The sequence below is a fragment of the Antechinus flavipes genome, chromosome 4 (genome assembly GCF_016432865.1).
Source record: "Antechinus flavipes isolate AdamAnt ecotype Samford, QLD, Australia chromosome 4, AdamAnt_v2, whole genome shotgun sequence".
Taxonomy (NCBI): domain Eukaryota; kingdom Metazoa; phylum Chordata; class Mammalia; order Dasyuromorphia; family Dasyuridae; genus Antechinus; species Antechinus flavipes.
The window spans coordinates 173,697,761-173,841,939 of record NC_067401.1 but is presented as its reverse complement, the minus strand read 5'-3'; the positions used below and the strand labels follow the sequence as shown (position 1 = coordinate 173,841,939).

The window sequence follows — 144,179 nt, the reverse complement described above, 5'->3', positions numbered from 1 at the left end:
GAGAACATATAAGGATGAAAATGGGAAGAAACACAAAGACACACAAACACACATGCACATACACAATGGAAAAGATTTGCAAAGATATTGGTTTTATAATCAATGTTTTTCACCATCAATAAAAGTAAGGTCACCACACCTTGATTTTATCATCACGTTCTGGATGCTCTTATAGAGGAGAGAGAGAAATATAATTGAAGAGATCAAAGATGAGAAAATCAAACCAAGTTAGATTAGACCAACTTAACCAAGAATGATTCCAATTTTAAGGGTGAAATAACTGGGTGGACATTAAGGAATCAAGTCACAAAGGTAAAAAGGAATAGTAGTAGAAAGGCAAGAATGAACAAAAGAACAAAGGAATGAGGGAGCAAAAGTAGGAAGGAAGAAGGTAGGAACAAAGGAAGGAAAAAAGTAGAGGAAAACACTAAATAAAGGGGGAAGAGAATATCATGGACTTGATGAGCATATTAGTAGAAAGAATGCAGGCTTTCAAAATTGATATTTTATGTTATGGATTATTGCTCTATAAGAAATGATCCGCAGGATGATTTCAGAGTCCTGGAGAGACTTACATGAACTAGTAATAAGTAAAATGAGCAGAACCAGAATATCATGTTCAATTCTGATGGACATGGCTCTTTTCAACAATGAGATGATTCAAGCCAATTCCAATGATCTTGTGATGATGAAAGCCATCTACACTCAGAGAGAAGACTGTGGGAACTGAAGGTCAATCACAATATAGCATTTTCACTCTTTTTACTGTGGCTTGCTTGAATTTTATTTTCTTTCTCATTTTTTCCTATTTGATCTGATTTTTCTTGTGCAACAAGATAATTTTATAAATATGTATGCCTATATTGAATTTAACATATATTTTTACCATGTTTAACATATATTGGATTATATTGCCTTTTGGGGAGGGAGTGAAGGAAGTGGGGGACACTGGAACACAAGGTTTTCCAAGGGTCAATGTTGAAAAATTATCCTTGCATATGTTTTAAAAATAAAAACTTCAATAAAAAAAGAAAAAATGAATAGAATGCAAAAAAATGATATTCTATAGTATATCATATCTTAACATTATACAATTGACTAAAGATAATAGAAAATACATAATGCCATTGTGATTATTGTTTGTTGATTTAAAAAAAAATTGGTTCAATAAAGCAAAATGTGCCCTTAGCAGTACCCTTCCAATAAGGTCAATGCCATTCATATACCAAATTACTTAAGGTTACTTGAAACATAACAGAAATCTCTTTTTTTTTTCTTTTTTTCTTTTTGCTAACTGTGTTAGTTTTTATATGCCGGGACGACTAGTGACTCCTTCCTACAGAAAGGAAAAAGCCATTCCGTCTAAAGACCAGCTAATTCAGTTTTTTTAATTTAATAGAATAAAACAAGCATTTCTACAGTATAGTACAATTTTTAAAAAGATGATTGCAGTATCTTGTTATCAGTAAATTTCCAATTATCTTGTAAATAATTTATTTGAACATAGTTGTTTCCATGTTGTCTCCCCTGTACTTTGAGAGCAGGAAGTGTTTTTTATCTTTCTTTGTTTCCCCTGTACTTTGTATAGTGCCTGGAACACAGAAGACATTTAATAACTGTTTACCAACTGATTAATGACACTCAAGTAATAAATTTCAAGGGGGCAGAAAATGTAAAGTGATTTGGTTGTCAAAGTTATAAAGAAGCTCTACTACTATAGAGTTTGAATTGGAGAGAGATTTCCTGTGGACAGAAAGCTCTGCCAAATGCTCTTGTTTATAGATGACATCATGTTAGTTGTATCAAGTCTTGACAATCTACAGACACACCTCAAAAGGATGTATACCAGGGATGTATTGGAGCCAGCTCAAACTGGCAGGAGAGCCAGGTTTTGTTTTGTTTTTTTTCAACAAGTGCATTTATATCTTTAAAATTAACAAATACTAAAAATCAAAGTTTGATTCGTTGCTCAGTTGATTTTCTAGATTAGAGGTCAAATTATGGTTTGAGGTCCAAATTTAGCAAATGCTTGTTTTTTGTACGGTCCTCAAGCTAAAAATGATTTTTACATTTTTAAAATAAAATTACTCACAGGCTCTGACCCCTAGTCAACACTTGTGAAAATGATAGAAAAAATGTTAATAATTTAAATTAAACTAAAAAATATATTATGCATACTTTTTCTCCCAGAGATCCAATTGTTGAACATATATGACATTATTGTCTATAACCCACTCAAGAGAGTTTAGTCTAATTATCTATATGGAAAAAATAAAGATGATGAAGAAAGATTATTGATAATATCATGATACAGGCTTAGATCAGTAAACTATAGAGCTAATTTATCAATATATAAACTTTGGTGGTACACTTCAAATGGAGAATGAGGCTGAGAATTAAAAGAGAAAAAGAGAGTAAATTTTCTTTAGGAAATTGTAAAACTTCTTTAATACCTACCAACTTCTTTGAAAAGTTAAGATATGTTTTTTCAACCCAATAACTTACTAGTATTATATGACTATAGACCATAGAACACTATAGTTTACCATCCTCACCACAAATAATGGAAAGGTGCATGGGAGAGCATATTATAATAAATGACAAATAAGGAACTTCAAAGAAAAACAAGGGTAAAAGATTTCACTAGGAAAATGTGTAATCAGAAAAAATAAATTAGTTATGTGACAAAAGTAAGAGAAACCAAGGAGTAATCTGCTGTCATATACTTGATATAAGTAAAAAGCAAGAAAGCTCTGCCAAATGCTCTTGTTTATAGATGACATCATGTTAGTTGTATCAAGTCCCTGTAGCAAAGAAGACATGAACAAGAGCAGCACAAGATGAGCAGATATTGATGGATTTTAAACTTCATTATTGGAGAGAACATCCAAATAGATAAAATCATAGATCCATTTAAATATTAAATAATTAAGTGTTAAATATACAAACATACATGCAAATAACTATACACAATTAACTACAGAATGAGAATAAGGAAATAGGTGGCACATGATGGACTCAACATTGGATTGATTTCCTCTGATAAAAATATACATTCCTGACACTGAAAGGAAAATATCATCCTACTTCACAGGTACTTCTATGGTACATGAGAATAGAGTGGTTATAAATTAGGATAGCCAAAAAGAAATAGATTTTCTTACTTGTTTATATAATATGTTGGTATTATAGAAAAAACACTACATTTGGCATCAAGTGACTCATGTGACTCTAGGCAAATAATTAACCTCTCAAGAAATCAGTTTTCAGTAAAAGGACTGGATTTGGTGATTGGTAAGATTGCTTTAAAACTTTCTCATTTTCTAGACCAAAAAGTATTTGGAAACTAAATAATCTCATCTTAAAGAATGATTGGGTGAAACAGCAAATTATAGACACAATTAATAATTTCACTCAAGATAATGACAACGATGAGACATCATATAAAAATTTATGGGTATGCAGCCAAAGCAGTAATAAGGGGAAATTTTATATCCTTAGAGGCTTACTTGAATAAAATAGAAAAAGAGAAGATCAATGAATTGGACCTGCAACTTAAAAAGTTAGAAAAAGACCAAATTTAAAACCCCCAATCAATCACTAAACTTGAAATTCTAAAATTAAAAGGAGAAATTAATAATATAGAAAGTAAAAAAAAAACTATTGAACTAATAAATAAAACTAAGAGTTGGTTTTATGAAAAAACCAATAAAATTGATAAACCTTTGGTAAATCTGATTAGAAAAAGGAGAGAGGGAAATCAAATTAGCAGTCTTAAAAATGAAAAAGGAGAACTTTCCACTGATGAAGAAGAAATTAAAGAAATAATAAGGAGTTACTTTGCCCAGCTTTATGCCAATAAATCTGATAACCTAAGCAAAATGGATGACTACCTCCAAAAATATAGGCTTCCCAGATTATCAGAGGAGGAAGTAAACTGCTTAAATAGTCCCATTTCAGAAAAAGAAATACAACAAGCTATTAATCAACTCCCTAAAAAAAAATCCCCGGGACCAGATGGATTTACATGTGAATTCTATCAAACATTCAAAGAACAATTAGCCCCAATGCTTTATAAACTATTTGAAAAAATAGGGAATGAAGGAGTCCTACCACATTCCTTTTATGACACAGATATGGTACTGATACCTAAACCAGGTAGGTTGAAAACAGAGAAAGAAAATTATAGACCAATCTCCCTAATGAATATTGATGCTAAAATCTTAAATAAAATATTAGCAAAAAGACTACAGAAAATCATCCCCAAGATAATACACCATGATCAAGTAGGATTTATACCAGGAATGCAGGGCTGGTTCAATATTAGGAAAACTATCCATATAATTGGCCATATTAATAATCAAATTAACAAAAATCATATGATCATCTCAATAGATGCAGAAAAAGCATTTGATAAAATCCAACATCCATTCCTATTAAAAACTCTTGAGAGTATAGGAATAAATGGACTTTTCCTTAAAATAATCAGTAGCATCTATTTAAAACCAGCAGTAAGCATCATACGTAATGGGGACAAACTGCAACCATTCCCAATAAGATCAGGAGTGAAACAAGGTTGCCCATTATCACCGTTACTATTTAATATTGTATTAGAAATGCTAGCTTTGGCATTAAGAGTTGAGAAAGAGATTAAAGGAATAAGAATAGGCAATGAGGAAACCAAATTATCACTCTTTGCTGATGATATGATGGTATACTTAGAGAACCCCAGAGACTCTACTAAAAAGTTATTAGAAACAATCCACACCTTCAGCAAAGTTGCAGGATACAAAATAAACCCACATAAGTCATCAGCATTCTTATATATCACTAACAAAACCCAACAGCTAGAGTTACAAAAAGAAATTCCATTTAAAGTAACTGCTGATTGTATAAAATATTTAGGAATCTATCTGCCAAGGGAAAATCAGAAACTTTATAAGCAAAACTACAAAACACTTTCCACACAAATTAAGTCTGATCTAACCAACTGGAAAAATATTAAATGCTCTTTGATTGGGTGAGCAAATATAATAAAGATGACAATACTACCTAAATTAATCTATTTATTTAGCACTATACCAATCAGACTCCCAAAAAGCTACTTTGATGAACTAGAAAAAATAACAACAAAGTTCATAAGGAAAAACAAAAGATCAAGAATTTCAAGGGAATTAATAAAAAAAAAAATCAAATGAAGGTGGCCTAGCTGTACCAGATCTAAAATTATATTATAAAACAGCAGTTACTAAAACCATCTGGTATTGGCTAAGAAATAGACTAGTTAATCAGTGGAATAGGTTAGGTTCAAAGGACAAAACAGCCAATAACTTTAATAATGTAGTGTTTGACAAACCCAAAGACCTCAGTTTCTGGGATAAGAATGCATTATTTAACAAAAATTGCTGGGAAAATTGGAAATTAGTATGACAGAAACTAGGCATTGACCCACACTTAACACCATACACCAAGATAAGGTCAAAATGGGTTCATGACCTAAGCATAAAGAATGAGATTATAAATAAATTGGAAGATCATAGGATAGTTTACCTCTCAGACCTGTGGAAGAGGGAGGAATTTATGACCAAAGAAGAACTAGAGATCACTATTGACCACAAAATAGAAAATTTTGATTATATCAAATTGAAAAATTTTTGTACTAACAAAACAAATGCAGACAAGATTAGAAGGGAAACAATAAACTGGGAAAACATTTTTACAATCAAAGGTTCTGATAAAAGTCTCATTTCCAAAATATATAAAGAATTGACTCTAATCTATAAGAAATCAAACCATTCTCCAATTGATAAATGGTCAAAGGATATGAACAGACAATTCTCAGACGAAGAAATTGAAACTATTTATAGACATATGAAAATGTGCTCCAAATCATTATTAATCAGAGAAATGCAAATTAAGACAACTTTGAGATACCACTACACACCTGTCAGATTGGCTAGAGTGACAGGGAAAGATAATGTGGAATGTTGGAGGGGATGTGGGAAAACAGGGACACTGATACATTGTTGGTGGAATTGTGAACACATCCAGCCATTCTGGAGAGCAATTTGGAACTATGCTCAAAAAGTTATCAAACTGTGTATACCCTTTGATCCAGCAGTGTTTCTACTGGGCTTATACCCTAAAGAGATACTAAAGAAGGGAAAGGGACCTGTATGTGCCAAAATGTTTGTGGCAGCCCTGTTTGTAGTGGCTAGAAGCTGGAAAATGAATGGATGCCCATCAATTGGAGAATGGTTGATTAATTGTGGTATATGAACGTTATGGAATATTATTGTTCTGTAAGGAATGACCAGCGGGATGAATACAGAGAGGACTGGCGAGACTTACATGAACTGATGCTAAGTGAAATGAGCAGAACCAGGAGATCATTATATACCTCAACAATGATACTGTTTGAGGATGTATTCTGATGGAAGTGGATCTTTTCGATAAAGAGAGCTAATTCAGTTTCAATTGATCAAGGATGGACAGAAGCAGCTACACCCAAAGAAAGAACACTGGGAAATGAATATAAACTGCTTGCATTTTTGTTTTTCTTCCTGGGTTATTTATACCTTCTGAATTCAATTCTCCCTATGCAACAAGAAAACTGTTCGGTTCTGCACACATATATTGTATCTAGGATATACTGTAACCTATTCAACATGTAAAGGACTGCTTGCCATCTGCGGGAGGGGGTGGAGAGAGGGAGGGGAAAAATCGGAACAGAAGTGAATGCAAGGGATAATGCTGTAAAAAGTTACCCTGGCATGGGTTCTATCAATAAAAAGTTATTTAAAAAAAAAAGAAGAAAAAGAATTAGATATTATGGAATGCAACAACAAAAAAAATAAAATAAAATAAAATAAAACTTTCTCATTTTCATCTTTATAAACCCTCAGGATGACTCATTTGCATTCCATTCCAGAAAGAAAATCTTTCTGTTAAATTTTTTCTTTGTCTAAGTCTGGAAGGGGCTTATTGAAGTTCAAAACAAATATTGCTATATAGTTTCCCCTGTATCTTGAATGAATTTTCCTTTTATTACTTAGAGTTAAACAGGGAAAAAATTCTCCTAAACATTTCAATTTTTACTGTTACCTTGTCTGAAATAATAATTGACATTCATGCTTCTTTTCTTTTTCAGCTGAAACATAACAAATTTCATTCTAACCCATTTCTGAAATCAGTGTGAATCCTTTCCCCTCTTTTGATGTAAGAATTCAAACTTCTTTACATTTCAAGCTTTCTCTTTCCCTGGTATTTTCATTCTACCCTGTCTACTTTTCTCAATAAGAAAGCTTAAGAGTCATCAATTCTATGAAAGATCCATTTTCTTCTCTAATAGCCAAGTCAACAGCATTTATTAAATGCCTACCATGTGTCAGGCACTGTATGTCTCCAGATCCAAAGGTTTTGTCCTTCAGCCTCTGCCTCTGCTTTCTTCAGCCTCCAGAGCCAGCACCAAGTTGAATCTGTCTTGCCTTTGAGAGAGCCTTCTCAGTCTTCACGGAACTCTCGACTTGTAGCTTCTTCCTCTAAAAACTCTTCTTCTGCCACCAGCCAGCCAAATGGAAAATATTCGAATGAATCACTCTTCATTGCTTATATATGACTCTTCTGAGAGAATGGGATTATGGGTTTTCTCCCATAGTGCTCTCTGGCCCTAAGAGCTTCAAGGGAGGTGTGAAATCACAAAGTTACAAAGTTTACTTTGTGAATCTCTGATACTGGTGAATTCCAATGAGTAAAGCTGTAAACACAAGCATTGTATCAATTAGTTCTACTTAGTACCTTGTTTCAGGTTCTGGCCCCAAACATCTTCTTGTAAGATCAGATCAATAATCTATCAACTCTAATGAGTTAGCAGTTTGTAAAGATTCCAACATCTCCCCTTTTCTTTTGTTTTAGAACATAGGGTGGTCATGACCTCCCTGACTTCTCAAGGAAGTGAGAACCCCCCCAAAAAGGTGATCACACCTTCCCTGACACCTCAGGAAGGGAGATGAAAACACCAAAGGAAATATGAAATCAAATCAGATTAGCGGGTTTCTGAAGGGGCTCACTTGAAACAGGTACACATAAATTCATTAATATGGGCCAGAACTTTGAAACAGATATACATGCTATACATAAATCCATGAATATGGGAGGTATTACACATAATTTACATAAGCACATAGCAATATAACACAGGCTAGTAGTAATATAACAAATAATAAGAATCAACATGAAAATTTAAGTACTGCAATAGTCTCATCAACAATTTTTCATCTCAAGAAATCTAATGATTCTTGCAATTACATAAAATACATAAGCACATAGCAATATAACACAGACTAGTAGTAATGTAACAAATAACATGAATCAACCTGAGAATTTACACATGTCCATAAATCCTAGAAATAGTCCATAAGGAATCCATTGTCCATTAGTTCATGTGCCAGGAATTTAATAATTCCTGTAAGCTCTGAAGTACTGCAAAAAGTCTCATCAACAATTTTTCATCTCAAGGAATCCAATGATTCTTGCTGGTTTTTCGAGAACTGAAACAGTCTCATCTTGTGTTAGAAAATCCAATGATTCTTGAAGATTTTTAAAAGTCCTTTTAACAATCTCATTGTCAGCCATACTCTTTCAATGGTGAGCACAATCAGCAACAGAACCACCCGATATTTCTTGGGTCTGCTCCTTTGTTTCAAGGGTTTGCTCCTTCTCTCTGCGATGGACAAGGCGAATGCGGCTCATTGGCACCCATTTGATTCCTTCTCCAGTAGGAAGATGCAAGCAAACCCTCTCCCCCAAGCAGTTAGCCTATCTGGTCCCTTCCATTCACCACTTTCTGGATCTCTCCACATCACCTGGCGATTATTTAAAGATAGTGGAGCTGCTCGCACTGGACACTGCTCTTCTGATGGGTTATAAAACCTGTCTGCTGGAGCCAGTGCATCTTTATCAAAGATTTAAAAATTAATGGTATAGAGAACTAAATTTAGAAGTTCTCTAGGGTTACCCATGGCTCCCTCTTTCTTTTGTTTTTGGAGGAGTGTCTTAATGTCCCTGTTTCTTCTTTCTACGATTGCCTGACCTTGAGGATTAAAGGGTATGCCAGTAGTGTGTAAAATCTTATACTGTGCACAAAAGTGTTCAAAATGTTTGGGGGTATATGCTGGTCCATTATCTGTTTTTATTTCTTGTGGCACACCCATAATTGCGAATGCTTGAATGAGGAATTCAGTGACCACTCAGGCTGTCTCTTTTGCTGCTGGTATTGCAAAAGTGAATCCTGAAAAGGTGTCTACTACAACGTGGATAAAAGACAGACGACCAAAAGATTTATAATGGGTCACATCCAATGACCACATCGGATTTCATTGGGTCTCAAACCACGAGGGTTCTTCCCTGGAGGGAGCATAAGAGGGTGGAAAGGAAGCAAGCTGTACAGCTTTTTTACTATGCTCCTAGCTTCCTCTTTTGTTATCTCAAATTGTAAACGCAAAGCTCGAGCAGCCTGATGGTATTTAGAATGGGATTCCTGGGCCTCCTAAAATAAAGGCGTACTGGCTAACATGGTTAAAAGGCTATCTGCCTTTGAATTTCCATCAAAAATAGGACCTGGAAGTCTACTATGTGAGTGGACATGCAAGATATAAATCTTTCCTGGATGTTTTCTCACTTGCTCTTGAAGTTCCTTAAAGAGCTGATATATATTAGAAGCTGCATCTTTTATTTGGGCTGTGACAATTCTTTGTACCACACCTACTGAATAGGTTGAATCAGATATTATATTTAGGTCTCCTGGGTAATAAGTGAGAGCTAGCATGATCACATATAATTCGTTCTGCTGAGTGGACTGAAAAGGAGTTCTGACTACTCTTTTTATGGTTAAATCATGAGAGTATATAGCACAAATATTTTGTTTGGCTGCGTCTGTAAAAATAGTTGGTCCTTTAAGAGGAACCTTAGAAACCTTCTCCTCAAAAATCCATTGCCAATTATGCAGTAATCTGGTTATCTTTAATGGAGATCCATGTGCAAAATTTGAAGCCGTGGCCAATAAAATTTGCCACTCTGGGATGGTCTCACAGCATACATTAATTTGTGCATTTGTATAAAAGGTGTATATCTTGTCAGGTCTTGTCCCAGATAATTGTACTGCTCGCTTAATGGCCTTTAATAAAATTCTAGCCACAAGCACTGGGTAAGGAGTAAGGCTTTGTTCTGGTTGTGCTGGGAGGTTCACCCACTCTATCACAATGTCTCCTTGATGAAGGACTGCTGTGAGTATACAAAGAAAGGCAAAAACAGTCCCTGCCCTCAACAAGCTTACAGTCTAATGGGGAGAGACAATAGGCAAACAACTTTATACAATCTTCTGTGTATGTGTACACACACATACATATGTACATATATATGTTTATATACATAAAATAAATTGGAAATTATCTCACAGGAAAAGCACTAGTAGCAAGGAGAGCTGGGAAAAAAATTCTTGCTAAAGGTAGAATTTTAGCTGAGATTTGAAGGAAACCAGGAAGCAGAGATAAAAAGAGAGAGAATTCCAGGCATGGAACCATAACCACAAGGAGGCCTGAAAGATCATCAGGGATCTAATGAAGATAATTACAAGATTGAACATCAACTGCAATAGGAATTCAGCATGAAGGAGCTGGCACTAGTAGACAAGAAGGACCACTAGTTGGTCATGGACCATCATTATCTACCAGATAGACTTCAATTTTGACCAGGGAGTCATAGTTAGTGCCTTCCACAATTGCCAGCTTCCTGGATCAAACTGTCAGCATGCACCTAATAGATAAGTCACATACCTACATCAATCATACTTTTCCCACTTTGAGTTCCTGGCCACTCTATGCCCTTCTGAGTCTTCTGCTCCTACAATGAATCTGTGAGGGTTCCAACAAATTGCTGGATGAGAACAAAATGTAACCTCAAAAATTATGTGAAATAGAGGAACAACTAACTTTCCTAATCTTGGTCTTATTTTTTTTCTCCCAATTATTTTTTCTCAATCTAAATCTAGGCCAAATGATTCAATCCTAAAACTAATTCTTTGTTGTGTAACCAGAATTTGAAATGTACAGAAGATTTTAGAGAAATCACCTCTGCCTCCTGAAATTCAAGTTCTAAAAGAACCTTTTGTTTCAAATTTTAGAATGTGTTCCAAAGGCAACTAGGCATGTAGGGAATGGGAGTTCAAATCCTGACTCAGATAATTACCAGGTGTAACTCTAAACAAATCTTTGCCTGATTTAGTTTCCTCTAAAAATGGGGATAATAACTATAAAAAATAATAAAATGGGGATAATAATTCTTACCTCTCAAGACTGTTGTAAGGGCAGAATGAGATATTTGTGAAGTATTTTACAAATCTTAAAGTATTACATAAATGCTACTTGTTGTTGTTACTATTCTACCACAAAGAAGCACGTTGTGTTGGTTGTTGTTCAGGAAGGTCCAGCTCTATATAACCCCATGGATTTTGTCCAGGGAGTTTGCTTGGCAAAGTTGCCAGAGTGATTTGCCATTTCTTTTTCCACTGTACCATCATTTTACAAATGAGGAACTGAGGCAAATGAGGATTAACTCACTTGCCCAAGGTCACACAGCTACTAACTGAGATTGAATTTGAATTCAGATATTCCTGTCCTCCACATACTGTACCATCTCACTGCTCCAATTTAGGTATCAATAGATTGTTAATTCAGCTTCAAGGATCCCAATACAAATCTATTTTGACCATTTTCCAACTTTCCATTCCTCAGTGTCTCATAACCTACATTCTTGTATGATCCAGCGGAATTCACTTCTCTGAAAGCATAATGTATATAATAAAACTCTAGGGGGGATATCTACCTTAAGCACACTTTCCACTCACAATGTTAACAGGGCTTTGGAATCTCATGCTTCAAGGTAAAAGCTTCTCAGAAGAAAGACAATTATCTGGGTAAGAAGAAAAGAAAATAAGTATCAGAATAATCCCGTCTCAGTTGCTGACCAGCCCTGTTAGCAGTGACAGAAACAGATTGGGATAGGCTTTAGGAAAGTACATAAAAATATATTCATTAAGAGTCTCTTGAAACTAAGGAGAAGGCTTATGGAAAGGAGATAAATATCACTACTGAAAGGTAATTGAAAGTTCATCTTATAGGTGCAATCTATCTTTGATAAAAGGGACAGAAATTCAGAGAAAGGGATCTTACCCTGTGAATGGGTAGTGATACCCAAGTTCTGCCTTCCCCAGAAGCCATTACAAACAAGACACAACAAAGGATATGAACAGATAATTTTCAGATGATGAAATTGAAACTATTTCCACTCATATGAAAGTGTTCCAAATCACTATTGATCAGAGAAATGCAAATTAAGACAACTCTGAGATACCACTACACACCTGTCAGATTGGCTAAGATGACAGGAAAAAATAATGATGAATGTTGGAGGGAATGTGGGAAAACTGGGACACTGATGCATTGTTGGTGGAGTTGTGAACAAATCCAACCATTCTGGAGAGCAATCTGGAATTATGCCCCAAAAGTTATCAGACTGTGTATACCCTTTGATCCAGCAGTGATACCCAGTGATCCACTGGGCTTATACCAAGAGATACTAAACAAGGGAAAGGGACCTGTATGTGCCAAAATGTGGCACATTTGTGCAGCCCTATTTGTAGTGGCTAGAAACTGGAAAATGAATGGATGCCCATCAATTGGGGAATGGAATATTATTGTTCTGTAAAAAATGACCAGCAGGATGAATACAGAGAGGCGTGGAGAGACTTACATGAACTGATGCTAAGTGAAATGAGCAGAACCAGGAGATTATTATATACTTCAACAACGATACTGTATGAGGATGTATTCTGATGGAAGTGGATTTCTTTGACAAAGAGATTTAACTCAGTTTCAATTGATCAATGATGGACAGAAGCAGCTACACCCAAAGAAAGAACTGGGAAATGAATGTAAACTGTTTGCATTTTGGTTTTTCTTCCTGGGTTATTTTTACCTTCTGAATCTAATTCTCCCTGTGCAACAAGAGAACTGTTCAGTTATGCATACATATATTGTATCTAGGATATACCGTGACCTATTTAACATATATAGAACTACTTGCCATCTGGGGAAGGGGGTAGAGGGTGGGAGGGGAAAAATAGGAACAGAAGTGAGTGCAAGGGATAATGTAAAAAATTACACTGGCATGGGTTTTGTCAATAAAAAGTTATTTAAAAAACAAACAAACAAACAAGACACAACACAGATCTATGGAAAGTAGAAGACTTAGATCAAATGCATCCAACATGAGTAACTGGAATGAGTCTGCAGAGATCAAGAGATTGGTGACACTTTTTTCCCCCGACCTCTCTCTTCAAAGAAGAAGCCAAATGTTCCAATTGATTATTTTGCTCATTTTAAAATCTATGTTTTATCCAGAACTTGGGAGGCCTTGACCTTTGTTCTAAACACATACTTTTATTCTAAAGTTTTTAAATTTTGTGATTTAAAAAAATTAGCCAGCATATATCTGAAGTATTTACTATATTCTGCTTATTGTTCATATATTTAGATGAAAAGGAAAAAAAACATTCCCTGATTTAGAGACAGAAATATTTAGTCCGGGCATGAAAACAGTAGAGTTGGGGGTGGAGTCATCAGGGAAAAGTGGGGAGATTGGTAAGGACTTTTATAAATCTGAAGAAGAAAAAAAATCAAGATTCAGATATCTGTAGTTTTAAAAAAAAATATGCATAAATAAAAGACCTAATCTGGAAACAAGCTTAGGCATGTGCCATTCTTTCCTTCTCAGGGAAAGCAGAGAACATTAGATTTGAAAAGAAAATACCTCTTAAAGGGATGGAGAATGAGTTTCTAGGAAAACTCCACCCATATGAAGGGATCAAATTCCCTGGACATGCTCAGATAGGCTCTCCGGTGATTGGCAGCTCAATCTGACTAGTTCCACAGCACCATCTGGTGTATTAAATTACCCTCAAAATGTTACAATGGTCTGTTTGGCAAAGGCTGTCATTACCCCTAAGATCTATAGATCCCCATTTCTTGTGAGATAAAAGATTTAGCTTCAGACCAAATAACAAAAGTACAATTTGGTTATGCCAACTGATTCACGAATGAAATTCTGTCCTCAAGTTCCTCTGATCAGTTCTATCAATATAATTTGGTTTGTTCCTTGGTTACTATCCAAACTGTCTTTGATTTTTCATAGTACTGAAATTTAATTGTTGTTGTTTTTAGTGACAATAGATACTACTGAGCTATTTAAATAAAAAGCATATACCTTTAAAAAGTATAGAGTGATCTTTAGAATAATCTATGAAAATATTAAACCGATCCTTCAAGAATTTACTAATGAGTAATCAAGATACCTTTTCTACAAGACAGTCTTTGAAACCTGATGGAGCTGAAAATTTTTTTCAATTTTCAGTCAATCTGGTAATGAGTCTCAAAATTGAGTCAATATGGTCTTCAGATAATCGATATACATTTTATAATTAGGTACATAATAATAGCTAATACTTATGCAGGACTTTGGAATTTATGGTCCTTTACATAGTTTCTCCCATTAAGTGTTATGATTATCCCCATTATACAGTTTCAAATCTTCTCGACTATAAGGTCAGCATTAGATCTACATTCCACTTTGTTTTTCTTTTCCCCAAAAAAAGCTCCCTTGAAAGCTTTAAAGCTTTATTTTAAAAAACCCAAAATTGGCCCCAAACTATAAGGAATCAGAATAGGACTTCATCAGTGGTAAATGTTAAACATATATACATATAAAAGGACTTTTGAGGGGAAGGAAGAGCTATGGGGGGGAGGGAAAATTATATAGGAATAATTATATAAGCTCAGGGGAAAGACTTAAGAACTTTTTTTTTTTTAAATGCAAACCAATTGGAATAGAGATCTGAGATCTTCTCAACCCTCCAGAAGGAAGATCTTCCTCCAGAAGAATAAAATAATGTATTTAGAACTTGGTTTCCTGGTAAATGATTGTATGTGAGGTGCTGAGATTCAAGGGAAAAGAAGTGGCTTGCCAGAGATCACAGAGCTTCTAAGTGACCAAACTGAAACTTTAGCCTCATTTTCCTAATTCTTAATACAATGCTGTTTTCAATCAGTCATATCCAGCATCAACATCAAAGCAATGGATTGTGATGACATTGAGGAATTCCTATGGGTATTTTAGGAGGGACATTGATAAATAGAAAAGCCTCCAAAGGAAGATAGCCAGGCTGGCGAAAGAAATTGGTTCTGGGGATTGAATGGAGAAAAGATTTGGGAGAGACATAGCAAATATCTTTTACTTTCCAGGACAAAGGGATTATTCTGAAATGCTTCAGAGAGCAAAAACAAAAGCAGTACAATTTTAACCACTAGGTGGCAGTGCTAACCTTTTTCTCATGGGACAATTTCTCTTTGAGCTTTTAATGCAAGGGATCTTTCAGTAGTCTCTCTTTGCTGAAAATAGGCTTCCCAAAGAGAGTGCATGAAGAGAAAAAGAACCCACTTAATCCAAAGTGGAGTTGAGTATGTAACAGCCAACAACAATTCTCACCAGTAGCAGAGTGGACTTAGTGGCTGGTCTCAGGAGAGGCTCTGAGGAAAAGGCTGGTATTTTGAATGTGCAGGACTCATTAGTGGGGTCCATGGAAGAAATAGACACAGGGCATATGTCTAAATAATACAGCATTGATAAGGAAATAAAGAATTGAAAGTATTGAAGTCATGACTATATTAGAAAGGTTAGAACAGCATCCAAGATTTCAGCTCTCTGTCATGTTTTGGCTTTTTTTTTTTTTTAAGCCAGAGACAAAATTATAAGAACATGCTTATATTGACAGATGGAGGGTCCAGCCAAGAAGAAAAGAGGGGAGGGAGTTGTGATTGTAACTTTTTATTATGTCCATCTAGTTCTGTGTGGAGCAAGATGGTGACATCCTAGAAACTCTTCATAAAGGCTGAGGGTTCTACAGAGTGAAAAATAAAAAAATAATCTAGGAAGGCAAAGGACAGTTTTTAAATCAGCTAGGAGAAGGATTTTTACCTGAGGTATAAACTTTTATAGATATAGATGTAGATGTTGATATTTATAAATATTTCAATATAATTGGTTTCTTTGAAATCCTTTATATTTTGTTTAATCTGTTACATAATTCTGAGAAGGAGCTCATAGACTTTACCAGACTGCCCAAAGGGGTCCATAACACACAAAAAAAGATTTAGAACTCTTCATCAGGGTCTGCTGGATTGACTTGAAAGAAAGCATCATGGTCAGGTGAACAATATTCAGGTCTATGGCTCTGTGGCTAATGAGAGGACTGAAGATGTAATAGGACAATAAATAGGAGGGAGTTTCCCACTATCCCAATTCCTGCTTAAACAGGGAGAGAAATCCCTGCAGTCTTTTATCTATAAGTCAACCAATCAATTCCTTGAATATGTGAATTAGAGTTTGAACAAAGAGGATCTGCAAGAAAAACATCAGGTGTCTGAGCTCAGAATAGGTGAGAGAGTAGACTGTGAGCCTCACATAACAAGGAGACAACTACAAAGGAAAAAAATCGAAATAAAGGGAACATCAAAAAAATCAAAATTTAAAATGAACATGGGCCAGTCATGTGTTAAGACATGTATTTTGAAGAATACAATTTTATAAAAGAAATGTGCTATTGATGCTGTTTGAGTGGTCTAGATTCCTGGTGGTCTAGAGGTTAGTGGCTATAAAAATTATTAAGAATCTTCTTTAGCTACACCCAAAGAAAGAACACTGGGAAATGAATGTGAACTACCTGCATTTTTGTTTTTCTTCCCGGATTATTTTTACCTTCTGAATCCAATTCTCCCTGTGCAACAAGAGAACGGTTCAGTTCTGCAAACATATATTGCATCTAGGATATATTGCAACATATCTAACATATATAAAACTGCTTGCCATCTAGGGGAGGGGGTGGAGGGAGGGAGAGGAAAAATCGGAACAGAAACGAGTGCAAGGGATAATGTTGTAAAAAAAAATTACCCTGGCATGGATTCTGTCAATATAAAGTAATTATTAAATAAAATTAAGAAAAAAAAAAAGAATGTAAATTTAAAAATAAAAAGAATCTTCTTTAAATAGACCGCAGGTTTTAGGGGTGAAAGAATTCACTCATTCCCGAATATTAGTTGCAAAATGAAAGTTTATTGTTAGATAGTAATCAGTTTACCCAGAGACTGACTTCTATAGTGGCAGATCTATGGAAAATGGAGTTTTGCACTGATAATGCAGTTCTCAGTGGACAGAACGTCCTGGCAGAAAAGGGAGCTACCAAGGTCTATCTGCAAAGACTTTAGTTCGTGGAAGCCAGGTATCTTATTGTATTGGTTATCTTAGTGGGGGTTGGGAAGCCGGAGCAGATCAGAACCAGCGGGGATTGGGTGGCCCAAGCAAGTCAGAATGGGGGCTGAGACAAGCCCGGATCTCCTATTGGAATTCAAAGGGATGCTTTTTGACCAGGATTTTTAATTGAATCAAAGGCTTTGGCATCCCGGAAAGACAACTTGTCTGGGGAGAATATGCCTCAGCCAGGAGGGGCTAGAAATCTGAAAGGAATCACAGATCAATAGGAAATAGTTTCTTAAAGGGACCACAACCTGCTTCACTATAACTGTTTTAACTATACTGATTTACTTTATTTATACAAAACATGAGAGGACATAGTTTGCTGGACTTGGAATCAAGAGGAACTGAATACAAATTTAGCCTTAGATACTTACTAGCAGTATGATCTTAGGCTAATCATTTAGCCACTATTTGCCTCAGTTTCCTCATCTGTAAAATGGGGATAAGCAATTACCTTTCAGGGTTGTTGTGAGGGCAAAAAAAAATATGTACAAATATATGTATAATCTTAACACAGAGCCTAGCACATTTGCTATACAAATGTTAACTACTAAAATAGTAGTAATAGTAGTAGTAGTAGTAATTATCTATTTTCTCCTCAATGATCCTTTTCTATTCCTTGTTTTGTCATGAATTCTTTTATCCAGAGTTGCAAAAGGTGTTGGTTTTTTATTCACTAATGTGTTTTATAGGTTATCTTTTCTATATCATTCATATAGCTATTTGTGCTTATTGTGGCATACAATAAAAGATGTTAGGTTAAACAATTTCTGCCAGTCTCAAATGACATTTTCCAAGCAGGTTTTGTTGTCTCCTTAGTTGAAGTCTTTGGGTTTATTGATCAATATGCTACTTTCTTTTTTATTTGATTCTGTATGTTATGAACATAACTTTTCCACTGGTTGATTTTTGTTTTAATTAATAAATAGTTTTGATGTAATATGACAATGATTTTATGGTCCTCTGATTTTAGTGGTGCTTCTGTTTTAACAATAAGTCTTCTGGCTTTGGGGTCTGCCTTAGATAACTCCTACACCCAAATCTATCTTATTCTGAATAGATCATTCCTCAGTTCATTGCTGATTGTCAGATAGATAATCTATTGGTCAGTGATAATGAAATTCTGGAGACCATTCCTCTGGGCCTTAGAATTAGCAAGTCAGTGATAGAAAGCTGGATAAATATGTCTCTTTGCTTATGTTTCCTTGTTAATTTATTTTGGAATTCAGCCCACTTGAAATGGCGTTACAATTACAAACTTTGCCTCTTGGCTAGGAAATAGATTCAAACTTGCAAATTCTTTTGAGACACTAGCATCCCTTATCTTTTGGGGTCCCTTTCCTAACCTCAACAGTTTTAGTGATGACTACTTTGTAATATAGTTTGAGATTGGTACTGAAGAGGGAATCCCCAAACTGAAAATCCTTAAAGGAGAAAACCTCCTTCGACTCTGCCTCAGTGAGGGGACTCTAACCCAAGCACAAATAGTTTCATCTTTGTTATCTGGGTGGGGTCAACTCAGTCCCTAAACCCATTGAATTCAATTCAAATTCTAGCCCTAGCTGAAACCCATTGAGGAACCAACCTGGGACTCCACCCACGAGCCCCTTTCAGCTTGTAGCCAACCCCCCTATTATAAAAGAGCCAAACTAAAACCTTATGCTTGGCACCCCAAGGAGCTTCTGCCCACTGGAATACTGTTTCCAGTGCCCTCTTCTCTTTACCTAACACCTTTTACTAACTAGACTTTAACCTTACTTCCAATCCCCATAGTAAACCTCTTTTATCAATCTAGGCCTGTAATTTCCTTTACAGAGAACTGCTTGTGCCACTAGAAGGCAATCCTCAGAATTCCCTACCCTTGCGTTACCACTAGACCTTATTTAACTCCCTGACTACCAGAAATCCTAATTTCATTTGGATACTCCAAATCTAAACCTCATCAGTACTATTATAAGTCCCTTTCCTCACCCACACTTCATCATTTGAAAAAAAAAAATTCTTAACCTTTTTTTCCTCCAGATGATTTTTTTTTAATTTTCTAAAATAATCTTTTTGCAGTTTACTATTGACATTGAATTAGTCAAATAGTTTTGTTGTTGCAGACTCTCCCCATACCAGACCACCAAAATGATAAGGTATGAGTAATATCCCAAAATTATATTGGAGTTATGGGCCACTGTTGCAAGTTCTTTCAGAAGAATTTGTAGGCAAAGACATTCTCCCAATTAAAAGACAAAGATTTTATTATGCTGCTAAAAAGTATGGGTTAAATCTACAGAGAAGTTATTAAGGGAAAGGGTTTCAGCAATTAATGAAGGGCAGAATAAGTTTCCTAGTGGAACTTACAATTTACCAGGAGAAAGATGTAAAAAACTCCATGGACTGGTCAGCTAAACTCCTAAGAAATTTATCAAAAATCTACAATAGATAGGAGATTCTAACTGAATTCAAGTTTTAAGGTTCTGCTTGTGGGGAGAATTATGGAATGATTCATAAACCTAAATTATAGCTTGATAATCCCCACTCGAAAAACAAACTCTTCTAGCTAATATTCCCTTAGTACTTCTTCTAAATTAGATGCACTCTCTTCACTTTTATAATGCAGCAAAAAGCATCCACACAAATACTTATCTTGGCTTCCTAATTTTTATAAATGGGAAATATATGTCAATTAAAAAAAGTAACATTACATAAATAAGACCCTAGCAAAAGAGCAGGTCCTTGGTAACCAGGCATTGACAGGAGATAACCTTTACTGCCTCCCTTCCCCTCCTTTTCCCCTCCCCTCCCCCCCCCCCCCCCCCAGTTACTGTATATAATCAGAAAGCCAAGCAATAAACACCAACCCCCAAGGTTATTACTTCCTGAGGCTAGCAAAAGAGGAATTATCAGGATTATCTTATCCTTAAGTGGGCCTTTGCTGTAGAGGGCCTTGATTATTCTTAAGTGGACCTTTATTGCAGTGGGCCTTAGTTGAATTCCTTGCATTGACAGGATTATCTTCACTCCCCATAGTATATAATTGGGAGATCAAGCTATAAATATCTATTCCCAAGGTTATTTTGTATATTATAAAAGGTTCCCCTTTCCCCTTGCTAAGTGAAAGTGCCACTAGGGAACTTTGCCTGCTTTATACTGGGTAGGAAGTTTGCCTACTTACTCTTTTTTTTTAAAATTTTTTTTTATAATAGCCTTTTATTTTCAAGATACATGCAAAGACAGTTTTCAACATTCACCCTTGCAAAAACTTGTGTTCCAAATTTTTCTCCCCCTCTTCCCTTTACCCCCTCCCCTAGATAGCAAAGATCCAATATAGGTTAAACATGTATAATTCTTCTAAACATATTTCCATATCTATCATGTTATATAACAAAAATCACATCAAAAAGGGGGAAAAATGAGAAAGAAAAAAAAGCAAGTAAACAATAGTAAATATAAAAGTTAACAAACAATAATAAAAATCTTCTCATTATTGAAGAGAGCTCTGTTCAGAAAATGGAACCCTTTATCAACTTCCCATCTGATGAGGTTTAGATTTGGGGTATCCAAATGAAATTAGGGTTTCTGGTGGTCAGGGAGTAAGCAAATGAGGTCTAGTGGCAGGTTTGGGGTACAGGGAATTAAATGGAACTCCCCTGCAACCCCTTTGGATTCAGAGCAAGGGTAGGGAGTTAAATGAGGTCTAGTGGCGGTGCAAGAGTCCCCTGTAAAGGAATTTACAGACTGGAAAACCTAGATTGATAAAAGAGATTTATTATGGGGATTGGAAGTAAGGTTCAAGTCTAGTTAGTAAAAGGTATTAGGTAAAGAGAAGTTGACACTTGAAACTATTCCAGTGGGCAGAGGCTCCTTGGGGTGCCACGAGGACTGGCATGTTTGTAACCTCTGCGAAGAGAGGACTCCAGCTTGGCTCTTTTTATGAGAGATTTAGCTAAAAGGGCCTGTAGGTGGAGTTCCAAGTTGTCTCCCCCCTGAGTTTCAGCTAGGGCTAGAATTTGCTTGATGTGGGTGGGGAAACCTGAGCAGATCATAAGAATGGGGGCTGGGACAGCCCAAGTTGGCTCAGATCCCATGGGGGCTGGGACAAAGGAGCTCCTATTGGAATTCAAAGGAATACTTTTTGTTGTGATCTTTTTCTTCTCAAAAACGCAGCCAGGTGATAAAAGTTCAGATCTTTATTTTCTCCAATATAGCCCGGTTAGCTTAGAGGCCTATCTCTCTGCTTGGTTCCAAGAGCTCTCTCCAAATGTCTTTAAATCCAAAGGTCTGGTCCTTCAGCCTCTGCCTCTACTTTCTTTAACCTCCAGCCAGCTCCAGTCTTCATGTCATTCTCGTGAAATCTCGACTTGTAGCGTCTTTCTCTCTCCAGCCCTCTCCGACTGGCCCATTGGCCTATTTATGCTCCTTCCAGAGAGAGGGATTATGGGTAGTTCTACTTAGTACCTTGTTTCAGGTTCTGCCCAAAACATCTTCTTGTAAGATTAGATCAACTCTAACTACTTAGCAGTTAGTAAGGATTCCAACATCTCCCCCTTTCTTTTGTTTTAAAACATAGGGGGTTTCTGAGGGGGTACACATAAATCCATCAATATGGGCCAGAACTTTGTAACAGATATACATGGTATACATAAATCCATCAATATTGGAGGCATTATACATAATTTACAAAAGCACACAGCAATATAACACAGGCTAGTGGTAATGTAACAAATAACATGAATCAACATGAAAATTTAACTACTGCAAAAGTCTCATCAACAATCTTTCATCTCAAGAAATCCAATGATTCTTGCAATTGCTTAAAATACATAAGCACATAGTAATATAACACAGGCAAGTAGTAATGTAACAACATAAATCGACCTGAAAATTTACAAATGTCCATAAGTCCTAGAAATAGTCCATAAGGAATCCATTGTCCATTAGTTCATGCGCCAGGAATCTAATAATTCCTGTAAGCTCTGAAGTACTGCAAAAGTCTCATCAACAATTTTTCATCTCAGGGAATCCAGTGATTCTTGCTGGTTTTTCAGGAACTGAAAGCTGAAGATTTTAAAGTTCTTTTGACAGTCTCATTGTTAGCCATCTGATTCCTTTTCCACCTGTGGAAATATAAGCAGATCCTCTTCCCCAAGCAGTTAACCTATCTAATTCTCTTCTATTTACCACTTTTGGGATTTCTTCTCATCATCTGGTAATTACATTGGAGCTGTTTGCATTGGATGTTGTCTTGTTGTCTTAAAAGGCCTGTATTCTTCCCAACTGTAATCCTGATTGCTTTTCTGTTGGTTGATGACATCAGAGTTCTGAATTTCTAAAGTCTCTCTGGGTGTAACCTCAGCTGCTATCATGCCTCACCTGTCCTTTGATTGATACTTTAGAGCTGGGCCCTGCCTCTCATTCCTCTGGGTCAATATACATTTACAGGCCCAGTGAAAGCCTCGGTTACATTTTGGACATGGGGTTTTGGGTTTTCTCTCACCCTGTCTTCTCACTCTATCTCCATATCTACAATGAGCTCTCAAATGTCCAATTTTTCCGCAATGAAAACATCGACGAGTTTCTCTAGAATTCCTCTGCCAAGAAGGACCTTGTCTTTCCATGTTCATCATAGTTTGGGCATAATAAGCATTTATTTCCACTGTGGCACAGCATCTTATGATCTCTTCTAAAGGAGCTTTTTTGTCTAGCCCCCATATAATTCTCTTGCAAATCTCATTGGCATTTTCCTTAGCCAAATGTTTAGTCATTATTTCTGTTGCTGCATTATCTCCAATGGTTCTTATTACAGCTGTTTGTAAACGTCCCACAAAATCTGCAAAAGGTTCATTGGGACCTTGCTCTATTTTTGTGAAAGCATTATTTCCATCTTTCTGTCCAGGGAGAGAATTCCAAGCTTTTATTGCAGCCTTAGAAATTTGCTCATACACTATTATGGGATAATAAATCTGTTCTGAACTCTTTGCATACTGACCTTCTCCAGCTAGTTGGTCAAAAGCAACTTGTACAATAGCTCCTGTTTGCCTATTGCGTTGGGCTTGAATCCTACATAATTCATGAAACTCTGAAAGCCACAATAAATTTTGTCCCGGTTCTAGACAAGTTTTTGTTATGGATTTCCAGTCATTCGGGGTTAGGATTTCATAAGACAAATTATCTAGTAACATCTTCACATAAGATGATGTAGCCCCATAAAGAGTGCAACCCTTTTTCAAATCTTTAACTTTTTCCAAATTAAAAGGAGTGTATTTTCTCTCTTTTTGACCTGAAGAGTCAATCTTTTCAATCACAGGATATGCATTTATAAAATCAGATATATCTTCTCCTTCATTTTTTGCTTTAATTAATGCTTTTTCTAATCTTGTCAAATTCTGCTTTATAGGAGAAGCTGACTGTGTTTCTGCCTCTCTCCCTCCCCCTTGTTCCACCCATGAAGGGTTAATTGCGGGGGGAGGGTCATGAGATGTGGAATCGCCTAATTCCTCCTGCTGTGAAGTATCATACTCAGAATTGTAATTAACTCCATTCTCATCTGATTCGTCCTCCTTTTCACCTAGTAAAGTTGGCATTTCTTCCTCCTGTACTTTCCTTTTCATCATTCTATCACTTAAATAACTTCTTATAGCCAATTGTATTACATTATATGTATTAATTATTGAGTTAGGCCCATTTTTATCATAGAATTGACAAAGATCCTCTCCAACCAATTTCCATTCACTTAGATCTAATTCCTTATCAAGAGAGAAACAAGGACATATGTCCTTTACAGTTTGTAAAAGTTCAGTGATTTGCTGTAAACTTATAATTAAACCTTGGCTTTCCATAATTTTGACAATGCTCTCTAAACATTTTCCTTGAACAGAAACAGAAGGCTGTTTTCTAAATATCTGTCCCATCTTAGATGAAATTCTACTTTAACTCTTTTAGCAAAATTTCTTTATTGCACTCACCCTAATTTCTGGGTTGAAGAGTCTTTTCCACTGGATCAGGATCAGAGGCTTTTCCACTTGAATCAGGATCGGAGCTTTTCCACTGAAATCCACTGAGGGGTCTGTTTGTCCCACGTTCAGGGCGCCAAAATGTTGTGATCTTTTTCTTCTCAAAAACGCAGCCAGGTGATAAAAGTTCAGATCTTTATTTTCTCCAATATAGCCCGGTTAGCTTAGAGGCCTATCTCTCTGCTTGGTTCCAAGAGCTCTCTCCAAATGTCTTTAAATCCAAAGGTCTGGTCCTTCAGCCTCTGCCTCTACTTTCTTTAACCTCCAGCCAGCTCCAGTCCTCATGTCATTCTCGTGAAATCTCGACTTGTAGCGTCTTTCTCTCTCCAGCCCTCTCCGACTGGCCCATTGGCCTATTTATGCTCCTTCCAGAGAGAGGGATTATGGGTAGTTCTACTTAGTACCTTGTTTCAGGTTCTGCCCAAAACATCTTCTTGTAAGATTAGATCAACTCTAACTACTTAGCAGTTAGTAAGGATTCCAACACTTTTGATCAAGATTTGTTTATCAAAGGTCCTAGCTTCCTGAATTGATAATGTATCAGCTAGGAGAGTTTGGGAATCAGAAAGGAATAAATCAATCTGAAAGGACTAGTTTCTTAAAGGGATCACAACCTTCAAGCAGTTACTGTGTTTCCCCGATAATAAGACACTGTCTTATTATTTTTTTGGACAGAAAAACACCAGAGGGCTTATTTTCAGGGGAAGGCTTATTTTAATGAACATTGACAGCAATTTTAATAAACAGGTAAATGTGAACAAAAAAAAGTACCTTTATTCAATAATGATCATGTCATCTTCTTCAACAACATCGTCATAAGTGTCCATACCCTGAATTCTGTCCTGGATGTCTTGCGCCTCTATTTCCTTCAGAAGAAGTGGACCCAATCTGTCATGTCCAGCAGTATAGCTCTCTTTAAATGAACATGTCTTGTCCAGGTAACCTGCTCGTAGTGCCTTGGCGACACAGCTGTCAGTAATTTTATCCTATGACTTCTTCACCCAAGTCACGACTTCTTGCAGACAGGGCTTCACAAAGTTTCCACGCTGATTTCTTTCCATTCTATTTTCAATGTAGTCATTGACTTCCATGCGCAAATGGTCCTTGAATGGCTTGTTTATTGCAATATCAAGGGTCTGGAGATAGGCAGTCATTCCTGCAGAAATCACTACTTGATCTATTCTTCTCTCTGCAAGGAAGTTCTTCATTTCTTTAGTGCGGTGAATGCTGGCTGAGTTCCAGATTATCAGACCTCTTTGGTTATCTCGCATAACAAGTGGCAGCATTAAATCAACCCACTTTCTTATAATGGCTTGTGTACACCAGGCTTTTTCAGTTTCAAGAACGTAAATGCCTGATACATGGTCAATCTTATCTTTCTTGCCCTTACTGATGATTAGAGGTATGGCTTTCTTTCCATCCAAACGAATTGCCAAAACACAGGTGACCTGTGCAGACAGAATAATAAAATTATGACCATCAGTCCTTCTATTCACTCCATCATGCCCCTCAATAATGTTTTAACCTCATCATGCTCCCTGAGCGCTCCTTCTATCCTCCATCATGCTCCCTGAGTTCTTCTTTTATCCTCCATCATGCCCCCTCACTCCCGCTTACATACCGGGTTTCCTGCCTCAGCTCTCCTCTGCGGCACTGCTCTCAATGGCGCCAGCAAGCAAATCACTGGGGAAGAACAGGATGACACGCTCACTGCTGCAACTCTGATTGGATGAAGCTTGGAGCTCGGCGTGCGTTTCACCCAGAGGGGGAGGGGGGGAAAGGGAGGGACGGTGTCTACAGAGGGTACCGTAATGTAGCGTGTAGCACAGGGGATCACCTTCACTACAGTAGCAATCTCAATAGGGCTTATTTTCAGGGGAGGGCTTATTTGAGAGAAATCTTACACAGTAAGGGGAGGGCTTATTTTTGGGCTAGGTCTTATTATCGGGGAAACACGGTAAAACTTAAATTCATTTAAGAGAAAAAAAGGACTTGGGGCAGACTCTCTTATTGCGGCAGAATTGAAAATTTTCTCCTTCAGGCATTTTCTGAGTTCTGGGGTCCCCTCTTCACGTCTATCCCCCAACCTCTAGGAATCTTTAAAAATCTTTGAGAGACTGATTAGCATATTTTTTACAAAGGTCTAGGACTTGATCTGCCTGGTATTCCATCTGGCTCCTCCTTGACCCTTCCCTCAGAGCTCTTAGGCACTTCCCTTCCTGCTCTGAGAAACCCCCAAGGCTATATTTTCCTTATAAAAGATGTGCCTATCAGTTCCAATGATCTTGTAATGAAGAGAGCTATCTACACCCAGAAAGAGGTCTGTGGGAACTGAATGTGGATCACAACATAGTATTTTCACTCTTTTTATTGCAAACAGCTTGCATTTTGTTTTTTCTAATTTTTTTTCCTTTTTGATCTGATTTTTCTTGTAACAAGATAATTGCATAAATATGTGTACATAAGTCTTTTTCAGGACTAAGTCCACTTAGAGGTTCTCTCTCACCCTCTCCTTCGTCTTCCACTTCTTCTTCTCCCTCCCTCCTCTGCCTCCACATAGTGTCTTACTATACCTAACTCTGCTTAGTCTGCTAAACTACTCTATGGATCTAACTTCCCAGTCAATGGCATCTATATTCTTCCACATTCCTTTCTTTAGTAGTCTTATTGCTCTCTCAACTGTTTCACATTTGCCCCTCCTGGTGCCTCCTTTACCTCTTATTTTGTCTGTAACCTTTTCTCATAAATAAACCTACCTTTTGGCAAAGAGCAGGCCATTGTAACTGGGAAAACATCTTCACAGTTAAAGGTTCTGATAAAGGCCTCATTTCCAAAATATATAGAGAATTTACTCTAATTTATAAGAAATCAAGCCATTCTCCAATTGATAAATGGTCAAAGAATATGAACAATTTTCAGATGATGAAATTGAAACTATTTCCACTCATATGAAAGAGTGTTCCAAATCACTATTGATCAGAGAAATGCAAATTAAGACAACTCTGAGATACCACTACAACCTGTCAGGTTGGCTAAGATGACAGGAAAAAATAATGATGAATGTTGGAGGGAATGCGGGAAAACTTGGGACACTGATGCATTGTTGGTGGAGTTGTGAATGAATCCAACCATTCTGGAGAACAATCTGGAATTATGCCCCAAAAGTTATCTCTTTTGATGCCTCTTTGGAGCTCTTCTACTTTTGACTCCAATTAACTAAAATAAGTCTTTTGTGCATCAAATTTCACATTCTTTTAGCAATTCACATTTACAGTATACTACACAGGGATTTTTTTGGGAGTGTGTGTATAGATGTCAAAGGGGTTGTTATACATATTTGTAGTGATTTTTAAAAACTGGTGGAATAATGTAAGAGAAAGAAGAGGAATAGTGATGATAGTGATATCCCCCAAAAAAGGAAAAGAGAAAAAAAAAAAAGAAAAAGACAAACTATATGGTTTTGAAAGTAATAAGAATTTTATGATATAATTTTTAAAATTAATTTTTTTCTTGTTATACATGTATATTAACCTTTAAAATACATATTTTTTAATGAATCATGTTAGGAGAGAAAAATCAAGACAAAAGGAAAGAGAAAGAGAAAAAAAAACAGAAAAAAGAAGTGAATATAGCATGTATTGATTTAGATTCAATCTCCCTCCATACTTCTCTTTCTGGATGTTGATGGCATTTTCTATCCAAAGTTTATTGGGATTGCCTTAGATATGATATAATTTTAAAGAGAAAAACAAGGTTTGTAATGGAGATAAAGGATTTCAAATGCAATCCCTCTTTTTGTTTTAGAAATTTTTTGTATGCAAAAAATGCTCCTATTTATTAACATATACTAAATTAAAAATAACCCCCCAAATTTAAATAAATATTCATACATTCTAGCTACTGTTTTCATGCATTCCATTATTTGTTTTGTTGGCACTTAAGCAAAGTTTTCCTTTTTTACAAATTTTCATTTATGTCTTTTTACATCACCAGAATTTCTCCGAATAGTCATCTGCTTCCCTGTTTTTCTCCCAAAAAGCCATCCTATATAACTAATAATAATTTTTAAAGAAAATAGTATAGGATATGCCACATACTTGTTTGAAACCATATACCTGTTTAACAGTATTCTGAGAAAATGTTTTGGTCACAAAGGGCCTGCTTTTTCCATCAGTGTGGCAAGAGTGAATTGATCTGTAATTGGAAAAATGAGCTCAAAGTTGTTCATTAGTTTAGCACATAAAAGTCATAATTCACTAAACTTCATGTTATGGATAAGGTAACTTGGAAAAGTTGCACATGAAGTAGGCAAACAAAAATGTAATAAAACATCGTGGAACATGAGTACAAACCGGACTGCACCACTTGTTGGGAAATGATTGTAGCAACTTGAGTGACACTGTTTAGCAAGCTGTTCCAAAGGATGCCATTCTGAATAAAGGCATCTTTCAACTCCTAAGCCAGAATTATAACTAACTAGAAAACTGCAACTAACTAGAAAAATGGATGCACTTATACTACAACAATTTTATGATTTCAACAATGTAAGTACTCCTTCTGTCAATATGTAAAGTGCTTTATAAATCTTAAGATACTATAAAAATGCAAACTATTATTAGACCGATGATCTTTAAGAGTTGCTGTGACTGATTAATTCATTAATCGGTAGCCATGCTAGTGATGAATCTCTCCAAACATAGCTGCACTGGTGCCCAAATCATACACCAAAAATGAGTTCCTCACCTATCATCCATTTGAAGAACTTTCAAGAACCAAGGGTCAGTTCCACATTACAATGAGTCATCAGATGAATTCCTGGATAAAATCTCAGTTAAATATTTTGTTATCTCTGTTATTTTATGTTGGGATCATTTCTTTCCCTGGAGATTGGCAGCTTCTTAAAGTCAAATGCCATGATTTTTGCTTCTTTTGTACATCCTGCAATGCCTAGAATATTGCAGGCACTCTACAAAGATTTGAATTAAACAAGAACTAGAAATAACATAGAACAGACTCTTATAACATCATTTCCCAGTACCTTTATTTTGATCCACAAAGACTGAAACAGATTTTTAGACCACCGAAGGAAGAAATGGATTCCTGATGCTTAAAAAAATTTTTACTCTACCCCTATAAAAACTTATAAGGATGCTAAAAGTAAAAACATTATATTCTTCAGCATCCCTAGATCCTCCCAAACAGCTTACTATTGAGTCATGAGCAAAAACTTTGAGTCAGCCTTACTCTAATATCATCTAGCCTGGTTCTGTATTATTAATGCCTATCTTGGGACTAACATGAGAAATTTTTTAGCTCAAGTCAGAAGACAAAGTATCTTATCTTCTACTACTAATTATGTCACATAATTCGAACTGTAACAACAAGCAATTGGGAGGGAAACTCAGCTAACTAGGGTTGCTCACCACTCTTCCTCTGTGGGGAGTATATTTTTGATCCCTATGAGATGAGATATAAAGAGTATATGCAAAAAGTTATATATATGTGTGTGTGTGTGTATGTGTGTGTGTGTACATATATACATATGTGTATATATGTATATTTAAACCTACAAAAATCTGAAAACAAGAGTTTCTAATCTAATAACAGTCACTGTACAATTGTCTTTAAATTCAAGGGCAAAGCAGCAGCTATTGGAGAGCTTTGTTGTTTTTGAGCCTACATATCATAAAGCTTGAGCTGTTCCTGCATATCTCCATCAGAAATCTCTCCAAAAGTCTCCATATTGTCCTTCATAAGTTTGAAGATGGCAGCCAGCTGTTCTTTTTTAACCCTGTTAAGAAAAAAGAATAAAGAGATTTCTAATTAGGATGATTGAGAAGGATAACAGAAGAATCTAATTTACACTCAAGTATTCCAGTAAAGATCTAACAATTGCACCAGACAATAATGACCAAGAAATTAAAAGAAAAACTAATCTAAACGCCCTTTACCTACCCCAGGATTACACAAAAATCTATGAACATTAAGGAAAGAAATTTGGTCAGAAAAAACAGTGTGAGTACATGCAAAACAAGACAATATATGCTCCCAGTGTAAATCAGAATCAGGTAGGAGATACCTAAAGCTTTCAATGGTCTATACCTGGGGGCAGAAAGAACTTTCACTCTCTTTAAGAAGCTACAGTGGCTTTCTCTTGCTTATAGGATGTTACATTCATTCCTATTTAGTGCCTTTAACAACTCTTAATAGTCTCCCTTTCTAAGCTTAATACACCTTCTTCTTCTTCATGAACTTGACATTCCAACCAAATTGGCCCTACCAGCTGTTTCCTGTCTAAGACATTCTACCTTCCACTTCTCTCACTTTTCAGAGACTGTCCACTCAATAGCCTCTGTGCTGGAATGATTGTACAAACCTGGAATGCACTCCATCAAGCTCTTGCTCTTTCCAAATTTTTTCCTCATTAATTTTAGTTGTCCCATTTCTTTTTAACCTGTGACTCTATTTAAGTGCTACCTAACCTGACTTTCCTTTTGCCTTCTCCCCTGAATTTTACTTTGCATATTCTTTGTATTTATTTTTCTTTGTGTAGGTAGATTCCTTTGAAGGACTTTGAGAGGTTTTTTTTTTTTTTTCTTTTGTATTTTTAGCTTCTGTGTAATGCCTGGTATCTAACAGCCTCAAAATAAATTCTTGTTGAATGAATGAAATGTAGATTTTACTTTTAAGAAATCTGATGATAAGCAAGGTTAATACATTCACTAAATGGTTTGACATCCCCTGAAGAAAAATGTAGGGGAAACTAAGAAGCATTTATTTTAAGAAGCAAGAAAAAAAAAAAAATGAGACAAATAAATGAAAAAATGTTGGGATAGTTCTATGCTATAAAATAAAACAAGACACAAATGTTTATGTTATACAGGATATTTTCCACCTATCATACTAGGGAATGGTTATATATTTCAATATTCTATACTCATTTTAAAAAATAAATTTTATAGTTGGAGATAGGATACCAAACCATAGCATTATCATTTGTGTCCAATTTAGGCATCAGAAATTCATGCTGCATGGAAAATCTTCCAGTAGCATAGTATGCTCTCATAGGGTGACATCTTACAACTAAAACTGATACTCAATAACTCATCCATTCCCATGGTTTTAATTACCATCTCTATGCTGATGATTCTCAGATCTATCTATGCTGCCCCAAACTCTCTGCTGATCTCTGATCTCACATTTTCAATTGCTTTTCAGACACCTAAAACTGGATGTCCAGTAGACATCTCAAACTCTACATATGCAAAACTAAATTCATCATCTTCCTCTCCCAATCCCCTTTACTATTCCTTCCTCACTCTCATCTCACATCCGGGGCCACCACAAACATTTTCCCTATTACTGTAGAGGACAATCTCATCTTCCCAGTCTCTAATGATCAAAACCTAGGAGTCATGGGGGCCTCCTCACTATCTCTCACCTCTCATATCTAACCTGTTTCAAGGCCTATGAATATCACCTTTGCAACATTTCTTGAGTATGTCTCCTTCTATTCTATTCAACCACCAAAGTAATTTTCCTAAACGAAAGGCCTGATCATTTCACTTTCATAACTAATCCCCCTACCTTTCCAGTCTTCTTACATCTTACTCTACATGTTCTCTTTAGACCAATGACCATTCCACAAGCAAGAAACTTCATTCTGCTCTGGACATTCTCTCTGGTGGCTATCTTATTATGCCTGGAATGTTCTCCCTCCTCAACTTCACCTACTGACTTCCTTGGTTTATTTGTCTTATCTTTTATTGGAAGTCTTTCCCAGCCCCTCTTAATTCCACTGCCTTCCCTGTTAATTATTTTCTCCTTTCCTGTATATAGCTTACTTTGTACATATTTGTTGTTTGCATGTTGTCTCCCCCATTAGATTGTAAACTCCTTGAAACAGACTATTTTACTTTTTTGTGCGTATTCACAATGCTTAGTATATGGGAGGAGTTTATTGATTATTGATTGATTGATTTTTTACATAGTGCTTTAAAGATTTACAAAATGACATCCTCAGAGCAATACCATAAAGAATTGATATTACTATTTTCATTTTCCAAATAAGGAAACTAAAGTACTGAGAGATACACAGATACTATTAGCAAATTTGTTCAATAGTTAACTATCTTCCTGCAGTGTTTTATTAACTATTTTGATTGATGTTCTGGCTTAGTCAAATACAAAGTTAAGTAACTGCCAGAAAAACTCATTAGTTAACTATCTTCCTGCAGTATTTTCTAATACTAATACAAGCCTAGCCTTCCTCCCTTGCCCTACCCCCCTCTCCTCATATACCCAATGCTTACAGAAGCTAGCTACTTATTTGGGATATATACTGTACCATACCTGTTGGATCTCTCAGTTAACTCATTACTATACATGTCTATCTTTCCATAATCACTGAGATCTGTATCTTCTATCCAAAAATAATATATTTTACAATCAGAGCAGTATGTAGGAATAAGGGAACCCAAATTACCAAACCAAAGATCTCATGATCATTCGGGAAAAATAAAGGTGTAAGTAATTTGTTTGATCTGAAAAACAGGAAGACAATGAAAGACTCAGCACTTATATCCTTCCAGGCAATTGATGAAAAATAAACAAGAATATAGTTTGGTATAGCAGGATGAATACAGAGAGGCTTAGAGAGACATACATCAACTAATGCTAAGTGAAATGAGCAGAACCAGGAGATCATTATACACTTGAACAACAACACTACATGATGATCAATTCTGATGGACGTGACTCTCTTCAACAATGAGAGTATCCAAATCAGTTCCAATTGATCTGTAATGAACAGAACCAGCTACACCTAGAGAAAGTACATGGGGAAATGAGTATGGACCACAACATAACATCTCTACTCTTTCTGTTATTGTTTGCTTGCATTTTATTTTTTTCTTCTCAGGTTATTTTTATCTTCTTTCTAAATTTAATCTTTCTTGTGCAACAAGATAAGTGGATAAATAGGTATACATATATTGTATTTAACATATACTTTAACATATTTAACATGTATGGGACTACCTGCCATGTAGGGAAGAAGGTGGAGGGAAGGAAGGGAAAATTTGAAACAGAAGTTTTTGCAAGGGTCAATGTTGAAAAATTACCCAAGCATATAAAAAGCTATTTAAAAAAAAATAGTTTGGTATGAAAGAGCTTTAAGATAAAAAATAATAATAATAATTATAAAAGCCTAGATTATCTACTTTGTATACCAAGTAAGATTTAGACTCTGCCAAAGACACAACACTGTCTATTGGCCATATGCATGGTCAAGTAGGTACCTCTAATAATCATCATTTAGCTTTATATAAGGCATTTTTTTTTATATTGGCACTATATACTATGGTTTTCTAGTAAGCAGTTGTGCCAACAGTTATCAGGAATGGATGAGCAATGTAACACTCCTGAGGAAGGAATCTTGATGGAATTCTTGGGCTTCTGTTATATAGAAAACACTCTAATTTTTTACTTGCTAATTTTTAACAGTTAATTTTTTAAATATTTGTCTAACAACTTCACAACCTAGAAATTACTATAATATGAATACTGTCAAAGAAGCAAATTTATGAAAATCTAGTAATCTAGTGAGGGCCATGTCTTCTATCTGGAAAAAATCTAATCAATCTGTGCTGTTTTTTAAGTAAAAGCAAAACCAAGAGGCCAACTTTAAAATAATATTTTATACAAACCATTTTCCAACTGATAAATGGTCAAAGGATATGAATAGACAATTTTCAGATGAAGAAACCATTTCTAGTTGTATGAAAAAATGCTTTCAATTATTTTTAATCAGAGAAATGCAAATTAAACTAACTCTGAAGTGCCACTACACACCTCTCAGATTGACTAAGAAGATAGGAAAAGATAATGACAAATGTTGGAGGGGATGTGGGAAAACTGGTACACTAATACATTGTGAAATTATGAACAGATCCAACCATTTTGGAGAGCAATACGGAACTATACCCAAAGGGCTATCAAACTTATGCATACCCTTTGATCCAGAAGTATCTCTACTGGGTTTGTATGCCAAAGAGATAATAAAAAAGGAATAAGAACCCACATGTGCAAAAATGTTTGTAGCAGCCTTTTTTGTGATGGCAAGGAATTGGAAACTGAATGGATACCTGTCAGTTGGAGAATGGCTGAATAAGATATGGTGTATAAATGTCATGAGATATTATTGTCCTATAATAAACAATCATCAGAATGATTTTAGAAAGGCTTGGAGAGAGTTGCATGAACTGATTCTAAGTGAAGTAGGTAGAACCAAGAGATCACTGGACACAGCAACAACAAGATTATACAACCATCAATTCTGATGGATGTGGCTCTTTTCAATAATGAAGTGAGTCAGGCCAATTCCAATGGTCTGCGCTGAAGAGAGCCATCTGTACCCACAGAGAGCACTTTGTGGACTAAGTGTGGATCACACATAGTATTTTCGCTTTTTTGTTGTTGTTTACTTGCATTTTTTCTATCTCATTTTTTTCCTTTTGATCTGAATTTTCTTGTGCAGCATGGTAATTATGGAAATATATATAGAAGAATTGCACATATTTAACATATATTGGATTATTTGCTATCTAGAGTAAGGGGTGACGGGAGGGAGAAAAAAATTTGGAACACAAGATTTTGTAAGGATAAATGTTGAAAATCATCTATGCATATATTTTGAAAATAAAAAGCTTTAATTAAAAAAAAAAACAACATATCTTAAAGCTCTTTCACACCAAGATATTTTGCTACATGTCTAAAAAGAAAAAAGGTGGTAGGCCATCTAGATTTAGAAGTGTTAAACTCTCCATGAGGCATGTGGGGAGCTGCAGTTCCTTTAAGCAGATCTGAAACCACAGGTCTCTCTCTACAATGCCCAGAAAGATGGCAAAGATCCAAATGGAGACCCATACCCAAGGAATTACAGCAGCACTTTTTTTTTTTAGCTCTCCTGAGATTTCTTGCAATTATTTTTTAAAAGTTCAACAAACCTAATTAGGATGCATATTTTTTTTAGTTTAAAAAGGATGGTGAATACTTGGCTATTTTTGAAGGCAATAGAAAAAAAGAGATCTTTGATTAAACTTCTTAGGTTATTATTTTATTAAATTTATTAAGTTATTATAAATAAAAGCTCTATTTAGACAATATATTTTAGTACTAAACCAGAAGATTCCCTTAGTTCCCATCTCTTGCACTTCAAATTTTTATGATGCAGATATAAACATAGGACCATTGTGAACATACACTACAGAAAAAGTGAAAACCTGAAAAGATATAGAGACTGAGAAAGATAAAGGTACAAGTAAAGACGGACAAAATTGGTTGAGAAAGATAGGATAGGAAAAATAGGGAGGAAATACAAATACAAATAATTATATCTTAGAATGCAAATGGGATGAATTTACCCATAAAATGAAAATGGTTAGGAGATTAAAATTTTGATTTCAATAATTTGGTTTCTTTTAGGAAATACAATAAAAATGGGAGATACATACAAAAATAAAATAAAGAGCTGGAAGAGAATTTATTATGTAAAAAAAAAAAGGGGGGGGTAATAATTATGAACTCAGACAAAGTTAAAGCTAAAATAGATTTAATAAAAAGAGAAAAATAGGGAAACTATATTATGTGTCACCAATATTATTCAATATTGTTTTAGACCATTGAAAATAAACAAACAGTATTTTATACAGAGAAGATACCTGCCCAAATAGACATGGGAACTCCATGAGCAGAATGCTCTCAAGAAGGAAAAAAACCTGTAAAGTCCTCCATGAGCAACCAGCTATGAATGACTTTGCTATTCTCAGCAGTACAATTGTCCACAACTACTCTGATGGACTTATTTTTTAAAATTAATTTTATTAAAGCTTTTTATTTACAAAACGTATGCATGGATAATTTTTCAACCCTTGCAAAATTTTCTGTTCCAAATTTTTCTCTCCATCCCCTAACTCCTCCCCTAAATGGCAGATAGTCCAATACATGTTAAATATGTTAAATCCAATATACATATTCATATTTATATAGTTATCTTGCTGCACAAGAAAAATCAGATCAAAGAAGGAAAAAAAAAACCTGAGAAAACAAAATGCAAGCAAACGTCAACAGAAAAAGTGAAAACGCTATGCTGTGGTCCACACTCAGTTCCCACAGTCCTCTCTCTGGGTATATATGGCTCTCTTCATCATTGAACAATTGGAACTGGTTTGAATCATCTCATTGTTGAAGAGAATCATGTCCATCTGAAGGACTTATGATGAAAATTCCTATCCATCCCCAGAGAAGGAACTGATTGTGTTCTCTTTTTCTCTCTAGCTCTCTCTTTTTTAATTAAATTTTTCTGGAGGGCTTTTATTTTCATTATGGAAATGTTTTGCATAGCTTCAACTGTTTTCTTAATTGTGGGTAGGGATAAGGGAGAAAACCAAGAACTCAAAAGTTTTAGAAACAAATGTAAATTTTTTGTTTGTTTGTTTTGAATGTAGCTGGAGGAAAATAATAAATAACCCCCCCCCAAAAAAAATTATTTTTTTACTCACACAGCTTCTTCCTGAGTTCATGCCCTCATCAAATTTCAGAGATTATTGCAATATTCTAAATAAGCTCCCTGCTTCAACTCTCTCCCAAATCCAGTCAATCCTCCACACAGCTGCCAAAGTGATAAAAGCACAGAATGACCATATTCAACCAACACCAGTTGTTCTCTATTGACTCTAGGCTAAAATACAAACTTTACTATTTAACTTTTAATTTATTATTATTATTATTTCTTTTTTTTGCTGAGGCAATTGGACTTAATGACTTGCCCTGAGTCACAAAGCTAGAAGTTTTAAGTGTCTTAGGACACATTTGAACTCAGGTCTTCCCAACTTCAGGGCTGGTACTCTATCTACTGTACCATCTAGCTGCCCCTATTATTTAACTTTTAAAGTCTTCCAAAAATTGGCCCCAATCTTTCTGCAATCCAGCCAAATTGTCCTTCTCTCTATTTCTTATACATGACATTTCATCTCCCACCTTTGTGCCTTTGCATTGGTTTTCCTCCACTCTTGGAATACATTCCTTCTTAGCTCCAGTTCCACAAAATCTCTTTCTTCCTTCAAGACCTCGCTTAACTCAAACACCATTTCTTTTTCTTTCTTCCCTCCTTCCTTCCTTCTTTCCTTTCTCTCTCTCTCTTTCTCTTCCCCTCTCTCTCCTTCTTCTCTTCCTCCTCCTTTTTTTTGGGTGGAGTGGGGGGTAAAGAGATGGTAAGCTTTAATATCAACACTAGAGATGGCCACTCTCCAGTCAGGATCAATTACTTCTCAGTTCTTGTCATGATCCAGTGCATATTCATAGAAGAGCTCTATATTACTTTTCAGGAAGTAGTCAAGCAAGGAATATAAAATGCTGAGGAAGGTCTTTTTGTGGGCTGTATGGATATATGGGTCTCATGCCTGCTGGGGCTTTCAGAATGCCCAAATGGGTCATGTGCAACTTTATTTCAAATCTAGGCCCCACTTCCATTAGCTCCACTGTATAATAATCTAACTTCTGGTTTATGTGATGCCAAAAAGAAATATAGTCATTCCGGTTGGCAAAGGTGATGATTTTTTTTATGGTTGTATGTCATTCTTACATGAAAAAGGAGTTAGAGAATACTTCAGACTCACTGTGCTGGGCAGCAGGAAAAAATATAAAGAATATGGTGAGGCAGGGCCTCTGAGGCTGTGTCCAGGTCAGAGATATCATGCCACATCACCACCATGTTATATAGTGTGAAATATGCAGTGGGACCAGGTGACTCACAATAAGGTCAACTGGTGTCACTAATACATCAGCAACAGATCTATACCTCTCTTGGGATCTATAGGTCTAAACCAAAACACCTGTTTCATGTTGTCCCTGACTCATTCAGGGAATCATCAGGAAATAGCAGCTTCAATTCAATAGCAAACATCTTGAGCTGAGAGCTGGGCTCTTGGGATATGCTATATATGATTTTAGGCTTTTATGCACCTGCCCAGAGGTACTTATCATCCTGGCATTCCCTCAAGGACAAAGGAATCCCTGCAGAATTCAGTAAGGATCAATGGATTCTCATCAAGGGCTATCCTGAACTCCTACTTTTTCTCTTTCAAAATATGTTGCTTTTGTTCCTGAATCTTGAAATTATGTATTTCTGGCAAAGAGAGATCTCAAGGCACAGAATGATTGCCACCAGCTACAGTTCTCATCCCAGTGATCCTCTCATTTTCAACAATAAGTTTTTCCTGATTCCCCTGATCTGCTAGTACCTTTCCTCCCAAAGTCCTTTGATTTAAACTACTTTGCATTTATTCTCTGTTCTGTTCTGTTCACTTATACAGGGTCAGCTAGGTAGTACAGTGGATAGAGTGCTAATTCTGAAGTCAGTAAGACTTATTTTCCTGAGCTCAAATCCATATTCATCTCTTACTAACTGTGTAACCCTGATTTGTCTTAGTTTTTTCATCTATAAAATGAGAAGGAAATGGAAAACCATTTCAGTATCTTTGCCAAGAAAACTTCAAAAGGGATCAGACATGACTGAAAATGGCAGAATAACAAATTACTCATTTCCTGATTGCAAAATTGCCAGAGACCATGTCCTTGGAATCAAAGAGCTAAAGAAGAATGTAATCACCTGCACATAAATTCTGAAGCTACAACCTTATCGTAAACAAACTATACCCCCTAAACTCCTGAGACAAGATGATGTGTGTCCCAGAAAATTGGCCCTATCAGCCCAGGTGCAAGATAACGATTAGGCTCCAGGATGTCTGCCACACATCTGGTGTGACATTCTTTACTTTGCAACCCCCCAATTCAGAAATGTATTTAACTAGACCCTCTTCACTCATTAAACTGAGACTTTGTTCCACCCCAACTAGTCTCCCTCCTCATTTCTAACCCCATTCCTTTTCAGGCCTAGCCTTACAGACAAATGCCAGCCTCAGGGCCCACACTTTGATGACCCGGTGGACGGGTCAATTGGCGCCCAAGCGTGGGGCCCCGAGGCTGGACATTTGCCCGGCAGATTAAGAAGAGGTAAGAAGAAGCTCGTCCGGACCCCTACGAGATCGCTCTACCGCAGAGAGCCCTGCAGATCGCTCTACAGAGAACCCCGCAGATCGCTCTACAGAGAGCCCCGCAGATCGCTCGCTCCACAGAGAGCCCCGCAGAACGCTCGCTCCACAGAGAGCCCCGCAGATCGCTCCACAGAGAGCCCCGCAGACTCGCTCCACAGAGAGCCCCGCAGACCCGCTCCACAGAGAGCCCCGCAGACTCGCTCCACAGAGAGCCCCACAGACCCGCTCCACAGAGAGCCCCGCAGACTCGCTCCACAGAGAGCCCCGCAACTGAAAGGTGAGTACATAATCTGCCGCATTCATGGGAACTAGAAAGAGGAGTAAAAATTCCCCCTCGGGAATCTTTGAGATCCCCCCCAGTCAAGTCTATCTACCCCCCGCTTCCCAAAGTAGGGACTCCCCCCATAGAAAGCAATCTCGCATGCCCCGTCTTCCCCGCCCCCCAACCTAAACTCCCTGTAAAAACTCAGAATGCCCTTAGTGCCTCAGACGTTGGTGAATTAGAAAGCGAGGCTGCAGGGTATATTCCACCTCCTTACAGCTTGCCCTTTCTTACTGCCCCGATAATTAATTACCCAAAGCGGTGAGACCCTTGAAGAATAACCTCCCCTCACTCACAAAAATTAAAAACCCCACCCCTGCACAGCTTGCTTTCCCTGTGTTAAGAAGCCAGATGTGTTATATGTTTGTTTAATGTTGTAACTGTGTAGTCTGTGTGATGTGTGTTCTATGTTCTGTGTGATTTGTCTGTTGTATTGGTTGGAAAAATTTTTAAGAACATCGTTGCAACTATGCTTACTAAAACGGAGCCCCATGTCTGTCTGTGTGTGTCTGTGTTAAAAGGTACCAAACTTGTAAGAGATAAGGATTCAGCCTCTGTGTGCAGGCTTAGCAAATATCAAGAAGCTTGAAAAATCTTTCTCTCTCCCTCTCTCTGTCTCTGGCTGACTGCAGCAGCCTGTGAGACAAAGGGAGAAAAGTGAGAGAAAGGAAGAAAAAGAAATAAATAAAAATAGATTGAAAGGGATTTGAAAATTCGGAAAATTAAAATATGTATATAGAAGACCAGTGTGCTAACATTTAAAGAAAAGAAGTTTGAATGGAATATCTAGGCATTCTCTGTGAAGGCAGAGAAAAGTACTGAATAGGTTTGGAAGAAACCCCTTTGGATTCTGAAATGGGAAAAGGGAATTCAACAAACTTCTCTCTGGGGGTGGAGGTCCTGGAAACAGCTCCTAGTCTGTTTTTGCTGATTTAAAAGCTTTGTTAAGTTTTAAGAACAATGATTAAGATTTGGGAATTGGTTGTTTGAAAATTTGCTTGTGATTTTAAAACTTTTAACCTGTTGTACTAATTTGTAAGTAAGGAAAAGCCTACTAGAGTAAAGAGCAATAAAATTCAAGCTTACCCTGGCCTGGGCAATAAAAAGCTCTGGAGATAAGATGCTAATAGCTGTTAGAAGAAATGTGGTAGAAGAAAAACTTTTAAAAACAGCTGTATTAATTTGATTCAGTTTGTTACCTTCTGAAATATATTGAGTTATTTGTTAACATAAGTTATACTTTAAAACCAGCTCTGCTGGACATGTGTGGGTTTTTGGAGGTTTCAGGGAGAAAGAGAAGGTTGGAAATGGGTGAATTTGGGAAGAAACCTGATATTGGGAAACTGATGGGTTAAATCTTGAAAAGGATCCCCATTAGGAAATTTGAATGGGGAACCTGAGAGAAGTTTTTTCCAGGGGGCAGGAGTGGGGGAAGGGTGGCCATGTGGAATCCTCTCCTCCCCTCACCCCTCTAGAGTGTGTTCCTGCCACTTTTTTCTTATCTGATTACGGCCAGTTCAGCAAACTGATTTTTAAGGACATACTTTTAAGTTAATTGATTGAATATTTGTTTCTTGATACATAAATATTTTCTTGGTTGAGGAAAATGGTCATAAATGTGATCCATACTTTGGTACGAATATTTCTAAAAGTTTAATTGCTATGTTAAAAAAAAAAAAACCTTCTTGAATTCTTTTATGTGGAATTGGGTGTTTTGTATAAGTTTAAATTGATTGTATTGGGTCACTCTGAGGTTATTTAAAGGGCCTCTAAAAATAATAGTTTTTTCTTTGTCCTTTTAAAAATGTTTCTGTTATGGACAATATGCAATTTGGGATATTTTTCTATGTATTGGGTATTTTTAAAAGCAAAATGATTTGTATGTATAATGTTCACTCATGTAACATCTACCCAGATATGATAATTGTTCTAAGTTGTGAACTTACTGAGACGAAATTTCTTTCTGTTATTACTACAAGGTTATGATAAATAATTGTTTAAGAGTTATCAGAAATTTGATTAATGACATCTGTTATTGGAGGTAAAAGTTTTTGGCTTAGAGTTAATTAGCTAATGCTGTTTGGGAGTTCTAAAGCTCCACCCTCTGACAGTTACTGGGACAATTGATTGATAAGCTGTTAAAACTCAACTGTTTATATTATGTTATAGTTATGTTCTTGCATTTTTTCCTTTTGTAACTGATCTCTCTGATCAGAGCAATGGTCAATAGAACTGTTAATGCAATTCAGTTATGTCATGCCTTTCTATTTTCAGTCTGGTTATATGTAATCATTGTATCCTAAATGCTTGGGCAACTGAGTATTTCGCCTGGTCATCTGTCTGTTACTGGATATTGGTGTTTTGTTTCTTTAAGGTTTCTACATGATAAGAGGACAATTAACAGGGGTCTGTGAGACCTCACTGATGTTACAACTTGGGACTGCACCTGTTTGCTTGGCCTGTAAAGCAAACTCATTTCTTCACATAGGAAACAATTTATTTTGGCCTCCTCATGTTTTGCAGCAACCTGATGAACTGAGTCTTTCTATCTGAGACTGATCTAATCTTTATTTGCTAGATTTGTGTTTTTGCTCTAGATTTTGGTCAAATTACAGATATTGGCCTGTTTCTGGAACCTGGATCAGCTTTGATCAGCTTTGATTGTCACCACGGCACACACCCACTCTGCATGGAATGAGAGCCTCCTATCACTTCACAGCCTGAAGCAGCAGTTTATACATGAGACCATGGACTGTACTCTGCATTGAGTGTACTCTGGACTGACATAAGAGACTTTGGGAATGGTTGATGACTGACTGTTAAACCTTGCCTGGATCATCTATTACTGTGTGTTTAAGACTTGATATGGGATTTGTTAAAAACTCGGATTATTGCTGTTATGTTTGAGGGATTTTTAGGAAATTCTACTGTACTAGTCTGTTATGTATAGGGATTTTGATTCACTCTTGGGATTTATATGGGCAATGGTCATTCGATAATTCCTTTTCATGAGAAAAAAAAAGGGGGAAGGAAGAGGTAGAAATAGAACATTGGGGAACCTGGTATATATTTTTTCAAAATACCTGAAAGAATGGGAACGCCTAGCTCCTATTCACTTTGCCTTAAGCACTTTTGCCCCACCCCCTATCTCACTAGTTCAGATTGAATTTGGATGCTTTAGTCTTAGAATCCCTTATTTTGTTAAAACCTCAACATCAATGAGCCCATCGGAGGCTCACTGAGATTTAATGACCAATTGCTAGAAGAGCCTTGGTACCAACGGCTCAGGTCTAGGCTATGCCCCCCCTTTCAGCAGGCAGTGGTCTAGCCAATGACGGGATTAGTGTGACCCCGGGTGGTGGATGCTTTGAGGTTGACTTATTATTTTTTAATTTTGGAGCCATGGCAGTAAGACCACGCAAGTGCCATGACGGGCAACCTCGAGAGGTCAGGCCACCCACTTAAGACAGGGTTTGGCATGGCGTACCCCCGAGTTGGTATGGCTGACCCCGATGACCTAAGACAGCACTTGGTGGCATGCATTCTCCTTTCCAATGATTGGCGATACTAAGACATTGTAACATTGGTTGTGTATCAACGCTCGCTCCCCACAACAGGAGGCCGGCCACATAGCCTAAGACAGGCCTCCCACCCGTGCATAAATAAAAAAAAAGGGGGGACATGCCAGAGACCATGTCCTTGGAATCAAAGAGCTAAAGAAGAATGTAATCACCTGCACATAAATTCTGAAGCTACAACCTTATCGTAAACAAACTATACCCCCTAAACTCCTGAGACAAGATGATGTGTGTCCCAGAAAATTGGCCCTATCAGCCCAGGTGCAAGATAACGATTAGGCTCCAGGATGTCTGCCACACATCTGGTGTAACATTCTTTACTTTGCAACCCCCCATTCAGAAATGTATTTAACTAGACCCTCTTCACTCATTAAACTGAGACTTTGTTTCACCCCAACTGGTCTCCCTCCTCATTTCTAATCCCATTCCTTTTCAGGCCTAGCCTTACAGACAAATGTCCAGCCTCAGGACCCACACTTTGATGACCTGCTGGACGGGTCACAAAATGGATAAGCTCTTTTTTGCCTAGCACAGTGCCTGGTACATAATAGGATCATAATAAATACTTATTGATTGACTAATAGCAGCAATAACTTCTACACTACCAACAAAACTGTCACATTATATAAGATGAAAAGACAAAAACCAAATTTATTAGCCTCTACATCCCCAAGCATCCCCAGTCTGTGAAGGAAAACAAGTGAGAATAATGTTGAATTGAGAAGTAAAGTCACTTTCATTACTGACACATAGGGAAGAGAAGGAAAAGGAAAAACAGACATTATAAACAAAAAGACAAAGATAAAGACATAGAAATGTCTTTTAAAAAATGAGGTTCATGCTGACCAGGATAGTAGTAATAGAAATATATACGTGACTCTTACTAGCTCATTTTAGATGATTGACTTAGTTGACTATTGTTCCTAATCTACTAATCTCTTTCCTTACAGTCATGAGAAGTGATGGTGTTGAGGGCAGACTGAAAATGGGGGAAACTATTCAACATACACAAGGAAGAACATTACAGTAAGTATCCAAGTTTTCAACCCTGCTAAGAAGGGACTGGGGTGATGGTGATAAGACTTTAGGTGATTGGAAGAAAAGAATCTTAAATGATCTTTCTGGAAGCAACCAAGGCACTCTGTCCTTTTATACAGGCTCGTAGTTTGTCACTGGGCCAAAGAACAGATTTCTACTAAAATCCAAATTTTTCTTGTTACCTGGCCAAAATATTATCTTATTTTCCATATCTCGATCTACAATAAATTTATTATAGTAGAAAGATCATTTGAGCTCAGCCAGCTTCTTAGGCAATGTTGTTGCCATGTAAAATAGGGGAAATTAGACCAAATAATTTCTAAGGCTCCCCCTTATCCTAAATCATATTATCCTCTGATATTAATACAACCACTCTTCTTTCTAATCTACAAGAAGAGAGGAACTAACTTTGCCTTATCCCCATTATTTTTTGTTTATATTAAAACCTTGAGAACTAAAATTTGTCTCAGTCCCAAAGTACTTTTACCCCGGTACATTGTTCTTTGTAGTTCCTTTTAAGTAAGATGGAGCTGTCATCTCATAGAGATTAAAATTAAAAGCTCACAATACAAAAGGCCCATCTCCACAGTAAGTGCAGGTATGCACACACATGATGGTATCCAGTTTGCATGTACATAATACAAGGTACACCTATAAATGATTACATTTGCCTTCCAGATTCTTTCTTGTTTTCTCTAGGAAACAACAGTCCCAGAACAGACTAACTCCTCCATCCTGAATATGAACCTGAGTCATCATGCATCCCATGGACATTCACAGTTGTCAAGAGGAATATCTATTCTGTTTTTGCTTGTGACTTTTTATGCTCATGAAAGATAAAATGAGCTTCAGATGAGATACAGTTTATTAATTGGTTATGAAGGAAGTGGAGGTAATATTGTTAGACCATTCACAGACAATGATCTAATCCACTAATCTAAAAAGTCAGAATCCTTACCAAAAAGTTTTGGGAGAGTATTTGTGGTGCAGAACTAAGGTACTTGCTACAGGCAAGTGAAGTCAGAGGTCAGTTCAATCCTGTAATATAAAGGGAGTAAACCTGATAAGACCAAAGAGGCAGCATGATAAAAACCCAAGGGAAAGCAAATATGACATAACATGAGTTCTGAGGTACTTGGGTGCGACTTTCCTGGATGTTTATTATTTTGTTCTATGGAGAAACATCTGCTGGTAGTAGTCTGAAAGAGCTGCTGAGGAGAAGCTATACAGCTAAAGGTTAAAGAACACTGCTGATACTATTGCTTATTGTTGACAATATTTTCTGATACTTGAAAGGCTGGAGGGATCAGTGAATAAAAAGAACACCCTACAAATAATAAAAACAGTTGCCTAGTTTGCATTATTGTAACAACACAATCTTCCATTCCACTTGAATTCTGGGATATCATTTCATGGTGATAATGAATGCATTTGTGGTAAGCAACTATGAGATGCTAGAGACTTTAAGAATCTATGCAGCTGACATAGATGCTCCTGACTTTACCAAAGTGTTGTGCCACAGTTCTCTTTTAATGTCCTGACCCAGTTTCCCTAATTGTCCAACTAAGTTATTCTGCCTCAGGTTATAACCATTCCCTCTTAATGTTTGATAGGATAAAGGTCTTATATCTTAGACATCATTAGAATACCAGGAGCCTCTCCCATACCTGCCTCCATTATGTCATCATCATCCTAGGTACTTCCCTCATTATGTCACTGTTCTTGTTACCTTATAAAAGAATCTTGTATCCAACATTCACGGCTGGATTCTTGGAGACAATAGTCTCATTCAGCCCTGGAACCAAACCATGGATCCATTTGGTCCCAGTAAATCTCTCTCTTTCAAATAAATTATTAAATTGTTCTCTAATCTCTATCCTGCCTCAGTTTCTCTGGCATTACAAAATGAACCAAGGGCAAACAGAGGAGCTACTTGGATAGAATAACAGCATCTGTACACATGTTGAAGATTTTAACAATCTTTAAAAATCATTTATCTATGTCACTGCCCTCTCTAGTTCTTGTCTCTTCCCAAGTCCTGCAAATATTCTCTACAGCTGCCTTGGCAGGATTAAATGAAGGTAAATGAAATACAGAGTATTCAGTGGGTCCATGGTTAGGAGGTAGGACAATAGCTGAGATGAAAAGCTGAGCAGCAGCCTTCAGAGTGCCACAGTCCAGAACAAAAACATTACACTTCTAGCTCAGGAAGGAGGGAGAGGGATAAGTGGGATAAGAATGTGAAGAAGTACATTCTGATAATCTGATTTGAGCTAATAGAATACTGTGCTGAAGTGATGTTATTTTTATCATGAGCTCCCCATATAAGTGAGCTATTAGGATTTACCTATTCAGAAACAGTAAGCTTTGAAAGGACAGGAAGTAAGAAAAGACTCAGTTTTTTAATCCCTTGCAGAAGCAGAGAGACACTCAAGTATACCATGGGGCCCTGCCTCTCAATTCAAAGATTGTCTCTTACCACAATAAAGGAATCTCTTTTTTTGGCAAAGATGTTCAGGGAATTCTCAGATATGAATATTATTAGAATTGAAAAGATTATCTAATAGAAAAGAAATCCTGAAATATAAGAATAGGTAAGTAAGGGAAGGGAGTGTTCCAGAGAATACATATCCCTCTTGGGTCCTGAGAGAACATGGAAGACACTTGAATATACTTCAAAACTACATGAAGAACTGAAAAGGTTTTTTTAACATACACTTTGGAGAGGAATACAACTTACCTTTGTTCTTCCTCCAATTCTTCTTTGGTCAGCATTTTCTTATATTGGTTCCCTCTCAGTTTCCCAGGGCTGTATTTAAAGGAAAATGCCTCCTCTTCTGCAGAAAGGGAGAATGTATAGGAGAAGTGACATAGGTTTAAATTCTGGATCCCTACACACAAATGCTGAAGAAAGGGTCCCTTTATTTTTTGTTATTTGCAAAATAAGCAGATTTTTTCCCCCTGAGGCAATTGGGATTAAGTGACTTGCCTAGGGTCACACAGCTAGGAAGTGTTTAAGTTTCTGAGGGCAGATTTGAACTCGGGTCTTCCTGACTTCAGGGCTGGTGCTCTATTCACTGTGCCACCTAGCTGCCCCTGCAACAGATTTCTAATGAAGAAATACCACCTCCTCTTTTAACACATTCAGCCCTCTTCCAGTTCAGGAGCAGTTGATGCAGTATTTCTCCCTAGGCATTGGAGAGAATGTTGGCTTCGAGTAACACAAGTCCTCTATCCTATTGATGTAAATTGTGTCCCCTTTTGTTATGCCACAATTCTCTTTTATTGTCCTGATTCAGTTTCCCTAATTATCCTGATTCAGTACAGCCTTGGTTTCCCTGCTTCTCAGTTCTGCAAAACCTCCCCTCCCTCTTTATCAGAATACTTGATAAGGATAAAAGATCTTATGTTTGAGAATATCAGAATGCCTCTCCCCACCCCAAGCTATTGGAATGTCAGATACCATTTTATCACGATGCCTCTCCCCATGTCTGGGATGCCTCCCCCCATTAGGTCATCCCATCTCCAGAGGCTCACCCTACCCTGTCAGAGCCCCATTCCCACTCTCAGCACCCTGACTCCACCCCTGCCTCAGTCTACCCCTTGCATCTGAGCCATGTGTATATATGTCATTGAGAACTCTGATTGTGGGCTGGATTCTTGGAGACAATAGTCTCATTAAGCCTTGGGATCAAACCATGGATTCATTTGATCCCAGTATATCTCTCCATTTAATAAATTATTAAATATTCTTTGATCTCTATCTTGCTCAGTTTCTCAGGCATTACATTTTAACCTTTGAGGGGACCCTGAAACTGTCCCCTTTAACCTGTGAAAGAAGGATGATTCGGGGTCTCAAGCTGTCCCCTAGGAAAAGCACACCTTTCCCAGACAACATTGTCCCCAAGTTAAGTGGTCCTAGATAAGCCCTTGCCAAGATAAGTAATCTCTTTTCAACTGGAAATCTAGGCCTGAGGCATTGTCAACATTGAGTGACTCAAACTCCCAGTTAAGTAATCTCATTCAATTTTGAACTGAATTGAAACCCCAAGCCTCAGATGGCTAATAAAAGACAACTCTGAACCCTTAATCTTTGCAGATGTCCTAACCAGGATTATGCTCACTGGTGAAGATATCTTCTCAGTGTAACCCACCTTTGCTTATTCCCTGCCCACTAAGAAGGCTGACTTTCTAGCATGCTGTCTTCTTAGTGGAAATAAAATTACATTTGCCACAAATTTCGGGTTTGTGAATTCTTTTGTATAAGTCTGACCATAGGGGATCTTGCAACCTAATTCTAGCACCTCATCACTATCATCTCAACTCATTCTGGCATCAGCTCCATATTCTACCAAATAAAGTTCCAGGATTCCTCATTTCTAATTCTAAATACTTCTCCAGTGCCCTATATTCTGTCCTTAGGTCCACATAAAATTAGAATTAAAGTTCAATTAACTTGTGAAAATCTAGCCTATGATTGATGGGGGGAACCCTGAAACTGTCCTCTCTGACTTTGGTGGGGAAGCCAGGGAGTGAACTCCAGAAACTTTCCTTTGGAAGAGGCTCACCCTAGGGAATTAAGATAAGTGGCTTCATTCTGTTATCTTGGTGAGATGAAAATTAGTCTAGGACTAGTCCTACTTAGCTTGAACTTAAGTAGTCTCATTCAACTGGAAATCTAGGCCTGGGGGCAATGACAACATTGAAGGGATCTCATTCAATTGAAACTTCCATCTCAGATTTCCTATTTTTAAAAATGCAGTTTTAAACTCCCAATTTGCAGAATGTCGGAAGCAGGAACATGCCTTGTCAAGGAACCTCTCCTTGGCATAGCTGCCTGCCAGAATTCCTGCCCGCTATGAAGAGACCTTCTCAGTGATAATAACCTCTTGTTTTTTCTCTGCCAGGACCTTGTCACTCGGAAGTCAGTCTTCCTAGCAAAAGCTGACTTCTGCAGTGCCAATAATAAAACTTCCCTATTTTTGCCATTAATATTTCGGGTTCCTGAATTCTTTCATATTGAATCTGTGCCAACCAGAAGGGAATTCTCATACCTCAACTTTCTGCACTGCCACTAATTGCATCATGATCACATGTGAATCCTGGTTTCCTTTCAAAGTTTCATTGATAATGCTAAAGAGTCAAAGGAACACTTGATAAGTTCCTCCAGTCTCCATGGTTTTAAGAGACCAACAATCCATAAACGCTGAGACACTATTATGTCAGAGATTCCAAATCAAATATATAAGGACAAATCTTAAAAGGTATGTAGCGGGTTTGTTATCTCAACAACACAGACTTAATCATACAAAGACCATAAACAATCCAAGTATGGTACCCCCATGTCCATTACGAAAGTGTTATAAACTAACTTAAGATATGGAAGCAAACACAAAAGCCACCTTAGCTTTAGGTACTTAGTAAATGTTTACTGACTGATTGATTAAAAACATGCAAAAAGAAAAATCAGTGAAAACAGATGTGAAATAGATATGGAGAATAACAGAAGAAAAAATTATATGCAGTGAATGCATAGTAATGAACAGTATGAAAAAGACCTTACAGGATAGGAAAACGTGTATTGAAAAGTCAGAAAGATAACTAAGAACAAACTTGGGATGGTGATTTTTAAGCTCAAGAGTATGATAGGAAATTTCCTATCACACCTGAGGAAGGGAAGAACTGAATAGCCTGTCAGATTTGATTTTTTTACTCTGAGTTTACAAATATTAACAAATATAAATATTTACCTATATAAAGAACATTTTTAAAAAGATGAGTGCATATGAAATCAAGAATCTCAATTATAAAGCTATGTCTTCCTTTCAACTTCCTTCTGTACTTTTTCCAGCATTCTTTTAAATGATCTATTGATATTTTTTTTCTTTCTTTTTCTTTGTTTAGTATCATTTTTTACTAAAATCCAATCTCCAACAGCAGAATTAGTGTCTTTCCTCTAACACTTTTTGTTGTCATCTTTGACTATGTAGTGATTATAAGAATTTCAGAGTTATTTTAATCTGAATTTCTTATTAGATTTGGAGCATTATATAGAGCAATCATATAAATGGTTGTTGTCAGCTTACTTTTTTTTTTTTGAAAATTGCAAGTTTATATTCTTTAACCATTAGTTTACTGGAAATAGTTCTTGTTTTTATGTACTTAAAACAGTCCATATCAGTTTGATTCAGATAGTATCCATTTTCCATGAGTGTATAAAATACATAACTCCACTGTTCATATTCCAGTCCTGATTTTGCTTTTCTGAGGCTACTACAGAAGCTAAACCTTTGTTCTGGAAACCAACTGTTATGGTAGTCTTCATCTCTCTGTCACACCAAAAAAAATCAGGCAAAGGTTTTCTCTCAGACTGCAGCTTTTCAAGTGTACCATTTATAAGATGACAAAGAAATCTAAAGGAAGTAGAAATCTCTAAAGTCCCCCTGGAGTGAGGCCAGGGGGGAAGGAGAGTGGAAAGAAGGAAGAAATAAAAAGGAACCATTTCCAGAAATATATTTGAAGTATATGAGTTTTTTCTTATCCTTGACAAAGCAAACAAACCAAAAACTGACAATAAAAATCTGAAAGTTGTTTCTGAAGTTAGGAATTTTCCTGCATTATGCTCTAAATTACTAGAATCTTCAAGTTGAGAAAAAGTCTGTTATTTTATATCATTTTGTACTTTGCAGCAACATTTTTAAACTTATTTTCTCACTTTATCTCACTTTAGAATTGAGGGTTTAGTTCTCCTATCTCCATAACTACTTCTATTCTAGGAAGATATTTAAAGAATAAAAAAGGTGGGAAAAAAAGACTTTTATTGATGTCTTTTGTTTTCTACATCCTAGTCATTTCTCAATACTGGGCATGCACCCTAAGTTGTAATAAAGACTCACTCTTTTGCAAAAAGGAAAAGACAATCCAACAAAACCACTGAATGAGATGAGGTGAGATCTTTCAAGACAGTTGTGAAAATTGAATAAGGCTTCATCTACTTCAGAGTTTGAGTAGGCCTGAAGGACTTTAAGCATTGAGGCAAGGGCATACTTAAGTCCCCTTCCTGCTATCCTCCTATGACATCAGCGTCTCCCTATTTCAGTCTAATGTGGGCAACTATGTATTTATAGTCAAGTTCAATTTCTTGGGTAGTTCCCACCTTTAGAATGTAAGATCCTCAGCCAATAAGGATGAGGATCAATGGTGGGAAGGGGTATTTGCTTTAGGGATTAAAAGTGTTGACCATGCTTCTACCGGTGCTTCCTCCCTTCAATTGTCTGCTCAACAGGCTCACAAGAATGTAAAATAAACTTTGCTTTGCTTCTAGAGATCTCTCCAGCTTTTTTTTAATTAAATGGTGACCCTCACCATTTCTGAACCACACAGTTTTTGGGGCTTGTCCGGGATCACACTACTTATGGTGAGTACGTGAACCCTTGGGGTGCTAGTGGGGTGGCACCCTGCCCTGATTTAGGCAGCCTGCCAGCATCCAGGGATTTCTCCTTGCTCCCCAAGGTAAAGTGGGCCCGAAGTGGAGAAACTTGGAGCAAAGCAAAGGGAAAAAACTCCGCGGTAAAATTCCAACCTGTTCGGTGGAGGACAGACCAGTCAAGTAATTTGCTGTGCAGCAACCCAAAGGTAAGCCCCTTGTGAGGCCCTTGAGTCTTAAATTCTGGGTTTCTGGACAGGATAGACTTGGCTAGGCCTTCTAGGGTGACTGAAGTCAATTGGCGACAATTGGCGTGTTTGGGTGTTTTGGAATTTAGATTCCGTTCAAATTCAATGGGTGTGGCCCAGTCCCAGCCAGCTCTCGGAGAGAAATGAGAAAAATGATCAGAAAATACCGGTAGATAAATTAGGTAATTGGAACGAACTGCCAAAATATATAAGGAAAAGGCAAGGAAAAAGAAAAAGATGATAAGATATTGTTGTTTTCTCTGGCATGACAAAAGATAAAAATTGGTGAAGGCACTATTGAAGATTGGTGGGCCAAAGACTGAATTTGTACCTGAAAGAGAAGGAAAGGATTTAATTCCATCAGGAATTAAAGGGCTCCAAGGGCTCCAGGGGCCAGGAGGAGAACTTATGTCTATTTTGAATTCTCTCTTCTCACAAGAGGAGAGGGGACTAATTAGAGGTGCTGCTAGGAAGGAATGGGACAGGAGAAACCCTCCAGCTGCAAGAAGTAGTTTCAGCTGACCAGAAATACCTTTAGTAGATCTCAATTGGGATCACAATAACCCTATACATCAGGGAAGTATGTGGGATCGAGACAGTGAAGATGGTGGCTTCTTTTCTTTCCCTCCCACATGTCCTGACTGCAGCAGGACCACGGGGGACCAAGGGAAAGAAACTGCTATTTGGTGAAATTCATTATTTTAAATATGATGGAGAAAGTGCTTTTATATTATTGGGAATTTAAAGCCATGTTTGGGATTTTAAGTTAAAATATAGGTTATTAAAACAAAATGCTAATAGTTTACCTTAGGGGAGATTGGGGTTGTATCTCCCTACTTAGATGATGTGTTGTTTTCTAGAGGTATATGGGTAATTTGTAACTGAGTTATGCCTTTAAAAAAATTGTCATCTCTGTTGGGTATGTATAAGTTTTTATGAAATTTGGTTCAGTTATTTGCAAACCTTGAAGTTTAAAGTTAAAAAAAAATTTTTTTCTTTGACTTAAAGGGACAAGAAAGATGGATGTGCAAAAGCAATTAATAGTTTAAATGGAGCATCTAGTATTGGTCTGGGAGTGTTAACATATGTTGGAGAAGGTTTAAGCAAGTAAGCTTTGGAAGGAGAGAGAGAGAGATGGGACAGGAAGAGATGGTGTGAGAGAAAAGAGAGAAGAAAATAGCTCTCCAGAAATGGGGAAGAGAAAGGCACAATTCCCTAGTGAATCTGTCATTTGCCATGGGAAAAGGAGATATATCCCATGAGGTTAGGGCCTGTCTTGAGCTGGCAGATTGGATCCTGGGGAAATGACACCCTAAAAAAGTTAGCTGTGATAAGTTAGGGTCGGGAAGCATGGTGGAGTGGGGGAAGGGTGGCCACATGGAGAGAGACCTTGTCAGGTGATCTAATCCCCCTTCCCCATTAAGTATGGTGGCTTTTTAACAACTGCAACACCTTGCTGGTTCAGATATTAATTGCTTTTACTATTTAAAGGAAGAGCCTACATTTATATGATGTTAATAACTGAATGTTTTATTTTTATTTTTCAAGTCTATAGCTGCTCTAAGAAGTTTGTTGAAACTATAAGTTATCTGACAGTGATTTATTTCTACTAAGATCCCATCTGTCTAAAGCAAATTATTTAATGTTTATTTACATGCATGATAGTCTCCTTGTTTAAGGAAGATGATAAAAAATCTAGAGCAGGATTTAAATCTGATCTGATATTTTGATAGGGTTATTTCCAAAAATTTAATTTTTTTTTTAGAATGAAGATAGTATTAATGTTAAATCTGAAAAATCTGAAAGTTCTTTTATGTGGAAATGGGATGGACAACATGCGATTTAGATTTTTTTCTTCGTATTTGAGTATTTTAAAGGCAAAATGATCTTGTGTAATGTTAAACTTGGAACTATCTACTTAGATAAGAAAGATAAGCTGTGAACTTTCGTGAACTTTACTATGATTCTTGAGAACTAGATTCATATGAAACCTTGATTAATGATAATTGTTGTAGGAGATAAAATCTTTTGGGACTGCAGCTAATATTTATTGGGAGTTTTGAATTCTGGTATGACTGCATAGGTCATAAGGTGGAATGGTTAAAACTTAAGGACAGTTACCTGAAGTAAAACTGCCTTAAATAGATATTTTAATTTGCAGCCTAGACTTTGGTTGCTGCTATTAATCTTTTAACCTTTTTACTTCCTGGGGCTAAAGTTTCTTTATTTAAAGGCTTACTTCACCCAAGTACTTGGGGCCACTCCCACTTTGCCTTTTGTTCTTTGAGAAAAAGCTGGGAATCTCATCACACCCTGATTAGGCTAAGGTTTAGGCCTAGAGCCTTTTACACTGTATGTTGATGGAAGGCAGGGCTATCTCTGGAATCCCAATCCTAGACCCCTGACTTACTTATCAAAGATCTATATTGTCTTCAGATGTGTTTTTCATGTTTTGCATGATTATAAGGGGGCTATATGGAAAGAGAACTTTTGACACCCAAATAATTCCCCATTAAATACACAGAGAAAATGAAATGAAGAGGAATTCACTCTAGGTGGAGGGAAGGAGGCTTATAGGATCAGCTGCCCATGTTGCACTGCTGATCCTTTGCTCCTGACCAGTGGCTTTCCTTTCTAAAATATTAGATCCAGTAGCCAAAGGATGGCTGACCTGTGTACAAGCAGTAGCTGTTACCATTCTCTTGATAGAAGAGAGTAGAAAGTTCACCTTTGGATGTAGTGTTACAGTAAGTGTCCCACACCAAGTAAGAACAATATTAAATCAGAGAGCTGGGAGATGGCTCACAGATTCCAGAATGCTGATAATCTTAATCCTGCCTCCTTTTTGTCTCCTGGAACAGAACTGCATCTGGAGAGGAATATTGTTGTTTAGAGTTAATTGATTTTCAAACAAAAGTAAGAGGATTTACAAGAATCCCCAATGCCTGGGGAGTAAATTGGTTTATAGATGGATCTTCTAGAGTGGTAGAGGGGAAGTTCTTTAGAGGCAAGGGGAAATAGATTAGCAGTTGAGAAGGCCAAGGGAGCTGGGAGACCAGGAGATTTCTCATATAATGGCCTTAATACCTGTACTTTCCCCTAGTCTACCCTCTCCCAGTTTTATCCAGAAGGAAAAAGAGAAGGCCTTGACTCTCCGAGCAATCAAAAACTCGGGAAGAACGATGGCTCTTACCTGATGGCAGAGAGGTGCTGACCAAAGCAAGTATGAGGCAGGTCCTTCAGCAACTGCACCAGGGAAGTCACTGGGATGTCCAAAACCTGTGTGATGCTGGGCTGACAAGGTATGTTTCCCCTGGCCTATATACTATGGCCCAACAACTGGAGGACGGCTGTCTCATTTATTGAAGGACTAACAAGGCTGCCCAAGGCCAGATCCCAAAAGAGGGATGACCTCCAGGAATCAGACCATTCTAAAGCATCCAAGTGGACTTCACTGAGCTGCCACCAGAGGGTCGCCTCAAACACTTGCTGGTCATAGTGGACCATCTGACCTCATGGGTGGAGGCACTCCCCTTAGGCCAAGCAACTGCCTCGACAGTAAGGTCTTATTAGAACAAATTATTTCCTGACATGGAATAGTGGAGAGGGTAGACTCAGATCAGGGAACACATTTTTCTGCCCAAATATTGCAGAATCTGATTGGGGCCTTAGAAATCACTTGGGATCGCCACACCCCTTGGCATCCTCCCTCTTCTGGGAAAGTAGAAAGGATGAATCAAGAAATAAAACAGCAACTGACTAAATTATCTTTAGAGACTCAACTATCTTGGACTAAATGTCTTCCTTTTGCTGTGGTCAGAATCAGAACCAAGCCACGTAGAGATATTGGGCTTTCACCTTATGAATTATCGTACGGTCATCCTCTCCAGGCTTGTCCTATGGGAAACTGGGACCCTATCTTAGAGATAAAGGATTTATTTCTTAAGTCATTGCTAAGACATTTACAAGAACTTCAACAAAAGGGTTAATAGCTCAGACTCCTCCTCTAGGTTTCCCTGTTCATAGAATTCAAGCTGGAGATTGGGTATTGATCCGTTCCTGGAAGGATAAGAAGCTGACTCGGTGCTGGGTCGGACCCTACCAGATGATACTGACCTCGGACACTGCTATTCACACCCAGGAACCAGGCTAGACGCACCACACCAGAACAAAAAGACCTATGGCGCCACCTTTATCTGAGAGGACAGTTGAAGATGGGGAGACCTCAAATTACATTTGAGGAGGGGACCTCCACTGAATGGGAACACAAATTCTGAATCCAGTGCATTGTAACTGTATGACTTTTCTTTTCTTACATTAATTACTTTGGGCTTACTTTGGGAAACCCTCGTGGGGCTTTACCTATTTCCTCATGACAGCCATAGAAACCAGATCTTTACCTTCCAGAGATGAGAGCCAGTTCCTCCTGCTCATGCAGAATATATGAGAACTTTTAACTTATCAGATTGTTGGATCTGTGGTGGATCCCAACAATAGAGCCAATGGCCATGGGTACCTATCCCCTTAAGCCCAGCCTGGATCCTAAGTAACTGATCCCAAATTCATAATGGGACTGATTTCTGGAACTTAGAAGAGAAACATCAGTGGCCATTGACAGAAGGTAGGAAAGGGAAATACTGCTTAAATCAGACAGGGCAAAGTTTGAAGCTGGGAAATAGTGTATGTGAATGGACTTAACTCTGGACAAGGTAAAAGACTTTTTCTTTCCTTATCTTGTGGACACTGCAGTCAAGGGGACAACTTGCAGTCATCGTTGGAGCTCTAAGCTCTGGCACAATTCCTTAGAAATTGCTGCGGATTGACAAAAAAGGCCTCCTTTTGTCTGGCTCTCTGTCTCTAAGAGATACGAGGGAGGCTGCAAGGATTTGGAAAACTTAAATTTTTACCTGTCTAGACATCAATGGGGTTGGTACAATGTCACACCAGGGACACCTGGGAAACATGGGACTCTGTTTCCCACATTTTGGAATACCTCTCACCTACTAGGTCAATGGCCAGTTGCCAATTATAGTTGGAGGAAGAAGCAAGGTTTATGGAAATGTCAGTATGTCACCTTTGTAGGAGGTCCCCTAGGGACAAGAGACCAGCAATATTACCCTTTTACAAGGAATAGTTCAGACATATTTTCGAGGGAACAACCTGCTCTAATGGGTCATTATTGGACCTGTGGCTTAACTGCTTATACTCACCTACTTCTTAATTGGACAGGGATTTGCTATATTGGACTTTTGAGGCCAAAATTTTTCTTTCTTCCTGAATAGGCAAACCAATATTTATGGATTCAGTTGTATGATGATTTGGGAAGAGGGAAATGGGGTTTAGATACCTCCATTACTCAGACTGGAGATGCAAATGGTGGGACGATGCCTGGCCTCCAGAAAGAATAGCTAAAGAGTATGAGCCAGCCACGGGCTCAAGATGGAAGTTGGGGATATAGAACCCCAATATATATGTTGAACAGAATAATTAAGCTTCAAGCAGTTGTAGAGATTATCACCAATCAGAGGGCTGAGGCACTAGATCTTTTGGCTAACTAAGCTCCTCAAACCAGAGAGGCTGTTTTACAACATAGACTTGTGCTGGACTATTGTTGGCTGAATAAAGGGGAGTTTTTGTGAAAGTAGATTTGTATATTTGTTGTATAAAGATTGATGACAATGGAAATCTAGTAAAAGAAGTCACTAAGAATATTAAGAAACTTGCTCATGTTCCTCTACAGACCTGGACCTCACCATTCAATACTTTTTGGTGGTCCTGGCTTGGGGAAAGCTGGTGGAAGCAGCTCTTTATAACTCTCAGTAAGAGAAAACTGAAGGGTCTGTTACATTGATGGTGTTAAAAGGACAAGGGTGAGAGCAGGTGGTCCAAGAAGACCAACAGGAGCCAGAAGGGGATGAGAAATTGGATAGGGAATGTGAAATTATATTACAAGAATTTGAAGAGATCTCAGTGTACAAATAAGAGGGGGGACTGAACAAGATGATGTGAGATCTTTCAAGACGGTTGAGAAAATTGAATAAGGCTTCATCTACTTCAGAGTTTGAATAGGCCTGAAGGACTTCAAGCATTCAGTCAAGGGCATACTTAAGTCCCCTTCCTGCTATCCTCCTATGGCATCAGTGTCTCCCTATTTCAGTCAAATATGGGCAACTATGTAGTACTGGTCAAGTTCAATTTCTTGGGTAGTTCCCACGTTTAGAATGTAAGATCCTCAGCCAATAAGGATGAGGATCAGTGGTGGGAGGGGGTATTTGCTTTAGGGATTAAAAGTGTTGACCCTGCTTCCACCGGTGCTTCCTCCCTTCAATTGTCTGCTCAACAGGCTCACAAGAATGTAAAATAAACTTTGCTTTGCTTCTAGAGATCTCTCCAGCTTTTTTTTATTAAATGGTGACCCCTCACCATTTCTGAACCACACCACCAACAAAGCAGTATATCTAATATCATATGCAACATTTTATACTTATTCTCTCCTATATTCAGGATTCAAGAAATTCTGTAGATTGCAGGATATAGATTAGTTGAAAATATATGAAATAATTTTAAATTCAGAATTAATGATCTATAATTAAATTTATATTAAATTCATATCTATCTATAAGTCAGTCAATATTTATTAAGTGCCTCCATGTTCCAAAGATATAAGGCTAAGTGGGCTAGAGATACAAAAAGAGGTAAAAGGAGCACCTGTCCTCACAATCTAATGAGGGAGAGATAACATGTAAACTAACATATATAAGGTGAGCTATATATAGGATAAATAGAAAGGCATTAGAATTAAGAGGGGTTAAGGAAGGTTTCTAATAAAAGATGGAATTTCAGTTGAAATTTTAAAGAAAACCAGGCAAGTGAAGAGTGAAAAATTCCTGGAACAAAGGGATGGAGATTGGCTTCTTTGTACATTACCATCAAAGCCACAGAACAAAACAAAACAAAACAAAAAAAACCCTACAGAATCAAACAATCTTAGGAACACATTTCTCCAGCTCATCCAGTTATTCAAATAAGAAGGAAACTAATTGACTTTATGAGTGCAGTGGAGGAGACCGGCTGAGAGTAATAGTGATTACATTTCATGTCTATGTTGACTAATGGAATTATGAATCTACAGCTCAAATGGCCTTGGAGTTTATCTAGTTTGACCTTCTAATTTTACAAATAAGGAAACTGAGACTTTAAAAAGTCCAATCATTTTCCTAAGATTGTGTAATTAATAATGATATCCTTTAGATTCAAACCTTGTCCTCTGACTTCAACTCTTTCCAGGATATATTATGTTGACTGTAATTCACTGTTTTTGAGTTCAATATCATAAATCCTTGCAAGAGGCTTTAATGTAATCAAGCACAGTATAATAAGTGACATATGAATATAGCCAAGCCTGCAAAGTCACATTTCAGTGACAACAGGGATTCACAGACCACTGAAGGAACTTTCTTTTCTAGTCTCATCTGAAATCTGGGAAGATATGTGTTTAAGTCATGTAAATGATATAAATCAATTATCTAGCTGAATACAAAAGAAGAGCTGTGAAGCCCCATTGATATTCTTTTCTAGGATCATAAACTTTTTTTATATTCACACTACTATGGAAATCTTGGTGGAGGAAGACTCAGGAAAGTAAAATGTTTAGTTGAGACCGCTCAGATAAAAGCTCAGAAAATGAAATATATTTGAAGACAATCTGGGATATAAGGGGGTGGACTTGTAAATTTTAACAACTAGTTCTCTAGAAAAGAAATTCTCAACACATTTTTAAGTTTAATCTGAATTATCAACATTTTCTTAAGTCTATATGATCAACAAAATCAAGCCCTGATTTGTAGGGGAAATTTTAACAACTAGCTCTCTAGAAAAGAAATTCTGACAGCACATTTTTAAGTTTAATCTGAATTATCAACATTTTCTTAAGTCTATATGATCAACAAAATCAAGCCCCTAGTAGGGGAAATGTTCATTAGGACTGAGGTAATTAGGGCTGTGGAAATCTGGACACTTTGACATTTCAAAAGTCATAAAACTCCAGATGTCCTATCTCAGATACCTGATTGGCATCCTCTACCTTTATCTCTCCAGACTTCCTGTCTCTAAATGACTACCTCCTTCACTCCCAATTTATCAGAATTTATGGTCTTACTCCCAACCTGTTAGAACCGGATTGATGATCCCTTCCTGGAAATTCCCGCTCACCAGTGTTCAGATTCCACCTCTTGCCTTTGTCTCCTCTGATCGCTAGAGCCCTATAAAAATTACTGGAATCTCACATTCGATGCTGAATTCTTTAAAATGAAAGTCTAATTCAGTCCTGGGGGCAAAATGGATTCTGCTCTGCCCCCAGACAATCTCTCCCTCTCAGAAATTAAAATAAAATATTAAAAACTCCCTAATCTCTATCTTGCCTCAGTTTCTCTGGCATTACATGAGTGGTTCTCCGGCACTACATGAGTGCTAATTATTCACAATGGAATTTTAACAATTGACTCTGGAGAACCAGTTCCCAACTATGTATATTCCAACCAGTCTAGAGGGACTAATTCAAAGGGAATGACTTACAGAGATTTTTTTCCTCATCATCTTTCTGGTGATCCCTATCAAACACTTGCTTTATTTCCTTTTTCATTCATTCAAGGCACTGAACAATATCCTGATGTTTTCCTCCCAGCAATCTTTGTTTATAGAGAATTAACAGATGCATTCTCCAATGAGAGGGCTAAGTCTCTTTCTTATTTCCTCTTATAACTACTCAACCTGTATAACTCCTAGATCTTCTTCAATGATTTGTATTTATAGAAAGTGACAGCCTTGTCTTAATTGAAAGATTGTGTTATTCTAGCTCTTCACTGAACACAGATGCTTAGGTTATTGCATTCCTGAAGCCTTCTATTTTCATTGTTGCTGCCAGTTGCAAATTTATAGTTACAACAACATTACTTCCATGGTTGTGAATTAAGGAAAGAGGACTGAATTCATAGCTCTAATCAACAACCAACCTCGTATAGCCAAATTGCCTTTTACTAATGTTAGGTTTGAGTTTTATGGTTTTCCTCTGCTTCTTCCTTGCTTCCTCTTCTAAGAGTCCTACAGGTTAAAAAGAAGACTGATAAACTATTCAGAAATAAAGAATTTCCTTCCCTGAGGCCTTAAGTTCTAAAACAATCATGAGAAGTAGTTTTGAAAAGATTGTCAAAGAAATGTTCACAAATAAGAAATCTCAAAGTAACAAAACATGGGAAAATCAGTCAGCAAACAAGCATTAAGCATCTGTTATGTGCCAGGCAGAGTATCTGGGAAATCCAAATTAGAAAGTGAAAGTCCCTGCTTTGAAGGGACTACACTGTGGAAGAAGAGTAGGGAAATATCTTGTATATATAGATATAAAGAAAAAATACAAGATCATTTGGGGATAAGACACTGTTGTTTGTCCTTCTATCTGGAAGAGACCAATGACATCACATGAGCAACATCTTGGCTTGCCAGTGAATTGGACTTAAGCTAGGCACCATGAACTGAGGGAATTAGGAAAGGCTTCATGTAGAAGGCTAATTCTAAAATGAAGAGGATTCAAATAGTGCAAAGGTATGGAGATGGAAGATGAAACAATAACAAGGCCAGTTTAGATGGACTTGAAAGAGAGAATAATATGTAATAAGGCTGGAAAGATAAATTGGGGACAGGTTGTAAAGGGCTTTAAAAGTCAAACAGAAGAGTTTATATATTTGATCCCCAAAGTAATAACTATTGAGTAGGATAATGACTAAAATCAGATCAACATCTATGTGAACAGACTGTAGAATTAAGCAAAAAAGGTGGAGTTAGGAAAGCTGATCTTTAACTTTCTAGAGACTCCATCCTGGGGCAAATACTCATATAATTGGTAAAAATGAAGATTGAAAAAAAGAAAAGGGAGGTGGATACTATTGCATGACAAGGAAAAAACAGGAGGATGTACAACATGCTGGTTAAACAAATACTTTGCTTCAGTATTTTGAAGCTTACGGTAGAACTACATTTCTTGGCTCTTCTCTACAATTCCCATCATTGTCCCAGTTCCTCTCACTTAAAACAATAATACTTCAAATGTCAGCAGTTGCTAGACCTTCTTTCTGTACAATAGTAAATAAATATTTTTGTTCTGAATTTTGCAGTGTCTAAAGTATATACTCTCTTTGAGAGAAAAATTTCATAAACTGTCTTTGTATTGTCAGTACCTGGCACATAGTAGGTGTTTAATAAGTGCTTGAGAATTACTTCTATTTCAATGAGTTTCCAGAGGCAAGGAATAGAAGAGCACAGCTGTATGACTTTGTAACTTTTTTTTCCCCTTTAGGTTATAATTGTAGTTAACTTCTTTATGAAGTGCAAAGAGCATTGGGTTTAGAATCATTGGGGATTCTTTTTTCTGACTCTTCATGACCATGTTTGGGGTTTTCTTGACAAAGTTACTGAAGTGGTTTGCCATTTCCTTCTCCTAATGTGTAAAATGTATTTTACACATTAGGAACTAAGACAAACAGGGTTAAATGATTTGTCCAGGGTCAAATAACCAGTAAGTGTCTGAGACTAGATTTAAACTCATAAAGATGATTTCAACTCGGCTTCTGCTGCTGTGTGTGTGTGTGTGTGTGTGTGTGTGTGTGTGTGTGTGTGAAAGAGAGAGAGAAAGAGAGAGAGAGAGGGAGAAAGAGAGAGAGAGAGAGAGAATATCACAGGAAGTCATTCCATTTTCTACAACTTACCATCTTCTTCTTCTAGTTTAGCTAGTAGTGACATCTTCTTACTTTCAGAGTTTGGCTCTTCATTCTGAAAGGCAAGTGGAAGAATTCAGAGCAAAAAACTTTATATTTAGGCTAACTAAGGTTACTGAAGAGACAGGGTAAAATTGTGGATAGTAAGTTAGACTCAGAGTCAGGAAAAGCTAATTTTAGATTTTGCCTCTCAGAACCTCAGTTTCCTTTCTGTAAAATGATTATGGTAATACTTAGATTACTTACTTCATAGGTTTGTTATGTGTCAAATGGCATATGTATGTAAAATAATTCAAAATTTTTAAATCAATTTACAAATCAAGGATTCCCCATACTGACTCAGTTTTGATACTAAACATTTCAGCACCCCTCAGCAATCTTTTCATTTTGATTGCAGAGACTGAAAAAATAAATGCCTTCCAAAGCCTTCCTTTATAGAAGGCATAGAGATTTGTAGATTATTCTTCATTTTTCTTCAATAGCTCTACTTAGTTTCCAAGAACATTATGCCCTTGAATGTTGCTCTTTTTCAACTTCCTTTTGTTCAGCTCCACCCCACCATTTTGATCCCTCTCCCTTCCATATCAGACTAAACATCTTAAGGGCAGGAATTGTCTTTTTCTTATTTGTATACTCAGTGTTTAGCATAGTGTCTACCCCATGTTTCCCCGATAATAAGACCTATCCCGAAAATAAGCCCTCTCCTTACTGTGTAAGATTCCTCTCAAATAAGTCCTCCCCCTAAAATAAGCCCTCCCCCGAAAATAAGCCCTATTGAGATTGCTACTGTAGTGAAGGTGATCCCCTGCGCTACACGCTACATTACGGTACCCTCTGTATGCAACGCCGTCCCCTCCCTCCTGCCCCAGTGAAACGCACACCAAGCTCCGAGCTGCATCCAATCAGAGCTGCAGCAGTGAGCGCGTCATCCTGTTCTTCCCCAGTGATTTGCTTGCTGGCGCTATTGACAGCAGTGCCGCGGAGGAGAGCTGAGGCAGGACAATATAAAAACCCGGTATGTAAGCGGGAGTGAAGGGACATGATGGAGGATAAAAGGGGCATGCTGGAGGATAAAAGAACTCAGGGGGCATCATGGAGGATAGAAGGAGCCCTCAGGGAGCATGATGAGGTTAAAACATTATTGAGGGGCATGATGGAGTGAAAAGAAGGACTGATGGTCATAATTTTATTATTCTGTCTGCACGGGTCACCTGTGTTTTGGCAATTCGTTTGGATGGAAAGAAAGCCATACCTCTAATCATCAGTAAGGGCAAGAAAGATAAGATTGAACGTGTATCAGGCATTTACGTTCTTGAAACTGAAAAAGCCTGGGGTACACAAGCCATTATAAGAAAGTGGGTTGATTTAAAGCTGCCACTTGTTATGCGAGGTAACCAAAGAGGTCTGATAATCTGGGATTCAGCCAGCACTCACTGCGCTAAAGAAATGAAGAACTTCCTTGCAGAGAGAAGAATAGATCAAGTAGTGATTTCTGCAGGAATGACTGCCTATCTCCACACCCTTGATACTGCAATAAACAAGCCATTCAAGGACCATTTGCGCATGGAAGTCAATGACTACATTGAAAATAGAATGGAAAGAAATCAGCGTGGAAACTTTGTGAAGCCCTGTCTGCAAGAAGTCGTGACTTGGGTGAAGAAGTCATGGGATAAAATTACTGACAGCTGTGTCGCCAAGGCACTATGAGCAGGTTACCTGGACAAGACATGTTCATTTAAAGAGAGCTATATTGCTGGACATGACAGATTGGGTCCACTTCTTCTGAAGGAAATAGAGGCACAAGACATCCAGGACGGAATTCAGGGTATGGACACTTATGACGATGTTGTTGAAGAAGATGACATGATCATTATTGAATAAAGGTACTTTTTTTTGTTCACATTTACCTGTTTATTAAAATTGCTGTCAATGTTCATTAAAATAAGCCCTCCCCTGAAAATAAGCTCTCTGGTGTTTTTCTGTCCAAAAAAATTAATAAGACAGTGTCTTATTATCGGGGAAACACGGTAGTACAAAGTAGAGACTTAGAAAATGTTTATTGACTATTGACAAATGTTAGTTCTTATTGTGATTGTTATTGTTAAACTCATTACTTTATTAAACATATTATTGTAATTATTATTAAATTAATTCTTTTAATCTTTTTTTCAATGGGAATTCAGATAGAAATGGTCTTGGGACAAAAACTCTCTGCAGTTATTCTTTTATATTTAATATTTTATTGCAAAGGTGAACAAAATAACTGCTTTCTGTTGCTGAATAAAAGTATCACATCTGATTTCTGTAAGATTGCTGAAAGCACCAGAACATCAGGGAATGACCATCACTTTGTTTTATTTACATGTAATTTTTCTCTACTTTGCTAAATCTCTATATTGTGAAATTTTTTTGTTCTAATTTACTTGGAGATTATAAGTATGTGGCATTGGCACAGGTTTTAAAAATATTGAGCTTGAATTGTTATAATGAATACTATCTTTGGGTGATTCAATTTGTGAAAATGGGATAGAAATTTATCGGTTGAATTATCCAGGATATATTCAGTTCTGCATTTGTAGTGTAGGTTCTGTTTTCTGTCAGTCCATGAAAGACAGTGAGGTTTTGGTGTATAATTCTAATATCTAATTTCCAGCTGTAGTCTTGATAGGCACTAATTTTTTACATGTTCTGATGTATTTCGCTTTCTCCTATTTCTTTGTACAGTCTACATTGATCATTAAATTTGAACCTGTTAAAAATAACCATTTTAAATTTCTGTGGCAATGACACAGTTCTGAATTGCCATCATAAATTGATATTTTCAACAAACCAATCTTCATGACTCAACTATTTGCTTAATATTTCTATGCTGAAACATTATAAGCTAGATTCCTGTGGATGTTGTCCATTCTTGTACCTTAACTATTTTATAAGTTTCACCTGAAGGTAGACTATTTAAAACCCACTTTCGTTTGCATTATTATTAGAATTTTTAAATAGGTAGCCAAGCCAAATCTTTGTTTGGCTGATACCACTGAGGACAGGTTCTAGGCTGCTTCTTCCAGACTAAATACATTGAGGCATAAAAGTTATGACTAGGAAAATGAGGGAATCAGATGTAGGAAGTGTTAAGGCCAAATTTGAACTCAGGTCCTCCTGACTTCAGGGCTATCCACTGCGCCATCTAACTGCCTCAAATCAGATGTATTTAAATATTATTACAAAGAATCCTACTGCTTCAAATGAAAGCATTCCAAATCTATTATTGATCCTAGGATCAATCAACTGTCACCTTTTTGTGTGTCTCTGTTCTTAAAATAGCCCATTGCCATCTGTGCTCCTACTATCTGGAACTGTTTTGAGGATAAAATAAAGCAAAATGCACTAACTAATTAGTATACTGTAATAATTTATTTCTAAGATAGTTGTTGTTTGTGGGCCTGATAATAGATTGTGAACTCCTTAGAGAACGAATTATTATCTTGTTTGATCCTAGCATCATTAGCATATAAAAATATTTGCTGCAATAATTGTGGAAATGTGTATAGAAAAATTGCACATTTAAAAGGTAAGGAAAAATTCAGAGCATAAGGTTTTGCAAGGCGAATGTTGAAAATTATCCATGCATATAGTTTGAACATAAAAAGCTTTAATTAAAAAAAAAATCAATAAAAATATCTGCTGGGAGGTAGCTAGATGGTGCAGTGGATAGAGCATCAACCTTGGAGTCAGGAGGACCTGAATTCAAATCCAGGCTCAGACACTTAACACTAACTAACTCTATGATCTTGGGCAAGTCACTTAACACTAATTGACCAAACAAATAAACAAAAATACTGCTGAGTTGAGTGATTAATTATATCAACCTACCTGACTGCTCCTTAGTTTCCTTTGTAGATGTATTGTCTTTTTCATACTCTTTAACTGAGTGTAGTGCAAGTTTCTATGCTAGACCACAATTCTCTTTTTCACATGGGGATCTCATCCTTTCCCATGGGCCTAATTTTCATATTTATACAGATGACTCACAGATCTACATAAATCTAGTTTCTCTTCTGAGATGCAAACTTACATCACCAATTGCCTCTTGGATATTTCAAACTAGATGTCCTAGAGTCCTCTCAAATTCAATTGCCAAAAACAGAACTAATGTTTTCTTCTAACCTACCAAACTTCCCTATTTCTTTTTATTTGATTCCTTCCCTATTCCTCCACTGATATTATCTTCAATTTCTCATTCTCAATCTTGTCTTTGCTAACTCCATGACATTTCTTACCTTTCTGCATTCACTTGCCCACCCCCTTATTTCAGGCTCTCATGCTCTTACGTTGGCTATTTACAATGACTTTGTTTTTTTTTTTTTGTTTGTTTTGTTTTGTTTTTCATTTATTATTATTGTTATTATTTTAATAACTTTTTATTGACAGAACCCATACCAGGGTAATTTTTTACAGCATTATCCCTTGCACTCACTTCTGTTCCGATTTTTTCCCTCCCTCCCTCCCCCCCCCTCCCCCAGATGGCAAGCAGTCCTATATATGTTAGATATGTTGCAGTATATCCTAGATACAATATATGTTTGCAGAACCGAATAGTTCTCTTGTTGCACAGGGAGAATTGGATTCAGAAGGCAAAAATAACCCGGGAAAAAAAACAAAAATGCAAATAGTTCACATTCATTTCCCAGTGTTTTCTTTGGATGTAGCTGCTTCTGTCCATCCTTGATCACTTGGAACTGAGTTAGATCTTCTCTTTGTCAAAGAAATCCACTTCCATCAGAATACATCCTCATACAGTATCGTTGTTGAGGGATATAATGATCTCCTGGTTCTGCTCATTTCACTTAGCATCAGTTCATGTAAGTCTCGCCAGTCCTCTCTATATTCATCCTGCTGGTCATTCCTTATAGAACAATAATATTCCATAACGTTCATATACCACAATTTACTCAACCATTCTCCAATTGATGGGCATCCATTCATTTTCCAGTTTCTAGCCACTACAAATAGGGCTGCCACAAACATTTTGGCACATACAGGTCCCTTCTCTTCTTTAGTATTTCTTTGGGATATAAGCCCAGTAGAAACACTGCTGGATCAAAGGGTATGCACAGTTTGATAACTTTTTGAGCATAATTCCAAATTGCTCTCCACAATGGCTGGATGTGTTCACAACTCCACCAACAATGTATCAGTGTCCCTGTTTTCCCACATCCCCTCCAACATTCCACATTATCTTTCCCTGTCACTCTAGCCAATCTGACAGGTGTGTAGTGGTATCTCAGAGTTGTCTTAATTTGCATTTCTCTGATTAATAATTGTTGGAATCTTTACAAACTACTAACTCATTAGAGTTGATGTTTTGGGCCAGAACTTGAAACAAGGTACTAAGTAGAACTATTTGATACAATGCTTGTGTTCGTACCTTTACTCATTGGAGTTCACACATTTGGGAAATTTCAGGGTTTAGTATGAGATATCTGAATTCATACCTCCCTTGAAGCTTTTAGGGCCAGAGAGCACTATGGGAGAAACCCATAATCCCTCTCTCTCGTATCCCACAATTCCTCTCTCTCATATATAAGATACAGACAGAGGCTCTCAGACAGAATTCAGCCAAATTACATGAAGAGAAGAGCGTCGAGTCAGAAGAAGCTACGAGTCGAGAGTTTAGTGCAAGATTGAGAAGGCTCTCTCAGAGGCACAACCAGATTTATCTTCATCTCACACCACTGTGGTAGCTGGGCTCCTGCACTTCCCCCACTGAGACCAAGCTGGTCTGAAAGACTCGTCAGAAAGCTAGGCGAGCCCCAAGTGAAGGAGACAAGAGATTCATTCCATCTTTGTGCTGGCTGGAGGCTGAAGAAAGCAGAGGCAGAGGCTGAAGGACAAACCTTTGGATCTGGAGACATTCGGAGGGAGCTCTTGGAACCAAGCAGAGAGAGAGGCCTCTAAAAATCTAGCTATCCAGGCCCAAGGAAAGAGACAAGACTTGGAAGGAGAAATAAACATTTGTATTTTTACCAGCTGGCTGCATTTGGGGTAATTATTGATCTGAACTGATACTAAGGCTGCCTCCAGAAAACCTCCCCAAGAAACCTGCTCTCTCCCAGAGAAGAACCATTATTATTATTATTATTATATTAAAGAAGAAAAAGATCACCACATCTGGACCACAAGACCTGGTCAGCTGTAGCTGTGTCAGCCAAAGATTAAACCAGCTATCAAACCATGATCCTCTCTGGAGAAGACACTGCAAAAAATACTGGCTTTTATCTGAGGCAGAAAAAACGCAGAACAAAAGTTGGAAAACTCTCTTCAAAGACACTTATATTGATCTGGGAAGATATATTCAACATTATGCTACTCTAAAGAAAGCCTGGGATGACCTGGAAAGATACTTGGGACAGAGGTGCCCCAGGATGATTGGATCTCTGAAAGACAGCGTGGAAGAGTGTGAGCTCGATGCCCTGGAGGCCCAGATTAGGTGCAAACTTCCCAATGACTATTGATGCTCCTTCAGGATCCACAATGGGCAGAAGCTGGTGGTTCCTGGGTTGATGGGAAACATGGAGCTTTCCAATCATTACCACTCTGAAGACTTGCTGGACATTGACATGGCTGCCGGAGGATTCCAGCAGAGACAGGGACTGAAGCAGTGTCTTCCTCTCACTTTTTGCATACACACTGGGCTGAGTCAATACATGGCACTGGAAAGCATAGAAGGCCGCAACAAGTACGAGATCTTCTATCAGTATCCAGACCAAATGGCTCGGAATCCATCAACAATTGATATGTTTATCACAGGTGCTTCTTATTCAGAATGGTTTACCTCTTACGTGCATAATGTTGTAACAGGAGGCTACCCTATCATCCGAGATTAGATTTTCAGGTATGTTCATGAAAAGGGATATGTGGCAACAACTGGAGACATCACAGTGTCAGTGTCAACGTCATTCCTCCCAGAGCTTAGTTCTGTGCATCCGCCTCACTATTTCTTCACTTATCGAATCAGGATTGAGATGTCTAAAGATGCCCTCCCTGAGAAGGCTTGTCAGTTAGATAACAGATACTGGAGAATCACCAACGCCAAAGTGTGAAATCGAAGAGGTTCAGGGACCTGGAGTGGTGGGTGAGTTTCCCATCCTCAGCCCTGGCCGGGTGTACAAGTACACTAGTTGTATACTACCTTCTCTACCACATCGGGGTACATGGAAGGACATTATACTTTTTATATCCTTTACTACAAGGACAGAATATTCAACATGGCCATTCCCATATTCCATACGGTGTGCCCTACCTTCAAGGTTTCCATGACCCCACAGGAAACCAGCCACGATGACTGCTCTGTGATTGAGGAAGATGAAGAAGAAGATCCCACAGATTCTGATGACTATGAAGTGCCCAGACTATTCAACTACTCTCCATCTCCGAGCCACTGTCCTTGGTACACCTGAGCTCCAGGTGGTTCTGAACAGTGTAAATAAATAATACATCTATCTCCCGGGCAGCAAGCCAACAGTGGGCTGAGCTGTGCTTTCTACCAGACGTTTATCTTAGGAGTTGGTTTGGGTTTTTTGTGTTTGCTGTAAGACAGGAGGGCAAAAGAAGGCTTTTTTTCCCCCTTTTGTCAAATGGGAAATTTGGTCTCAAGCTGCGGGGCTGGTGTTACTGTCTTGTTTAAAGTATTTCTTATTTGTAATATTTACAGAAGCTGGGTGTGTGAGGGGGGAGAGTGTGTATGCAAAAAGTGAGAGGAAGACACTGCTTCAGGCCCTGTCTCTGCTGGAATCCTCCGGCAGCCATGTCAATGTCCAGCTGGCTGCATTTGGGGTAATTATTGATCTGAACTGATACTAAGGCTGCCTCCAGAAAACCTCCCTCAAGAAACCTGCTTTCTCCCAGAGAGAATCATCCACCATTATTTTAAAGAAGAAAAAAAAAAATCACCACATTTTGGCGCCCAACGTAGGGCTCACAAAATACTGATTCCAGGGGGAAAGCCTCTGATCCTGATCCAATGGAAAAGTCTTCTTGACCCAGAAATTAGGGTGAGTACAACAAAGAAATTTTGTTAAAAGAGTTAAAGCAGAATTTCAGCTAAGATGGGACAGATGTTTAGAAAACAGCCTTCTGTTTATGTTCAAGGAAAATATTTAGAGAGCATTGTCAAAATTATGGAAAGCCAAGGTTTAATTATAATTTTACAGTAGATCACTGAACTTTTACAAACTGTAAAGCACATATGTCCTTGTTTCTCTCTGGAAAAGGAATTGGATCTAGACGAATGAGAATTAGTAGGAAAGGATCTTTGTCAATTCTATGATAAAAATGGACTTAACTCAATTTCCAAAGACATAATTAATACATATAATTTAATACAATTGGCTATAAGAAGTTATTTAAGTGTTAGAATGAAGAAAAAGAAAGTGCAGGAGGGAGAAGTGCCAACTTTACTAGATGAAAAGGAGGATGAATCAGATGAGAATGGAGTTGATTACAATTCTGAGTGTGATACTTGGCAGCAGGAGGAATTAGATCATTCCACATCTCATGACCCTCCCCCCCCAATTAACCCTTAATGGGTAGAGGAAGAAGGGGGAGGAAGAGAGGCAGAAACACAGTCAGCTTCTCCTGTAAAGCAGAATATGACAAGATTAGAAAAGGCATTAATTAAAGCAAAAAATGGAGAAGATATATCTGATTTTATAAATGCATATCCTGTGACTGAAGAGCTCGACTCTTCAGGTCAAAAAGGGAGAAGATACACTCTTTTTAATTTGGAAAAAATTAAAGATTTGAAAAAGGGTTGCACTCTTTATGGGGCTGCATCATCTTATGTGAAGATGTTACTAGATAATTTGTCTTATGAAATCTTAATCCCAAATGACTGGAAATCCATAGCTAAGACATGTCTAGAACCTGGACAAAATTTATTGTGGCTTTTGGAGTTTCATGAATTATGTAGGATTCAAGCCCAACACAATAGACAAACAGGAACTATTGGACAAATTACTTTTGATCAACTAGCTGGTAAAGGTCAGCATAGAGAGAGTTCAAAACAGATTTATTATCCCATAACAGTGTATGAGCAAATTTCTAAGACTGCAATAAAAGCTTGGAATTTTCTCCCTGGACAGAAAGATGGAAGTAAAGCTTTTACAAAAATATAGCAAGGTCCCAATGAACCTTTTGCTGATTTTGTGGGACATTTGCAAACAGCTGTAATAAGAACCATTGGAGATAATGCTGCCATAGAAATAATGACTAGACATTTGGCTAAGGAAAATGCCAATGAAGGTTGCAAAAGAATTATATGGGGGCTAGACAAAAATGCTCCTTTAGAGGAGATCATAAGACGCTGTGCCACAGTGGGCACAAATGCTTATTATGCCCAAACTATGATGAACATGGGAAGACAGGGTCCCTCTTGGCAAGGAACTTCTAGAGAAATTCGTCGATGTTTTCAGTGTGGAAAAGTTGAACATCTAAGAGCCCAATGTAGATACAGAGATACAATGAGAAGACAGGGTGAGAGAAAAAAACCTAAAACCCCATGTCCAAAATGTAACCGAGGCTTTCACTGGGCCTCTGAATGTAGGTTGACCCAGAGGAATGAGAGGCAGGGCCCAGCTCCAAGGTATCAATCAAAGGGCAGGTGGGGCATGATAGCAGCTGAGGTTACACCCAGAGAGACTTTAGAGATTCAGGACTCTGATGTCATCAGCCAACAGAAATGCAATCAGGATTACAGTTCGGGAGAATGCAGGCCTTTTAAACTAACAGGGCAGTGTCCAGTGCAAACAGATCCAATGTAATTATTGCCAGATGATGAGGAGAAATCCCAAAAGTGGTAAATAGAAGGGAATTAAATAGGTTAACTGCTTGGGAGAAAGGATTTGCTTGTATTTTTATAGACAGAGAAGGATACAGATGGAGCACAAATCAAATGGGTGTCAACGAGCCGCATTCGCCTTGTCCATCTCAGAGAGATGGAGCAGACCCTTGAAATGAAGAAGACCCAAGAAATATCAGGTGGTCCTGTTGCTGATTGTGCTCACCATTGAAAGAGCATGGCTGACAATGAGACTGTTAAAAGAACTTTTAAAATCTTCAGGAATCATTGGATTTCCTAACACAAGATGAGACTGTTTTAGTTCTTGAAAAACCAGAGATGAAAAATTGTTGAGATTTTTGCAGTACTTCAGAGCTTACAGGAACTATTGGATTCCTGGCACATGAACTAATGGACAATGGGTTCCTTTTGGACTATTTCTAGGACTTAAGGACATGTGTAAATTCTCAAGTTGATTCATGTTATTTGTTACATTACTACTAGCCTGTGTTATATTGCTATGTGCTTATGTAAATTATGTGTAATGCCTCCCATATTGATGGATTTATATATAGTATGTATATCTGTTTCAAAGTTCTGGCCCATATTAATGGATTTATGTGTACCTGTTTCAAGTGAGCCTTTTCAGAAACCCGCTAATCTGATTTGATTTCCTATTTCCTTTGGTGTTTTCATCTCCCTTCCTGAGATGTCAGGGAAGGCATGATCACCTTTTTTGGGGGGTTCTCACCTCCTTGAGAAGTCAGGGAGGTCATGACCACCCTATGTTCTAAAACAAAAGAAAGGGGGAGATGTTGGAATCCTTACAAACTGCTAACTCATTAGAGTTGATAGATTATTGATCTGATCTTACAAGAAGATGTTTTGGGCCAGAACCTGAAACAAGGTACTAAGTAGAACTAATTGATAAAATGCTTGTGTTCACACCTTTACTCATTGGAGTTCACAAGTATGGGAGATTCACAAAGTTAACTGTGTAACTTTGTGAATTCACACCTCCCTTAAAGCACTTAGAGCCAGAGAGCACTAGGGGAGAAAACCCATAATCCCTCTCTCTCGTATCCCACAATTCCTCTCTCTTGTATAAAAGAAACAGACAGAGGCTCTTAGACAGATTTCAGCGGAATTACATGAAGAGTGGAGCTGGATTGGAGGCTGAAGAAAGCAGAGGCAGAGGCTGAAGGACAAACCTTTGGATCTGGAGACATTCCGAGGGAGCTCTTGGAACCAAGCAGAGAGAGAGGCCTCTAAGAATCTAGCTATCCGGGCCCAAGGAAAGAGACAAGACTTGGAAGGAGAAATAAACTTTTACATTTTTACCAGCTGGCTGCATTTGGGGTAATTACTGATCTGAACTGATACTAAGGCTGCCTCCAGAAAACCTCCCTCAAGAAACCCGCTTTCTTCCAGAATCATCCACCATTATTTTAAAGAAGAAAAAAAAAATCACCACAAATAATGATTTGGAGCATATTTTCATATGGCTAGAAACAGTTTCAATTTCTTTGTCTGAGAATTGTCTGTTCATATCCTTTGACCATTTATCAATTGGAGAATGGTTTGATTTCTTATAAATTAGAGTCAATTCTCTATATATTTTGGAAATGAGGCCTTTATCAGAACCTTTGACTGTAAAAATGTTTTCCCAGTTTATTGTTTCCCTTCTAATTTTGTCTGCATTTGTTTTGTTTGTACAAAAACTTTTCATTTGATATAATCAAAATTTTCTATTTTGTGGTCAATAGTGATCTCTAGTTCTTCTTTGGTCATAAATTCCTCCCTCTTCTACAGGTCTGAGAGGTAAACTATCCTATGCTCTTCCAATTTATTTATAATCTCATTCTTTATGCCTAGGTCATGAACCCATTTTGACCTTATCTTGGTGTACGGTGTTAAGTGTGGGTCAATGCCTAGTTTCTGCCATACTAATTTCCAATTTTCCCAGCAATTTTTGTCAAATAATGCGTTCTTATCCCAGAAACTGGGATCTTTGGGTTTGTCAAACACTATATTATTAAAGTTATTGGCTGTTTTATTTACTTTGTAACTTTTCTTCCTGCCTCATTTCTTCCATATTCATTCTCATCTAGCTTGTCCAAATGATTTTCCAAAAGTACAGATCTGTCCATGTCATTCTGTTGTTGAATTAGTATTTAGTGCCTCTGGGGCAAAATATATACCTCTCTGGCTTTTAATGCCCTTCACAATCTGATTCTAAACTTTATTTTCAGACTATTATACATTACTTTTCTACTCATATTTTATAATGGACCCAGAGGCCTTCTCTCTTCCTCAAACACATACTCCATCCACTTGTCTGTCATCCCCTTCAAGTCTGCAATGTGGCCTCATCTCCTGTCTACTTCAAAGAATCCCTGTAGCTCAAACACCTTCTATAGTGTATACAAGGGTTCTTAAGTTCACAATCTGTGAACTTGTTTTTAAAAATATTCTGATAAATATTTCCATTTAAATAAATTTCTTTTGTGATCCTCTCTATGTATTTTGGCTTATACATTTGAAAGATTTATCCTGGAAAGAGACTCATGGGCTTTATCAGAGTGCGAAAGGAATCAATGACTCAGAAAAGGTTAGTAATGCACATAGAGCTTTACATGTTTTTCCATTCTGGTTCCCAATTATCAGTTATGTAGGCATCTTAAAAGCAGATACTGGAGTTTTGTAGTTTTGGCTTTTTAAAAATTTATCTAGCCTCAGTAGCTAGCACAGTATCTGGCACATAGTACCAAAACAAAACAAAACAAAACTTTGTTAAATACTTGTTAAATGATAGATAATATTACTTTCTGTATTTATTTTTGTTAGATGGTGATCCATATAGGCCTTCTAGGACTAAAAACAACATCTGAATTTCAATTTTGAATTCAAGACATCTTACGGCCTTTGTAATTCAAAGTCCAACTGGTCTGTTGCTCACAATTCTAAAATAATTTGAAGACAAAGGACAGAATAATGGTCATATTTTGTTGGTGAGGAGCAGTTCCCAGAAAATCAGGTTCTAATTAATACAGTTCTAGCTGTACCTTTGTAGATATGTAGCAATTCATTTGAGTCATGGCTACTACTTACATGATCAGTATTACTTAAGCTACTCCTAGAAGAAGAATGCAGATAACAAGTTTGACAATGTGTAAAAAAAAACCACTGGGGTATGAGCTTTATAAACTACTAAAATTAAGTAATGCAAAAGGTTTAGCTAAAACTTATTAAGCCTTTATATTTAAAAATTAATGTGCAAATGCTCATGTATATTCTATGATATCAGAAGACATTAATATTTTGTTACATGACTAGGCAAAATTGAGACTGTGACTTAAAATAGTTTCATAAAACTATTCTTGTTTGAATCTTTGTGATCTGCAACAACTTTATCTCATCCTAGAAGTCTTTGAAGCTATATGAGATTGACTCTTATGATATAACATCCTAAGTTTATTTCTGATTTTTTCTTTGATAAATACTCTTCTTAAGTTATAACTTTAATGCAAATTCAATAGTATTAAGTAATTCCTAGAACCTTTTTGAATTTTCTGGAAGTTTCCAAAAACTGTTTTTCTTTTTTGATGCTATTTTACACAACAAAAGCAAAACAGAACAAGTTAAGAACATAATTTATATTGATGAAGTTTTAGATTAGGAGAATGGTTCAGAATGTGAAAAACTCACAAAGGCATTCTCATAGCCAAAAAGGAGTCTTTTATATCATGAAAGGCATATGGATCTAACCAGAGGGGCTAGTGAAGGCTGAGAATGAAAAGTCATTACTTAAAACTCAGAGGTAGGAAGGGGAAAAGGAAAGTAAGGGTGGGGTCTAGAGAATTAAGGAGGAATCAGGGAGGTTCTAGGAGAGAGGAAACAGCAATTATGTCTATGTCAGCAAGTATAAGATGGGAATCCAGGAATAAAGATATAGTAATGCACAGTAAGGGGAGTGCTTTCTTTACAAAGAACACTATTGGACAAAGGTAGGGTGCCTGAGGGAAAGTCACTCAACCACAGGGTCCTTGCTGATTGGTGGGAAGTTTGATAATGGGGGCTAACAATGACTCCTTTTCTTGACCAGGTGCAAAACATGAGCCTAAAGTTTTGGATGACAACTCAGACATCCAGGAAGGATAATTTAGTGGAATAAAGATATCAGACTCAATGCCCTTTCTTTCATACACATTCTCCGAGGTTACTACATTATTCCAAATAGCTATGTTCCTAAGGTGAATATATCATTCCCAGTATTGCGGTTTCTGCTGCTACTGAAATTTCTACATCATTCCTAAGAGCTGTACCACAGTACTGCTTTTGAGACTAATTCCCTGAATATAAAAATAACGGTTAGGGGTTTTTTGCCTTCTTATTTTGTATGAAAATCTAGAATGTTTAAAGTATTAAATATATTAAAATAATTATATTTGATTTACATCTACCAGAAGTTGTTCAGATCAGTACCAGACTAAAAGTGTATATTTTGGACCTTCTAGAATCAATATTTATTTACTATTTCTGCCTTACTGCATTTGAGTTTGAGGTTTTTATGTCCTAATATATGGTCAATTTTTGTATAGGTTCCATGAACTGCTAAAAAGAAAATGTACTCCTTTCTGTCTCCATTACATTTTCTCCAGAGATCTATCATATCTAATTTTCTAGTATTCTATTTACCTCTTTGACTTCTTTCTTATTTATTTTGTGGTTTGATTTATCTAATTCTGAGAGTGCAAGGTTAAGATCTCCCACTATTATAGTTTTGCTGTCTATTTCTTCTTGCAGCTCTCTTAATTTCTCTTTTAAGAATTTAGATGCTACACCACTTGGTACATATATGTTTAATATCGATATTGCTTCATTATCCATGCTACCCTTTAGCAAGATATAGTGACCTTCCTTATCTCTTTTAATTAGATCAGTTTTTGCTTTTGCTTGATCTGAGATCAGGATGGCTACCCCTGCTTTTTTGACTTCACCTGAAGCATAGTAGATTTTGCTCCAACCTTTTACCTTTAACCTGCATGTATCTCCCTGCTTCAGGTGTGTTTTCTGTAAACAACATATTGTAGTATTCTGGCTTTTAATCGATTCTGCTAACCGCTTCCTCTTTATGGGGGAGTATACCCTGTTCACATTTATGGTTAAAATGACCAATTCTGTATTACTTGCCATCTTGTTAACCCCGGTTTATGCTTTTCTCCCTTCTTTCCCCCTTGCCCCCCTTCCCAATATTAAGCTTGTGAGCACCACTTGCTTCTCACAGCCCTCCCTTTTTAGTATCCCTCCCCCTGCCTTAGAGATCCTCCCCCTATCTTACCCCTTTCCCTCCCAGTTTCCATATTCCCTTCCGTTTAGCTTATTCCTTCCCTTTTCACTTTTCCCTTTTCACTTTTCAATGAGGTGGGAGAAGTTTCACCATAGATTGAATATGTCTAAAATTTTTCTCTTAAAGCCAATTCTGAAGGCAGTAAGATACCCACTATATTCATCCCCCTCCATTCTTTCTCTCAGATATAATAGGTTTCCTTTGCCTCTTCATGAGATGTAGTTATATGCAATACTTAGCATTTATAGAGCACTTTAAGGTTTGGAACTCTACAAATGTTTAAATTCATTTGATTTTCATAACAACCTTTGAGGCAGTTGCAGGGGATGGGGGGAAGAGCATGGAAGGGTATGAAACACAGGTACTATTATTATCCCCATTTTACACTTTCCCCTTTTTCTGGTACAATGTCCTTTCCACATCTAGTTTCTAGAACAAGGTATACATGTATAGAATCAATATTTAAATAAGCTGAGGAAGTGTTTGCTATAATAGAATATTGAGATTAACACTGGAAGTCAGTTAAGTTTTCCACTATAATAGAACATTGAGAGTAATCTGATTTTCTTTAGTTAGAATCAGTGAATGTCCCCTCATTTGAATTTAGTTTTTCTAACCCAGTAAGAGGTATTTTTCTTGTCCAATTTCCTATTCTATCACTAATAATGATAGTATATAGATAACAATAATATGGTGCTTCAAGGTTTGCAAAGCACTATACACATGCTATCCCTTTTGATCCTCACAAAAACCCTATGAAACAGTTATTAATATATCCATTTTGTAGATGAGAAAATTGAGGCAGTCAAAAATTAAATGACTTGTGCAGAGTCACATGGCTAGTAAAGAATTTGAGGTAAGACTTAAACTCAAGTTTTCCTGACTCTCTTACCCACTATGCCACTAGAATGAACTGAGTTAGGAATAAAGTAGTTCCTGGAGTTTTTAATTGTGTTTTCCCTATACGAATTGAGAGTATATATCTTGATGATGATAACAATACTTAGCATTTATAGAGCACTTTAAGGTTTGGAACTCTACAAATGTTTAAATTCATTTGATTTTCATAACAACCCTTGAGGCAGTTGCAGGGGATGGGGGGAAGGGCATGGAAGGGTATGAAACACAGGTACTATTATTATCCCCATTTTACAGATGAGGAAATGGAGGCAGGCAGAAATTATATGACTTGCCCAGAATCATACAGTTCATATGTATGTATGTGTTTGAGATTTTTACTCAGGTCATCCTGACTACAGTTTCAGTGCTATATCCATTACATTACCTAGGACCTGATTATTTTGATAAGAGTTGTGAATGTTCTACTTTGTAGAGGATTAAGTATGTTTTCTCTGAAACTCCACCTATGATTCCCCTTTTCTTAAGTAATATAAACTGTTGATTGAATGTAAAACTCAAACTAATGCTAAACATATCTCCTGTAGCTTCTATGAACAGTGTCATAGAACAGTAAATAAGGGACATTACTAGAACCCTGGGATATGAAAGTAAGGGAATATTTTCTTTTTCCTATTTGGTTAATTTTAAGATGTTTCTGAGTTAAAGGTAAAGAGATATTCTGTTCATCTTTCTTTTCCTAATATTGAACTGTGTGAGACTCAGGCAATGTCAGTTGCTTCTTAATCAGTTATCCCTTGACTTTTTGTATGCAAGATAAGAACTGAGAAGCAAAATGCCATCATAGTTTCTCCCAAATTTTTGTCAGATTCAGAGAAAAGTACTTTAGTCTGATTTATGTTCAGCTGCTACCTATTGATTCTAAGATATGCAGATTTATAAGATCATAGAATTCTCTCATGTATCAATCTTTCTAGACAGTAGAAAATGCAAAGTATCTTTGACTTAAACAAAATTATTTTTTTCTTGGAAAAGTTTATTTGAGTACTATAGTTTTAAAGCTCACAATGATCACTGGCATGAGGAAATCTCCAAAAGACAAGGAATCTAACTTTTGTAGTTAAAAAAAATTAAAAGATCAATTAAAGACCTTAAAACAATATATTGACATTCAGTCTTAAATTAATAATAATTACTTGTTCAATCATCTTCAAAATGAGAGTTCCCTATGACCAATGTGTATTATACTTCAGAAAATTTTTATTTTATGATTTGTGTATTTTTACCTGGCAAGAATGAAAATTGCGGATGTACCCTGCACAAAGACTTTCAATTTTATGATTTTAAAGTGCTTAGGTTAGAATCTCCAATTTAAACACAAATAGTCTTGAGATTACATAATAAAATGTGATATGCCTAAATTTGTGTCTACAGGATAGATGTGTAAACAGTTGGAATGGGAAAAATAATTTCAGAGGACTAAATTTTGTCATTAAAAATTCAGTTCCCTCAAAAAAATGCATGTGTATCTATTTGGAAATATAATGTCTCCTCTGAAAATTGCCTAAATATTAAAGATGTCTATATTTTGATATATTGAATATATAGTTCTCATAAAATACAAACATTTCTATGAAAAGAGAAAATGTTTTATAACTTGAAGCCTGAAAATAATGTACATATATCCACATACATGTGACATTTATATATTTGGAAGTGAGTTTGTCTAAATAGTTTCTCTCTATATACAGAAGATAAAGATATTAGAGGCTTTTTCCTCTCCATTATCCCCAGAATGAGAAGATGATAATTCTATAGTAGTTTGTTTGAGTGATTTTTGTGAAATAAAACAATACTGTAAATACATAGCTGATACTTGGGAAGCTTTTGGATCTATATCTCCAGAGCTTGTGCCTGAAACTAGATATAATCCCTGTCAGAAAGCTGTTTACATTATGATTAGAAATGTGAATTATGACAAATTTGTGATATATTTTCGTGTAACCTTCATGCTGTTTAAAATGGCAACTTTCTCCACAATTTTCAAACCAAAATCCCACAGTGTCATTAGAAAAAAATCTTTTTGGAAATTTTTCATTGGTATTATTAGTGCTTGATTTGGAGTACATAATTAGAAGAGGGCATGGTATATTATATGCAAAAGATAAGAGTTGGAAATTTTTAAAAAGAAGGAAAATTGAGCTAAGAAACAAAATAATAATGAATAGATTAGATTTAATGAGTATTATATAATACACATAATGGTGAGACATCATAGATAGTCTTTGAGTCTGGGAAGAACTGGGTAACATCCCAATATGTGACCCTGAAAGACACTTAACCAACCACTCAGTACCCTAAGCAATTTTCTAAACCATTAAGTAGCAGAGAAGGTAACAACCTTCATTTTTAGGAGTTTCTTTACTAAGAAGTGACCAGTGAAATCAGAGGGCCAGTCACTATACATATGCTACAAGTACAAACAATTTCAATTAACACTGGAATTTGCTATATGAAGTGAAATCTATTTTGATTGTAGATTATATTAATTTATTGTCCAAATTTTTATTTCAATGCTGGAAAATATTTGTTTATTCTGATGAATATATAAACTCGTTATCTTAAGGAAGCATGTTAGCAAACTTGGAATACTAAAAAGATTTAAAACCAGCTCTAGGTGGATAATTTGAATTGCTATTACATCTTGGAAATGATGAAATTTCAGTGCACAAATTGGCTATCTTTCTCTTCCTCAAGTTAGCAAATCTTTATCCAAAATTCAGTAGAACTTAGAATATTTCACTTATTTTTACTTTTAGGAAGTCTTTGGGACCCAGATATGATGAAACAATGTATTTCTTTTTCTTCTTCTTCTTCTTTTTTTTTCTTTTTTAAAGATTATAATATTTAATTTGTGACACCTAGACTACTACAAAAGCCTTCTGGTTAGGACTTCTCACTTCAATTCTTCACTCCTGAGCATCTTCCACTGAGTATCAAGTTCAACTTCCTAAAGAGGTCTGATAATGTCACCCTCCATACAGTAAATTTCAATGTCTCTTTCTTACTTCCAGGGTTAAATATGAAATCCTCTGTTTATTTTTTACTAACAGTTTGTTTGTTTGTTGGGACAATGAGGGTTAAATGACATGCCCAGGATAACCTAGCTAGTGAATGTCTGAGGCTAAATTTGAACTTAGGTCCTCCTGATTCTAGAACTGATGCTCTATCCATTCTGTTATCCAACACTTTTACTCTGTTTAGCTTTTTAAAGTCCTTCATAACCTAGCCAGTCTTTTTTAAAAATAATTTTAATAAGCTTTTAATTTTTCTAAAAACATGCAAACATATTTTCAACATTCACCTTTGCAAAACCTTGTGTTGCACATTTTTCTTCCTGTTCTCACTACTCCCTCCCATAGACAGCAAGCTAATCTAATACAGATTAAACCTCTGCATTTTTTCTAAAGATGTTTCCATGTTACTGCACATGAAAAATCAGATCAAAAGACGAAAGAAAAAAAATCATGAGAAAAAAATAAGCAAACAATAACAAAGAAAATATCATGTTTTGATCCACATTCAGTCTCCATAATTCTCTCTCTGGATGAAGAGAGCTCTTTCCATCACAAGTCTATTACAAATGCCTTAAATTACCTCATTGTTGAAAAGAGCCAAATCCATCACAATTGATCACCTCATAATTTTGTTGTTATTGTGTTCTGCTCACTTCACTCAACATCAGTTCACATAAGTCTTTCTAGGTTTTCTGAAATCAGTCTGCTCGTCATTTCTTATAGAAATTCCATAACATTCATTTGCCATATGATACTCTTAACTGATGGACATCCACCACTCAATTTCTAGTTCCTTGCCACTATAAACATTTTTGCACATGTAGGTCCTTTTCCCTTTTTTATGATCTCTTTGGAATACATACTCAATAGACACTGCTGAATCAAAGGGTATGCACAATTTGATAGCTTTTTGGGCATAGTTCTAAATTGCTCTCCAGAATGACTGGATCAATTCACAACTCTACTGTCGATATATTAGTGTTCCAGTTTTTCTTCCTTCCCTTCAACTTTTTTCATTATCTTTTCTTGCTATCTTAGCCAATCTTAGAGGTGTGAAATGATACCTCAGAGTTGTTTTAATTTGCATTTCTCTAAGCAATAGTGATTTAGAGAATTTTTTCATATGACTAGAAATGATTTTAATTTCATCATCTGAAAACTGTTCCTATCCTTTGACCATTTATCAATTGGGGAATAACTTATGTTTTATTAATTAGAATCAATTCTAAATATATTTTAGAAATAAGGCCTTTATTAGAAAGAATGCATGTAAAATTCCTCTCCTCCTATCAACCCCAGCTTTCTGTTTTTCTTCTAATCCTTCTAGCCAGTTTTCTTACACTTTATTCCCTCCTATACATATTTTGGGATTAAGTGATACTGGCCTCCCAATTGTTTCTCAAACATAACACTCTATCTTTCAACTCCAGAAATTTTCACTGGCTGTCCCCTTATATCTGGAATTCTCTCCCTCCTTATCCATCTCCTGGCTTCCTTCCATCTCAGTATTACCATCTACAAGAAATCTTTCCTGATCAACCTCAATACCTTTCCTCTGTTTATTACCAATTTATGTTGTATATGGAGAAAGCAATTTGAAACTACGCCCCTTCCCCAATTATTAAACTTTTGTTTTATTAAACAAAGGGTCCTCATAGAGCCCTTTGACCCTATTACGTCTATACTCTAAGGAGATCAATGAAAAAGGAAAAGGATTGTTATGTACAAAAATATTTATAGCAACTCTTTCTGTGGAGGAAAAGAATTGAAAACTGAGGGAATACCCATCAACTGGGGACTGGCTAAACAAGTTCTAGCATGTGAATTTGATAGAATACCATTGTGCTGTGAGATATGATGTAGAGAATGGTTTCAGAAAAGTTTAAGAAGACTTATAAATTGATGCAAAGTACAGTGAGCAGAAGCAAGACAAGTTACATAGTAACAAAAATCCTGTAAAGATGGTCACTAATCAACACCATGACTCATCATACTTCAAAGGACTCATGATGAGAAATATTGTCTTCTTCCTGATGGACTCAGAGTGCAGACTAAAACATTTTTTTTCTTTCTTCTTGTTGTTCCTAGAACATAGGTAACGTAGAAGTTTTTATGTAACTTCATATTTGTAACGGGATTTGTATTTTCAACTTTCATTTTATTCAATAACATTTCATTTTTCTCCAATTTGCATGTACGTTTTGACTTTTTTTTTTTAAATTTTGAGTTCCAAATTCCCTTTCTCCTCCCTCCTTTCTGAGATGGTAAATAATCATATATGTTATACATGTACAATCATGCCTTCTCAATGGTAGGAAAAGGGGTAAGGAAGAAAATCTGGAATTGAAAATAAGATAAACTATTGATCAGAGAAATGCAAATTAAGACAACTCTGAGATACCACTACATACCTCTCAGTTTGGCTAAGATGACAGGAAAAGATAATGACAATTGTTGGAGAGGATGCGGGAAAATTGGGACACTATATATTGGTGGAACTGTGAACGTATTTAGCCATTCTGGAGAACAATTTAGAACTATGCTCAAAAAATTATCAACTATGCATACCCTTTGATCCAGCAATGTTTCTATTGAGCCTATATCCCAAAGAGGTCTTAAAGGAAGGAAAGGGACCCACATGTGCAAAAATTTTTGTGGCAGTTCTTTGATAGTGGCAAGAAACTGGAAACTGAGTGGGTGCCTAACAGTTGGAGAATGGCTGAATAAGTTATGGTATGTGAATGTTATGGAGTATTATTATTCTATAAGAAACGATCAGAACAGTGATTTTAGAGAAACCTGGAGAGATTTACATGAACGATGCTAAGTGAAATGAGCAGAACCGGGAGATCATTATACACAGCAACATCAATATTATACGATGACCAATTCTAATGAATGTGACTTTTTCCAGCAATGAGATGACTGATACCAGTTCCAATGATCTTGTGAGGAAGAGAGCCATCTACACCTACAGAGAGGACTGTGGGAACTGAATGTGGATCACTCTTTTTGTTGTTGTTCATTTGCATTTTGTTTTCTTACTCATTTACTTTCCTTTTTGATCTGATTTTTCTTTTGCAGCAAGATTATTGTATAAATGTTTACACATATTGGATTTAACATATATTTTAACATGTATAACATATACTGGACTGTTTGCCATCTAAGGAAGGGGGTGGAGGGAAGGAGGGGAAAATCTGAAACACAAGACAATGCAGGGGTCAATATTTTGAATATGTTTTGAAAATAAAAACAATTAAAATTTTAAAAAAGAAAATAAGATAAAAATTTAATTTTAACAAATAATTCGTCAGAGTAGCAGTCTCTGAATAAAATGCTAAAGAGGGTAAAGCTTAAAGCTCAGCTATTTATGATGTCCTCCTCTTGCTTCACACAATAAATAATGGGCAGAGTCCTCCTCAGTACCAGAAAAGACATATAGTTTTAAAACAATAATAAGAAATAACTGCCACATATGTAACATCTTTCTTCTAAATTAATACTTCATGTCCTTTGCAAATTAGCTTCTCACTTCTGAAATCTAGATTTTAAATTTTCCTAAAAAAAAAAAAAAAGAACAAAACACTTCTTTGCTCCCTAGCTCCATTCCTTTTCAGAACCACTGACCTTTAGAAATTCTCATGTCAGGGTGGAGAAAATACCTCACGCAGTTTTATGTTTAAAACTGCGGTTTTATATGTAGTAAAATGATCTAAGATGAAATACCAAAGTCTTCTAGCAGCCAGCAGTGGTAATAGCTGAGTACTGACTTATTCAGAGAAAGACAGAAGACATAGTCTCCACAGATAGAAACAAACTAAGGAGGTGGGTGGCAGACATGTCATACACTATTGTTTCAGTTATACATGTCCAGTTTGCTGAACTAACTGGGCTGGATCTGGTGACCTGGGGTTTCTACTACACCACCACGCCCAGGCTCTGTCTATTCCAAATAAACAGGTTTCTTAAAGAAAAGATTTCAGTCCCTACGTTAAGCTGGTGCTGGGGCGGGGGAAGGGAAGGGAAGGGTAAAGAATGAATGGCTTATGTGCTCAATTTCTGCTTCGAAAGAAGACACTCCGAGTTCTCTGAGGAAGAGGGAGAAGGCATAAAAAGCATGGACGGACACTTTCTTTGAACCCCTCGAATAAAGGGGAGAGGACATTGAAATGTGAGGGGAAGGAGCGTGATACGAGGGTTAGAATCTGCTTTATTCCTCTTACCCCAAAACGGAGACAGTACAATCCAAAAGGCCGAAGAGGATGCCTGGGCTTTGGATGCAAGCTTGGTAAGAACATCCCAAGGAGAGAACAAAACAAGAGGGAAACAAAAGATACGAAATGCGACGGACAGTTTAGGCCAAACGGAAGAATGAAGGGAGCTCGGATCGCACCCCGAGGATCCAGACTTGCCTGAAGTCTCTATACATACCTGTCTCTCTTCCTCCTCCTTCAGCTCCTCCTCTTTTTTTCCTGCCCCCGCCCGAGGCTCCTCTAGCTCGTATGGTGCTTCTCCAAATGTCTGTGTCTCCTCTGCGCCCGCGGAGGGCCGGGCCTGCTTTGGGGGATTAAGAGCCTCGGAGCTCCCGAGCGCACAGGCTCGGCTCCGCCAGAACCACAAAGAGGCAAGCAAAAGAGCCAATGCAGTTCCCAAGAGCGGCAGCGTGGCCAGCAGCTCAGCCGGCGCCTCCATTCCCGGCCCGGGCAGAGGGCTTTGGCGGGGGGGAGAGGGGAACCTGGATCCCGTCCCACTCCGAGGCGGAGCCTTGGGACCGGCGCCAGGAGAAGGGCGGGACGGGAACTGCGGCCCCTCATAGACTCCCGGTCCAGAATTCCGGCCGCAGCATGGCGAACCTCTCCCCCCCACGACTTCAATCTGCATCCACTATCCATCCTCCACTCTCCTTGAGCCTCAATCCCTTTCCCTCTGTTAACCTGTACAGGCCTTCGCACTCCAAAGAATCGGATAAATTGCGGAGTTGGGGGCCCAGGCAATTTTCTTATTGTTTTGACTGTTGGGTGTCAGAGGAGGATTTTAGAATTAGGGTACCCAGCAACTGACATAGACCTTAATGATTCTAAACTTTGCTGGATGTGCTCTAGGTCCAGGTTACTCAAGTTGATAGCCCAAGAATCAGGATCAGTATTCTGAACTATAGATCCATAGATCAACATCTGGAAAAGATCACGGGGGGCCATCCAGTTCAGCCCTCCAATCCTCCTCCTCAGTTTTACAAAATAGGGAAACTGAGGCCCAAGGGGTTTGATTTAGATGCTACAATATTTAAAGGGCATTACTTGAAATTTAGAAGTCCTTTAGAATACTTTAGGTAAAGGAGATGCTACCCAAAGCTCAATAAGTGCTTGAATAAGAATTAATATGGTATATGAATATAATGGACAAGAAATGATGAGCAGGTTGATTTCAGAAAAGCCTAGAAAAACTAACATGAATTGATGCTTATTAAAGTGAGCAGAATCAGGAGAACGTTATGCACAGTAATAGCAAGATTTTGTGATGATCAACTAGATAGACTTAGCTCTTCTCAGTAATACATTGATCCAAAACAATTCCAATAGACATGGGATGGAAAATGTCATCTGCATCTATTAAGACTGAATGCAGATTGAAGTACACAATTTTCACCTTTTTTTCTTTATTTCTTCTTGTGGTTTTTCCCTTTTGTTCTGATTTTCTTTCACAACATGATTAATATGGAAATGTTTAAAATGATTGTAAGGAAGGGAGAAATGAAAATTTGTGACTCAAAATCTTACAAAGGTGAATGTTGATTGTATCTATGTAATTGGAAAAATAAAGTACTATTGGGGAAAAAAAATAAGAACTTAGTTAGGAAAGCTAAAATCAGACATAATTTGTAAGCAGCCAAGAAAGGATAGTCATTCCAAACCAAAATTGTCATTGCAATATCCAGAGATATTGTTAAAGCAGTTCATGTACTTTGTAGGTACTACAGCATCAGTGTGAATAGCTATCATTGCTTGATTTTGGGCAACACTATAGCAAATTATGGGGTTGTGTTCTGCCATATTGGCTTCAACAGCAGGCCTCAGGATAATACCAGTTCTCTCACAAAATTCAGAAGTGGCTTTTGGAATTTGGCCTTACTTATCCACGATTTCTTAGTCAACACAAATCATTTTATCCCTTGACTGGTTCCTTTTCAGTTCCTGAATGAAAGTTCCTTTCTTCTTCAATGGCTTATAACATTAAATTAACTGGTCTTGAGTTGTTTCACAGAAGTAAATTAGCACTTCCCTAAATTAAATTTTATAAGAACATTATGAAAGTTATTTCATCCTGTGTGGGAAAAAGAAATAAGATTTTCAAGTTTTTTTTTTTTAATTTATTTAATAACTTTTTATTGACAGAACCCATGACAGGGTAATTTTTTACAACATTATCTCTTGCACTCACTTCTGAGATTTTCAGTTTTTAAGTCAAATAGCACCTGGTGCTATCTGGCAAATTAGTTAAATTAGACAAGACTTTTTTTCAACTCCATTGTATCTCATTCCCCCCACCGTCACCAAACATCTCAAGGCATGAAATAAATCTTTTTGCTGTTATTACTAAAGACTTCATTGATGACTGATCTTTTGCAGCCAACATTCTTCAGCACCTAAACCAAGTAGATTGACAATCCAAAACAACTTTTCTCCATGTAAAGCTAAGATGAGCACCTTGGGTTGGGGGCTAATACACAAAGGTTTAGAACAAGAATATTAGATAATAGATTATCCTAATTCAAAATTGCAATTGTAGAACTCCTGTGGTGTAGGCCACTTGTGATGCAAGTTTTAAGATTTTAGTTTTACATTTGGAGGACAAATAAATAGCACTTTCATTGAATAAATTTAAAATAAATAATGAAGGGAAATAAAGGAAAAACCCCAATCCCAAATATTTTAAAATAAGGAACAAATTTAACTCAACTAAGACAAAGTTCTGATTGATGTGGAAGGATAGAGGACAATTATATTTCTTCCTTATTATCTTGTCCCTGTGAAGAACTTATGGGACTGCTAATTCTTGTCAAAAGATCTGAGGGTTAGGGTAGGTGGGTAGTGATGAAGAAAAGATTCTTCTGATAGATGAACTTTGGCCATGGCATAAGCAACTTCCATAAAAAGCACAAAGACCTTGAGCATCCACCGCTGACTTCTGACCATGTTAACTGCTATGGAATGAGAGAAACAGGTTCTTGCAATTTTACTTTCCATACAATAAACATATTATTAAGGGTGATGTTAAAACAAATCTTGAAGAAATTGTTACTATTTCCATAACTATATATGAACTTAGATGATAGGCAATGCTTTTACATTAACTTTAGTTTTCTATCTAATGTGTTAATGTTTTGCTTAACTTCAATGTGTATAATCAATATTAAATTGCTTGCCTTCTCAAGAAGAATTTGGAACTCAAATGACTTTTAAAATTTTATAAGTAATTGGTAAATATTTAACAAAATAAAAATAATTTTAAAAACAAATCAGGCCATACCTTTTAAAAGCAAACAAAAAGCCTAGCACCTTTAGATTTTAAAAAGATCCTAATCAATCACAAGAATTTTAAAGCTCTTCAGCTAATAGGCAATATTATGTAACCATCACTTTTTGTCTGATCCTCAGCCTAAATACTGATAATCATTCTCATTATCCAGTTTATAAACTCAATCCCATGTTAGCATTTTTTAAAAATGTATTTTACCCTCAGTAAGACTCATTCTCTTATTTCTCCAGTAGTGGGGATATATTTTGACTATTTCCATCCATGGTGATATCTCTTGTGATACATGATGGTTCAGATACTAGTTTCTATATTTTCACTATTTAGCAAAAAACACTACCACAACTTAGGTACCTTCAGGTATAAACTAAAATCAGAATAGTAGCTTGTTTATAACTGATCTACATTCAGAGTAAAATAAATATATACCCCTCTTACTACTGATTGACACAAGGCAAGGGTTAAGACTGGAAATGAAATCTTACAATCTCTTGCTAAAGAGGTGATACTTAGAATGAAAAATGAGATGTTCATTTTTATTTTTAGACAGACAGATGTGCTAGATTGTCTTTGTTATCCAGTTTACCTTTTTTTTTTATTTTTTGGTGAATACATGATTGGGGAAACAGGGAATTTGTAAGGCAATGACTTGCCCAGAGTCATATAACTAGTGTTAAATGTCTGAGGCCAGACTGGAATGCAAATCCTCCTGATTTCAGGGCCAGTGCTCTATCCAATATGCCACCTAGCTACCTAGCTACAAGTTTTATTTTTTAAAAGTTTGCTCAATAATGGGAGAAGGAAAGTGACAATAAAAAATAAATGTTTTAAATTCAACAACTTTGCTTAGAGATAAGTAAACCTTTGGGACCTCAAAACATGAAGAAATCCTGTTATCTTTGTGCTGTTCTTAAACTGGAAGCTCACTGCAGCATCCTACTCAATCCAGTTGGACTTTTTCCTTCCCTTGCCTTCCAATATTTACAAAATCTTATGCTCCATTTTCTCAAGTTCACTGGTCTCTATTTTCAAGATCAGTTAGATGGTCTATGCTAATGGTTTAGTAGGGTAAACATAATGAAAGAAATTTCAAGTTATATACAAACTAATAGAAGAAAATTCCCTCTGCTGGTGGCAAAGTTTTTTATTTACTGATAATCAATTTTTACTTTTAAATAAGTGGAAATGAGAATTTAGTTGGTAGGGAATTAAGTGGAAGGAATTTAAAAAGGCAAATCCAACAACTAGAAATGTGGAAACAAGGTATTGTTTATGGAATATAAGAGCGTTATCAGATATTAAATAGAAAGTCAGTTTTAAATGCCCAATGAATTACTCCATCCACAAACATTCACAGTTGACATCCCTGGATATTGCAGTATATTCCATGTAACCAGAAGGGACTGCAGGAACACACCATGGCTTGGAGCACAGTTACAATGCAGCTTGAAGGATGACATATCAATTCCCTCATTTCTCAACATGAAACAGTATCCACTGGAATCCATCCCTGCTTCAAAAACTGTTCATCAAAAAGCACTATAACAAAAGAACCAAGCTTACAAAGAAAAAGATGATCACCCTCAGAATAAAGCCAGAGTGAACAAATAGTAATTCCAAAAAGTCCAAAAGTAATTAAGACAATTACAATCTACTATTTAACAGTGAATATACTAGTTCCCAAGTGCTGAAAAGCTCTCAAACTCTTCAAAACTTATAGAAAGTTTTTTTTTTTTATGAAAGCAGATGCTATAACATATAGAAAAACTCCACTGACATTGGAAACATTTTTGTGAACAGATATTATTTCAAAACGAAAATTCTTACATTAACACGTAGAGTAGCTATTATTGGGCCAAATGGCTCCTTTTATTGCCTCATTTTCCCTTCCTCGTTTCTTACACTATTTTTACACACACAGAGGACAGGTTAAGGCAAAGAGAAGAATCAGCAGAGGGGAAAGATGGAACCTGATGGTTAGTTCCAAAGTAACATGTTGGTGTTGCATTTCAACTGTATGAAAATGTTCTCCAAAATACTTGAAGCATCAAATGGAAAAAATAAGTCAGATTCCAGCTCATATAAATATGGAATTTTTTGGCAGAAGGGTTAAAATGTTACTAAAGATGGAGCAAAATTTTGTTGGCCTGATCTCTATCTGTGATTCAGTAAATTAACAAAAATCCTTTCTCGAAAAAAAATTTATTCATTCAATAATCACCTGAAAATTGGTATCTCTAGTTACCTTCACTAACAGGTAAGGAAGTTTCCTTACTGATACATGATTAAATATAAAGCTGTAAATGAGACAATTGGCACCCTATTTGTCTTTAAACAAATCATTTTTATCCTCCTTAAGTAATGGAAAAGAAAGTATTGAACCTTCTTACCCAATACCATATTAAGTCTTGAGAATTCATGAAGCTTTTAGGCTTCTTAATCTTTTCTTAGTTTTTCTCACCCTTTAAGCAGTATTTGATGGAAGCAGAAGCTTGGACCAGAAATGAGCTGTCCAGATTCAAAGATTAAGGAGTAGGTAGAAGCAGAGGAGGTGAAAACCGGGTTGGGTGGCTACTAACACTGCAGCCACCTCTAGACCAGTCTCATTACTGCTCAAGGATGAGCACAGCCTCCAAAAGTTTCCCTAATCCTGCCAAGGAAAGTACAACTGCCTTAAATCAGTATGTTGATAACATAAGTTTGAGAAAAGCTAAAAAAGATGCTAATTACAGAATACCCTAAATCATAAGTACTCAAGTAAAAGCTTAGACTTCTCAAAGTCTGGATTGGGAGATGGGACTAACATGTTACAAATCAATAAATATAATAAAGTGCTCAAAATAATAAATTAATTACAATTTTGGCATGACTCAAAGCATAATAAGGTAGGAAGGAAGGGTTTTAGATCAAAAAAGGGACAGCTATGCAATTAATTTTTGATTATGACAAAATAAGTTTGTAAGTGACCAGGCTGACTGAAGAGACATCACAATAAATTTTCACCTAATTTTTAAAAGGCCAGCTTTCTCATGGATTTCCAGCCAATTGAAAATAAGATAAATGTGTGGCCTTTAGAGTTTTTAATTTAGGGGAAAAAATAAAAGATGGCAAAGATCTCACGGGCAAAAAGCATTTCAGTGACAAAAGCTACAGACATTTAGAAACAAAACATTTTGACTCTAACATGCTTCCCAAGAATGATTTTTAACATCAGCATATTTTGAGTTGCACAGGAGGAAAAGGACTTTAGTATTTCCGTGATATACAAAGAAAGAATCATTTTATTTCAAATTATGACTTTACATAATTAAAGATCTGAAGACTGTAAACTGCTTCTTTTCTCATGTGAAGCAGCTGATATTGCTGGGGGCAGACAAGGTACTGGGAAGGGGGCAGGGGGATGTTACGATAGGAGTAGAGCAGCCAAAGTGAGAAACCTCCCCAAATCCCTCATTTGCCTGGTTTCTTTCCACAAGTACTAAAGACATGTAAATTCCAGCAGCAGAAGGGAGGAAACAAATCTCAAGTCAACACTCCTCCAGTACCATGACAAAAGAGCACCAGGGGAAGGTTCTGATAGACTAAAGGCAAGAAACATTTGAAAGTTATAAAATGGATTCCATTTTTATTAAATAATGCAAATGTTTTTCTTGGCACCATTTAGACAGCAATTCTTAGCTTCTCTTGTAGAACAAACCAAGTTAATTTGACTTGGAGGAGAAGAAGGCCATTTAAATCAACTGGCAAGCAAACAGATTCACATTTGAGGACAGTTCTCGTTGTCTGGCATTCTTTGTCACTCAACTCATCTGCAGGATCCAATGGGACTCCCTACCTCACCCGGTCAGCTCAGTGTGAGCATGTCCTTTAAAATGAACAGCAATCCCCCTTGGTCACCTGGAGGAGCTTCGCTCTTTGCTCACACAATCATCCTGAGAGGTGGCATCACCATTGCCCATCATACTGCAGGTCCTCCGTTTTTTCCTCCTATGCACTGTACCATCAGCTTCAGAGCCAGATTCACACTTAAATAGAAAGCAAAAAAAACCAAATTCAGTATGGTACATTCAATTTTTTCACTAAGTTCCTCCAATGCCAATCTCCTCCTGTGCAAATCACTTTTTACCTAGTAAAAAATTCTTAAGATGTTTCTGGTTTTCAGAAGGTTTACAATTACCCTCCATCTAAATTTCTCTTTGTCATATATGAATAAGTACATTTCAATATTTTAAAAAAGATACTTTGTCAGCAGAGATACTCTTATCAATGAACATTGCTTCCTAAATTGCTGTGCCACTCCTCTCCAGCCCTCCTACAACAAAAGAACAAAAACTAACGAGTAAACTTTCCAGTGAGATACTTCCTTAAATTTAGCTAAGGTAGTACCAGCATTATATTCCAGATTTTTCAAGTCTGGCAGGACTTATAAGAAAATGAGAACCCCAACCCCTTCCCCTCAACTTTCAATGCTCCTTCTGGCAGGACCCTTGAAAACTCAGTTTAATCTCATATCATAAGCACATCAGAACTTACAAGAATTTAAGTAAAATTGGATCAGTAATTTATACATCTTTATACATTTTATATAAATCAGTTCTACATTTATACAATCAATTATAAAGGGGAAACTCCATAATTTTAGTCAAAGGAAGAAAAAGCAAAACTACTAACAAACATGAAATCTGGGTTTTTAATTTATCTTAAAAAGAAAAAGTATTAAGTAGATTGCTCAGTGACACAAAAGGGCAGAAATCTTTACATAAAACACAAATATGGGTCTATAGATATCATCACCTTGATGAAGGCATTCATTCCAGAAACCTACTGCAATTAAACAAAGATCCAATTCTATGAACTTCTCCAAAATATCTTGACTAAGAGAAGGTACAAGATATCCTCTTCTGACCAAGCCTCATAGCCCAAGCAATCATCACAGTAGGTTTCCAGGTAAGCCTTACCTCAGAATCTGAATCGGATGAGCTAGAGCTGGAAGAACTAGAGGAGTCACTAGAACTGTCAGAGGCAATGCCTGTAGACTCTTGGAGATCAACAGAATCAGCAAGTACTGCCAGTTCAGGATGTTCTTGCTTCAAAATCCTAAGAGATGAGAGACCACCACATATGTGTGATTTTAACGAAGAGCAATAATGACAAATAAGGATGCAGGGTTAAGAGTTGAGATTGAGACGCCTTGAACTGAATAATACCTCTATTCAGAGGGAATTTTTTAATAGTGGTGAAGTCATATACCAAAGTACAAGTTGGGCCCCAAAATTTATGCTTTTTTTGAAATTGCTTGTTTAACCAGCTATACACACCACTACATTGCACTGTAGGGAAAAGAGCTAAATGAACTATATTTGGAGGAAGTTTTTTGGCATAAAAGAAGAAAACAAGAAGCACAGGGAAATTAGGTTTCCTGGTCATTTTAATGATAGTCACATTTCCACAGCACAGCATTTAAAGGCCTGACACTGATTTAGTTAAATTCAATTGTGAATAGGGAAAATTAGCCATACAAGAGAAAGGAGTTATATGTGGCAGATTGGTATCCTTCCTTTTAATGAGGGGGTTATGGTTTAGAAAATGACAAATTACTAAACAAGGGCTCAGAAAGCTCAGATATTAAAGAAAGCTTTCTATCTTCAGAAAAGTTGTTCTGATATCCACATTAGTGGATGGCAAAAATCCCACTCTCTTTGCAGGGCTTCTGGATAGCCCACATCACACCTTGCAGTGGCCTAAATGAACAGAAATCAATGGGTCTCAGCCCTCTGAGGTACCCAAGAATCCAAGGAAGAACAAAAGCCACCACCCTTGCTGGCCACCTCAGCAGGGAAGCTGAGGGTTGAGTGAGCCAGAATCCCCCTCTTACCCCGAGTGCTGGTCCCTCCAGGTCAGGGTTGGGACACAGTGGCACGGGGGTGGCTTGCACTGCCGCTGCCCGTGCTGTATCTGTTCTGTGGATAAATAGAGGAGCTAAGTCTCCAGGGCAGTCACCCCACAAGAATTGAAGGCAATAGTTCAAATGGGAATAATGCTTCTTGGCAATTAAAAAAAAAAAAAAAACAAGAAAAAAAAACACACAAAAACACACAAAAAACTAATAAGCTCGTTTTCCCAGTTATAATTTAAAAATAAAATGAAAATAAAATAACATTCCTAATCCTAAGCATGCATAAAAAATTCTAGTCAGATATCTAATTTTGGACCCAATCTCTTCAACCCCAAATACATTTCTTATAGTCCCACTGTTCCCACTGTACTTATTTAATATGTAAGGATGTACTTTGCTTCAGCAATGAGGACAGAAATCTGGGCTTTTTCTGTTTAGTTTTCTGTAGTTTTCTGTAGAGATGTGTTCATGGCAAGAAGAAAAATCTGACACTTCTCACCTGTACCACTTCCTTGATAACTTTGGTCTTCCTCTTACTGTCTTGTGCCACACAACAGGGAAATTAGTACTGCTGGCAAAATTTTGGGTGATGGCAATAGTAGTGTCAAGGTTGAGAACAACATGCCACCAACCTCCTGAAAATCAAAAAACATTGTTCATCCATTAAATGGAGATGTCACATTAGCTAGAACATCAAAGACACTTCTATATCAGAACCTCTTTGATTTGCTGCATAGCTTCAGAACTTTATTCATAAAATGAAGTGATAAAATAGTGATAAAAATCACTAATAAAAAAATTATTTCATCCTGAAATGGATTCCTTAGATATGTCAATAATTTTAGATGGTTAAAGTTAACTAGGTCCTTTTGCCACATTTGGGACATCTTAGCAATGCTCCTTATGTTTCAAGAACTGAAATTCCTAAAGTGATTTGAAAATATTTTTTAAAAATATCCTTGTCATTTTTCTTGCCTGTCCCTCTTCCAAGAAATTCTTCACAAATATCTGTTTTCAATAAACATAGCTCAGTCATTTCTCTGTAATACATCTTCTGTTTTTGCAGAGACTCCCAATTCAATCTCAGATTTCTACTTTTTTAGAATTCCACATTTCCCCTACAGATAGATAGATACTTTCTACTATAAGAGGTCTTTCCTGATCTTCAGGTCAGTGGTTATGCTCTCCTCAAATTACCAAATATATATTTATTTATATGCTGCATCCTCTCCCATAGGAACTAAGCTTAAAGACTCTTGTCTTCACATGCTTAGAATCTAATTTAGTTCCCTATGTCGCTAGTACATAAAATAAGCATTTAATAAATACTTGTAAGACAAATCAGTTTTGCTATAAGTATTTGTGTAGTAATCATCAAAGAGTTCCCCTATATAGGTATATTGGTATATCTTACATATAAAAGCCACAGCAGATTTTGAAAATGATTGCTTGATAATATTTTTAAAAGCATTCATTAAGTATTTAATATGTACAAATTACTGGAATAAAAATAGAATTTTCCATTTTCCATCAAGGAAATCACATTCTATGTTAAAGTGATATCTCTCTAAATTTAGCTAAACTGGTATTTGATTCATAAAAACTGAGTTAAAGTTTTCAAAAACTTATGGACACCAAGTCAATTCGTTATTTGATTTACATTATAGGTGTATAGGGACATTTGGTTAACTTTTGCTTTAATTGGCTTAATTTAAATGCGCTGAATCTCTGATATTTCTTTTTTTTTTTTTTTAATCAGTCTATTCATACCTGGTACAAAGACAGTCTCTCCTGGTCTCTGTAAGATTTCTAACGGTTTGAATTCTGGTGGCCAAGTTGGAAGTTGTGTTCGGGGATAAATGGTATTGAACCATGTAATAGCTTCATCTTGCTGATTTCCACCTTCATCACGAGTCACCTTTATAAGTTCCCTAGGAGTACTGGTAGGAAAGAGGCACCATCGTTTGTGTCCTTGTACTAAGGCATTCCATGCACTGGTACCCAACGGATCAATGTGAATTCCTGTTCCAGATCGTGGTGGCCCCATCACAAACCACCTATAATAAGGGGAAAAAAACCCATCTAAATATAAGTAGTGTGTAAAAATTGTAATCCTTCAACATCTTCACACACACACACACACACACACACACACACACACACACACAATATTTTAAGATCAAGAAGTTTTTCCAACTTAAGTTAGAAGCACTATTTACTGTAGCCTGTTAATCAAATTTTGCCAAAAACCTGCAAAAACTCTGGAAAAGTATTAAGAGTTCTTTCTCTTTTTAGCAACAGAGATCACAATTCAAATACTTCAGTGCCAATGGCTATCAAGGCACTAAGGAAGGGGAGTTAATCAAGAAGTTTACAATCCAGAGGGAAAATAAAAGACACAAACTTAAAACAGTACCTTGCAAAATTACACAACAAGTTATGTTTAGAAGAATGCCTGGTTAGAACAAAGTATGTTACTTAACCAAAGTCTATAAAACAAAGAATACTCAGCTAATTTAAATAATATCATTCCTAAGCATTATGTCAAGGTTAAAGAACTTTCAGACATCAATACTAAAAGGGAAACACTGCCAATCCTCTCCTAAGATTGGGACTAGACCTGGATTTTCTCTGCAATTTACTACGTTAGAGTTGCCTAAGGCATTGAGAGGCTAAATGAATAGCCCAGACTCACAAGGGTTTAATTTAACCTATATTTCCAGTCAGGGACAGTGTTGGAACTAACCCATTGACAACCTGTTTTCTGGAATAATGCTGAAGATACCTGTTTTACAAAGACGGTTTTAAATATCTTGAAAAGAGTGGTTATCCAGAGATTCTTAAGGCTTTGATATATGGTCTGTCCCCAGTTATTGAAAATAACATGTGGCTAACCAAGGAAAGAATTTTCTTTTGAAAAAAACTCCCCCCAATAGGTAAATCTCTAGTCATATATATACTGAAGAGAATTATATACTAAACCAAATTCAGATTTCCTGCTTCAAATCCTGGTTCTTCAACTTACTGCCTTTGTGAGGGCAAATAACTCAACCCATCTGGGTGCCAACTTCCTTAACAGTAAAAAGGAGGAAAGTCCAGCTCTAAATCTATAATCCGTTCTCAACTATCCTACTGCTGATTCTTTCCTCCTACCACCCAAAACAAAACAAAAAGCATCCCACTACTGAAAAAGCTGTATACTGGAAAGCCCTTAATAAATGTTTAATGAATCACTTAAGTCAGTCAAGTTGAAATAATCATTCCAATTATTCACTTGAAACTTTATTATTAGCTTTCTTTCTACCATGGTTGCTAGTATACTTAGCAGTTAATTTACCTGTTTGAGTGTAGGCAAGATAAATAGAAGACTGATTGAAGCCTGGTCAATAGTGGATGCTTGTCAATTGTTCTGGTAATGGGTTGAAAATGGCTAAATCATGCTCCTGGCAACTATGAAAAACTACGGCTGTAATAAAATTTTAGTCACCCAATAAAATCTACTGGTACATTGAAAACTGAAGAGTCTACCTGTAAGGTGGCCTGCGCTTTTCTCCTGCATACTGGAACAGGTCATCTGTGAAAAATTTGGGAACCTTATAATCCTCCAAAAGTTTTTTCCTCTTGGGGTGCTCCCCATAGCTGCTATCAAAGATGTAAAGGGGACTGTCATCTCGGGTGCTCTCCATGTATTCAATGTAGTACTTCATCTTCATCTTCACGGAATAGCCATCATTATCCTCCCCGCATTTGAACTTCTGGTTCCTGTATTTGCGTTTCAGGCGCTCCAGAGTCCATTTTTCTTGGGCAGACCAGCCCTCCTGGGCTTTCAGCAGGACGACAGGCTTGTAGGGCCTTTCGTAGCGCTCCACAAATTCCTCTACAGAGAGCAGCAAAGCATCTACTCTTTCCACGTTATCCTGAAAACGTTATAACAGACAATGCGGTTAAGCAAGAGGGGGAGGGGGAGGAGTTAGAAAATGCGAGTATCCCCTAGGGGCCGATTATCCAAGAGACTTGGGTGGGTAGAACATTCCCCGTTTCTTTCTCAGACCCTGGGGTCGAGCCCAACTACCGGTGTATTCCTTGCTCCCCAGCCCCCCGCCCCGCCCTACCCTCGCAGTGGCTGCCCCTAGCATCAGGGCTCCTTCCCACGTGGGGTAAAGCAGTCTGTCAGCTGGGTCAGACCCCTCCCCTCGCGGCCAAACTATCCGGCGAGAAGGTGACGTCCTCCTCGGCCTGCTCCTCCTCAAGCCTCCGGGGCACGGGCCCTGGCGGGTCCGGCTCCGAGATCCGCGGTCCCAGAGAGGGCTTCAATTAGAAGGCCTTCCGGCTCGGCCAAGCAGGCTCCGCCCCAGACACAGAGTGGGGGCCTTTGGGAGCTGCGGACCTCTCCACATCCCCGGAGACCCCGACCGCACTCACCGCTACAGTGGCGGGGTTCAGCGAGAAGCTCTCGAAGTAGTTATGCCGGGTCCAGTCTAAGGAGTCTTTCAGCTCCGGCCGCGCGCTGCGCTTCGCCTCCCGAATCCGCTTCTTGCTCTTGTGGTTCATTCTGCAGGAGGCCCTGACCAGTCCTCCCCTATCTCAGCTACACTCGACAAACTCCAGGAGGCTCCGCGATCCGCCCCCTTTCCTGAACAACGAGATAAGGAGCAAGGAGGGACAGCGTCCGCACTACCTCTCCTTTTCTACCGGCTCCTTTAAATGTACCTTCCAGAAAATTCAGTTCACTTGCACTTCCCCTATTCCGAGCGTCGGATTGGCCAAAGGAATTCCTCCGGCACCACCCATCAATCCTAGGAACCCGCTCATTGGTCTTGGAGCTTTTCGGCCACGCCCTCTGTCCCTTGGTTGTATCGCCATATTGAGAAGGTCAAATTGAAAGAGACAACAGGCTGAGGCCTGAAACTGGCCTGCTGTATGGCCTGCTGTAGCTGCCCCTCGCTCTTGCTTCCGGTTTTAGCGATCTGTTTCCGCTCGACATCTTTTTTTTTTTTTTTTTTTTTTCCGATTATTTCTCTATCGCTGTTCAGTATCCTTACTCTAGATTTGCTCCATTTGCCGCTCTGTCAGCATGTTCTTATCTTTTTAACGCATTCAATTGCTAAGAGGGCTGAGATACAAAGAGATTTGGGACCAACCTAGTTACTATTTTCGGGGGGGGGGGGGGGGGAAGAAAGGGGGTATGAAGAAGTAGCCGATACGTGGGAGCCTTAGCCACGTGTTACCAAGTTTTACTTTTAGGGTTCCATCTGGGTTATTGGGTCTCTGGCCACTTCTAGTGCTTTAGGGTTATCCGCGCACATTTAATGGAGTATTAGCTCTACTTTGGATGCCTCAGATATGGCTCATCCGGAGGCTACTTCCCTGGAAGAACCTGTGGTCAGGGCCCAGCGGTTCCAGTTCTCTGAGGAGTCAGGACCCAGAGGGAAAAGGGCGGTATTGGAGGTCCATATTCCCCAGGTGGGTAGAATGGTGAGATTTTTAGAGGGAAGATGGGATAGGGAGGAAGTCAAGGCTCTAGGAGGGATTCAATAAATAAAGGGTCCTTCAGAGAACTTTCTCTATCCCTGTGCCATTACTTGGGCTGGAGGACAATTGGAATCCAGCTGGACTGCTTTCCTGAATAAGGCTGTCACAGTTCCCTGGGAGTCCTTTTATTCGTGGGAATACAGTTGGGTGAATGAGTGCTTTTTGGTGGGGTAGTTTAGAGCTCTAGCAACAAGTTCATCTCTGTGTCCCATGCAGTGCAGTGCAAAGTGGCTTTGGAGTGGCAAGGCCGGGTTTGAACTGTAAAGCCGGAGAAACTGAGACAAGATAGAGATTAGAGAGTATTTAATATTTTATTTGAAAGGGAGAGATTTACTGGGACCAAATGGATCCATGATTTGGTCCCTGGGCTAAATGAGACTATCATCTCCAAGAATCCAGCAAACGATCTGAATTCTCAATGACATATGTACACATGGCTCAGATACAGGCTGAGGCAGAAGCGGAGTTATGGTACTAAGAGCAAGGACTGGACTCTGACAGAGTGGGGGGAAGGCACCGGAAAGGCATCTTGATAAGAAGACTATCTAATTTTCTGTTAGATTGGGATGGGGCGATTCTATTCTCTTATATTCTAAAATATAAGATCTTTTATCCTTATCAAATATTCTGATTAAGAGGAAGGGGTGGTTTTGTAGGATTGAGCAGAACAATTGAGGGAAACTGAGTCAGGATAATAAAAGAGAACTGTGGTACAACAGAATCCCTTCCTGAGCCTTGATTCCCTCATCCCAGATCCATATGCACTTTTTTTTTTTTAACTAACTTTTTATTGATAGAACCCATGCCAGGGTTAATTTTTTACAACATTATCCCTTGCATTCACTTCTGTTGCGATTTTTCCCCTCCCTCCTTCCACTCCCTCCCCCAGATGGCAAGCAGTCCTATACATGTTAAATATGTCCTAGATACAGAAGGTAGAAATAACCCGGGAAGAAAAACAAAAATGCAAACAGTTTACATTCATTTCCCAGTGTTCTTTCTTTGGGTGTAGCTGCTTTTGTCCATTATTGATCAATTGAAACTGAGTTAGATCTTCTCTTTGTCAAAGAAATCCATTTCCATTAGAATACATCCTCATACAGTATTGTTGTTGAAGTATATAATGATCTCCTGGTTCTGCTCATTTCACTTAGCATCAGTTCATGTAAGTCTCTCCCAAGCCTCTCTGTATTCATCCTTCTGGTCATTTCTTACAGAATAATAATATTCCATAATATTCATATACCACAATTTACCCAACCATTCTCCAATTGATGGGCATCCATTCATTTTCCAGTTTCTAGCCACTACAAATGGCTGCCACAAACATGAAATGCACTTCTTTAAAACTACTCTGTACCACCTTGTACATGAAGCATATCCTCTTCCCCAAATTTTGTTCAGTTGTGAACTGAATTAACCTTGCCTGATCTTAGTTCTAATCCATCTCCATTTCTAGGGATAACAAATTATTTCCATTTTATCTGCCCTGCACCTGCTGCTTACAGCTTTTTGGAGGTTTGCAAAATACTTTACCATTAAAAAAATGGCATCTAAATATTCTATGTTAGTCTCACAATCTTGAGATATGTACATTTGTAATCCCAATTTTAGGGTGTTAGAAACTGATGAAGACAAAAGCTATTTTGTCCAGGATCACATTGAGGTCACAATTAACTCCAGTCTAGCATCCTATCTCCTATTCCATCTAGCTGCCTTTTAGATATTTGCACTATCTAATCTTGCAGTCATCTAGCAAGGTTGTGGGGAAAATACTTTTAAAATAATAATTAAAAGCATTACTTGTTAGCATATAGCAAACCATTTTTTAAGATTGACTAGCAGAAAGCTCAAGGAGATTTACACATTACACTTAGCCAAGTTGCTTCTCCAAGCTAAGATGTATAGTGGAAGGAAATGCTGGATTTGTACTTAGAACCCAAGTCCAATCTGTACCTTTGCCGAGTCACATAGCTTACATCTTCCCAACTCTTGGCCCACTTTTCATTTTGCCACCAAATGAACAGGCTGAGGTCACACACACAAGAGAAATTCTTCCCACTATTACACTGACCATCTTTTGAGTTTTCCCCCTTTAGTGAGATGTGGAACATTTAATTGGGTCACACAGCATTTTTGCAGCAACTGGATCTTATAACCAGCGAGAATGCTTTTGTCATTTCAGGTTCTACATTTCCAATATGGTATGTACATCTGGCCCTGTGCAGTTGTCTTGGCTCAATACATTTGGCATCACAGAAGGAATCTCATTGGCAAAACCATATTAGAGGTAAAAGTTGATGAGGTTTTAAAATATCTAAAAGATCAGCTTAAGAACTAATACACTAGCAATTTCCTAAGTCCTCCAGATGGTAATACCTCCATAAAAATGTTTTTATATGTTTATGTAATGGTCCAATAGAACCCGAGCTCCTTGAAGGCAGATAGATCCAGACAGAATCATGTAACAGATGTGATCTTGTGGATCAGGAGCTTGTCATTTGACCTATGTTTTGAATAGCAGGCTTTATTATTATTAAGACTTGTTTCATGTCCCAAATCAAATCTTTTAAGGTATTTCCATAATACAAGGGTTTCCTTAAAAATCTTGGCAGATTAACATCTTTAATCTGACATTTCTCCTGAAAATGAACTTTTAAATCTTTTCTTGCATTCTTTTTTTGCAACAAAAAACTCTTTTCTAAGGTTTCCTGCTTTCATATTCCACATATGGAAGCCCTTCAGGCTTTTTACCATCTTGTCCAGTGAATTTGGAGATCTGAAGCATCAAATTGTCATAATCTTGCCTTGTCAAGTACTTTTAGTACTTGTGAAGCAGTTGTTAAAACTCCAGAAATAGCACTTTCAGAATTTCCTCAAGTCTACTGTGTGGGCCTGGACACGAAGGTAGAAAGCCTCTCAAAATCCTGGTTTTGGACATGCAGGTCTACTCATCCAGTGATAGATTGCAAAATTGCTTGGTATAATTTACCCACTCTGCAGATGATTTAAAATGTAAAAAAGCCTTTAATAGGTTCAAGAATTTATCAAATTACACCAACTTCCCAAGCAATGTTTAAATTAATTTTAAAATATCACTTTCTAAATGTTTTTAGATTGGAGCAGGGGTAAGTCTCCCTGGTATAGTAGCTGCTAAATGCGGTGCTGAAGTAATATTGTCTGACAGCTCTGAGCTGCCCCATTGTATAGAAAACTGTCGGCAAAGTTGCTCCATGAATGACTTGCCCAAGATAAGTATCATCGGGCTCACCTGGGGTCAAATCTCTCCAGAGCTGTTGGCTCTCCCTGCTTTGGATATCATTCTGGCCTCTGATGTATTTTTTGACCCAGAAGGTAAGCTTAGCAATTAATTTTTAAGCTTCCTTTAATAATGATTTTCCAGTTAACAAACTTAAAGGCAACTTTGATAATAGAAAAAGCAAAACCTTGATCACTAAATTGTTCCTACAGACTTTGAAGATATTTTAACTACAGTGTACTACCTAATACAAAGGAACCCTCATGTTCAGTTGTGGACTACTTACCAAGTTCGAAGGTAACCAACCTGGAAAATATCTTGTACCCATTACCCTGATTTATTGTTCTGTGTACTCTGGCTACTTTTAAGAACTGTTCTTTAGAGTTACTAGCATAGAAAGCAACTTGGCACCTAAATATTACTGTGCAAACTAGGCAATATTCTAAATATAAAAGCATTCCCAAACTTTATAAACAAATTATGTTTTGACATAGTTAAGGAAAAATTAATGATTGAAGGGGAGATCCAACTGCATTGTTAAGAAAAATCTTTATTTTCTTTAGTGCCGAGTGTTCACTTGAAGCTTTGCTCTACAAGTGGGAGCTGCAATGTATCCATATTCCTCTGGAGTCTTTTGGTGCCGACAAAGAACATCTAGCAGAATCTGCCCTTCCAGGAAGACATACTGTTGAAATGATGATCATTTCTTTGGCAAAGAATGTCCTCTGAAGTGTTCCTATGTCTCCAGCAAATAAGTCCTATATGCTTCTTTTGAACAATATCACAATTCTGTTTAGTGTGCTTGCTGCATAGTAAAGCCACTAACAAGCCCACCCTTCTCAATAGGAACCAGGAATAAAAATTTGCAGAGTATTAAAAAAAGAAAAAAGAAAAAAAGAAAAAACACCCTAATTTCCTAACCATATTTATGTTTATTCACTTGGCTCGGATAAAATAAAGCTTTAGTGTAAACCAAAGCATGCAACTACCATAATAAATTTTACTGAACTATTAAATCTTTAGTCCCAAGAGGTTAAGTACTTGGTGACTTTCACCCTTTTAACAGGTGAAAAATACAAATGGCCAATGCAGGAGCTGTTGATAGGCTACTTTGGTACCTTGGTTTTAGTAACTACTTGGGTATGTGCCAATTTGGCAGTAAATACCCAATTTTAACGTAAGGGGGAGAAAAAAGTTCAGTTAAAAAAATATTACTTGAGTACAGTCAATAATGACATTCACAGGTTAGTTGCATAGGTCTTTCAAACTTAAAAAAAAATTAAGACCAAGACATTGAGTTTAGAGAAAAGCTAACATCAAGAAAAATGTTTTAATTGTAAACTACAGAAAACAGTGGTTATAATACAGAATATCATAAGCAAATAAGATACACCATGTTATCAGTACTTACAAAGGAATGATTTCCTTAATGTTACATTTTTCATATGCCAAGTTCATACATGAAGATGATCAGATTTACCATTTTTTTTTTTGGGGGGGGGGAGAAAAAAATAAGGTGTGTTTATCATCAGCTAGATGTGCTCACTGTATGCTCCGTAATTTATATGCAAGGCCCGGGTGACTGGAAGTGCAGTTGTCAGGCATTTTAATAAACTGGACAGCCATTTGTTTCTGCACGACAAGGCATCTTTACACAGGAGCAATCAGGAGAAAACAGGAAACAGCCAAGCACTCTGCACTGCAACACGCCACCTTAACAGCTAACCAGCATTACTCAACTGCTACACAACTGCGCCTAGTGCACAAAAATACATAAGAGAAGAGATTAGAATTGTGTTTGGTAAAAGAATCCTTTCAAAAATTAAGTTTTGTCACCTGAAAAGTCTTATACAAATTTGGGTTCAGATACTACTTAGCATCTGAAAGTAGTTAGTATTTCACAAACAAATCTACACCAAAGTTTTGTAGAATTTTTTTTTTAAAGAAATGAAGGCAATGTTGAGTTAACTTCTCTTGATAGCATTAGGCTAATTCAGCATGTAATGGCTGCATGTTTCCTCAAAACTCAAGAGGCCACAAATTAGGTTAAGGGAGTCTGTTTAATTTCAAACAAACAAACAAAAAAAAATCAGCACTATATAAACAAAAATGAAAATTTACCTCAAATATCCAAAGCCAATAATGAAATCTGTAGTCGTTCACTTCACTAAATTACAAGAAATTTGAATAACAGCAACAAAAGGGCACATAAAATGAAGTTTGCCATCTGAGGCAGCTTAAAACAAGTTAAAAAGTTAGACAAAATGTTACAAAATAACCTTTTCAATAGCCAGTTGCTTGTTCCAGGGACTCTTCAATGGACTGAATGTGGTCTTTCCCCCCAAGTCATCCATTATGTTGCTTTCTGCGGTATCTAGGTTTGAAAAGAAAGAAATTCAGCCAACTTTCCATACAAACACCCCCTAGTAATGTGGTTAACTTCAGGCCAAATTTCTGGTTATGCTTGATGGCCTCACTAAAAAACTTAGTGAAATTGTTGAAAGTTATAATGCTCTACACACACCCACCCATACTGCCTAAAGCCTAATTTGAGTTTAAACTATCAGCATAAATTTAAAGCCTGGTTTAAACTTCCTTGACCATGAATCAAAAATGAAAATAAGGAAAAAAGGCTGTATTCAAACCGTCTTTACCTTGAACCCAGTTTATCAATTAGCTGTTATTTTGCACATGTGGGAGAAATAATCTTAAGTTAATGAACACTTAGCTTTTAAATCTGAACTACTAAGGCCCCTTTACTTTTAAAAACAGGACCAAATAATTCGAGGGGTTAAAGACACACTATCCTTTCCCATTCTGTATTCAATGTATTTCCCCCCAAAATTTGGTGCTTAATTTTTTGCCAAATCCAAATTCCCAGTTAGCACACCAACTGATGAACTGAACGTTCTTTTAAAGGATAGTGCATCTTTAACATTTAAAGACAAACCTGCTCCAACACACGCCCACAGAAACTGGTCCCTGGAGGATCAGCCAAATCAGTTAAAATCTGCAATACTGGCCAATATTCTTTTAGCAAACAGGAGACCGCAGCTTTAAAGGGGAAAATGCAGATGTTGGATAAAAAACAGCAAGAAATAATCACTTCATTAATAGGTCTCTTAACAGTTTAAGCAAACAGCCATTAATAGCTAAATAAACCAACTTTTTTCTGCAAAACCTCTGACTTTGATATTACTCTCATAGCAGAGTAAGTCGAACTCCTAACTTGTTTATTTCAGGTCAACTGTCTTAACTACTCCAAACCCCACTTAAATTCTATAGTGTAAATCTGTGTCTCCCGGTTTAGGAGATAAACCTTGGATCCTTATAGACATTACCATGATCCTAAGATGAAACAGCTCCTTCTTCTTCAGGAGACTTGGGGGGACTCTTGGATCGAGATCTAGATTTTGATTCCCTCTTCGACACTGGTGGAGGACTTCTGGATCTGGACCTGGACCTGGACCTGGACCGGGATCTGGAGACCGACGAGGACTTCGATTTGGATCTACGGGCCGACCTAGACTTGGAGGTAGATCGAGATCTGGATCGAGTGCGAGAACGAGACTTGGACCGGCTGTAACGAGATCGGCTTCGGGATCTGGATCGACTCCGGCTTCGGGAACGGCTGCGGCGACGCCGCCTCGGGCTAGAGGCAGAAACAGGCATAACAGGCAGAGTTAGAAAATAGCTGGTTCGGCCCCGCCCGCGTGCTCCCGCCCAGGCCGCCATTATCTCACCCCACCAAGCGCCGCCATTTCCCTAGTCTAAAGGGGGAGGGGAGTCTTCTCCCCGAGCCATTATTCCCCACCTCACAAGGCAGGCCTGGCTACACCCTGGAACCCGAGGGGTCCAGAATCTTGCCCCAAGACATTGGAAACAAAAGGCTCCACTGTGGGGGAGGGGAAGGTGGGACCACGTGTCCCCCTTCCAACCCCAGCCATTTAGACCACCACGTGGCTCCTTGGGCCCAAGGGAGCACCTTTCGTTCCTTCAGCTTTCCTCCCTCTCGATTTCAGGGAAAAGAAGAGGGCATAAATATAGGACCTTCTCTGGAGACTTTTAAAGTGAAATTACATTCGCCACACCGCCCTCACCACCTCTTCCTTTCTCCGCCAACCCGAACCCCTGAAAGTTGCCGCCCCCCTTTTACCTGCGGCTCCGGCGTCCGTAGCCGCCTCCCCCGTACCTGCGGGGCGGCGGTCCTCGGCGGCTGTGATGGGAGTCAGGCGGGCGGCCATAGCGGGCCATTTGCACCCGCAGCTCCCGGCCATCAAGCACGGCGCCGTCCATGGCGTCCATAGCATCTTCCGCGTCTCGCTTGTCGTGGAAGCGCACGAAGGCGAAACCACGGGATTCTTTAGTGTAGCGATCGCGGGGGATATAGACATCGCCCACCCGGCCATACTTTTCAAAGACTCGTCGCAGCGTGTCGGGCGAGGTGCGATATGTCAGGTTATCCACCTTCAGGGAGGTCATTCCCTCCACGTCTGGGGGAGGACGCCCGTAACTCATGGCCGGCTAGGGATCGGCCCGAAGGCTGCGCGCCGAGAAATCAACGCCCTGGGAGGGCCCGCGCGCGCGCTCAGCTAGAGGCGGTAGCAGCGACCCCGACGGTTCGCCGCAACCAGCAGGCTCCAGTCACCCTTTCTCTTCAGAGGGACCTGCGGCTCGGTGGATGGGAGGAGATTTAGAAGAGTTTGATCCGGTTTCACGACCCTCGAGATGATTGCAAGACCTTCCTCTTCCCTCACCTGAAAAGTAACTGAACAGGGCGCTACAATCCAGCGCCCGTTTATCACCCTCCTCACAAAATGGCGACAGCGCTACCCGGAAATGAAAACGCTTGAGTCATTAGCTCCGCCCCTCAGCCAATCTGTGTAGCCCAATCTCCTCTCGACCACACTTCGATTCCCCGCCCCCACTAGGGCCTGGACGTAGGAGCGAAGGCCCCGCCTGCAGAGGGCGTCGTTCGCTGACTGGGTGAGCTTGGCGGGAAGAAGACCTCCTGAGTCCTCCAGACACTGTTCCCGCTGTCCACTGGACGCAGGAGGCTCCTTCCCCTTTAGGAGGACGGGAGTCTGAGGGGATTAGAGAAGGGTGGTGGCTACTCTTGGCTCCGCCCCACCCGGCCCCACCCCAAAACATACACCAGTATCGGAGTTCTACGCTCACCCTGGCAGAGGCCCCAGCCCTTCCAATTGTCCTATGGGCCCGCTGCCCCATTAGACTCCCCCACCCCAGTTATAACCCTTCGGGGTTCCGCGCTCCATGCCCCTTCACATCCACATCCGAGGAGTGGGAATGCCCGGCCCGGCCTAGCCCACTCGCCTCGGAACTCCATTTCCCAGCGACCCCATCCCGCCCAAACCCGTGCCCCATCAGCTGACCGAGTCGCCTGACTCGAGTGGCACTCCCCAGCCCGGGGCTGGAGCCCCAGGTCACACCCACTGCCCTCCCTAGTCCGGCAGCGAATGTCTCCTGTCTGCACGTGCGGAAGGAACCTTCGTCCCCAGTCCTGAAAGGGGTCCGCCCCGCTGCCTTCGCCTCTCCGATCCCTGGTTCTCATCCCCCTCTTTAGTCTGTCAATCCTTTTGTTTGTCTCCCCAGGGATCTCGAGCGGGCTCTGTGGTGCTGGGAGAGCCGAGGCAAAATGTCCCCGGAATCCAAAAAGCTGTTCAACATCGTTATTTTAGGCGTTGCCTTTATGTTTATGTTCACTGCCTTTCAAACTTGTGGAAATGTGGCGGTGAGTGGTGCTCTATTTTCATCTTCAAATCCTACCTGCTGGTCATGAGTTCAGTAAGGGTTGATGCACATGGAATTTTAACGATTCTAAATCACACCCTCTACATGCTCACTCTGTCACTTCCATCTCTTTTCTTTTTTCTCCTGTTGGTTATTAGACTTGATTTTATGTGTCAGACATACTATTTATTCCTCCTTAAATGTGAGTGTTTAATCATTGCTCCTCCTTTTTCTCTCTTTGAGTTTGTACTGGAATAGGTATGAGAGTTTGCCCCAGTTATTTTACTTTTTGACTATAGTGACGGGGGACACGGTTTCAGGGTTCACCCTCGTCAATAGCATGTGCATTATTGGTACTTGGAGGGACAAGGAAATGAAACCCTCAACCCATAGCTTTAGTCATTTTAGTCAACAATTTTGTGTTAACAATATTCCTTGTGGTCCCCTCCAGTATTATATGCTTGTGTAGTAGAATTGTGAATTCTTTCATGTTATTTTTAGAAGTTTAAAGGATAGTTTCTGGCAGAGGGAACTTGCTGTAGTCATTTAGTAATCCTTTTATTTTTCACAGCAAACTGTTATTAGAAGCCTAAACAGCACAGATTTTCATGGCAGTGGATATACCAGGTATAGTATACTAGTTCTGCTTGTTTAACTGGACTTTATCAAAATCACATTAAATGATATTTAAAGCACTGGACAATAGAATCAGTAATTCTTAGTTCTGAATCCTAACCCAACTACTTATTAGCTGTATGACTATTGGCAAATTATTTAACCTTACTAAATTTCCATATCCTCATCTGTAAAACAGTACTAATACTTGCAGGGTGATTGTGATGAAAAACCCAAACCTCAGAGTGTTTCATATATTGTCACTATCATCTTTATTTTTTTCCTTCTCATTTTAAAAGCTGATTAAGGTTACAGATTGTAGCCTTAGTTGATATTTTTTTTTTTAGTCCATCAATGTCATTTTTTAAACATCACATATAATTAGTACCCAGTCCTAAGTGGAAGGGAATTTGCATGTTATCTTTCTGGAATGTTAATGAAATGTTTATCTGCTTTCCTCATTTTGTATAATAGTAATATGTATCTTGGGTGTAGCTAGTAGAGCATTGTCCTAGGATTCAGTCAAGTATGGGTTGAAATCTTGCCTCTTACATGTATTAGTTGTGTGACCTTGAGAAAGTCCCTTCACTTCTCAATGCCTCCAATATAATAAGACTAGAAGTTTAGTTAAGAGAGCTAGGTTCCTGATAGATTCTCCTGTTGCTAATGAAATCATAAGTCTAGGACAAAAGAAATAATATTGCTTATTGTCTTTCAGAAGAAGAAGTCTCCAAGTGTTTACATATATATTTCTATGTGTACACACACACACAAACACACACACATACACACGTTTGTGTGTGTGTTTGTATGTGTGTGTGCGTGCGCGCGTGTACACATTTCTTTTGGAAAATATTTCAGTGATGGGATTATCTCTTAAAAGCTAGAAGGAAACTGTTTAGACTTCTACCCTTCTCATGTTACACTTAAGGAAACTGAGATCCAAAGAGCTTAAATTCTTTTGCTAAAGTCACTTTTTGCAAATGGAGTAACTTAAGGTGCAAAGACTTGCTCATGTCACAGGTAAGTTATATTTGAACAAAGAACTACAATTAACTTTTTTTTTTAACCTGGAAGAAAAAACAAAAGCAGTATAGTTTTCCTGTTTGTATATGTGCACTTGCTTGAATGCCATCAGTTCAGTTTCTTTCAGTTTTTATTTTGTTGTTTACTTCTCCTTTGTTTGACCTATATTGTGTTAAGTAGCATTTCCTGGTGGCTAGAGACCCAGGCCATCAAACCAAGAATATCTGAGCATTAAGTCTTGCCTCTGATACATACTGGTTTTATGACTATGGGCAAATCACTTTCAGGCAAGATAGTAAGAAAATCATTGGTACGATTTTGGTAAGAATTGGTAAGAATTCCCTCACCTGCAAGTTCCCTGTAACCAAAGAAATCACAGGTTCAGTCTCTGTACCTGTATTATGTTAACTAATAAATATTCAGTAGTCTGAAGGGATTGACAATATACATACAGTGCTTTATTTCAGTTAATTCTGAAATTCTAACTTGATTAACATTAGTGATAATATTTCTTAATTTTAAAACTAAGAGATAATTTATTTTGGCTTTGTAAACTAAATTTTAGCCCTAAAGCTGAGTTTTTAAACTTAGCATAAATCATATTCTAGTGAATTTTCTTGATAGCCAAAGAAAATTTTACCTAAATATTATCATTGATAAGCAAATTGCAGTTGTGGCAAGTGCAATTCACTTTCAAGTAACTGGGGTTGATATCCATAGTTAATGTTTAAAGATTTTAATCAAATAATTAGAAAAAATATTAGGCAAAATGGTACCAATGTATGTAACATGATTTTTTTAACAAAGGAAAATTATAACCAACTATTCTAGTTTTAGATAATATCTTTTTGACAAAATATTTTGTATACATTCTAGTGAACTCCAGTGGTGTAGATTAATACTGGTTGATGGTCTTGTTTTTATAAAGATCTTTTAGTTAATAATATGTTAAGTAATATCACATGTTTTTTAATAGTATGTTTTTATTGAAAAATATGTCTTTTTTTTTTTAAGAAAGTGATTTCTGAAACTTCTTAGATGGTATTTCACAGTGTTTTTCCTCGCTTAATCTCAATTTTTTTTTTTCATGTAGCATGGCAATTATTTATGGAGTATTCTCTGCTTCAAATTTGATTACACCTTCAGTTGTAGCCATAGTGGGACCTCAACTATCTATGTTTGCTAGTGGTTTATTTTATAGGTAAGTAGTATTATATCATTTATTTCATCAGAATGCCATTAGCATCTTATAAAAACTTAGTAAAAGATCAATTATTTTCTAACCTAGCATCATTCTGGGGAGCATTCCATCAGTTTGACTGTTTTGTACTTTGGGATACATACTAGATGTTAATGTAATTAAGATTTCAGGAAATCTCTTTCTCAAGAATCCTGTAGTGTTCATTAATTTTTAATTTTAAAAATTACTTTGCATAAAAATATTTAAGAGCAATGAGCTTACAGTGAACAATCCAGACTGATGAATTTGAGTTTGGTGAAAATTTGGAGAAGAAAATTTAGCTCCAAATTTTTATTTAAAGCAACAAAATTTTATTGTGTTAAAGGACAGTTCAAGCTAATGTATAAATTTTGTTCCTTTATTAAAATGTTATATAAGAGAAAGGAAAATTAAAGTAAGGACATTTGTATTTTTGTGTTATTGGAATTAAGTTGATAAAACAGCTTTATTTGTGATATCGGAACTCTTAGAGTTGAACATTGAATTAGTTTAGGTTGTTTTTAATTGGCCAGAGGTAGATGACTGCTTGGTGACTGAACCTTTCAACCTGAAAGTAGGACTATAACTTCTCTTTTTTCTGTCGATCTACTTGGCATGAGGCCATTTCATCTAACATCTAGTTCATAAAATGACAGCAACTTTAACAGAAATGAATAAATCACATTTTTTTCCTTTTGAAAACTGGAAACATTTTAGAACTTAAATTTTAGATTGATACTTGGAAGACATTATTGGCATATTTTATGTATTATTTGAAAATACTAAATTGACTTGTTATGTTTTAGCATATACATTGCCGTTTTTATCCAGCCTTTCACATGGTCCTTCTACACAGCATCTGTTTTCATTGGAATTGCAGCTGCTGGTAAGCATGGCTAATGTCTTCCTGCTCTGCATTCTTCTGGGGCTTATCAATGGGTATCATTTGTTTGTAAAATTAAATTACTTAATTTATTATTATTATTATTACTATTATTATTATCTTGGGTTTGCCTTTTAGTACTTTGGACAGCACAAGGAAATTGCCTTACAATAAATTCAGATGAAAATACTATTGGAAGAAACAGTGGAATTTTCTGGGCACTCTTGCAGTCCAGGTAGAATTCTTACTTGAAATTTTTGCTTTGATTGTTCAATTCACCTCACCTAATTCATTCTTTTATTATTCAGTTTTTCTCAGACCTTCCACATCAGTTGATTTTCTTAAGTTTTCAGATATATGTAACATTATGCTTAAAATTATAGAATGAGTTAAAACATAAAACCTGTATCACCAATAATTCATTCATAGGTGCAATCACAAAGAAGAAAATTACAAACCTGTAAAAGCATAAGATGAATTATATCGACCAAATAAAAAACCATGGCATGGTCATTATTTTCATGGAACTTTTCCTTTATTTGGTAATTCATATGACTATAAATACAAATGTTTATGTTGAGTCAGCTGCCATTTATTAAGCACCTACTACTAAGCACTGAGGAAATAAAGAAAAACAAAAATAGTTCCTGTCCTTAAGTAGCTTGCAATCTAATGGGAAGAGACCACATATAAACAATTATGTGCAAACAAGATGTACACAAAATAAATTGAGGTTTGACCGAGGCCCTGGAAAAACTTCTTGAAGGGAGTCGGTGTTTGTTTGGAGCTTGGTCAGGGAAGCCAAAAAACAGAGATGAGAAAGGAGAAAATTTCAAGCATGGGAGAAAATCATTAAAAATACCTAGAGTCTGGAGATTGAGTAAGGAATAGCAATGAGGCTAGTGTCACTGGATTAAAGAATATGTAGTGAGAAGTAAAATATAAAAAGATTGAAATAACAGAAAGGAATTGGGTTGTAAAAGGTTTTAAAAGCCAAATGGTATTTAACATTTGATCCCGGACAACAGGAAGCTACCATGATGAGGCTTATGCTCTCATTGCTGAAAAGAAGATTGACTGAAGAAGGGAGACACTTGGAAATGGGGAGGTCAACAGGAAAACTTGCAGTAGTCTGGAAGTGGTGTGATGAGAGCATGGATCAGGATTAGTGTTATAGGACACTATGGGGGATAGAATTTGGGGGATGGAAATTGTTGAGTCCAGTATGACATCTGCATTTAGAGCCTAGGTAACTGGGAAGATGTGGTTCTATTATAAATTTAAAATGAATCTATAATTTCCAGACAATACCAAATGAAATACAAATTTAAAATAAGAGAATGATTTCTTCATTAGATTCTTTTTTCCAAGCCATCTTGTTACAAAGTTCTAGTAAATCACATGATTCAGAATGAATATTTTCTTTGAAAGGCTGCTATGAATCAAGTTTCTATCACATGACAGGAGATTGTTCTATTTGAAGGGATAGCACATTATTTCAAATCTCAGTTGCAAATTAAATTTTTCCAAGCATGGAATGAAGGGAGAGGGTTATCATTTTTTGTAATTATTACTCTAGGGCTAGAAGAAAGAGTTGAGGAAAAATATATATTCCCTTCCCCCCCACCCCCTGCCGCTTTTTTTTTTTTTTTGCATGGAAATAACTAGATTCCCCTTTTTAAAATCTCTAATAGTATTTTAAATATATCCTCCTTACCTTTTTTTCCCTTTGCAGCTTGTTCTTTGGAAATCTTTACATTTATCTTGCTTGGCAAGGAAAAACTCAAATATCAGGTTTGTATTTACTTTGTTTTTAGACTCCAGTGACATCTATTATTTGTATTATTTTGGGCATTGCTATAATAAAAGCTTGAGCTGCTAGATTCTCATTTTCATATTTGAGATTTTAGCAACCTTTTAAACCAGCAGCTTATTTCATTTTTCCTATAGAGTGGATTACCACTAGTATTAAGGACTTTAAAGTCATTTAAGAAATTTTGTTGTAGATTGAGAATTATGAAAGAAATACTTGATACTTAATCAAGAAAATCTTGTACTTTGACTATTTTTTACATTGCTCTGTAATAACAAAATATGATTTTCTTTTTCTCATATTTATTCCTTTGGCTTGTTACCATATCTGAAACCTAGACAGGAATGGAATTTTTTTTTTTTATCTCTTATCCAAAATTCATCAGGTTTTATTGATGCATTAACAAATATTTTGAAAATTAAACACTTTTAGCTATTGTTAGTCTCTGTGGAAAAAAAATACAGATTTAAGGGTAATTTATATAATTAACACTGCCTACCTTTTTTTCTTCAGAGAATGACCGAAGAACAGTTTTTATTGCTCTGACGGTGATTAGCCTTGTGGGGACAGTTCTTTTCTTTCTCATTAGGAAACCAGACCCTGAGAATGTATTGGGAGATGATGAGTCCTCTGATAATGAGAGTCTGGAAGTCAACATGTAAGAACTTTGGAAATTAACCTGTTTTTTTTTTTTTTTCCTCTTTCAAAGTTTGTACTTATGTAGTCCTGGGATCACTAATTTCTTTATCCTTGGCTATCATCCCAAAAGCTAGACAGTCCCAATAGTTGGGAAAAAAAAGAAAAAGAAAAAATTTTTAAAAGGAAGAAGAAAAGGGTAGAATAGAAATAGAAGAGAAAATATTATATAAAAGAGTTAGGCTCTGATCCTGTCTTCACTACTTGGGCAAGTCTCTATAGTAAATTCTCCAGTAATTTCCTGAAGTATTCCTAAGGGAGAATACGTTATTTTCTTCAAATTAGATAAATTCACTTGATTTTTCATGTGCCTGCTACAGCAAGACATTGTGCTAGATTTCTAGACTATATTATATAGCCTTAAATTTTTCTAGAAAAATTTCAAATGAACACTGACTATTATTTTGTATTGTTTCTTGAAAGTAATGAAGTTTAAATTAGCACTTCTCAAGAGCATATGATGGGGCAGCTAGATGGCACAGTGGCTTGAGAACCAGCCCTGAAGTCAGGAGGACCTGAGTTCAAATATGGCCTCAGATATTTACTACTTCCTGGCTGTGTAACTCTGGAAAAATCACTTTACTCCAATTGCCTCTGTCCCCTCCCTCCCCCCCCCCAAAAAAAGGAAAAAAGCATATTATAGATTTAAAAGGGATTATATCCAAAATCATCTTCATATTTATTTTTATTCATTTTAATTTTTTTACCTGTTTTATTAAAGACTAGTATATTTGGGTATAATTTTGCCCTTTGTTTTGATGGTTTATATTTAGTTGTTTGTTTTTTATAGTAAGTTTAGATTTAAAAAGTCTAGATTTGGAGAAGCAACAACAAAAATTGTTTGGATCATTATATTTTTATTTTTTGTGACATAATCAGCTGAGAAGTATGTCAGATAACTTAGCTACTAGAAAACTTGAAATTTTTGTTTTTCTTTAGCATCCAGATAGCTCATTTTAATGTGAGAGAATTGGCTGAAGTATTTAAATTTTTTTCTAGTAATGAGTTGATTAGAGATTGAGAAAGTGCATGAAGAGTTTATGTAAAATACAAAAAGGTATAAATTTGTTTCAAATAGCTATCTATTTTCAGTGTTCTCTTAGCTAGACCAGTAAAAAACAGAAAGATAGGATATATTATAGTAAATACTGTCTTTTGTCAAATCTTTATTGTGATATTGTATAGTATAAAGGGCATGAATTCTAGTTTTGGTTCTGCCACTAATCATAATTCAAATTTTTATGTTATTTTATAGTTTGCGAGGCATTTTTTGACATATGACATATAGGTACAAGAACGCATTCCCATTTTATGCCTGAGGGAAAGGTTTCAGAGAGATTAAGCAATTTGCCCATGATTATAGAAATCTTGATCTTGATTTATGCATATGTAAAAGGAAGGATTGGCTGAACAGATTATCACCAAGATTTCTTCCTTGAGAGCTACAAAAACCATCTTTACTTAAGGAATTATCTAAAATCAATGCATAGAAATACGTGTTAAATTTCCTAATCTGAGTTCACTCTGATCACTATGTGTGGTGATTTTCTTCTTTTAAATATAATAATTCTCTCTGCGAGAGAAGGTTTCTCGAGGAGATTTTCTGGAGGCAGCTTTAGTTTCAGTTAAGAGTAAATAATCACTCAAAACGCAGCCAGGTGATAAAAGTTCAGATCTTTTATTGTCTCCAATATAGCCCAGTTAGAGGCTTTTTTCTTAGAGGCCTCTCTCTCTCCTTGGTTCTAAGAGCTCTTGCAGTTTTGTCCTTTGCTTCTGCCTCTGCTTTCTTCAGTCTTCAATCCAGCACCACTCTTCATGTAATTCCGCTGAAATCTGTCTGAGAGCCTGTCTGTTTCTTTTATACGAGAGAGAGGGATTATGGGTTTTCTCCCATAGTGCTCTCTGGCCCTAAGAGCTTCAAGGGAGGTGTGAATTCACAAAGTTACACAGTTAACTTTGTGAATCTCCCCATACTTGTGAACTCCAATGAGTAAAGGTGTAAACACAAGCATTATATTAATTCTACTTAGTACCTTGTTTCAGGTTCTGGCCCAAAACATAATCTTGTAAGATCAAATCAATAATCTGTCAACTTTAATGAGTTAGCAGTTTGTAAAGATTCCAACATCTCCCCCTTTCTTTTGTTTTAGAACATAGGGTGGTCATGACCTCCCTGACTTCTCAAGGAGGTGAGAATCCCCCAAAAAAGGTGATCACGCCTTCCCTGACACCTCAGGAAGGGAGATGAAAACACCAAAGGAAATGGAAATCAAATCAGATTAGCGGGTTTCTGAAGGGGCTCACTTGAAACAGGTACACATAAATCCATCAATATGGGCCAGAACTTGAAACAGATACATAATTTACATAAGCACATACCAATATAACACAGGCTAGTAGTAATATAACAAATAACAAGAATCAGCATGAAAATTTAAGTACTGCAATAGTCTCATCAACAATTTTTCATCTCAAGAAATCCAATGATTCTTGCAATTACATAAAATACATAAGCATATAGCAATATAACACAGGCTAGTAGTAACGTAACAAAGAGCATGAATCAACCTGAGAATTTACACATGTTCATAAGTCCTAGAAATAGTCCATAAGGAATCCATTGTCCATTAGTTCATGTTCCAGGAATCTAATAAATTCCCGTAAGCTCTGAAGTACTGCAAAAAGTCTCATCAACAATTTATTATCTCAAGGAATCCAATGATTCTTGCTGGTTTTTCAAGAACTAAAACAGTCTCATCTTGTGTTAGGAAATCCAATGATTCCTGAAGATTTTAAAAGTCCTTTTAACAGTCTCCTTGTCAGCCATGCTCTTTCAGTGTCAGATGCTTCCTAAATCTCCTTTGTTTTGAAGTTTTTCTCTTTTTCTATTTCATCTCAGGAAATCCAATGATTGTTGCTGGTTTTTCAGGAAGTGAAAGCTGAAGATTTTAAAGTTCTTTTGACAGTCTCATTGTCAGCCATCTGATTCCTTCTCCATCTGTGGAAGTATAAGCAGATCCTCTTCCCCAAGCAGTTAACCTATCTAATTCCCTTCTATTTATCAAATTTGGGATTTCTCATCATCATCTGGTAATTACATTGGAGCTGTTTGCACTGGACACTGCCCAGTTGGGTTAAAAAATCTATATTCTCCCCAACTGTAATCCTGATTGCTTTTCTGTTGGTTGATGACATCAGAGTCCTGAATTTCTAAAGTCTCTTTGGGTATAACCTTAGCTGCTATCATGCCCCACCTGTCCTTTGATTGATACTTTGGAGCTGGGCCCTGCCTCTCATTGCTCTGGATCAATATACATTTAGAGGCCCAGTGAAAGCCTTGGTTACATTTTGGACATGGGGGTTTTGGGTTTTCTCTCACCCTGTCTTCTCACTCTATCTCCATTTCTACATTGGGCTCTTAGATGTCCAACTTTTCCACACTGTCCCTGTTCAGGTTCCAGAATGTGGTGATTTTCTTCTTTTAAATATAATAGTTCTCTCTGCGAGAGAAGGTTTCTCAAGGAGATTTTCTGGAGGCAGCTTTAGTTTCAGTTAAGAGTAAATAATCACCCAAAATGCAGCCAGGTGATAAAAGTTCAGATCTTTTATTGTCTCCAATATAGCCTGGTTAGCTTTTCTTAGAGGCCTTTCTCTCTCCTTGGTTCTAAGAGCTCTTGCAGTTTTGTCCTTTGCTTCTGCCTCTGCTTTCTTCAGCCTTCAATCCAGTTCCACTCTTCCTGTAATTCCGCTGAAATCTGTCCAAGAGCCTCTGTTTCTTTTATACAAGAGAGAGGAATTGTGGGATACGAGAGAGAGGGATTATGGGTTTTTTCCCATAGTGCTCTCCAGCCCTAAGAGCTTCAAGGGAGGTGTGAATTCACAAAGTTGCACAGTTAACTTTGTGAATCTCCCCATACTTGTGAACTCCAATGAGTAAAGGTGTAAACAAAAGCATTATATTAATTCTACTTAGTACCTTGTTTCAGGTTCTGGCCCAAAACATCTTGTAAGATCAAATCAATAATCTATCAACTCTAATGAGTTAGCAGTTTGTAAAGATTCCAACAACTATGGGCAGAAATCTCAGACTTAATGTAAAAGATAATTCTCTACTCTGTATTTTAGACACAAGCCTGCCAAACCCATTTTTATGAATTTCTAAACATTTCTGCTTAGAGGAACCTTGGTCTAAATATAGACAAGAGTTACTTCCAAATTCTTGAAAATTGAACACAAGGCATTTGAAATTAAAATTTATAATATTTTTAAACTGACACAATTCTACACTAAAAATTGAGTACGGATTTAAGAGTTTAGATAAATCTAATGTTAACATCCTAGGGAATTGTTTTCCTAAAACTGTTAAGTCCTTTGACTATTTCTGTAAAGGATTCCCCTTTTCATGTAGAAGTGACCCTAAGATCTATTTTTCTTAATTGAAATAATAAGACTTCTTCCTTTTTATTGTATGCCCCAAATCACTCCCCAGAAAAGCCTGCTTATGAGCAGAAAGAAACTTGGGAGTAAGTTAAAAATTAGAGAGGGCTCTTTGTTAAGAATGATGTGAAAAGATTTCATTATAGTATGTTATTTTAGAATTGATAATGAAAAGCAAAACTTATATTTTTTACTCGTTAGTCCAAAGACTTTAGATTATACCCTAAGAGAAATACTTTCTTAATGTGTCTTAAAGAGAAGAAGAATAGGGAGTTCAATTTAGTGCACCTTCATACTGTGAATTCTACATTCATGTAATTCCTTGATAAATGAATATCAGTAGGTAATTGGTAATTAGGTCCCAGTTAATTTGAAAAATAATATATTAAAAGATCAGTCTTGCTTTGTTTCTGTTTTTAAGCCTAAAAGATCAGAACTTCAGATTGGGTACTAAATCAAAGACCAGATTAGTTAAATAGTTAGATTTATGTAGCAGTTTCTTTAGGAATGTCAAACTGATCTTTAAAGTTAAAATTCTTTTTGCTATACGCTCTAACTCTTAAATTTTTTGAATGTAGAGGAGGTATAATTTTTTTTTTAACTTTATAGCGTTACGATCGATTATTAGTCATATGAATGAATAACCACTTTTTCTGTGTTCCTCTCTCCTTAATTAGATAAGATTGTGAAAAATATCCATAATTAGAACTCTTTCTATTTATGGAATGTGGTTTATAGATTATCATTTTCCTTAACTGGGATTTTATTAGTTGGAATTAGTATTCTTTTGGAGATATAAAGTTCATGATAGTAACATAGCCAAAGAATGAATCATATCTGCCTTCATGACAGTTACAGTTTTATTGTGGAGAAGGGAGGCTTTCCTATTTATTACATTACCTTGCCTTTTTAATTATCATAAGGGAAACAAAATATGAGAAAAGAGCACTCACTGGCTTTGGAGTAACAAGACCTGGGTCAAATCTTGACTTTGACACTGTTTTTGTGAATGTAGGCAAGTCACTTAGCCCCTCTTGGCCAGAGTTAATTTATCTGTAAAATGAAAGCTTGAACTAAATAACCTCTGAGATTCCCTTTATCTCTACTATACCAACTGGAGTTCTAGTTATATGTTTTGTTTTGTTTTGTTTTTTGATCTTGCTAAAGTAGACTTTATTGGTATAGTGATAAAAAGGATCTATTTTTCCCCTTTTCGTTAAAGAATGAAGAATTTTACTCTATACAGAAATGTTGCATAAATAAAAATAAGTTTTGTTTACAATATAGTGAGAAAAATAATGGTTTCACAAATATTTTCATGAATTGAAAATACTGCCTTGTTATAGATTATATTTGACTATGCTCTAAGTGAAAATCAACAGAAAGATAACTAGGTGTGAATTGTATTCAGAAAATTGAAGACCTGAATTTATGGATCATAATATATATTTATCTAAAACAGAAATATAAGCCTTCATAATAAAACAAGCAACATTGAAAAGCTACCAGAACTTTTTTCCTAGGCACTTAATACTTAGAATCTACAATTGTTTAAATACTGTATTAAAACATAATGGCATTTTCTTTTTTTCCTTCTCGAAGACTGAAAAGAAAAATTTTTTTATTCAACCAGGTCTATCCAGAATGACATGACAAAGGCAGTAGATGCATTTAGTGAGTATTTTGCATTTCTGGAGGGGATGGATTGATTGTGGTGATCTCTTTGGCCTTTTGGTTTAGATTAAGTGAGTGGATTAATAAATTATATTATAAAGGAATTTCTGAGAATCAGTGAGCTGTATAGTAAAAAAGTTAATAGACATTTATTAAGTGCGTACTATATATTAAGTACTGGGCTATATGATCAGGATGTAAAGAAAGGAAAAAGTCTGTTCTCAAGTACTCAGTCTAACATAAGAAACAATAGACAAACAATTATGTACAAACAGGATTTCCTGAATGTATAAGAAAATGAGGGAGAGCATTACAGTCATGGGAAACAGGCAAGAAAAATGTCCAAAGTCAGAAGACAGGGTCAATCTATTTCCTCATGTATAAAATGAGACTTTAAGGTTATTTGATGTCATTGTTATCCATACTGCCATCAGTAGAGATTGAAATCACCTCTACCTGCTAATAAAAATTCTCTTGAGTTGTGACACCAAAAAATTTTTTACCTAGTAATTAAACTCTTAAGTGGACCTTTTTGAATTTAATTAGGCTTGATCTTCATACCTGAAAACTTTCTAGCTTATTAAAAGGCTTATAAGATATTCCTGGCAAGTCCTTCAAGAGATCGCCTCCATATCAGTTAGGCATTGGAAAATAATTCTTGTGGAAGTTTGTGAGGAACAAATGAGATGATATGTATAAAATATTTCTGGAATGATATATAGTATATATATATATACATATATACTCTATTCAGTGTATGCTATTAACACTATTTGCAATCAGTTTAACCAAATATACACAGATCTCAGTCAACTTAAAAGAGTGCCTGAACAGGAAGTTCAAATAATGTTGATAATTGTTTTTGAAAAGAAAAATGTGTTTTATAAATATTACTAAATTATATATAGTGAGTGAAATTGATTATGTTCTCAGAAAGTGTAATTGATTTAATATTCATCAGTCTTTTCTGTTTATTCAAAAGGCCATTCAGATATATTCATTAGAAATCTTTGCCAGGCATTTCTGTTCTGACTTAGAAGAAGTATTCTTCCTTACAAACCAAACTGAAGCTAAATTATCTATTAGTCTTTTGAATAGAGCTATGTTTTGCAAAAAAATTACTAATGTATTTCATATCTATGTTATGTAAATTATTGTAATAATTTTCATTAAAACTGGAATACAACAATATTTTATCTCAATTATCCCAATATTTTATCACTTATTTTATCCCAAAGTAAACATTTTCCACAGAAGAATTTCTCCAATATAAATGTTTATGGGAACTTGGAATATTAAATATCAGCTCTTTCCCCACAAATCACTGTTGAATATATTCTATGTAGTATAAATCAGATTTATACTAGGAGTTTTGGGATAGGATTTTGAAATATATACTATGTCGTGCTAACAACTATACCTTTTCCTCATTTCTTGAATTTTGGTAGTTGACTGTAAGGTAAATTAGGCCAGGTTACTCATATGGTAGGATATGAGGGATAATGAAAGGTTCTACAAAGATTCCTGATTGGCATTCTTAAATACCTCAACATTTCTAATTTTGACTTTTTTTCCTATTCCATCACATATTTGAGGCTACATCAAAAGTACAAAAAACATTTTTAAAAGTTAACCACAATAATGAGCTGGTAATGACCAAAAAGTTTAAGGGTTGATACATCTACAATCTATTTTTGACCTAAGCCTGGTCCATAAATTGCCTGAAATTTCCTTTGGCATGATTCTAGTATTCCAGTATACTGAATAGGGTAGAATAAGATAAAATGAATGGCTTAATTTGGCCAGCCTATAATATTATAATATATAATTATATAACATGATATATAACTATAATTTATTCTGGTTAAAGAAAACTAATATAAGTGATATCTTCTAACATCTCTGTTATTTGTAGAAAAATCTCTTAAATTGTGTATCACCAAAGAAATCCTGTTCCTCAGTGTTACAACTGCTTATACAGGTAAGGAATTAATGAGAGAGATGGTAAATAATTGATTCTAAGGCAGCATTGTGGCATTATAGAGATAGAGGTTCAGAAATAAACCCTTATACTCTGAAATGGGATAATTGTAATAATTCATTGTATAATGAGATATGCAAAGAATATCATAAGAGGAATCTGTGACAACAGTCCCTTTTAAAAAATTTTATGGTAATTTAACAACATGATGGTTATTTTTCCTTCTTGACCCCCAAAGGTTAAAAAAAAAAAAACTGCCTTAAGAGACATACCGTATATACTCGAGTATAAGCCGACCCGAATATAAGCCGAGGCCCCTAATTTTAACCCCCAAATCTGGGAAAACTTAATTATATCAGTAGGTTTAGATAGCACACTGGTGCCCACAGAGGAGGAGAGCAGGTGCAGGTATACGTATGTAGAGCGGTTGCCAGCATTAGTATACAGTCCGTTACCAACTGTGATACTACAGGAACAGCTGCATCACCATAGCAACGGCCGCGCCCTGTAGCATCACAGTCGGCACTCGCGCTGTATACTACACAGCAGCGGGGGCATTCAAAGGGATATTTACACATGTTTTATCTAGTGACTCGAGTATAAGCCGAGGAGGGGATTTTCTGCCCAAAAATTGGGCAGAAAAACTCAGCTTATACTCGAGTATATACAATAAGAAACAAAATAAGAACTTTCAGTGCTACAATGTTGTAATCTTGGAGAAAATCCTGTTTTTACTAGTTTAAGTATGAAATTATTTCTTTTTTGACCAATAGAAAATTGTGTTTAGTTTAAAACATTGTATTATACCTCCAAACTAAAATACTTAGATTATTTTTCTTGTCATTTTCCTTATTAAGAAAGATTCCTTTACAAGAAAGTTGAAAAATTCATCAGCCATTTATAGTAATTACAGCAAAGTTATATACCTTGCTTATCTCCAAAAGAAAGCTAAGAAGTTAGTCTTGGTAATATTTTTATGCATTTGAAGTTTCATTTTATCTTCAGGTTCATATAGATTTCATATTTTATGGTTCATGTTTTTTCACTACATATGTAGCACATCAGAATTGTAGATTAAGTGGAAAAAACACTCCTTAGATAGGGATTAATAGTTTAATTTAAATATTATTTGTTTTAACCATCTTTAAGCAGTCTGTTTTTAAGTGCCTACTATGAGTCAATCACCTTACTAGGTGCTAGAGATAAGGGAAATTACAAAATAGTCCCTTTTCAAGCAACTTCTAATGTGCTCTGAGAATTACAAGATTTTTGGAGTTCATATATGTCTTTTTTTAATGATGCTTTTAGACATAAACAATACATACATGATGGAAGAGTAAATTTGATACTATAATTAATTTAAGAATTTTTCTCTAAAGGTCTGGAATTAACATTCTTCTCTGGTGTATATGGAACCTGTATTGGTGCTGTAAATCAGTTTGGCACAGAAGAAAAAAGCCTTATTGGACTTTCTGGCATTTTCATTGGCATTGGAGAAATTTTAGGTTGGAAATAATTTTCTCTTATCTCTCCAGTTTGGTGAGATTTGTTGTAGGGCTTTCGTATGATTCTCTATTTTCTATATCTTTCAGTTTCTCTTATTTTCTTGCACTTCACACTTCTGATTATTTCCATTCATCTTAGAATAAATAAATCAAATTTGCCATCTAGGGGAGGGGTTAGAGGGAAGAGGGGAGGGAAAAAATTTGGAGTACAAGGGTTTGCAAGGATGGATGTTGAAAACTATGTATATATTTTGAAAATAAAAAGCTTTTTTAAAAAAGAATAAATAAGTCAAGCAATTTAGACCACATCAAAAATAAAATCATCAGTATTAAAAATATATATATAGTTCCCAGAATTTAATCTCAAATTAATCTCAAAATTTTTTTTCTTTTATATTACCTGTCTACAGGAACTATTGATTTTAATATTTGTGTTTACTGGTATACTATTGTTCCCTCAAACTATTTTACATTTAGACATAAAAATCTGATTGATAATCTTATAATGAAAAACTTGCCTTATTGTTAACTGACAAATCTGAAATTTCATGATTCAAGTGTTAAGGCCAACTAAGAGAAAGCATGTTATGGTAGAAACAGCTTTGGATTTGATTCAAGAGGACTAGAATTTGAGTCTAATCCATGCTGCTTCCTATATCTGAATGTCATTGGGCAGATCACTTAAGTATGTAAATCTCAGCTTCATCCTCTAAAATAACAGATAGTGACTAGAACAAAGAACAAATTTAACTCTTAGGTCCCATGCTCCTAACTAATTTTATAACAAATCAACAGCTTTTCTTATTTATTACTATTGACTTTTGCATAAGGAGACCTTTTTTTCCTCCATTTAATAATATCAGGAATTTCAAATTCCTCTCATTTTTGTATTTGAAATCTTCTGGTTTTCATATAATAAAAATTCATGTTCAATTCATATTAAATTAAAGCATTTTCCTCACAGCTTATTATAATAGGTATGCAAATATTATATTTCCATTTTATGTTTGAGAAAACAAATTAAGTCTCAGAAAGGTCCCTTTCTTGTGGTTACACACAAAGAAATATCTTAAGACACAGCTAGATGGTGAAGTAGAGAAATCACTTAAAGTCAAAGGATCTGAATTTCAATCTGACCTCAGATACTAGCTTTGACCCTGAGCAAATCATTTAAGCAGTGTCTGCCTCAATTTCCTCAAATGTAAAAATGGGAATAATGTACCCACCTCTTAGAGTTCTTATGAGATAATACATAGTAGGTGATTAATGGATGCATAACTCCTTCCCTTCTGTCCCCCCAAAAAGAGGTATATGTATGTGACTTAAAGTGAAATGTAAGTTCATCCATCCACCAGAGCAGTCCAGTGGTCTGACCTCTTAGTAATCTCTGTTTATAGAGTTTTTAAAGGACAAGTATAAGACAGAATATTCCTGTCCCTGATAAGCTCACAGTTTCATAGGGAAGACAAGCATATGAAGTAGTAAATTATTTTTAATAGGACAAAGTAATGTAAAAATGAATAGAAAACAAGTGACATATATTAGACTAGAATTCAAGAAATTGAGGCCCTAGTCCTAAACTTTTTGTCTTTGACCAGCTCATTAATATCTATAGATTTCAATTTCAATCTTTTTTGAAAGAGGGAAATAGTTAAACTGAGACTGTTAAAACATAATATAGTAGAAGAGAGTAGGAATATTTGGAGTCTGAGGAATTGAGATCAAATCCCTTCTTTGCCAGTATGTAATTTTGAGCATGTTTTTTTCCTTTACCCTATCCCCTTCCACTCAATTTTCTCATCTGTAATATATTGGCATTGGGTATAGTAATCTCTTTGTTTCTTCCTAGTTCTATTCAGTTCTCTTTTGATTTCTAAAATCCTTTCTAGATTTAAAATTATCTGATAACTGGACTCTATCTAATTATACCTAGGATGCATATTTATTTGGAAGTATATTTATTTTAATCTGATTTACTTCAGATGTATTGATTTTAAAGTAAAAATTAGCTAGAATGAGTTGTGTAGTTCTACTTCATATTTTATCTAAAAAGCTTTAATTCTGAAGTTAAACATTAAAAAAGAGCATTTTGATGAACATATGAGAACACAAAATAGGATTTTTATTAAGTCATGAATCTCCATTTCATACTACTTTTTCAAAAAGTATATAATTTACACATTGTTTTCAAAACTTTCTTGTTTTTGCTTCTTTTTGTTTTATGTTTTCTTTCTTTTTTGTGTTAATTTACTTTTATTTTTGCATAATAAGCATGTTTTAATTAATCTGTCATTTCCACTAACTTCCTCTTCCACTAAGCAAATAAAAAATAAATCCCTCAATATATTTCTATATAGTCATACAAAATAAGTTCCCATTTTATCAGTGCCTAAAAAGTCTCTTCTTTTTAAGCTAATCATCTCTCTGGGATGCCATATTTTAGTTTAATTTTTTTAAAGTCAAAGTTTATCATTGTATTGATCAGAATTCTAAAATTTTTTTGAAGATGTTTTTTCTCTATAAAAATTATCATTATATAAAATGTTTATTCTGTTTCTGTTTATTTTGCTATATGTCGAATCATAAAAGTCTTCTTTTGGGCGGGGTGATATTAGCATATTATTGTGGGTCAAAGGCAGAGATGTGCTGAAAACATTTAATGATGTATTTTCCAGAAAAGAATGTGTGTACAACACACTTTTAAATTTATTCTACATTATTTCATTTTCTCCTTCACTTTCTGAAGTTTAGACAATAAAAAAAACTAATAAACTAAGCCCTGAATTTTTAGTGATTGTTCATTTCAAAAGTGGTTTAGTAAATTTCTGGGCATAGTTGCAAAATGAGCTCCAGAATGACTGGATCATTTCATAGCTCCACCAACAATAATATACAAGAATAACTTTTTCCCATAGTGCCCCCAATATTTATTCTTTACCTCTTTTTTAATCTTAATCAGTCTGATAATAAATTTGCTTTATTTGAATTTTCTAAGAAGTAATTAGGATATTTTTCATATGATTATTGATAATTGAATTTATTTCTTCCTCTCAAGATTCTTGTTTATATTCTTTGATAATTTCTTTTTGGGGGAATGGCTCTTAATCTTATAAATTTGAATCACTTCTTTTCAGGGACTCTTTTTAGAACATCTCTGTTACTACCCACTTCAAAACTGAAAGAAAAAAACAAAGGAAAACAAATAATAAGCTTAGTCAATCAAAATAAATCTATACCGTGGCCATATCTCATTCTGTACTTTGTTTCTATCACCTCTTTTTTGATAGAAAGGAAATATGCTTTATTACATGTCCTCTGGAGACATGGTTGATATTAATCAGTCTTTCAAAATTGTTTAAAGAGTTGCTGAGTTTGTATAAAATTGAATTCCTAGTTCTGCTCACCTCACTGTGCTCCAATCCGACTAGGTAGAATTCTTTGAAAAAATTTTTTTTCATCTTTTCTTGCAGTACAATAAGTATTTCATTCCATTTATATTGATCCATTCCCCTAGTTGTCTTAGAGGCAAGCCAAATAATCTACTTAAATTTTCAATCTTTGCTTGTCTATTTTTTTTTAACCTCTTCAAAAATCAGGAAATTTGGGAAGTTTTTAAATGACTATTTCCTTCCTAATAAGATATTTCTTCTCAACCCTTTCCCTTGTTTCCCTCTTAACTGATATGTCTATATTGCATGTGGGGTAAGGGAGGGAAAGGGGAAAAGGGGTGTGTGTATTTATGTGTATGTGTATAAACCCTCTTTCAGATAAGAGTTAAGATTCATCTGATATCCATTCCTCCAAGCCTTTCCTCCATATTTGTATATTCTTCTTACATAGTAAAGTTAGAGAGCTAGCAGGCTCCACCTTCTTCTTCCCCTTTTCTGTATTACTCTGTTTCTTTTATCTTTGTTTCTTTTTCTTCCCATAGAAGCAATTCATCCCCAAGACTTCTGTTTTTATTTTTTATCTCCTACAATATTCTTTGAAGATTTTAAGGTTCTGATGGAACACATTTTTCTTCTTCCTTATTAAAATGTTAACAGTTGCTCAAATAATCTTACATTTCTAGATTCCTTTTGACTCTTGTACTTGCATTTCAAAGTTCCTATTCAGTTTTAGTCTTTTTCATCAGAAATTCTTCAAAGTCCTCTATTTCATTAAAGATCTATTTCTAGCCCCACAGTATTATCTTCAGGGTAAGTTGTAATTGATTGTGTGCCTATATTTTTCACCTTTTGGAATATTGTATTCCAAGTCCTTTCATTTCTAGTAGAAGCTTCCAGGTCTTATATGATCCTATGGTTTTTTTTGTTTGAATTTCATCTTTCTTGATATGGGAGCTTCTGGGTTTTGTCTCTGCTTATCCAGAGATTTTGTCTTTTGGAGTGCCTTTTAGCAAGTGATCAGTTGATTGTTTTTCTATCTCTATCTTACCTTCTGGTACCCTATCTTCTGGTTGTAGTAGATTTTGAACAGTTTTCATTTATTATTTCTAAAAATAATATCCGGGATATTTTTTCTAATCATGGTTTTCAGGCAGTCCAGTGATTCTTAAATTATTTCTCCTATCATACATCATGCTGTATATCACATGTACATGTATGTCATGACATGTCATATTAAAACAGTATATAGACTCAAAAATGAGATTTATAGTCACTTTTAGGAGTTTGGTCTAATTATCCAAACAGGAAAATCCAATTATTTGAAGGCTATTTATTATTCAGATTATGGTATGCAATTTAACAAATAATCTCTAGAGTTTATCTGTGTGTGTGTGTGTATTTGATGCCAAGACTGAAGGATTAGGCACTGAGAAATGACAGGATTCTTTTAGTGATCTCAAGTTTCTCCTTGAGATGATCATCTATTTTTTTCTTCATCTTTAGTATTCTTCTGGTATATGTCTATGAGTCATGAAATGTTATAGTTTGTGAAGAATTGAAATTGAGGATCACTTAAGAACAAGTTTGATCAAATTGTAGGGCATTACAAAATAAGAATTATGAAAAATGATGAAAAGTAGTTAAAGAAATGTATAAGAAAAAACAAGAGTGATTGGTTATGTGCCAGTCCTGTGTATTAGTGTCTTTGTGATGTGAAGAGAAGCTAAAGTTCCCAGAATGTTGAGTGGATCCCTTGTGACAGATTTATTTATAAGAATTCATGATAAGTAAAAATGTTTGACTTACAATCAGCCTCATTGGAGGCAATTCCCCAGCATTTCCAGTCCATTTAAGTATTGAGTATTTGGAATCAAAAAACAAAGTCATTACTTTATACTTCTAGAACATATGTTTAGAAGAGTCCTATGTTATCAGCCTTGGGCTGTCTTGGAAATAAGTCCAAGTTGTTTGGAAATATGTTAAACTTACCTATTTCTGCTTGAGTTTTACATGTGGATCTTTCTTATTGCACTGAATGCAATTAAAGCAATTTTTTCTATCATCTAGTTTTTGGAATCCATGGCAATAATATGTAATGTATAAAGTATTGAATGACATATTCTTCATGTAGCATTTTATAAAGAAATAGCATTCTTCGATTAGTCAAAAAACTTTTGTTGTTATTAATAGTGCTTTATAGTGTTTTCATATCCACTTTTTCATTTTCAGCTCATAGCATGTCTGTAATGTAGGGTTATCACTTCCATTTTATAAAAGAGAAAACTGATTTTTAAATAGAGATAAATGACTTGCCCAACATCATACCTCTAGTAAGTATGTTGAAGCCAGGTTTAAAACTTAGACCTTGAAAATGCTTGAGGATGTTGACATGTTTGTATTGGTATGTGGCAAAGTAAGGACAATTAAGTACATTTTCTCTTTCACTGAGATTTAACAAGGATTATTTTTGGATAATATGTCTAAAATTTTTTTTTAAAAAAACCCATATAACAAAATATATGAGGTGATAGTATTTATAGTTAAAGTGGGGCTTCAAGGAGATATTAGGAAGGAAAACGAGTCATGAGGTTGATTTAGGATAGAATGATTCATAAACCATTTCATTGAGCTTAGAATAAAAAAACTAATATAGAATTTGGCCAAGTAGTTAAACCTTGTTCATGTTTGTTGTGATCTGTTGTTAGAGAATAGTGATTCATATATGAGTTGTACTAGAAAATAGCATAGTACAGGGCTTCTTAATCTTTTTTTTTCCATGGACCTTTTTGATAGTCAAGTATATGGATCCCTTCAGAGAATAATGTTTTATGTTCTACAAAATAAAATACTTAGGATTACAAGGGAAAACAATTATTACAAATGAAAATGTAACTTTTTTTTTTCTTTCAAGTCCAAAGAACTCTTTAACAACTTATTTAAGAGAAAGAGCATTAAACTAGAAGTCTACTTGTCAGGAATGTAGCAAGGATTTTATTCTGTGTATAGATTGGTCTAGGTGACATCTGAAATTCTTTTGATTCTGGAACACAAAACCTGTATTAGTCCCAGTTCTGTTACTCACTCTTTGATAGTAGGCAAAACATTGTGCATTTCCTCCTCTGTAAAGATAAAAGGAATGAACAACTATATTATCAGTGAGGTACTTTCTAGCCCCAAAACACTGTCTCTCTGGTCCTATCCAGCTCTAAAATATGATGACCCAATGACCTGTGATGTTTGTCTCCTTTGGTAAGACTCTTCCTATAAATGCTTAAATACATTTAGATTATGGACAGGTAAGCTCAACTTTTTGTGCTTTTCCTTTCCAAAATACTGTTAACATTTTTTTTGTTTGTTTGTTTTGTTTTGTTTTGTTTTTGCTGAGGCAATTGGGGTTAAATGATTTGCCCAGGGTCCCACAGCTAGGAAGTGTTAAATGTCTGAGGTCAGATTTGAACTCAGGTCATCTTGACTTCCATGTTGGTGATACTGTTAACATTTTGATCATTATTATAATTGTCCATGTAATGAAGTGTTGAATTTCTTGACTTTGAATAAACAATAATAAACGTTTCTTGACTTTGTAGGTGGAAGTCTCTTTGGCTTGTTAAGCAAGAACAGTCGTTTTGGCAGGAACCCAGTTGTACTGTTGGGCATTTTTATGCATTTTGTAGCTTTTTATTTAATTTTTCTTAACATTCCCAGTGATGCTCCAGTTGCTCCTCTTGAAGGAACTGATAGCAATGCTTATATCAATTCGAGGTACAGTAACTATTTTGCGTGTAACTCAGTAATGAACTTGGGGAAGGATAAAATGACACATATAATTAAGCAAGTTACCTTGAAAATCTATTCTATCTACTTAAAGGCAGGTGTTAAATATCTCTTGGTGGAATTGGAGCTTGAAAATTGGAATCTGCAGAAGATCCCCCAAAATTATTTCTTCAAAGTGTTGATTTTGACTTCCTCTTTTACTTTAGTCAAAAGTTAAAAAAAAAAGCTAAAGGAAAAAAGAAGAGTGAACTATAAATTAATAACAATAATTGATATCTACATGGTGCTTTATTAGTTATAAAACACTTCGTATAGGTTATCTCATTTGAACATTAGAATAAGCCTTCAAGATACTGCAGATCTTATAATTCCCCTTTTATATAGACAAAATAACTGTGGCTAAGATATTAAGTGACTTGACCATTATCACTAAGTTAATAGATATTAGTTGAGACTTTTAACTCGTCTTGTGGTATCAAATCCAGACTTTTGTCACCTATATCATAACTACCCCTCTCAATAAACTTTGGAATTATTGAAAGTTGATTTTTTAGGTCTTCAGGAGATTCTCCGTTCAATGGAAAAGTCTTTTAACATTCTAGTGTGTAAGTTATATGATAATATCAGCCTTCAAATGCCATTTGGCAAAAGATATAGAAGCTTTCCCTGAAAAATAGAAAATGTTCTTGAATGGGTCAGGATGAGAAAAAAGCATAGCATAAAAGATAAAAGACTGTTCTTAACAGGAGGGTTAAAGTCCTGCCTGTGACACATACTTGCTGCATAACTGCTGACAAGTCACTTAATTAACTTCATTGCTTCAGAAAACTCTCTTAGATTATAAATTAGAAATTCATTGCTGATTTGGATCTATCTTAATCACTTTCTCCCCATTCCACCAAAAATATCTATATATCTATATATCTATAGATCTATAGATTTTATATATATATATATATCATGACTCCTAAACCCTTTGAGCAATTGTTTACCAGAGTTTGAAAACAAGTTAATATAGAATTTTATTTTTTTTCCAATTTTGTAATTTTTCTTTTACCTTTTTAGGCATTTTGTTTTCCACTTAAATTTGTGTGTAGTGCTTATATTTTAATGTTTTTATTTTTTCTTAGTAAACACAATGCTTAGGTAAAATTATTCTTTCATTTTTTCATTCAGCAAAGAGATTGCTCTGTTCTGCAGCTTTCTGTTGGGGCTTGGAGACAGCTGCTTTAATACCCAATTAATTAGCATTTTGGGTTTCCTTTATTCAGAAGATAGTGCACCTGCCTTTGCAATCTTTAAATTTGTTCAGGTAATATCATGCTTCTTAAAATATGTTTGAGATGGCAGCCTTTTTGCTGCATACTTGTATTGGTGGGTTGCATATTATAAAAGTGTGTGTTTTTTTTTTTAAATGTTAAGATTATCCTTTCAAAGAATGTGTGATTAGAAGTAGGAGGTAACTAGTATAAGCTTCATGGTCTCATTTCTGTGTGTGTGTATGTGTATGTTTGAATAAACAGACATATATCTACTAACATAGATATTTATGTATAAAATCTTTCCTCTGAAGAGATATTTTCATGGTTGTCTTCCAGGGTTTATGAGGAAAGCTTTCTCTTTGTTGCCATAAACCATTTTTCCAGAGAATAGTATTTATCAAACTACATGTATTGTGTTGTAGCTTTTTTTTAATATCCAAAATGCAATTTTAATTGTGAGGGTCAGAGTTTATATGAATATTAATGGAGCTAAACAAAAACATGGGTTATGTTGGGTAAATAACTAACCCTTTAATGTCTGTCAGATTGTCAGAATGTATATCATTTAGATAGGAAAGAAAATAGAATCATTTATTTAAATTGTAGTAAATATTAATATCACCTGTGTTTGGTTTTTTTGTGCTCTTTCAGTCCATCTGTGCAGCAGTGGCATTTTTCTACAGCAACTATCTTCTACTTCATTGGCAACTTCTGATCATGGTGATATTTGGCTTTTTTGGAACACTTTCCTTCTTTACAGTGGAATGGGAAGCTGCTGATTTTGTAGCTCGAAGCTCAGAGTACAGAAGTATTTGATCTCATGTTTAAAGCATTTTTGTTTAAAAAAACTTGACAACGTGGGAATAAATTCAGAGTTGCAGAAGTTTGGATGAAGGAGCCACTGTCAACCTAAACAGCATAATAGATGGCATCAACGAATGTGGAAAAAAAAACTCAGCCAAAGTTTGTCAAGTTTACAGACATAGGATATTTAAAGTATGAAATAATGAAACATTCCATTAATAGTTTTTGTTGGATATGATTCTATTTCACTCTTTTAATTGTGTTATAAACTATTAATATTGTTCCTCCCCTATTCTTATTTGAAGATCCATCTTAGCTATTGAATATGTATCTTTTAAAGATTCCTGCTGTGCATGGAGTATGTTTTATTATTATACAGTATTGAAAAAATAGCTGTAACACATGACTATATGTATATAAAAATAAGTTTAAAATTTTAGGAGCAGGCTCAAATGAAAATCTCAGCTTCCAAAAAAGTTTATACTTTAACTTTTATTAAAATGTTGCTCATTAATACCTCTTTCAAATTACAGTTTATAGTAGAAACTGAGTTTTAAAAATCAAAGAAAAGTTATTACAAAGGTATAGATTATAAGAACACTTTTAAAAATGTTAGACTAAGTGATATAATGAACAAAATCATAGCAGCTTTGTTAGAATTTTGCCTATAATTTTCTTGGGAAATGATATAAAATATCCACTATATGTTAATAATATTTGCATTGTAGTTCTAAATTGCCATGGTCAATGAGGAAAAAAAAAACTCAAAATTATTTTTTATTTTCTTCAATTAAAATGACAGGGATGTCCATAGATCTTTGAGAGAGAAATTTAAATATTGAGGGAAGTGCTCAAGTGGTAGTCTTGATTAACCCCTTGTATTTGTTTTAAAGTGGAATATTTAATGTTCAGATTGAGAATTTTTATTATAAAGTTAATAGCAACAGGCAGGGAGGCAGAAGCGGGGAGACAGGAGGGAAGGGAACCTTCATTTGATTAGGATTTAAAATTCAGCAAATATTTTAAAGTATTTTCTATGTTTAAGGCATTACTAAACACTAGAATCAGGAAAATTGATTTAAAAGTAATGAATTATCCTTCTTTTGGCCATATTAATAAGGCCATAAAAGTCTTTGTGTCCTCTTATTAGCTTAGGTCAAGTACAATTAGCAAATACAAATTATATTAATAATTGTTAAGTACAATTTCAGAGGTAGCATGAAACTGAACTGTGTTTTTATTTACCTAAGTTTTAAAGTTGTCTATGGTTAAGATGAAAAATACCTCCAATATATTTCTTCAAACTAAGTATCCCAGACCTTTGTCCTTTTGTTTTCAACATACTGAAACAAAATGCTGAGTAGCTTCTGAGAATTGTAATTTTGGGGAATATAATTCAAATAAGATATTATAGTATTCCATCATTATTATTGATAGTTGTATTGTCAATAAGAGAATAAAAGTGAGAGTGTTTAACTGAATTGTTTGAAACTTGAGTTTTCCCTGACTGCCACTGATGTATATTGTTCTGAATAACTCACTTTAAATTTGTATTCTGCTTTCATATCTTTAAATGGGGATAGTGACCTTAAAGCTTTGCACAATGGATCTTTAGATGGGAAGTGGGGAGTATTATTTCAGTTGAATATGGGATATGGTTAATAAAGTATTGAAAAAGTTTTGCACTGTGTAGCTTTATGGAATCAGTCATATTACAATTTGATTCAGAGATGCAGATGATTTGATTTGATCTTCCTATAATATTTTGTGAATATCACATGATTTCATTTTAAAGTTTCAGATTTAATATACTATGTGTATTAAAATTTTCATTGATATTTTGGGTGTCATTGTAATATTCTTTCTAAAATGTAATGTTCTCTGTTGAGGTTTTCTTGGGGTCTCTGGGAGCAGCCTTCATTTCAGTTCAGTAATCACCACACGAGTAGCCAGAGGTTTGAGTCCAAATCCTTTATTGTCTCCTTCAAAGTCTTATCTCCTTCACCTGGGGCTCGGCTAGTTTTCTGGAGGTCTATCTCCTTGGTTCTGAGAACTTGAGCTCCCGCCTGCCTTCTCTGGCTTCTGAATCTCCCCATTCTCAAGGGTTTGTGCTTTAGCCTCCAGCCACAGCAAAGGTGGAAGAAGGAATGAATCTGTCTCAGCCTCCAAGAGCTTTCTAGTACGCTTGTCCTTTTCTGGCCCTGAGAGCTACTCCCTTATATGCTGTACACTGAATACAAACCAATCATTATATCACTAGGAAACAATTATTTGTTGTAGGATTAAATCAATGCTAAACTAGATTTAACCATTGTCTCCTCAATTCCACTTAGTACCTTGTTTCAAGTTCTGGCCCATAACATCTTGTAGGATTAAATCAATCATACTGAACCATGCTAAATTAAATAACTATTGTTTCTATCAATTCCACTGACTTAGTACCTTGTAAGAATCCTTTGTTTCAAGTTCAGAGTTCTGGCCCAACAACACATCTTTAGAGCAGAGTTTCTTAAACTTTTTGCACTCACAATCCCTTTTTGCCCCTAAAATTTTTACACAACTCCATCTCAAATCTGAGCTGAGATGTTTCTGGCAGCATTTCATGCATGTATAGTGCAAAGTGCACATGTGTGTTCAGAACCAAGGCTTCAGACAAGCACTGCTAGAAACATCACAGATTAATCACACATTTGATTTTTGAATTAATTTTTGGTTGTATTCAGAAACCTTTTACTAGTGCCAAATTGTTACATAACTTCTTATAGGATTGTAACCTACAGTTTAAGAAGCTTTGTTTTATAGTTATTTATTTGTTTTATATATTTGTTTTATTTGGCAAGCTTCTTTTGACTAACTACACCTCATGTTGAGAATACTTACTTGTTCAAGCCATAGTTTTGAATCATCTTATAACAGGTTTACTTTCTGTACTTGATAAAGGATAAATACTTTATTTTCTTAATTTTTAGAATGCAATTCAGTTGCTAATGAGTGGGTAAAATATTTAGTTCGCAAAATTACTTTTTGAGTGTTAAGAGAGCCTGTAGAAAGAATAAGCCTTGTTATTTGTTTTCATCATTCATGGTGCTGTGGTGCAACTCTCTGGAAGAATGTAGCAATAACCCTAAGGCCACATGGCCTTGGGAATGATGTAGTTAGAAATGATATATTTCTTCCCCTAGGCTCTCCTGCTCCAGTTTATATATTTGATGCTAAGGCCACAAATATTGCTAACTTCCAGATGACAGCCTGTTGGTATCAAAGTTTCTGAGACTAATGAACAACAATAATTAGGTGTTTAAAATTAATACAGACTCAGAACAAAATTGGGTGTCTGCCACTTGACCTAGTGATGTTTCAGGCCTAAAAAACATACCTCTGGAAGGTTCTCACACTCTTTCCCTTCCTCTGTTCCAACTCTGCCCAGGAAATTATGGGTATTATACCTGCACACAAAGAACCAGACCACTTCTCAATTCTATCTCTAAGCCATAAAATTAGCTTATCTGTGACATGAAGCATCTGGTTTCACTTTTCCCTATAAATTTTGCTTTGCTAACTTCTTTTGGAATTTAGCCCATTCTAATTGACATTATGAATATAATAAACTTTACTTCTTCTCTTGGAGATGGGTTCAAGCCTGCAAATTCTTTTGAGACACCACATGACACTAGTCTGGAGCCCCATATTTGGGGGCCCATATGAGGAGAGGCTGGTTTTCCCTGGCTTCACCCCCTTCTTATCAAGCTAAACCCTCCATTCTTTTCTCCCTTTATCCTATAGCTGGGACACTTCCAAGCATTTAGTAAGGCTTATCTAGGTCCTCAGTGAGTTCCACTTTTGGCCAGCTTCTTTTGACTAAGTACACCTGATGTTGAGAATACTTACTTGTTTTCATCTTTCCTGGGACATCACAGAAGTGCCTTCACTATAGGAATAAGAAATTTTATGGCTTGTGGCAGTGGAAAAGATAGGACAGTCCTCTTCCATGTCATTTTGTTTATGTTTGCAGAATGTCTGTCATGCTTGTACTGTGAACTAAATTCTGTTACCTTAAAAGATTTAAAATGCAGACAGCAAGAAAAACTTCCATGCTATAGTTAGATCATTGGGAAAAATTTATTAACGTCTCTAACTCCCACCTTAAAAAGAGAAAAGGTTGACTCTTCTGTGGACTCATCTCTGGCCAAGTTCAAGGCTACTGAAATAAAGTTAGATAATTTATAGAATCACCTAAAAAAAAAATCTTAGCAATCTCAAAGTGTTGAAAGTAATGACTAAGGATTTGGCAATTAGTCATTTTAAAATTGCAGGAAAGAATTCCTGTGACACTGGGGTAATTCCAGTAATTTACCCCATTCTGAAATATCTTAGTTATGTTTTGAGGTGTCAGTCTGAAGAATTTATTTTGGGGGAAAAATATGGACTAAATCTTATAAAAAGTTTAGAAAGGTTTTAAAAGCAAGTGACAATATTAACAGTTTCATTGGGCAGTGGAGAAAACTTAAATTAGCAGAAAGCCCAGAAATGAAGAGTGGGGGAAAAATAGGTAAATAGCAATTTTTTGTTAACCCTTCCTTGACTACCTATCTTGTCCTGAATCCCCTTCTCCTCCATTGGGAAAGGGAAATATGACTCATTTTACATAAAGGTTAAGGAAGGTACTAAAAAGGGTAAGTGTCCCAGAAGATATTAAGGGACCTGCTCTACAACCTTCATCATTCAGCATGCTCCACTCCCTGGAGTCCTGAGTGTATCTCAATTGTGGGGATTGCTAACAAAATGATTACAAACCAACTTTCTTTGTTTGTTAGCCCCTCTCAACTCTTTTTTTTTCTAGTAAATTTATTTATTTTTCATAAAATATAAATTTAGACATATTTTATGTATTATATATATTAATTTAATAAAATATTCTAAATAAAAATTTTAATAGACATTGCTTTATGAATCATGTTGGGAGAGAAAAATCAGAGCAAAGGGGGAAAATCATGAGAGAGATGAAAAAAACAGAAAAAAGAATTGAACAAACATGTGTTGATATACATGTAGTTTTCTTAGTTCTTTCTCTGAATGCAAATGGCACTTTATGTCCAAAGACTATTGGGATTGCTTTGGATCACTAAAGCACTGAGAAGAACCAAGTCTTTCATAGTTGATCATCAGACATTCTTGCTGTTATTATGTACAATATATTCCTTGTTCTGCTTGTTTCACTCACCATCAGTTCATGTAAATCTTTTCAGACCTTTCTAAAATCAGCTTGTTGATCATTTTTTATAAAACAATAATATTCCATTACCTTCATATATCATAACTTGTTCAGCCATTCCCCAATTAATGGGCATCTACTCATTTTCCAATTCTTTGCAAAAAACATTTTTGCACATGAGGGTCCCTTTCCCTCCTTCATGATTTCCTTTGGGAAACAGACTCAGTAATGGCATTGCTGGGTCAAGGATATGAACAGTTTTATAGCCCTTTGGGCATAGTTCCAAATTGCTCTCCAGAATAGTTGGATCATTTCACAATTCCACCAACAATGCATTAGTATCCCAGTTTTCCCACACCCCCTCCAACATTTATCATTTTCTGTCATCTTAGCCAATCCGAGAGCTGTGAGGTGGTACATCAGAGTTGTTATAATTTGCCTTTCTCTAATCAATAGTTATTTAGAGCATTTTTTCCTATAACTTGAAATGGCTTTAATTTTGCCATCTGAAAATTGTTTTTTCATATTCTTTGATCAATTGGAGAATGACTTGTATTCTTATAAATTTGACACAGTTGTTTATATATTTTAAAAATGAGACCTTTGTCAGAAATACTAGTTGTAATGATTTTTCCCAGCTTTGTACTTCCCTTTTAATTTTGTTTCTGTTGTTTTTGTTTATGCAAAACCTTTTTAATTTAATTAATTTTAATTTAAAGCCTTTAATTAAATTAAAATTTTAATTTAAAGTTGTCTATTTTGCCTTTCATAATGTTCTCTAGTTCTTCTTTCATCATAAATTCCTCCCTTCTCCAAAGATCTAATGAGTAAATTATCCCTTGTTCTCCTAATTTGTTTATGGTTTCATGCTTTATGCCCAAATCATGTATCTATTTTGACCTTATTTTGGTATAGGGTGTGAGATGTAGGTCTATACCAAGTTTCTGATATGTTATTTTCCAGTTTTCCCAGCTATTCTTGTCAAATAGTAAGTTCTTATTCCAGAAGCTAGAGTTTGGTTATCTATTAACTACTAGATTGCTATGGACCTTGATTATTGTGGTCATGTGTCTAATCTATTCCAGTTATCCACCACTCTATTTCTTAGCCAGTGCCAAATGGTTTTGGATGACTGCTGCTTTATAATATAGTTTTAGGTTTGCTACTGCTAAGCCACTACCCATTGTATTTTTTCATTAATTCCCTTGATATTCTTGACCATGTTATTCCAGATGAATCTTATTATTTTTTCTAGTTCTATAAAATAATGTTTTGGCAGATTGGTATGGCACTGAATAAGTAGACCAATTTAGGCAGAACTGTTATTTTTATTATATTAGCTCAACCTAGCCATGAGCAATTAGCCCTTCTTGTCTCAGATCAAATTAAGAAAAGAGAATGCTGAAGAATTGTAAGAAAATTCTGCCCCATTTGGTAGAAATGAAGGAGACAGAAACTGCAGTGGGGACCCCACATAACTTGTCCCAGAAGCTCCCCAATCTAACTTAGGGTGGGGGGATTTTAGTGGAGCCCAGGTTCCCCTTGGTCAGCATTCCCCTGAAACTACCACTAAAGGGAGATCCTGGCATCAGCTAGCCATCTTCAGCAGGTTATGTCTAGCAGCTATTTGGGAAGAATTTGTTACCTCTAGCAGCACCTAGCATGGCAGTATCAGATGGGAGAGTCAGCTTCTGCCTTTGGTAATCCCACCATTCTCTGTTTCATTTGCAGAAATGTATTTATTATCTAATTTTATAGCAAATTATTTTATCTCTGTCCAGTTTTCTGACTGGTAAAGAGAAATAATAATGGTTGCTGTTGTGAAGATCACGTGATTTTAAAATGATTAGTATAGAACAAATGCTATATGAATGTTAACTATCTTATTGAATGTAATTGCTTCATATTTAATAATTTTATATTGGTTTTTAGATGTGACCAACATACAATGCCAATATTGAAATAAATTATTTTTGCATGTGTAAGTTAAATTGGAAGCAAATTCAACTAAATTATGAGAGACTTCTTTCCATTGTTGTGATAGAATTTTAAGAGTTGTCTTGTTTCTCCCTAAAACAAAATAGAAACTTATTTAAATGAATGGGGGAGGGGGGAAGACCCAGACCCTCCCTGAAATTCCAAAGTTGCAACAGTGTAGGAAAGGAATAAAACTGAATAATTAAAGGTGGAAAGTTTATTTCATCAGCCAGTCAAAATATATAATGTTTTATATATTTTAATATAATGTTTTGTAAATGTAATTTAGGGATAAGGCATTTTCTACCTTTGCTAGAATATAAAAAGAAAATTGCAATTAATGCTATTTGACTATCGCTTATAAAAATTCTAACATTGTTAACTGAGTTATTTGGAATTATTGTCTTAATGTTAAAATCCAAAATTACTGTGTATGGAAAAAGAAGGATGAGGTGAAAGGCTTATCAGTTCACTTTGAAGTATGTGGGTATAAATCATCCTTTCCCCCTTTCACAGAGTTGGGGGAGATATCAAACATCACAGCCCATGAAAGCCCTAAGGATAGGTGGGATAGGCAAATAAAAACAGTAAGTTCAGCCCTGTCTCTGGAATTAAGGGGAGTTGACAGAGAGCCCTGTCTCTGGGATCTCTGTCAACTCCCCTTAATTTGTAATCTTGCCAGTTTTCTTGAACCCTCAATGTAGGTAAGGTCATCAACTCTGAGAAATTAGCTTATTTGGGTTATATAGCTCTCAAACAAGGAATATCTATAAGCTTGTCTATTAGTTTATATAAATGGTTTTTAATGATTGGTCTTTGCACCAGGATGAGTTAAACTCAAGAAGGAGGAAAAAAAAATGTGAAAGATAATTATGTTAAATTTCTCATGTGTGAGTCGTGGTAAACTTTGCTTATTGCAACCTTATGAGAGTAAAAATAATGTATCTAGCCCTAAGCTGTGATTTATAGAATTTACTATTTGAGATAAAATCTCTTGGGATTGTTGTAAGGGTCTAGAGAGGAATGTTGCATAGTATAATGAGGAAATAAAGAGGCTTTGATGCCTGAGGTGCCTGGATGTGATCTCTGAAGCTGTGATGACCGCGTATTTAAAATCAGCCAGAGTCAGGAATTCAGGTTAGGGGAAAATCGTCAATCTTTATTCTTAGTGGAGATGAAGAAGGATCAAAGGTGAAGGGGAATCGCAGGTGAAGGGGAATCCGAGGTGAAGGGGGGGTTGCAATAGCAATGTGAGCATCTGTCACAAGAAGCCAGCCAGCAATCTCTCTTTCTGCTTCCTTCTCTGCCCCCCCTGCCTCCATCCACTAAAATCGTCATTTCCTATATAACACATCAGGACTTGCACAAAGAGTGGACAAGGGCCATTCTTTCTCCACGCATATATATTAATAGAGTATGGTCCAATTACTATTTAGCCTCATGTGCTTGGGACCTCAGTGCATCAGCTCGAGCCTCAGCCCATTACATGAAGCTAGTAGGGAGCACCTCGTGAGCAGGAACTTTGGTCACATTGAGAAAGCATCATCAGTGGAGATGTCTCCTTCTCTTATTGGCTATGCATGTGACCTCATAGACCCAATATAAGTAGTGGAGACCAGAAAGTGCAGAGGGATGCAGAGGAGTGCAGGATATGATCATGTGGAATAAAGTCTTGAGCTCACAAGCCTCTGTATCCCTGCATTCTGTTGAACACAAGAATCACTGCTTGGTGAGGTAGTGGCCAGAGACATCTGAAGACCTGGAATTAGGCAAATTGACAATCAGTAACCTCTGCAGGGGGGGAGGTTACAGATTGTAACTGATATTCTTTTGAGTTTTGAATTGGAATATGGCTGTCTGATGAACCATTAAGTCAGTAGCCCACCATTTAAGAGAAATGCCATA

At 36.5% G+C, this 144,179-nt stretch overlaps 5 protein-coding genes and 1 pseudogene across 9 annotated transcripts; 3 read left to right on the top strand and 3 right to left on the bottom strand.

Moving 5' to 3' along the window:
- Nucleotides 1-29,446: 29,446 nt before the first annotated feature.
- MXRA7 (matrix remodeling associated 7) lies at nucleotides 29,447-86,932 on the bottom strand. 2 transcript variants are annotated; one of them, XM_051995542.1, is made up of 4 exons: nucleotides 86,468-86,932; nucleotides 62,905-62,968; nucleotides 47,214-47,310; nucleotides 29,447-30,213 (listed from the first exon to the last, which is right to left on the bottom strand). In XM_051995542.1, exons 1-4 carry the CDS (start codon nucleotides 86,915-86,917, stop codon nucleotides 30,099-30,101), a joined length of 726 nt encoding a protein of 241 aa, XP_051851502.1. In that variant the 5' UTR covers nucleotides 86,918-86,932; the 3' UTR covers nucleotides 29,447-30,098. The 2 variants fall into 2 exon arrangements, with proteins under 2 accessions (XP_051851502.1, XP_051851503.1); XM_051995543.1 differs by lacking the exon at nucleotides 29,447-30,213 and adding an exon at nucleotides 45,431-45,511.
- On the top strand, nucleotides 65,518-70,370 carry LOC127559215 (F-box only protein 3-like; annotated as a pseudogene).
- A 6,234-nt stretch (nucleotides 86,933-93,166) lies between the features above and the next one.
- Nucleotides 93,167-100,568, bottom strand: JMJD6 (jumonji domain containing 6, arginine demethylase and lysine hydroxylase). Of its 3 annotated transcripts, none has more exons than XM_051995536.1 (6): nucleotides 99,888-100,568; nucleotides 98,994-99,382; nucleotides 97,236-97,522; nucleotides 95,965-96,100; nucleotides 94,528-94,666; nucleotides 93,167-93,594 (listed from the first exon to the last, which is right to left on the bottom strand). In XM_051995536.1, the coding sequence occupies exons 1-6, from the start codon at nucleotides 100,014-100,016 to the stop codon at nucleotides 93,463-93,465; spliced, it is 1,212 nt and encodes a 403-aa protein (XP_051851496.1). In that variant the 5' UTR covers nucleotides 100,017-100,568; the 3' UTR covers nucleotides 93,167-93,462. The 3 variants fall into 3 exon arrangements, with proteins under 3 accessions (XP_051851496.1, XP_051851497.1, XP_051851498.1); XM_051995537.1 differs by having other exon boundaries at nucleotides 99,578-99,973; XM_051995538.1 differs by lacking the exon at nucleotides 93,167-93,594 and adding an exon at nucleotides 95,445-95,529 and having other exon boundaries at nucleotides 94,554-94,666.
- Nucleotides 100,569-100,691: 123 nt separating this feature from the next.
- Nucleotides 100,692-105,272, top strand: METTL23 (methyltransferase like 23). Its single transcript, XM_051995539.1, has 5 exons — nucleotides 100,692-100,928; nucleotides 103,183-103,287; nucleotides 104,114-104,351; nucleotides 104,469-104,553; nucleotides 104,820-105,272. The coding sequence occupies exons 1-5, from the start codon at nucleotides 100,809-100,811 to the stop codon at nucleotides 104,983-104,985; spliced, it is 714 nt and encodes a 237-aa protein (XP_051851499.1). The 5' UTR covers nucleotides 100,692-100,808; the 3' UTR covers nucleotides 104,986-105,272.
- Nucleotides 105,273-105,467: 195 nt separating this feature from the next.
- On the bottom strand, nucleotides 105,468-109,060 carry SRSF2 (serine and arginine rich splicing factor 2). Of its 2 annotated transcripts, none has more exons than XM_051995541.1 (3): nucleotides 108,449-109,060; nucleotides 107,598-107,908; nucleotides 105,468-106,630 (listed from the first exon to the last, which is right to left on the bottom strand). In XM_051995541.1, exons 1-2 carry the CDS (start codon nucleotides 108,772-108,774, stop codon nucleotides 107,605-107,607), a joined length of 630 nt encoding a protein of 209 aa, XP_051851501.1. In that variant the 5' UTR covers nucleotides 108,775-109,060; the 3' UTR covers nucleotides 105,468-106,630; nucleotides 107,598-107,604. The 2 variants fall into 2 exon arrangements, with proteins under 2 accessions (XP_051851501.1, XP_051851500.1); XM_051995540.1 differs by having other exon boundaries at nucleotides 108,413-109,058.
- Nucleotides 109,061-109,158: 98 nt separating this feature from the next.
- On the top strand, nucleotides 109,159-136,923 carry MFSD11 (major facilitator superfamily domain containing 11). The gene is made up of 14 exons (XM_051995534.1): nucleotides 109,159-109,242; nucleotides 109,870-110,008; nucleotides 110,579-110,634; nucleotides 112,742-112,849; nucleotides 113,674-113,753; nucleotides 113,889-113,985; nucleotides 115,486-115,544; nucleotides 116,077-116,221; nucleotides 122,330-122,370; nucleotides 124,286-124,351; nucleotides 125,731-125,856; nucleotides 132,833-133,007; nucleotides 134,196-134,331; nucleotides 134,933-136,923. Exons 2-14 carry the CDS (start codon nucleotides 109,913-109,915, stop codon nucleotides 135,095-135,097), a joined length of 1,350 nt encoding a protein of 449 aa, XP_051851494.1. The 5' UTR covers nucleotides 109,159-109,242; nucleotides 109,870-109,912; the 3' UTR covers nucleotides 135,098-136,923.
- The last annotated feature ends 7,256 nt before the right edge of the window (nucleotides 136,924-144,179 follow it).

Excerpts from the sequence above, each read along its gene's own strand:
- SRSF2 (XM_051995540.1), bottom strand. The coding sequence starts at position 108,774 with ATGAGTTACGGGCGTCCTCCCCCAGACGTGGAGGGAATGACCTCCCTG. Across the intron at positions 107,909-108,412 it reads TACGGACGCCGGAGCCGCAG|CCCGAGGCGGCGTCGCCGCA; the intron begins GTAAAAGGGGGG and ends TTCTGCCTCTAG.
- METTL23 (XM_051995539.1), top strand. The coding sequence starts at position 100,809 with ATGGCTCATCCGGAGGCTACTTCCCTGGAAGAACCTGTGGTCAGGGCC. Across the intron at positions 104,352-104,468 it reads TGTATTTTTTGACCCAGAAG|ACTTTGAAGATATTTTAACT; the intron begins GTAAGCTTAGCA and ends TTGTTCCTACAG. Across the intron at positions 104,554-104,819 it reads ACTACTTACCAAGTTCGAAG|TGCCGAGTGTTCACTTGAAG; the intron begins GTAACCAACCTG and ends TATTTTCTTTAG.
- MXRA7 (XM_051995542.1), bottom strand. The coding sequence starts at position 86,917 with ATGCAGATTGAAGTCGTGGGGGGGAGAGGTTCGCCATGCTGCGGCCGG. Across the intron at positions 62,969-86,467 it reads AGGAGGAGGAAGAGAGACAG|AATGAAGAGCCAAACTCTGA; the intron begins GTATGTATAGAG and ends CTTGCCTTTCAG. Across the intron at positions 47,311-62,904 it reads TAAACTAGAAGAAGAAGATG|AAGAGGAGGCATTTTCCTTT; the intron begins GTAAGTTGTAGA and ends CCCTTTCTGCAG.
- MFSD11 (XM_051995534.1), top strand. The coding sequence starts at position 109,913 with ATGTCCCCGGAATCCAAAAAGCTGTTCAACATCGTTATTTTAGGCGTT. Across the intron at positions 115,545-116,076 it reads AGGAAAAACTCAAATATCAG|AGAATGACCGAAGAACAGTT; the intron begins GTTTGTATTTAC and ends TTTTTTCTTCAG. Across the intron at positions 125,857-132,832 it reads TGGCATTGGAGAAATTTTAG|GTGGAAGTCTCTTTGGCTTG; the intron begins GTTGGAAATAAT and ends TTGACTTTGTAG.
- JMJD6 (XM_051995536.1), bottom strand. The coding sequence starts at position 100,016 with ATGAACCACAAGAGCAAGAAGCGGATTCGGGAGGCGAAGCGCAGCGCG. Across the intron at positions 97,523-98,993 it reads AAGCGCAGGCCACCTTACAG|GTGGTTTGTGATGGGGCCAC; the intron begins GTAGACTCTTCA and ends CCCTTATTATAG. Across the intron at positions 96,101-97,235 it reads AGAGACTGTCTTTGTACCAG|GAGGTTGGTGGCATGTTGTT; the intron begins GTATGAATAGAC and ends TTTGATTTTCAG.